Raw genomic sequence first — 142349 nt, 5'->3', positions numbered from 1 at the left:
CCTATTCTTTGATTGCCTTTGATTAACTCTAGAAATGTTAATCAGATTAGGGAAGGGTAGACAAGGTGAGGAGGGTGGGGGTCTCAGAGCAGATGTGTAGAAGAGCTGGGGGCTGGAATGGCCTGGTGTCCAGTGCTCCTCCATCTTGTGACTGTGCCCTGCTATCCAGCAACTCACACACCACGACCTCAGAGCCACACACTACCTAGTTAGCATTTTCCTTTGTTTTCTCCCTGCATCGGGGATTAAATTACTATTTTTTTCTTAAATTTATTCTTAAAATTAAGATATGTACCTAGGATAATTTAAAAGTATCATTAAGACCCAAGGAATGGTTCGGGCCCTTACTGCCACATGTGATTATGGAAATTTGAACTCTTGAACCCACACAATGGAGAAAACAGACTTCTATAAATTGTTCTCTGATCTCTGAATGTATTTTGTAGCATGCCTCTGCCTCATGACACAATTACATGCTACACACACACACACACACACACACACACACACACACTATTAAGATAAATGATAGGCAGACTGGAGAAATAGCTCAGCAGTTCGGTCACTAGCTGCTTTGCCCGAAGACCCAGGTTCAATTCCCAGTGCCCACATGGCAGCTCACAACTGTCTGTAACTCCAAGGTCTGATGCCCTCACATATACATCCATATAGGTAAAACACCAATGCATATAACAAAATGTCAGTTAAAAAACAAAGACAGGTACATATACACTGTTAAAATAAATGCTGGAAACAATGTTACTGGCTAACTAAATACTAGGAGTTCCCAGGCACAGAGATCCCTCAGAGCTGTTCTCTGGCCTTGACAGGATTTGACTATGGAGGTAAGTTGCTTAGTAAGCATTAGCATTACCCAAAGCTGTGTGCTACTGAAGCCTGGCTTAAACCACCAAGCACTGTCCTACATATGGGGCCGTAGTCTGGAAAGTTCCAGGTAACACCTTGATGTGTTTTCATTTTTTGGTCATTGGTAGTCTCTGTGCTCGAGGTTTTGTCTTTTCTGTCTTTAGTGTACCCCCAGGCCCAAGGAAGTCTTTTAAAAAGTCCTAGCAGGATAGGGGAGCCACCTCCCAAAGGAAATCTAGCCATCCTCTGTAGGTAAACGATATTGCGGAGATGGGAAATACCGTCTGTTCTTTGTCTAAATCAGTGGTTCTCAACCTTCCTAATGCTTTGACCCTTTAACACAGTTCCTCATGTGATGACCCCAAACATAAAATAATTTTGTTGATACTTCATAACTGTAATCCTGCTACTGTGAGGAGTTATAAAATAAGCATCAGATATGCAAGGTATCTGTTACGTGACCCCTGTGAAAGGGTCATTTGACCATAAAAGGGTTGCGACCCCAGGTTGAGAACCACTAGGGAATATGGCAGTCAGGAAGCATAGTTTATTCAGTTAGGGCCTGGCTTTGTTTGACCTTGTCTTCGGGAGGGTGTACGGATTCTCTGGGGAAGCCCAAACCTTGTTAAGTTGATCCTGGCCACACAAGAGTTCCTTCTCCGAAGGTTGGTCCTGGTAGAATTTCTCTCAACAGCGTGATATCTCCAGCAGACACCGGCAGAGGAAAAGTTTTTTTCTTTCTGTTTGCCTACCATCTCCAGTGTCAGAACTTGTGATGAACATGACCTTGGGCATTAAATGTTCTTATTTCTAGACTGAAGGGACTTTGTGTAATTAACCTCCCAGCTCGGGAGTCTGAATCACAGTGGTTCTTGGCACGTTCTAAGGACATCCTGTGATCTGGAAGACTTATCTAAAGCTAAGCTCTAGTTTCCATCAGTTCCCGTGAGACCCACAACCTGCAGCCCGCAGATTTATACACATCTGCTCTGAGCTACACCTCTCTCCCCAGCCCCTGGACCTCCAAGGGGGTTTGTAATTACTTATTTCCTGGGGAAGTTTCAGTCTTTTGTAGCATCCTAGGGAATGATTTTCCTTCCCTAAAACATGTTACACAGGATTAATCCCATCTGGTAACCTTGCTTTTCTTCAGTCTGTTCGTACTTTGTGTTTGCCTTGTGCTATTCCAGACACTAAGAAGGTATATACATTCCTGTTCAGCAGGCCAGTGACTAAAGCATGCTGGGAAAACTGCTTCTGGTGACTAAGCAGCTCAGAAGACAGTCCCATGAGCAGACCAGGGTTATGTCCGCTCTGCTACAGTGCTTCACCTGTGTGATGCCTATAACTCCTCTTTCATTTGGTTATGTTTTTAAATTTTAAGTACATGGGTGTTTTGCCCGCATGTATGTATGTGCACAAGTCCCCACCTGATGCCTGAGGAAGGTAGAAGGAGGCGTCAGGTCCTCAGGAACCAGAGTTATAGGCGGTTGTAAGCTCCATTGTGGGTACCGAGAGCCCAAGTCAGCAACTGCCCCTAACCACTGAGACATCTCTCCAACCCTGCCAGGCCTGCCAGGGTTACATAATGAGTTTCAAGCCAGTCTAGGTTACATAGTGAGACCTGTCCCAATCAATTAATCAGTAAGAATAGATTTCAGATCTATAGAAAACTTGAAGGGATAATACATCATAGTTATCATTTTATATACGTTACTTTCTCCTGAACTTTTTTTTTTTTTTTTTGGTTCTTTTTTTTGGAGCTGGGGACCGAACCCAGGGCCTTGCGCTTCCTAGGTAAGCGCTCTACCACTGAGCTAAATCCCCAGCCCCTCTCCTGAACTTTTAGAAGTGAGTAGTGGATACCAGTCTGTACAGCGCCCCGCTGCCACCATCCCTCCCCATCCCCCAACATCCCCCCACACACCTCAAAGCCTGATCCCTCTCCCCTACACACACACACACACACACACACACACACACCTCCAAGCCTGAGCAGGCTTCTCCGGGGCACGACAGCTTGCATTGTCCACAGCTATTTTGTTGAATGTCAAGAACAGTAGCACTGTATGTGTGCCACTATTTTCTGGTACCCACTGGGTGCTTGGATTGCTCCAGTCATCCTGCGGTGTGCCCTGCAATGTTGATTTTCACTGTTTGAAAGGTCCTCCCAAGTCTGCCCGGTCGTAACTCCCCACTACGGTTTGTTTTCCAGGCACCTGTCTCCTGACTCAGGATCCTTTCCTTTCCGATTCTTCCTCTTTTCCCCTGGGGTGGTTTCAATACTCTCGCCCTCTCTTCATCCTCTGCAGGTGTCGACAGGCCTCAAGGAGCAGGATGGATCTCGATGTGGTTAACATGTTTGTGATTGCGGGTGGGACCCTGGCCATTCCGATCCTGGCCTTCGTAGCTTCTTTCCTCCTTTGGCCCTCGGCGCTGATAAGAATCTATTATTGGTAAGTCAGCTGGATGATGGAGGTTTGTAAAGTGTCACAATATTGTCATCCCCAGTCTGTCCTGACCATTGTTGTGTGTATGGGTGTTTGCTTTTGACTATGTCTGTGCCTGGCACCCACAGAAGCCAGAAAAGGGTTTTGGGTGCCCTGATATTAGAATTATAGCTACTTATGAGCTGCCATGTTCATAGTCCTTTGAGACAGCAATGAGTGCTGCTAACCACTAAGCCTTCTTCCAGCTTCTCTTCTGAGTTTTGAATACGTTCTTGAACTGGCAGCCGCTTCAAAGCAGATAGACTATTTCAAGTTTCCGATAGCATGTTTGCCTTGAGGGTCACACAGACTCCCAAAGCTCTGAGAAAGGCTGCTGTGATGTCACTGAGATATGAATCAGAAGCACTGGGAAGCCTCGGTGGCAGGAGCATGTATGACAGACTGTTCTCGAAATTTACTCTGGAACTGTTAGGTGTTTTACTCTCTTGTTTGCGTTTTGGCACAGGGTCTTAGTATGTAGGTGTGGTTAGCCTAGAAATCTGTGTAGAACAGGCTGGCCTGGATCTCACAGAGATCTGCATGCGTCTGCCTTGGAAGAGCTGGGATTGAAGGCGTACTCCACTACAGTTATTCGGAGATGAGATCTCATAGCTGGGGCTTGCCTCACTGTGAAGAGGAGTCCTGATCTCCCTCCTTGACCTCCCAAATCCTGGGGTCACGGGAATGTTCTAGCACACCCAGACTTGCTCTAGAATTGTTAATTATTGTGGTGCAAGGGCAAATACAACTTCTGAATGCCCGCCATTCTCACCACCCTCATTTCAGCCTGTTCTACATAGTCTCTGTACTTTTCTTCCATATCTTCTTTAGCATTAAGAGCTTAAATCTATGTTTGGGCTGTTTTAAAATTATTCATTTATTATTCTTGGGGAGATCTTTTGGAAACTTTTATTTTTTGTGGAGGTCAGAGGACAGTTTGGGGAATTGTGAGTTCTGTTGCTGCTGTTTCGAGATGGTGTCTCATTGTAGCCCCAGCTGGTCTAGAACTCCCTGTGTGGCTGACCGTGATTTTGAACTCAGGACCCTCTTCGTTTCTGCTGCCCCAGTGCTGGGGTTACAGGAATGAGTCACCACACCTGGCTTTTAAATCTATGTATTTGAAAAGTGATATAGATGCCTCTACTGAGACATGAAAAACTTGCCATGAAAACTAATGAAAAAAAGGAAAAATAAAGTTACCTGTAGCTAGCCTTACTACTTTGTGGATTCTTCTTTTCCCACCCCTTTTCCAGTTTCATCCCCTTTTCTTCTTTGAGCACAACTGCTAACAAACCACAACTACCACCCCCTAAATAACCACCAATCCTACCTATTAAGGTTCTAGCATTTATATATCCTCTGAAAAATTCCCAGAATTCTAAAGGTCACACGATTGCAGAAACTATCTGCAGCTGGCAACACCATGCTAGAGCATGAGGCAAATCATAGCTGCTGTGAACAATCTGAAACAGCCCCATTTCTCCACACCTGGGATTAAAGCTAGAGCATGTTCTTACAACATTTCTGTGCTTTTTAAAGAAACCAAAATTCCAGAATTCTCACTACAATTACCTTAAGTAGTCATACTAAATTCTAGCCTAGTTATTGTTGCCTATCGAAGGATTGAACCCAGGGCCTGTGCATGTGTTCAGGGCCTCTAGCACTGACCTGTATTCCTAGGTCTTAAAAAATTAGCCTTGAAAAGACAGTGCTAGGCTTCCTTGATTTTTCTGTGACACTGTCCATTTGTGAAATAAAGTCAACCTTTTCCTGCTTCATGATGAAATGAATATGAAATAGATCGGGTTCTTCTCCATACTGTAGATAAGCCCCAGGAGATGTATCTGGGCAGTTAGAGGGAACCTTTCATGTGGAGAAGGGGGCCAGGAGGCAGATGCCCTCTGTTTGCCCTCCTTTTTGGCTCCCTTTTGTTTCACTGGCTCATGGAATTTTCCACCGGCTGCCCAGGCTCCAAGCCTTGGTAAGTAGCAAATAGGACAAAATGGTTTGTGATCTTTCATTCTTTGTCTTTTCTGTGTGGGTGAAGCTGTCACCCCTTGGGTTGGTCACCTATGACCCACCTCTGCATTGACAAATTAGACCTCTAGCTGCCTGAATGCCACTGTCCTTGCTGCATCGCCAAGACTCCTGGGTGGTCCTGGACATAGAGAGGTCAGAGCCGTGTCTCCAGTTCACGACCCTGCCAAGGCCAGGTTCCTCCACACGCAGATTCCATCGTTGTTAAACAAATGAGCTTGAGGCAAAGAATGCAGTTTGTACATGTGGACTATAACATGGATATGGCTGCATGAAAGTGTATACAGTTGAGTGGTTATATTGTATTTGCAGTTTTGTACTATCATGACTACTATGTCGTTCTAGATCTTTTCCATCTCCTCAAAGTTCACACTAAGTAAATGTGTGATCCTCCTGCCTCAGCCTTCCCAATGCTGGGATTACAGGCTTGTCCCACCAAGTTCCATGTACACTGTCTTGGGTGTCAATACTTGTTTTGTTATTATGGTAGAGTGACTTTTCATTGTACCCGCCTCGTTTTAAGAGGGTTTGCCCTTCCCAAACCTTGTTGAAGGTTCAACCCCAATAGAACAGTATTAAAGGGACCTGTAAGAGGTCATTAAATCATTTAGAGAAATCAATGCTATTCTGCTATACCTGTGACCTGGGTATTGGTTGTTGTAAGTCAAGGCAGCATCTTATTCTTTGTTTTTTCGTGTGTGGCCACTTGCCCTTTGGCTTCCTGTCATGAGTTGAAGCAGCAGAAAAACTTGACCAAAAGCCAAACAGAAGTCACACCATGGCTGGGACTTCCCAGTTTCTAGAACATCGATTCTTAACCTTCCTAATGCTGCAACCCTTTAATATAGTTCCTCGTGGTATGGTGACCCCAACCATAAAATTATTTCTGTTGCTACTTCATAACAGTGTACTTTGGCCTACTATTATGAACCATAATGTATCTGATATGCAGGATATCTGATATGCAACCCTTGTGTCATCCACCCCCAGGTAGAGAAACACTGCTCTAGAACCATTAACCTGAATAAACCTTTTTCCTTTACAAAGTACCCAATCTTAAGGTTTTTCATTATTGAAGCAAGCAAAAAAAACAAAAAAACAAAAAAAACAAAACAAAACAAAAAAAAAAACAAGGATAGTGTGATTCTGCCACATTTTGGTTATTCCTCGGCTGTTGTTGAACACAGGTTGTTCCCATATTTGGCTCTTCTTTCCTAACAGTGCAGAGCAAACAGTTCACTTTAATCAGCAAATGATACCACCAAAAGCCAGAGACCCACTGAACAGAGCCTTTAGCCCTTTGTTGTTGGTCAATATCACTGAATGGTATCTTAAAGCCTGACTGTGCCTGACACCCAGCTCTAGCAGTGGCCAGCAACAGACACAGTGCTCGTTATTGTATGAACTCAGACCTCTAGGCCAAAAAGAAGACTCGGCTAGTTGAAGAGGATGAAAATCCTGGAATACTTTTCGGATCACACCAGATGGCATGGTGACATGAGGGATTGAGATTTTAGTAACAGCTTCTGATGCTGTCCCAGAGAGCAGTCAGAAGCCCTGCGAGTAGCTTCCTCTGCTGTGCTGAAAAGCACAGCCTGTTTTCTCCTAATCTCCTCACTGCAAGTAGCATTTGCACAGTGCTGTCATAGAACCAACAGCTTTCCCACACATCCCTGACACTCCCTAATCACGCTGTTTCAAAGACCTTTTGTCTGCTTGGCTGCCTGTCATGATCACCAGTGGAGTTGCCAACCTGGCTGGGCACTCAGGTGACTTTTCAATTATGTCATACAAATAGGAACAACAGATGCTAGAGGTCGCCTTGTGGCACACACATCCCGGCTGCCCTGCTGTTTGCGCAGAAGAGCTTGATCATTGGGCATCCTGACTCCCTCTAGGATCTGCCCTGCTCAAGGACCAGAGACCGCTGTAGGCCATAGCTAGTCTTCTTGGCAGTTCTCTCTGGATCTGAGTATTCCTGGAGCATGGCCAACCCCTCTTGACACTGTCATGGGCTTCTGCAGAAGTGCCAAATGTTCCCCCATGAATCAGCAGAGGCACAGCTATGGCACCATGGCCATGCTGTGTAGTGGACCCTGTTTCTGGTTTCCACTGCAGAGTGGAAATAACAAGACTAGAATCACCGTGGAAAAGACCGAGATTTTCTAAGTGTCCTGTAGAAGCTTGGTCATGAAATTGAGGTTAGCGACCATACCAAATCATCTAGTTATATAAATAAAATATAAAAAAGAATGAGAATTAAAAATAAAGATATAGGGGCTGGAGAGATGGCTCAGTGGTTAAGAGCACTGACTGCCCTTCCAGAGGTCATGAGTTCTATTCCCAGCAACCACATGGTGACTCACAATCATCTGTAATGGGATCAGATGCCCTCTTCTGGTGTATCTGAAGACAGCTACGTGTACTCATATAAAATAAATAAATCTTAATTAAAAAAAGTCACTGGAAAAAATAAAGATATAAATCCTGTTTGCAGATGACAGGATTTTGTAGACAGGAAGTCTGGGAGAATCTGTAGATAATTAGGGAAGTTTGGGGGTGGGAAAATGGTTCAGTTGGTATAGTACTTACCACATGAGAATAGGACCTGAGTTCCAATCTCCAGCACCCATGAGGAAATCTGGGTAAAGCAGCATACATCTGTATTCCTAGTGTTGGAGAAGCATAGATGAGAGAATCCCTGGGGCTGCTGGCCACTATTCTAGCAAAATCAGTGAGAGTTAATTCAGTGAGAGACTTCTTGAAAAATATAGAGGAAAAGCAATTAAGAAAGACACCTGGTGTCAACCCCTAGCCTTCACAAGCACATACACGTAAGTACCTGCATGCATACACATGTACACATGTGCACACACACCAAAAGCGAATTTGGATAAGTTGCTGAATACAAGATCAATAACTAGGGCTAGAGAGGTGGCTCATTGGTTAGGAGCACTTGTTGTTCTTGTAAAGGTCCTGGGTTCAATTCCCAGCACACACATAATGGCTCCCAACTGTCCTTAACACCAGTTCCAGGGGATCCAACAGGCACACATATGGTGCACATACATGCATGCAAAATATTTATATACACAAAGTAAATATGTGAATCTAAAAAAATCAATCATCAAAAATCAATGGCATGCCCATATACCAGAAACAAGCAAACTAAAGTATTAAATGTGATTACTTACGTTAGTGTCAGTAACTCTTAATAACTGACAATAAATCTGAAGAATGACATGGGAGCTAAGAAGATGGCTCAGTGGGTAAAGGTCCTTGCCACACAATGCTGACAAACCGAGTTAGCTCCCTGGAAACCAGAATAGAAGCAGAGAGCTGACTCCCGAAAGTTGTCCCCTGACCTTCATAGTCTCATGGTAGCATGTGCACGCACAAGTAATAACAATAATAAATTAAAAATTTAAATATTAAAGGTGTTACTCACTCCCCTCAACCCCTTTTTAAAAGAACATAAAAACCTTCTACATAAGTATAAAATGTAGGGCTAGAGAGATGGCTCAGTGGTTAAGAGCACTGCTCTTCCCGAGGTTCTGAGTTCAATTCCCAGCAACCACAGGGGGCCTTATAACCATCTGTAATGGGATCTGATGCCCTCTTCTGGTGTGTCTGAAGACAGCTATAGTGTACTTATATACATTAAATACATAATATTTTTAAAAAATATAAAATGTATTCATGGGAGGTAGTTGACAATGCCTAATTTGATAGGATATACCGTGTTTGTGTGTTGAACGATTTTCTTCTTGTAGAGATGTCTTACTTTTATAGGTGGCTCCTAAATTAAGTGGCTAATCATCTTAAATCCCGATAGGTTTTCCTAACAACATTCGATGAGCAGTGAGCTGATTAGGTTTTGGTCAACTTGACATGAACTAGGGTCATCCATGAAGAAGAAACTTCAATTGAGAAAATGCCTCCATTAAGTCGGCATTTTCTTGACTAATGATTGATGTGGGAAGGTTCAGCATTCTGTGGGTGGTGCCACCCCTGGGCAGGTGGTCCTGGCTTATATAAAAAGCAGGCTAACAGGCCAGTGAGCAGTGGTCCTTCATGGCTGCTGCTTCACTTCATGCCTCTGGATTCCAGCCTAGAATTGCTGCTTTGGCTTCCCTCAATGGACTGTGTGATCCAGGCTATGTATGGCAAATGGACGCCTTCCTTTCTAAGCTGCTTTTGGTCATGGGTCTTCACCACAGTAGTAGAAAGTGAATTAGGGCACATAGATTTCTTTTTTACGTTTAGAAATGTTTAATTTTTTATATGAACCTTCAAGTTGGCAAAAAATAGCATTAGCCTCGTTTTACAGATAAGACTAGTGAAGCACTCTAGATTAGAACTGACCTACTTTCTACGAGGGACAGGGAGAGCTGAAATTAAGGTATTTTGTCTACAGTTTTAATTCTTATTAGCATGTGCCATCTATGATAGTTAGGAGGAGTTTCATCATGACAAATTTGACGTATCTGTAGTGTATCTTGATTGCGTTCATCCCTTGTCACCCTCTCTTGTCCCTCCCAAGAGATATCTGTTTTTGTTTTATGTGTCTGCGCATTTATCTGCTTTTATATGTGTGCCCAATGCCCATGGGGAGCAGACGAGGGAGTCAGATGCCCTGGAACTGGAGTTAAGAGATGGTTATGAGCTGCCATGTGGGTCCTGGAACACGACCTAAGTCCTCTACAAGAGCAGCCGGTGTTTGTCACTGCTGAGGGTCCTGTCCAGTCCATCTAAGTTAATTCTTGAAGAGGAGAAAGAAAGGGCCAGCCAAGCAAGACAGTCTTGAAGAATGAATCTAGATGATTGATATTACTAGCTATCGAGACTAATTATAAAGTTACAAAAGGCAAGTCAGTGTGGAACTGGCCCAGGGGGACAAAGAGAGCATCGGACCAGAGGTGCCCAGAAATAGATTCACAGTGATATGGAAACTACACTGTATTAACAAGAGATCTTGATTCGGGATGGGGAGGGTAGTGTTGACCTTTTTGGTAGACGGGATTATTAAATTATTATTAAAGGAGTCCCCACTCCAGAGACCTGTGACTATGACAGCATATTCATCTCATGGCCATGCTAAATTACAGTCAGCATGTGCTCTATGTGGTTGGTTCTAAGGCAGGAACATCATCCACACAGCTCTGATCTAATCACCTCAGCCCTTTAAGCAGAGAGATGCAAATCTCCATCGTGACTTGGTGCTATTGCTATTGTTTATTTGAACCAGAGGGGGCCATCCAAGAAGAGCACAGGTGAGTTGGAGACAGGGAGCTCTCAAATGACAGCCAGCAAGGACACAAGGACGTCAGTCCTGCATCCGGGAAGAACAGAGTTCTGCCAACAAGCTGAGCACAGAGCCTAATGAGAGGTCACCTGACTGAGCTCTGCAAGTCAACAGTGTGAAACCTTGAGCAAGGTGCCCAGCCGAGCTCATGTCTTAACCCACACAGGTGACCTAGTGAAGGGTGGCTTTAAATTCCTCTGTCTGTGTCGTCTTGTAGTGATAGAAAGGCTAACATAACCCTTCTTCTGCAAGTTCACATTCTGCACAAAAATCAAAGCCTGGTAGATTGAAGGACTATGTAAATGTTCAACAAATCATTCTTTTGAAAACACAGGAATGTATTTTCTGGGCATCTGTGGTAGGTAGAAGCGTGGCATAAAAACTTCTAGCCATTAAACGTGTTCAGTTTCATTGTATCATGTTAAATGATGAAGTCTTGTTAACCAGAAAGACCAGGCTGGCGTGTAGCACAACAGTGAGTGTGCCCAGCATGCTAAATTCTTAGCATACCTTCTCCTGGAAGGAACACTATTAGGGAATAAAAATGCAAGCCAGGGGGTATGTATTCGCAGTAAGTCTGTTCATAAAGAACTTGTACCAGCATATATAAAGAATTCCTTCTGTGGGCTGGAGAGATAGCTCAGCAGTTAAGAGCTCTGACTGCTCTTCCAGAGGTCCTGAGTTCAATTCCCAGCAACTACATGGTGACTCACAGCCATCTGTAATGAGATCAGATGCCCTCTTCTGGTGTGTCTGAAGACAGCGACAGTGTACTCATATACATTAAATAAATAAATCTTAAAAAGAAAAAAAGAAAAGAATTCCTTCCGTAAGTCTAAAGAAAGAACATATAACCTAAAAAAAATGTTCAGAAAACTCACTTTATAGAGCTCTGGTATCCAGTAGCCCGTTAGCATGAAGTGAAACAGTATTCTGGTTCCTCGGGCCTAGGGACACTCAGAACCGCAATGAATCTGTGCTTGGGTGACTGAGCAAGAGCGTGGGGCTCAAGTGTTCCTCAAGTGTGCCGTCAGCCACGACTTACACACCAATATAAACCATGCTAAAAACTTAACACTGGGCAAAACAAATGAAAGGGTAACTCAGGACAGAAGAGAGAGTAATGTAAAATGCAGAAAACACAGTGATGTTCACTAATAATTAAGATATTAATGTGCAATAAAATACATCCTTTTATACCGCACTAGCTGTCCTAAAGGGAAAAAAAAAAACAAAACTCGGGAAGCAGGAACTGGTAAAAGAAATTTGATTGATTTAGTTTTGGCCAGAACCTGGGAGAGAAAAAGATCCCAGCCCCTCTCTACCTGCCCTTAGACGATCTGTAAGAATGTTGAAACAGCCTGGGAAGCGCAAGGCCCTGGGTTCGGTCCCCAGCTCCAAAAAAAAGAACCAAAAAAAAAAAGAATGTTGAAACAGAGCCAGGGAAATGTGTGCATAGATTTACCTATAGGTTAAGTTGCCCAAACTGTGAACTGTGTCTTTCTTAGGAGTGGGTTCCTCCTTTGGTACCAGGGTCTATCTGGTCTGCCCTCACTGCCAGCATGGAATTTCCTGGTGAAATACAAATTTTTTTTAATTTTCTACTTATTAATTTAGAGACAGGATCTCTCTAGGTAGCCCTGGCTGGCTTTGAATTCAAAAGAACTTCCTGCCTCTGCCTCCCAAGTGCTGGGATGAAAGGCATGCACCTCCACCACCTGGCTACTTATATTTGTTATAAATATTTGTTATTTGGTACAGGGCTTACTTAGCCTGCCTTGAGCTCTGGGTTTGTCCCTCGAGAAGTGGAGATGACAACAATCTCTGGTTATAATATTTGTTGCAAGTGTTGCCTCTAATTTTCCCCTTTAACCTTAGCAGATGACATATTTAGAGAGATACTTTTTAAATATAATGCTAATTAGTATTTATCAAATATCGTCGAGTGCTGGGTCTTGAACTAAAGTTGTGTGGATTGGGGCTGAAGAAATTTCTCAGTGCTTAGGGCTGCTTCCCGTTCTTCCAGAAGACCGGAGCTCAGTCCCCAGCGCCTGTCTCTGGCAGTCCACAGCGGCCTGTTCCTGCAGCTCCAGGGCAGCCAGGGCTGCAGCCAGTGTATTGAAAGTGCTGCACACACACACACACACACACACACACACACACACACACACACACACACACATTCAGACACTGACTCACACATACATACGCAAGGCACGCACATAATAACAATAATAAACACTTTTCATGGGGATTGTCACATTGAATCTTGGTCTTAGCCTTTGTACAGTGCAGTATTCCCACTCCCACCCCTGTATTGTCAATGAGGAAATATATGTTCAAGGTCACATAGTCAGGTTGGGCTCTTAACGAACATACAAACTCATGGTACACAGCCATTACTTAGAGAACTGAAATATGTCTGTTTCTCCTGATGAGAAGCCTTAGGCTAGCCATTTTATTACTGTTTTAATGCAGTCATTGCAAAAGGATCAAAAGAAATCCAGTTGGTACCCCCTGCCCTCTCTGCTCCGTGCTTCTCACTTCTCCAACCCGGAACTTGACAGTGCCTTGGAAGTGTCCCCATGATTTCTGTCAGTAGATACAGGTAAACGTGAATATATGCTTCGACTTCTCCTCCCCCTCAATATCACACAGAATAGCAATATACTTTTGATGACTTGCTTTTGCAAGACTTGGCATCTGCTATAGAATAGAGTCTATTACAGAGACGATATCTGGATGGTTTAATTATTTTTTATTTTTGAAAGTTCAGTTTGTTTTGATGGTAATTCCGTATGGAAATGGACTGGAGTCCAAGCTGCAGCCGCACCAGGGCTTATGTAACCAACAGAAGCTGAGCCCTCAACCAGCCGCTGCTGTGTGTGGAAGAAAGCCAGAGGGCTCAGTTTGTCCCGAGCAGTGAGTCAGTAAGAGCTGTGCGTGTGCTGCTTTGTTTGTCTGTTTGCTTTTGCTTTTCCTTCCAGTGCTAGGGGTTTTTATCACTTCTAATCTCCCCCTTTCTTTATTGCCATGTATTAGTTGAACACCATAATGAGTCTCATGACGACCTTTCCACAAATGTATGTAATGTGTAATGTATATAATGTATATCGATTTTGTATCTCTTTGCTGTCCATGCATTGTTGCGTACACACACACACACACACAGACACCCTGCTGGTCCCCTTCTTTCCAAACACTTGTGTGACATACTTCTCTTCGTGCTCCCCGAGGGTAAAGGACAAGAGCCTTGAGAAGCATCTGCCTCACCTCTAAGTAGACTCTCTAGCGGGGACCAGTGTCCCTCCCAAAGCCATGTCCCCTGAGCATGCCACTTTGCCTTGCCTTTCTCGACCCTAGGTACTGGCGGAGGACGCTGGGCATGCAAGTCCGCTACGTGCACCACGAGGACTATCAGTTCTGTTACTCCTTCCGGGGCAGGCCAGGACACAAGCCGTCCGTCCTTATGCTTCACGGGTTCTCCGCACACAAGGATATGTGGCTCAGTGTGGTCAAGGTACACTTCCGGATGCCTCTGCCTTGAGAGGAGAGGAGAGGGGTGGGAACACAATTCAAGTTCAGTCTTAAAATTAACAAAGTGTATTATTCAGACCCTTTTTTATATTACAGAATTGTTGAGTAGTGTTTTGTTTTTTAAAAAAAAAAAAAAGCAAAACCCATGTCTCTGGAATTTTCTCGCTGTGGGGATATTTTTCGGCAGGGGTAAGGGTGGGGGTGAGCTAACATAACTTCATCTCAGCACTGCTGTGATACTTGAGGCTGGGCTTCTTCCAAAAGTGTTAGTTCTTTTAAATACTACATTTCCTTCTCTCCTTTTTCTGTCTATCCCCGAACCCCTCCTCCTTCTGTTGTTTGGCCTTTCTTCCTTTTCCTTAGTCATTTAGAGAAACGGTCTAGATTTAGCAGCTCTTCAGAATCCCTTTCCACGTCCCTTTTGACTGTTGACTTGTGTGGCCTCTGGCTGCCCCCTTGGAGAGTGACCGCCTGATGGGGAGGCCAAGGCTGGCACTCTTGAGAGCACAGCATCCTGGGTTCCTACTTCAAGGGGGACAGTATCTGAGAGGCCCGAAGTGTCCCTAGAAAACTGCATATGTCATTGAGTCACCCGTGTTGTTCTCTCATGGCATGAGGACAGCCATCTTTAATTAAGCCTTAAATGAGTCCTCTTTGTCCCCTCTTCCGTAAACATCTCTGATAACTGATGTTTCTCAGATTCCTGGCTAAAGTTGATGTGTCTTCTAAACAGAGCAGAAAGGAAAATGATTATCTCGAGGATCAGGCTTGACGGAGAAAGAAAAAGTTAGTGGAGAACAGCCTCGTAGCTTTGGGGGACAGCACTGGGGCTGGCCAGGGTTCTGGGAGCCATTCCTTCCAGCTCCAAGACAACAGCCCCATGGCTGGAGGAAGTATGATGGGAGGGAGAGGAAGTAGTACTGAGCAACAGTGTTGAGAAGTTGTAAGATGTCGGCCCATTGAGATGGCTTGGAGGGAAAGGTACCTGCCATGCAAATTTGATGAGCTGAGTTTGACCCCTGGGAGCCACAGGAGGTGGAAAGAGAGAACCGATATCTAAAGCATAGGGGTAAATTTAAAACAAAATGTTAAGCCCCCGATGTAAGGCCGCCACCCTGCGTTCGGCATCCTGTCCAGTCACCAGAGCCTCCTTGCGTCTGTGCATGTCTGAGGCATCTTCCCCCCCCCCATGAGGCTGCTGTCTATACTCACTCTGAAAGTATCATGTCAAACGTGGAGACTCAGAATCAATCTCACTGGCTGTCGAGGTCACTGGTAGGTGGCAGCCACCTCCCCAGGGACATGGGCAAGCATGGTTTTTGGTAGTTTTTGTAGACGGTGTACTGACGGTCAGGTCTGGGTTTTCAGTTCCTTCCCAAGAATCTGCACTTGGTCTGTGTGGACATGCCTGGACATGAAGGGACCACCCGTTCCTCCCTGGATGACCTGTCCATAGTTGGGCAAGTGAAAAGGATACATCAGGTAAGCAGGACACTCCGTCCGAAGTCCCAGATGGGTTCCCAGCACATGGAAGGCAGGCAAGAGTTGCACACCAGCTCGTGGCCAGTCCCTAGCACATTCTGTGTCCAAGTGACTGTCAACAAAATGGCAGCCTGGGGACATCTCAGGAGGGCCCAAGCTTATTACAGATGCTTTTTCCGTTAAGCCTATTGAACCTTTTGGTTTTGTATTTTGAAATAGGATGTCACGTAGACAAAAGGTTATCGTGAACTTCTGGTCCTCCTGCCCCTACCTCCTAAGTGCAATGATTGTAAGACTGGGCTCCTGGGCATGTTACGTGTGGTGCTGGGAATTTGTACATTCTAATCGATCCCTCGACCCCACCCATCTGTACTGGCTGCCCATTTGTACATGAAGAAACGTAATCTGGACCGTGTCCCCAGCCCTCTGAAAAGTCATGGATTGTCTCCCTGGTGAGGCCAGTTTTCCTGCTTCTGTGTGGTTGGAGCTGGGAGGCTGTGCGTGTTTACTGTATTTTAGTTTCCATCTCTGGCTGTCCCCTACAGTCATCCTCACTCATGAGCCCTTTCTTGAAAGAATAGTTTGTAAGTTTCAGGTTCATATTGGCGTTTTTTTTCCAAATATGGTCTCATTACGGATGGTCGTGAGCCACCACGTGGTGGCTGGGACTTGAACTCAGGACCTCTGGAAGGGCAACCAGTACTCTTAACCGCAGAGCCATCTCTCCAGCCCTAAATACATATTTTAACGAGTTACTGTCTGGCTCTTTGCTATATTTTCAGCAGCTACTTCTACGTAACAAGTACCCAACAAATATTTTCCCAGTGAGGGATATGTGCGCAAATGGCCGATTGGACAGATGTCTAGCCAGATAGGGCTTCAAATTAAGCAAGAGCCATCAAACCGTGGCCCCGAAGCTGACACCTACTTTTATAAACTAAATTTTCTTTTCGCACAGCAGCTGTGCTCACTTGCTTGTTTACATATTACCTCTGGCAGCTTTTGTAACACGGTTACCAGTTTGGGTAATGACACAGGGACCAACTGACCCACAGAGAAGAAATGTTGATGCCCTGGCCTTTCACAGAACAGTTTATGACTTATTAAGGGAAGCCTCGTCGTTTGATTTATATTTATAAATGACCCAACAGTTACGTGCGCCATAAAAAGGAAAGTACATATATGTCACAGAGCTCAACTAGGTGATGGGACAGACCAGCCAGTGTCAGACCCAGTGGAGGGTCCAACCGTGTTGGGGGAGGGGGGGGGGTCTCTGCTCTACATTCTGCGCTGACAGCTCAGCTGTAATCACTCCTCCTTTTCGTTTCTCTTCCTAGTTTGTAGAATGCCTTAAGCTGAACAAAAAGCCCTTTCACCTTATAGGCACCTCCATGGGTGGCAACGTGGCTGGAGTATACGCTGCTTACTATCCATCTGACGTCTGCAGCCTGTCTCTCGTGTGCCCTGCTGGTGAGTCGCGTGTGACCAGGACAGCCTTACCAGTGACTCGAATTTAAAGAGACATCTGCACAGCTTCTTCTGTCACTACTTTTAAAAGGCTATCCATCTGATAGACTTCAGAGGTAGGCAGTGCCAGATGTTAACGCTGGCCAGGTAACAGTTGTATGGTGAGAACCGTAGCCAGATTCTTCCACAGAGCTGGAGGTAGGCGGTGGCCTGTGCTGAGCGCCACCTGATGCTCGACAACTGTGATGCTTAGCAACCAGTCCTGTACCACAGAGTGTTGTGGAAATTAATTAATCTCAGATCAGGGTTTCCTCCCACCTTTATCGTTCAGTTCCTAGATAAAAGATGCACAACTTTTATATTTATAATAAGCCTTCATCAACACTAGAGTTGGTCAGATATGTACCCTCTAAGCTATTAGTTTTTACCTCCCTCTCAATAACCCCAAATTATGACTTGCTGCGTTCCACGAGGGCTGCTTTACTCCAACTGGCCAGCTCACGTGGCCAGTTCTTATGATTTCTTGCTTTACGGCGTCTTCCTCTCCTCTTTTCCTTCTCTCTCCCCTCTTGGTCTCTCCCCAGACCCAAGCCTGGGAACCCTAACCCCACCTACCTCTCTTCTGCCCAGCTATAGGCTGTAGGCGTCTTTACTCACCAATCAGGGAGAACTTGGAGGGTAAGGTCACATAGCGTCACTAGTATCTACTTTACGAATTCTCTCATCCCTGGGGGCAGCCAGGCCTCTGGGGCCAGTATTTAGCATTTACGGTACATAGCAGAAGACCAATCCTCTACAGCAGAGAGCCGGAGGTAGGCAGTGGACATGCGCACAGTGCCAAGCAGCACCCGATACTCCTGATGGCGGTACTTGTGCCAGCTTCCAACAGCTATTGATCCTCAAGAGCTAGCATCTTCCTATAGATTTAATCCTCGCTTAACCCTGAGAAATGACCGCACTATTCTGCTCTCATTCTTTTGCCAAAGACTCTATTTATTTTAAGTTTTTTTTCCCCATAATTTTTATCAGTAAGTGTTTAATGTGCAGAGTGCTAAGTTTATACAAAGGTTTTTATCCAAGTCAAAGTTTAACTTTGATCATAGTCATCTCAGATCCCTTTATCACCCCTTACTATTCCCTCCTTTTTCCTAAATAGTCACACGACAAGAGCTTTATAAAAAGTCAGTGGACTTTAGCTTCTCTGCTTATATTTGTATGCGTATATTTTTACATATTCACACACACACACACACACACACACGCGCGCGCGCACGCGCGCGCGCACGTCTTACAACAGTTTGAGCTATAACTCCAGAAATTACTACCTCAAATTGGAGTTTTTAATTTATTTTTCACCTATATCTTTAAATTTAGATTGATAGCACATGGTAGATAAATAGAAATTTTTCTCTCTCCAACTTGCTCCCCGTCCTGTTCTGTCTTTGATAGTAGAGCGTTATTTACACACAGTAAAGTAGGTTTTGTTTGGTTTTGTTTGTTTTGACAGAGTATGTCTACTTAGTCCAAATTAGCCTTGAACTCGTTATCTTCCTGCCTCAGCTTCCTGAGTTCCGGAAAGTTCATGATGTTGAGAAGCATTGCCTTATATGATGTGCTGGAACCTGGCCATCAACTGGACACTTGCAACTCTTACTGAAGCTAAACTAAATTAACCTTTAAAACCTTTCAGCAGGGTGGTGAGATAGCTCAGTGGTTAGAACACTACCTGCTCTTCCAGAGGTCCTGAGTACAGTTCCCGGCAACCACATGGTGGCTCATGACCATCTATAAAGAGATCTGATGCCCTCTTCTGGCATGTAGGTGTACAGACAGACAGAGTGCTCCTACATTTAAAAAAAAAAACATAAATAAATTTAAAAAAAAAATTCAGCTAGGGGCTGGAGAAATGGCTCTGAGGTTAAGAGCACTGGCTGCTCTTTGAGAGGACCCGGGTTCAGTTCCCAGTGGCAGCTCACAACCGTCTCTAATTGCAGTTCCAGGAGCTCCAACACCCTTACACAGACATGCATGAAATAAAAATAAATAATTAAAAAACAATAAAATTTATTAAAAACAATAATGACAAAAAAAAAAAAACAAAGAAAAAAGCCAACCCTTCAGCTACCGTGAAAGTTGATCATTTGCAGGCCTGTTAAGGACATTAAACTCAAAGACAGTTCCCGGCGTGTCTTCTCTTCTCCCTTTCTTCAGCTCAGTTGCTCTTTCGATAGGAAAGTTTGAGGACGGAAGGAGCAGCCCCTAGCAAAGGTGATCAAGCTTCCTGGTAGGAGGTGAGCCCTGGGCTTGGTGTGTCATCGGGCTCTTCTGTTCTGCATCCCAGGCCTGCAGTATTCAACTGACAATCGGTTTGTACAACGGCTCAAAGAGCTGGAGGACTCAGCCGCCACGCAGAAGATCCCTTTGATCCCATCCACCCCGGAAGAGATGAGCGAGATGCTGCAGCTCTGCTCGTACGTCCGCTTCAAGGTGCCCCAGCAGGTACAGAGTCTCAGTGCCACTCCCTTGCCCTCCCTGCAGCCCCACCCACCCAAGACGCACATGTATCCTCCTGCATCTACTGTCTGACTCCACTCTGTCTGCTCCATTGTTACAACATGTGGCTTACCTGTGATATGTCAGACACTGTGCTGAGCACTGTGGTAAATACATGACGCAGGGCATTTCCCTCGGCAGATATAGTCCAGTGCAGAAATAGACATTAATAGATAAAACCTTACAAGTTGAAATGAGTTTCAGAAGTGAAATGAAGACTTGTAAGTTGAAAAAAAATTTTTTTGGTGAACCCAAAGGGCTTTTCATCTATGAGAGTTATATTTGTTATTTTTGAAACTCAAACTATTTTAACATAAACGTGCATTTGCCACCAGAGATGATATTATGTTATATAGTATGCTTAAGAGAATATAGGGGAAAGGCAATGGCATTGAGCGTCACTGACAGTGAGTACTGCGTGACCTCATGGTCTCCTGGGACCTGCTCCCAGATGTTGTTATGGGAATGAATCTATTTTTCTAAGCATTGTGGGGGAGCCACTGAAAGACTGTAGGGGAGCACAAATAGAAACGGGGCCACTTAGGATATTCTTTGACTTAGATGGGTACAAACTGGGGTAGAAGTACCAGCGATGAGGGCCGAGGTGTGGTGTGAGGAAGGATGGACAAGGTGGGACGTGTGGGAGAGTTCCATTTTGGATGCATAAAGTTCAGATTGCATTTGAGGCCTCCAAAAGGGCATGTCCAGCAGGTGATTGGACACTTAAATGATGCAAATGGAAGTCTGGCCTATGGGCAGAGGACACAGTTGAGGGTCATGGGTCCGAATGAGGTCATTGAGGAAGAGGTGTGGAGAGGAGAGTCTATAGGTTAGGGCCCATGGACTAGGTTCTCTCCTGTGTTGGAGGCAGAGAACCTGACTCTGGGTGCATGGAGTCCTCCTAGGCCATGAGAATGGTTGCTATTCGGACTTGGTGACCATGACTCAGTAAGTGCAGCACATATCTGGGGAAGCATCCAAATCTGTTTCTGTGTTGCACCCTGTCCTCGATACCTCTTTATTCAGAAAGTGGCACTGTCCTCTTCCCACTACGACGTATTTAGAATGTTGTGACCAAAGGCGACTTCATATTTTTCATTGTAGGGATAAGAAAACACTGAGAGGAAATGCTGTTGGCTTCAAAAGCCTTTCTTTCCCAGGAGGGTAGGACCACCTACCACTGAGCCCAGTAGGCCGTCATTGGTTGTGTTTGCTCACATGTGTCTCCTACTGTGTGCTCTGTAAGATCAGGGCCTGTCTATCTCCAGCCTTTAGTGGTGCACTTTCACAAAGAAGGTCCTACTTACAAGATTGGATGGGCGGTGGATACCATAGGAGGCCATAGTGTCAGAGATGGTGGGTCTGTAGGTACACAACAGGTAGATATATGAGTTGATGCATGTGTATGATTATATGACTACAGGATGGGTGGGTGGGTGGGATACTGGCTGGATAATACAGGGATGGAGAGTGGAAGATTTAGCAAATGTAAACACATAAATATATGATTCAGGGAAAGAAGAAGAATTGATCAATCGACTAAGCAAAGTTGGAGACAGATGGGTAGATGCATGAATACTGGATAGACAGAGGAAAAAGGAAAATGTCTGTCTTAGAGCACAGTGCTGTTAAATATGCAGTCATCACCCTCGCCCCTGGTTTCCCCCCCTTCAGAACCACTCAAGATTCTAGTCAAAGCAGCTGTGGTCCACGTGGTAGCTTTCTGCCACTGTGGGAGGATACCTAAGCTCACCATGGGTTCAGGGGGTTCATCCCATTGTCACTTGGCCCCTTCACTTTAAGCCTAGGATGATTCAATGCATCATGGGTGGGGGGGGAGCACGTGATAGACCGGAGCTGCCCATCTCATGGTGGACAGGCAGCAAGCAGGGATGGAGCCTGCATTCCAATGTATTGCTCAAAAGTATATCACCAATGAGTTCCTCCATGTAGGCACCACCTCCTAAAGTCCTCCTTCCAGTGGCACCACAGGCTGAAGACCAGACATTTAGTACATGGTCTTTTGAGGACCATAACACTACTGTTCCCAACTTTAGTCTGCATAAGTTTGCTGAAAGGGTCTAGACCTGTCCCCGATGGAGGAGAGGAGTGATGGCTACCTTTGGGACAGCTACCTGCGCTCTGCCTAGGAGTCCTGAGGCAAGGAACAAACGGCCACAAGCTTCCCTCCTGGGTTAGTAGCCCGGGGCTTAGAGATCTGGCCTGTCTATATTTGATACAGCCCTCAGCAGTGAAAGCAGAGGCGATGTCAAACGCCAGCCTGTGCCCTGTGGAACTATCAGAGCCTTCCCAGAGTTCTCTGAATAGTTTATGTCTTCTCCTCTTCCTCTTTCAAGGAGGTCTTTTCATGTCTCACAGGCTAGCCTGGAACTCACTGGCTTGTTGAGAAGAGTTTAAACCCCTAATCCCCCTGCCACAACCTCCAGAGTGGTACATTCGGGCTCGCTGTACCTCAGCGGGTTTATGTCGTGCTGGAGATGACCATGGCTTGGCGCACGCTAGGCCAGCCCTCCCCCAACTGAGCCATGTCCCCAGCTCCTTCACTGTTTACGGGATCAGCAATCCTGACGGTTCAGTCTTGTTCTGCTTTTGCATGTCATTGAATAATCACCTGAAATTTTGTTAATTCAGGTTTTTTGTCTTGAACTAAACCAATAATTTCTCAAGCTGCCTGGCAATCAGGTGTCTTTAACATAATGTGAAGGCCTCTGGCTTTGCAGCATGAAGTACCTACAGAGGCTAGAAAAGGACATTAGGACTCTTGGAACTGGAGTTACAGATGGTTGTGAGCCTTCTTGTTGGTGCTGGGAATTGAACCCTGGTCCTCTGCAAGAGCTGTGAATGCTGTTGACTATGGAACTATCTCTCCAGAAGGCCCTGGTTTGCTTCTGTAAAGCCTCCCAATTATAGCCTACATTCTGAGGACTCACAAGGCCAGCCATAGACAGTGCAGGAACATCCTGAGCGTTCTCCCCTGTGCTGCCCCAGAGCTGTAAAAGGCTAGAGGAAGTGAGACTTCTCTTGTGTTCTAACTCGGGATTATTCATCCTCAGATCCTTCAAGGTCTTGTCGACGTTCGCATCCCTCACAACAGCTTCTACCGGAAATGTAAGTAGCCCTGCTCCAGCTTGTAGCTTAGTGGCTGGCCACCTTGTGATTTGTAAACCTCTGTACTCAGAATGTTTTCTGGGGCCCTCAAGAGAGGAGGTGGTGGCCTGGGCTTGAACAAGCTCTGACTGTTGGGACACCTCTGTGCAGATCCGGCATCCGTAGGCTTACTGTGTGTTTCTTTTTCTGACAAGTGTTTTTGGAAATCGTCAGTGAGAAATCCAGATACTCTCTGCATGAGAACATGGACAAGATCAAGGTCCCAACACAGATCATTTGGGGAAAACAAGACCAGGTATGTCACAGGGCCCTGTGGAAGAAAAGCGGATAGTATCTTGACAGCAGGCCTCCCTGCTGGGCCTCTTGTGTTGGGTGTCAATGCTTGCCAAAGTTCTGTGAGCAGAGAGCAGTGACATTTGACTTTTAACATGAAAGCAAATTTGTTTATTGAAATAAGATTTCTTTTACCATGTAGCCCAAGCTGGCTTTGTCCATGAGATCCTCTTGGCTGCACATCCCAAATCCTGTAATCACAGGCTACCGGAGTGCAGTACTGGGCCTCATACATGCTAAGCAATCACTTTACTGTAAGCCATACTCCCAACCCTACTTTTCCTGTTAGGTGCAGGGACAGGGACCTATATTCTGCTACATAAGAAGGTGAAGCAGGAGGGGTTGGGGATTTAGCTCAGTGGTAGAGCGCTTGCCTAGGAAGCGCAAGGCCCTGGGTTCGGTCCCCAGCTCTGAAAAAAAGAACCAAAAAAAAAAAAAAAAAAAAAAGAAGGTGAAGCAGGAAATGCCAGCCAGCATAGCAATACAGGTCCCGTATAAGTCAATATTACCAGAAGCCATTTTGTCACATGGTACCAAAAAAATACCCCAAAAGTTAAGCACGTAAATTTGTGTCCTTTACTTCCACATCTTAGTTCCTTCCTTGCAAGATTTCTGGATTTTCTTAAGCCAGAAGTTGGGAAACTTCCTGTAAAGGGCCAACTAGTAGATAACTGTAGCTCCACTCCCCATGGTCTCTGTCACATGCACTCAGTTCTGCTCTGTGTGTAAAGTATCATAGGTGATGATATATGAAGACGGGACATGGCCGTGTCACAGAGAACCACTGTTCACAAGAACAGTGAACGGCAGCAGGGACCATCGCTCAGGGCCAGAGCACTCAATAACGTGTGTGCGTGCTTCGTTCAATTCTTAGCGCCGTGAGACAAAGCAGAACAAAGGGCAGCTGCCGTTTACTCCAGTGTGCAAGCATGTATATGTACAGCACAGATACGAAAGTTTGTGGAGGTTTTGCATTTTGAGGCAGGCTCTTAGGTAGCCCAGACTGGCCCGGCCTTAAACTCCCTATGTAACCAAAGATAACCTTGAACTTCTTCCTGTATCTCCAGAGGTCTAGGATTGATATATATACTTCCTAAACATACTGTTTTGCACCAAGATTTATGCCTTATATACGACACCTGTGTCTTAGAAATCATTTCACATCTGCTTATATGGATCTGTGTAAAACGTATTTTTACTTTTGAAATAATTTCAAACTAATAGAAAATTTTACATGTGGAAAGACTTGAGGCAGGATGGTCATAAGTTCAAAGCCAGCCTGGAGTACAGAGCCAGACTGTGCCTCAAGAACAAATCAAAGGGCTAGTGAGATGCCTCAGCAGGCAACGGTACTAGCTGCCAAGCCCAACAATGTGAGTCTTACTATAAGGACCCACGTGGTAGGAGGATAGAACCAAGTCCTGCATGTTATCCATACAGGGGCAGCAGCACTCATGCATTTGTGCACATACACATTAATTAGTGTAATTGGAAAAATAAAAATTATAAAGGGTCTGGAGAAGGTGGATCAGCGGTTAAGAGCACTGACTGCTCTTCCAGAGGAACCAGGTTCAATTCCTAGCAACTTACATGGTTGCTCACATCCATCTGAAAATTCAGTTCTAGGGCATCCAACACCGTTAGCCTCCTCAAATGCCAGCCAGGCACGTGGTTTACAGACACATACAGGCAAACCACCTCTATGCATAAATTTTAAAAAATAGACAAAGGCAAAAAATAAGAGTACAAAATACTCTTATACACCTTTACCTATCTCATCAGTTTTAGCTGCTTTATTGATCGGGAATACTTAGTTACATTTCATTTATATATGTGTGGCAGGGTAGGGTGTAAGTGTGGGTAGATGTGGTAAGTTTTGTCATATAGGTTTGTATTTGTTTCAGAGGACTGCAGCAACCAACCGAGAGAAATGTATTGTCTCTCAGCTCTTGGGGCCACAAGTCCAAGGTCAGGGTATCAACAGGGCTGGTTCCTTCCCGGAGCTGTGAAGTAAACTCCACGTCCCCCTAGGCTTGCCACCATCTTAATCCCTGGATTCTACCTTCATTTTCACACGGCATTCTGTGCATGTGTGTATATCTCGATCCACATTCTCCTCCCCACCCCACCCACTTGTAAGGACACCAGCCATATTGGATTAGGGCTTCCCTGCTCCATTATGACATCATCGTAACCCGTACACCTACAGTGCACTATTCCAAATCAGGCCAATGCAGAGTAGTGACCTCAGGACTTCAGCATAAGAATTTAAGGGGACACCATTCAGCTCATGGCCAGCTCTCCAGAGACGCACCAGGTTCATTCCCAGAAGCGCTTCTGTAGCTGCCTTTGAGCAACCGTGCTTACCAAAGATTTTTCTATAAAGTTTAGAGCAAGAAGAGAGAGAGAAGTAAGTGTAAAAGCAGATGAACAGCAGTGTATTCTAAAGGGTGCACAGTCTTCCATTAAAGAAAAAGATATTAAGGGGTTGGGGATTTAGCTCAGTGGTAGAGCGCCTGCCTAGGAAGCGCAAGGCCCTGGGTTCAGTCCCCAGCTCCGAAAAAAAGAACCAAAAAAAAAAAAAAGAAAAAGATACTAAAAACAGGCTCCATTTTTCTGATTGTTTTTTCTGTTACTGTAACAAAATGCCTAAGGCCGAGTGGTTTATAAGGACTTAGACGTTTATAAGCTAATGGTTCAGAGGCTGGGAAGTTCACGTGCAGAGTGCCACCCTCTGCTCGGCACAGAGGGTATTCCTGCTGTATAACATGGTTGAAGACAGCACGATGGTGACATTAATCTATTTCTGAGGGCAAAGATCTCAGTGGTTCATTAATCCATTTGAGAGGACAGAAGGATAAAGTTTCTAATGCATGAACTTTTTTATTTTTAAGATTTATTTATTTATTTTATGTATGTGAGTACACTGTAGCTGTCTTCAGACAAACCAGAAGGGGCATCAGATCCGATTACAGATGGTTGTGAGCCACCATGTGGTTGCTGGGAATTGAACTCAGGACCTCTGGAAGGGCAGTCAGTGCTCTTAACCACTGAGCCATCCCTCCAGCCCCCAGTGCATGAACTTATAAGGGACACATTCAAGCTCTGGCAGACCCAAGGGAGAAAATTCACCATTGTGTGTTGCAGTAATCTCTTACCCCAGGAAGCCCATATAAAAACATACAACTCAGTTATTAGATTTATAAACTATAAGACCAGATTGTGCAGATATAACACTATCCTAATTTATTCCCCAGCTACGAGAGCCCTTACTTGTGGCTTCTCTAGGCCATGCAGTTCTGCTCCATCTTCCTTCTACCTCCTCTTCTCCATCTCTCTCTCTCCTCCCCCTGTTTGTTGTTGTAAAGATCTCCCTTTTTAATGCTGGTCCCTAATGCTAGCCCATTCTGCTGTAGTGCAGGAAGAATAAGAGTCAGAGTGCCAGCCTCGGGCTTCAGAAGTGTGTTCTACCTCAACCTCTGTCCTCCCTCAGCCTGTAACCCCAAGCAAGCACCCCAGTACTCTCCAAGTTAGGGTGTCTCTGTTGCTGCTGGGATAAGTACGATTCAAGTGCAGCAGCTTGTATGAGAGTGATCTTTTCTCTTCAGTTATCAAAATGTACGTGATTAATCCCACATATTCTGAAGCCTATCTTGTCTCATGATGTAAAATTGTATGGTGTGCTACAGACCTGACAAAGCCGTTCATATTTTGTGCATCCTGAGGCCAGAGGCCAAATAACAGAGGCTTCAAGGGGAGGGAAGGTGGTCTATTTTGTGGCCTTTTGACTATGCTCCCTGGTTCCCAAGCTCCCTTGCTTTTTGCCTGCCTTGTTTCAGCATTTAGCATCATGGTACCCCTACCTGTGTCAGACTGAATTCAGCCTTCCTCTTTGAACCCCAGTAGGTCAGCTGTCATCATGCCCAGGGACAGGGGTCACTGTGTATTGTCCGTTGTATGGATGATGAGCCTGGATTTGGATAGTATAAACCAGCATGGCTGAACCTGGCAGTCCTCCTTGAGAGGGCTCCTGGACATCAACCAGGCCAAGAATCTCTCTTCCATTTTCAGTCCACCAGAAGAGAAAGGCCTGCAAGAGAACAACTGTCAGCATCATTTGTTCATCATCTCTCTTCTTGCCAGCACTGTGTGTGATAGGACAGTAATACAGGCAGGTGGTGAAAGAATTTACCAGGACATGGACAGACAGAGAATTTATTAAGACCTAATACAAGTGTGAGCAAGCCCCAGAGGGGTGTGGGAGGGAATGAAAGTTTCATAGCACTTGGAGGGGAAGGTGCTTGAGTTTATCTCATGGGCCACTTGTATGGGATAGATAGGTGAGCACCTTACTATCTTGTTGAATAACCAGTTCTACAGAACAACTAGCCCTCCCTGTAGGGCATCATAGGTTCTTATGAATGTTTATGTGCCGGGCGGTGGTGCACGCCTTTAATCTCAGTACTTGGGAGGCAGGGGCAGACAGATCTCTTCGAGTTCAAGGCCATCTTGGTCTGCACACTGAGTTCCAGGATAGCCAGAGCTACACAGACAAACCTTGTCTCGAGAAAAGCATCAAGCCCCAGGCCCCAAATGGCTACTGCCTGGCTGTTAGTGAGTAGGGATTCTGCTTGGCTTAGGCCTTCTGTCTCTTTGTGACAGGACACTGCATACAAGAGCTTGCTTTCCCTCTACCACTTCTGGTTAATGTTCGTGAATACTGCGTTTAGGAATTTCTCATTTCCAATGCTGCATATTTTTGGTCCATTTAAGTTTTGTATCCTAGGTGAGGTCTAGGCTCACCTCACATTCACCTGGCCTTGGTCTCAAATGGAATTGAGAAAATTCTTAGAATGCATGTAAGTAATCTACCCACCAAATAGGTGCTATGGTTCCTACTGGCAAGCAGATCTCATGAGGGACCATACATCAGCTTCACACGGGTGGCCTGAGGAAATGCTGGGTCTGCAGAGCTAAGCAGTGTGACCCAGCCAAACTAGAGCTTGTAATGACATCTTGCCTGTGAGTTGTCCTGTCTCCCTCAGGGTGGATCCATATTGGGAGTTTCTTCTTTTTCTCATCTGCCTCTGCCGTTTTTTGTAACCTGCATCCTCTGGACCCTTACTTTCCCAGTACGTGGGCTTCTTTCTCCTTGAACAGTAACTCAGTGGTGGTTTCCACCCACATCTGGTGATCCCGTCTCATCGAGCCGCATGTCCACATTTCTTCCCCTGATCCATGGTGCTCCGCCACACTCTCTTCTGCCTACCCCACTTCAGGGTGCTGGAAACCTCAGGTTGGTGAGACTAAAGCTCAGAAACAGATTCACGACATGTCTTTGCTTTTTGCCCTGAAGGTAGAGAAGAGGGCCTCGGCTGGGAAGACTTGCAGGTGACGTTAACACTAGGGCTGTGACTGCGAACCCACCTCCTGAGGAGACCCACTAGGCACACTAGCAGGAAAACCGAGATGAAATGAGAGCGAGTTGTGTGTAAAGTATCAGTCTTACAGAAGCTCCGGGAGTCCCCAGATGTCAATCATGGAGGTACCCCCTGTAACGTTCACCTCTTGAATTTTCTAGTGAAACCTTCCTACAACTGGGCTCCCTACTACTCGAATCACTCCCCTTAGCAAGTCTCAGGACACCCCACGTCCCAAGGCTGACTTAGGCCTGGGAATGTGGCACAGTTGGTGGTATGTGCTGTGCAGCATGCACAAGGCCCTGGATTCGATTCCCAACATGATAGAACACTGGATGTGGTGGTAAGGCCAGAGTAAAGACCTTCCTTCTGCTCTAGCATGCCCTGCCTGACTCCTGCTCTTGCCATAACCTCTCGTCCTCATGCTCCTCCCCTTTCTATAGTTTCCTCTGCTCCCTTTGCTGTCTCAGAACTCAAGAACGATGTCTTCCCCTTGCTCCACTCCCTTTTGCCCTCTCAGCCTGTTCATATCATTGCTACAGTTATCTCTTGATAGGGCTCGCTCCCCCTCCAGCTTAACCTCCGTGCAGACAGGAACTTCGTCTTTTCCACCTCATGATCATTGGCAGTGTTGAACTTCCAGTGCCATGTTTCAGAGTCAAACAGGAGGCATGCTGGTGACTTCCGTTTACCTCCCTGACTCCTGCCAGGGCTAAACGGTAGAAACTGTCCACAGCTATGCAGCGGAGCGTCTAAATCTTCGCATATGTCTTCTTTCTTTCTCTTCCTCTGCAGGTGCTTGATGTGTCGGGGGCAGACATATTAGCCAAGTCCATCACTAACTCCCAGGTAGAGGTTCTGGAAAACTGTGGCCATTCAGTGGTGATGGAGAGACCGAGGAAGACAGCCAAGCTCGTCGTCGACTTTTTAGCTTCTGTGCACAACCCAGACAACAACAAGAAGCTGAACTGAGGCCGCTGCCACGGCCTGCATTGTTGCACACAGCGTCTGCTCCCATCCCCAAAACCTGACACAGTAACCACTCTCAGGGATCCTGCCCCAAATGCTGTCGGAGCACCAACGTCCCTGAGGAAACCAGTTGCCTATCCCAGTATCCTTGGTTCCATAGAGCATCAGGGGCCGCAAGGAACTCTCCAAGATCCTTTTTTTCAAAATAGAAACCTAAATAGAAAAAAAGACAACAACAAACCACACCTAGCCATGAAGCCTACCAGAGTCTTCACGCCACTGGCAAGCCAGTGCTAAGCAGTCACCCCGGACCGTTATCTTCAAGGACACTTTCTTTAAGACATTCCTCACACATTAAACTTGATCTCTTTTTGTTGTTGTTACTTCAGATGTATCCCCTGCATGGCCAGTGGCCTTCTCTACAGGAGCTTTAGTCATTCACTGAAAACTCTTATTTAGATGTAATTCAAGTTTTACATAGAGGCCCAAGTGTGAATGCATTAACCACAAGGCCATGAAAGAGACAGCGAACTGTGGAAGAGGCTTCTGCCTCGAGGTCTAATACACAGGAGGCTGAGGCAGAAGGATCCAAGATCAAGGCCTGCTAGAGGTACAGAGCGAGTTCAAGGCCAGCCTGAGCTACTGACTGGAAGAAGTAAAGAGAAAATGTTTCTACCTTTTTTTTAAATGTAGAAATCAATGTGAGGGGGCAGTGCTCCACCTCAGTCAGCCCTAGAAACCAGCCAAGCCGCAGAACATGCAGACTGATATCGAGTTTGGACACCCACAGATCAGATACATCTGACCGCCCACAGGGAAGAGCGCCTGACCGGGTGGGTTCCCTAGGAGTGATTTACAATTTATTAATAGGACTAATAAAGCAATAATGTTCTAGACTTCCATCTGATCGGACGGGAGGCCCATCACCAAGCAGCTCATTGGCATCCTTTCAATGATGCTGTTCTACTGAAAACCCTCGGAAGTAAAATACCAGCTCGTTAATGAATTCTGTGAATTCCGTGAAACAATATTGTGTGATTGAAAGAAAAAAAATGAGTCCAAACAGCTGTAAAAGAGACCACAATAATGTGAAATAAATTTACTAAGTCTAGGCTGGCAACACCTAGGTGCTTTCTGATTCTGAGCTCCTAATGGGGTGTACTATTAATAGATTTCTGGTCACTTAAAAATGTGTTTATCAGCAGGGACGTGAGGAGACTAGAGGTTGATGGTTGGTGTCAGGTGTCTTTCTCAATCACCCCCACACACACACCCTATTTTTAAGATAGGATCTCTCAGTGAACCTGGAGCTAGCAACGCCCCGGCATCCTCTTATCGCCTGGCCAGCACTGGGACTGCAAGTGCAGGCTTCTGTGTCCAGTTTTTTACATGGGTGCCGGAGATCCAGGCTTAGGTTCTCCTATTAGCACAGCAAGTCCTTTACTGACTGAGTCCTTCCCCCGGGCCCAAAAACATACTTTTATTATTTCACGTTTACCGTGATTATGTGTCAGTGTCTGCTTATGGGTGGGGTAGATGCAAGGGGCTGCAGGGGCAGGTGGAGCTGCACTTACAGGAGGTAGTGTGCTACCTGACGTGGGTACTGGGATCTGAACTTGAATCCCCTGTGAGAGTGCTGTGTGCTGGTAACTGCTGTGCCACTCACTCCGTCATCCTAAGTGTGTGGTTGGTTAAAACTTATTTATTACACGTGCATGATGGGCATGGATGTCTGTGTGAGCGCGTCCAATCTGTTAGAACTGGAGTTAGAGGCAGCCGTGATCTACCATGTGGGTGCTGAGAATTGAGCTGGGTTCTCTGGGAGAGCAGCCAGGGCTGTAAACTGCTGAGCTATCTCTCCAGCCCCCTACGTATGTTTTTTTTTTAAAGTATTGAGATTATCTCTTAGAAGGAGACGTCATCAGTTTGCTCCTTTTCATGTGCTTCTGGTCTCTATAGTTTAAAGGGAAGTCCATGGTGAGATGTGAATGTTGTAACTGACCAGAGAAGCATGCAATAGAGTTCTTAGAGAAGTACAAGAAAATTGCGTCACGCTTGTGAGATACGGCCAATGCAGTGGCCAGGAAAACATGTAGGTATTATAAATGCATACATTAGAAAAGAAAGGCTGGGGCTGGAGAGATGGCCCAGTGGTTAAGAGCACCCGACTGCTCTTCCAGAGGTCCTGAGTTCAATTCCCAGCAACCACATGGTGGCTCACAACCATCTGTAAAGAGATCTGATGCCCTCTTCTGGTGTATCTGAAGACAGCTATGGTGTACTTATATATATAATAAATAAAATAAATCTTTAAAAAAAAAGAAAAGAAAGGCTGAAAATCGGGAAAATTAAGTTTCCACCTCCAGGAGCTAAAAAATAAACTAGTAACCCAGTGAAACAAGGTAGTAAGTAATTCAACAGAAAAGAGAATCTACAGTATTCTTTTTCTCAAAGAAAGGAGATCGTGGATGTTTACTTCCTGATCTGTATTTACCAAGAGTTCTGGGTGAGTCTCTGTCTGGGTGGTGAGAGATGCGTTCCTGTCAAGCACTATAAAGAGGCCATGTGATCTGTTTCGGAACAGCTGACTCTGGACCCAGGATTTCTTCCTGGTGAGGGTTAAAGCCTCTAGGGGCATACTCATAACCATAGGACCTGGAAGGAGGAGGCAAGAAGATCATGTGACTGCATTAAGACTGCCCCAAAGCACAGGGCATGGGGAGAGGCATCTGCACTGTCATCCAGGCAGGGTATGTGCTGTCCACCTGACTGGAAGAAATGAAGGGACTCTGGCTGGCTCGAGCACTGTGAGCATGGCTCTGGCCGCCCTCACCCTTCTCCCCATTCCCTCTGCCTGGATACAAACCATTAGATTATATTCTTAAAGTTTGTCCCCAAGGTCTAGTCCCTTATTTGGCCACTTCCTCCTCCTAGAGCTATCAAGGTCCAGTTATCAGAGTATTAAGTCCAACAATCAAAAGTCCTCATTGGCTCCCTCATCGACATACCCAGTTAAAATTAAACACCTAATTCCAACTTGTGTGTCCCATCTTTTCTATATAAAGCACCATTTGCCTATGTGTCAGTCTGTTTCCCCATCTATCCAGAAGCAATCCTTTGTCCCACTCCAAGTCAAACATCCTCTTAGGCCTCTCCTTGTCTCCTCTCTCCCCTCTCGTTCCCTTCCCCTTCTCCCTAGTCCTTCCTCTGCCTTCTATTTTTTGCCCTCTGGGCAAATAGATCTCCTTTGTGCAGAGAGAACTTGGTCTTGGGGGTTCCTTTCAAGAACAGTAGACAGGTTCTGCAGGAGGACATGGTCCCTACTCCCTCCACTGTCAACAGAAAACCTGGACTAGAAGTCATGAATCAAGAATATGAGTTGTGTTTTTATAAACACATAGCATAGGTTTGAGTTCTCTGGTTCTGCTGTGCTGGGAGGCTCCTTGCACTGTTTCCTGCTTCAGGAATTATAAGAAGCCTGCTAGTTCCTGCCAGCTAGCCGCCTCCACACCAGATCCTGTGGGTTCTGTGGCTTTGCTGAGTCTTGAAAAGAAGAAAGGAATCATTCACCATGGCCCTTCCTGAGAGACTGCCAGAGAGCCCTGGGATCAAAATGGAAAGCCCCAGGAGGCTCAGCCCCACTGCTCGGAGTTAGGACCAGAGCCGTTGCACACAGCACGTCGCCCTCCTGGGCAGATACCGAAGACACCAAGGGACAAGCAGTGGTCAGAATGTTTGCCCTCAGTCTGGGCTTCTTGTCCAGGGCGGTGTGCATGCGTGTGTGTGTGTGTGTGTGTGTGTGTGCGCGCGCGCCTGTGTGTGTGTGTGTGTGTGTGTGTGTGTGTGCGCGCGCGCCTGTGTGTGTGTGTGTGTGTGTGTGTGTGTGTGTGTGTGCGCGCGCGTGCACAACAGCACTGACTTGATACTGGGCGGCATATGCCAGATTGACGGTGCTGCCTGTTCAAGTCTGTGCTCTGCTTGTGCCTCTGTGATGGCCCCGTGTCCCAGGGAAGTCATACGTGCTGCCCTGCTCTGCTCTGCTCTGCTCTGCGCTGCTCTGTGGAAGTTCTCAGAAAATACTGGGACTGGAATACCTGCCAGGTGGGGCAACATGTCTGAGGCTATTGTGTTCGTTGGGTCCTGTTTTATTTATTTTAATTGTATTTTTCTTGGATATTTTATGTATATACATTTCAGATGTTATCCCCCTTTCTCCCATCTCCCATACCCTCTTCTCCTTACCCCTGCTTCTCTGAGGTGCTCCCACTCCCACTCACCCACTCCAACCTCAATGCCCTGGCATTCCCCTACACTAAGAAAATGAGCCTTCACAGGACCGAGGGCTTCTCCTCCTATTGATGCTGGACAAGGCCATCCTCTGTTATATATGCAGCTGGAGCCATGGGTCCCTCCGTGTGTACTCACTGGTTGGTGGTTTAGTCCCTGGGAGCTCTGGTGAGGTGTGGTTGGTTGGTATTGTTGTTCTTCCTATGGGGTTGCAAGCCCCTTCAGCTCCTTCAGTCCTTTCTCTAACTCCTCCATTGGGGACTCCTTGTTCAGTCCAATGGTTAGCTGCAACCACCCTCATCTGTATCAGTCGGGCTCTGGCACAGCCTCTCAGGAGACACCTGTATCTCGCTCCTGTCAGCAAACATTTCTTGGCATCAGCAATAGTACCTGGGTTTGGTGGCTGCATTTGGCATGGATCCCGAGGTGGGGCAGTCTCTGGATGGCCTTTCCTTCAGTCCCTGTTCCACTCTTTGTCCCTGTATTTCCTCCCGTGAGTATTTTGTTTTCCCTTCTAAGAAGGAATGAAGCATCCACACTTTGGTCTTCCTTCTTCCTGAGCTTCATATGATCTGTCAATTTTTTCTTAGGTATTCCAAGCTTTTGAGCTAATATCCACTTATCAGTGAGTTTCTGTGCCTCACCTGGTATCAGTCACCCACGGGTGCAGGCAGTTACCCCTAGCCACTGGAAACATGGCTCCACTGTCTTCTATCTCTCCCAGTGTCACTACTACTGAACCCAGAGTAGACTTCTTGGTCAGTTGTCGGGGCTTAAAAAGTAGGTGTTTTGATGGGGAAGGAATGAACAGAGATGGGACTATATCGAAAGCCTCAAATCACCTGTCAAGGTCTGAACAGAGCAGGCTGGAACCTGCAGGGCTACCCCGGAGCTTTGTGATTTCATGTCATTAACGTTCTCTAGGCTGATAATAACCACAGTGTGGGCCTGTCAGTTCCTCTGCCTGTGATGGGAATAGGGGTCTTAAGTCGCCATCACTAATCTGAGAAAGGAAGAGGCATCCGACTGCTGCTGATACTGCTCTGAGCTCCAGTGGGAACCATTCCTTTTCGAGTTCTGGGATCTTTGGTTCCTAAACCTCCAAGGCAGTGAATGGGAACCTTGGGCCATACAGCTCTATCAGGTGATGGGAATGAAGGATTCTGACAACCCCAGTGGCCCAAGGCCAAAGCTAGCTGAGACATATGACTCTCGTCTGAAACACAACCCCTGGAAGGTGACTCTGCCAGGACTAATGTGAGCCTAATTCCATAATTCCTCACCAAGGCCGCAGGTCTAAATGTGACTCGGTTCAAAACTGTCCCTTCGTAAAAGCACCATGGGGCCGTATCATGTAATATCCCAACTTCATGCAGAATCAAATTAACACACCCATGCTTCTGCTCAGTGTAAACAGGATGAGATCGGAATCAAGCCTTCCTTTCAACATGGTTTGGGTGAGGAGACTGCACTTCTGTTTTGTATGCTTGTTTAGTTTCAGAGTCACAAAGAGTGGGAGCCTGTTCTCCAGGTTCCAGCTCTTCTGTTGGGAAGTGGGTAGCACACTGTGGAAGAGAATTTTCCAGCATGTAGAAGGAGCAGCCTATACGTGCCACAGCACCCTGTTCTGACCATCAGGAGCTTGTCCTGATAATTTAATTGTTGATGTCAATATCACTTTTATTTTCTAAATACTAAGAAGAAAGATAAGTATGCCTCCTGCCCTCGCCTTCCCCATTATTTTTGGGAGATGTCTGTGCACTTGCAGACACATGTGCACATCTATGGACATACACACCTATTAACAGGTTCTTCTGTGGGTACTTTAAAAACATAAATGGAGTTTTGCTGGGAATTACTGTTGCCCTACCACCTGCTTCTCTTACCTCTGTGCCTTGGGAATTCTTCTATATCTAACCCACAGAGCCTCAGGTTTCTGTAAGGGGAATGCAGAGCTCTCCAGAGAAACTGCATCTAACCAGTTCTGGTGACAAGAGCCCGTGATTCCAGATACTTTGGAGGCTAATGCTCAAGGATGACAAATTGGAGGTCAGCCTCGACAACTTAATTACATCCTATCTCGGAAGAGAATTAAATGAGCTAAGGACAGAGCTCCATGGCAGTCCCCGTCCTGTGAGGCTCTGGAAGACAGGAGGGTTGGGGGTGGGGTGGGGTAGGGGACTGTGTTGGATAGGTATGGCCCCCACAAACTCATATTTGAATGCTTGGCCATAGGGGGTGGCACTATTGGGAGGTGTGTCCTTGTTGGAGGAGATGTGTCATTGTGTTATGTATGCTCAAGTGATGCCCGGTGAGAGACACTCTCCTGCTGTCTGCAGATCGAGATGCAGAATTCTGGGTTCCTCCAGCATGCTACCATGCTTCCCACCATGATAATGATGATTGATGATGATGATTGATAATGATGATAATGATGATTGATAATGATGATGATTGATAATGATGATAATGATGATTGATAATGATAATGATGATTGATAATGATGATAATGATGAATGATAATGATGATTGATAATGATGATAATGATGATTGAGTAAACCTCTGCAACTTTAATCCAGGCCCAGTAAATGTTGGGCATCTAATCTAGTGTGACCCACTGGCTGCTGGCTCAGCTGACTGACAGGCTGTAGCCACCCTTCTCCCACCTTTTGTGGCTGCTGAGTAAAACAAAAGGTATCCAGTAAAATTTTAATGTCAAATGAGTAATAAATACATTCTTCTAAACATTTATTTATTTATTATATATAAATACACTGTAGCTGTCTTCAGACACACCAGAAGAGGTCATCAGATCTCATTATAGATGGTTGTGAGCCACCATGTGGTTGCTGGGATTTGAACTCAGGACCTCTGGAAGAGCAGTCAGTGCTCTTAACTGCTGAGCCATCTCTCCAGCCCAATGAATACACTTTTAATAAAAGCATTGAATTTGTGTCCTACAGACTGTTTATTTGGAACTTGGATTTAACTGGGTATCAAGTTATTTAAGTGGTAATCCTGATTTTTGTTTCAGCCCAATGAATACACTTTTAATAAAAGCATTGAATTTGTGTCCTACAGACTGTTTATTTGGAACTTGGATTTAACTGGGTATCAAGTTATTTAAGTGGTAATCCTGATTTTTGTTTTGTGCATGTGTGCATATGTCGATGTGTGTGTGTGTGTGTGTGTGTGTGTGTGTGTGTGTAAGCACACGCGCATGTTTAGATGTTAGAGGAAGCCATTCAGAGTCCTGCTCTATCATTGTACACATTATTCCCTTGGGACAAGCCTTACTCAATCCAAACTTTACATTTAGGCCGGACTAGCTGGCTGGTGAGCTCTTGGCATCTGCTTCTTTTTATCCCACAGGTTTGCATGTAGCTGAACTCAAGTTGTTCAGACTCTGATGAAATCTGTTGAAGGTTGGTCTGGTGCTATGTATACAGATGCTAAATTCCGAACCCCAAGATCTGGTTGCCAGACAAATGAAGAGAATTCTCGCGTACATCACCTTTGTTGTAAACCTTGCTCCCCAATGTAAAGTTAACTGGTTAATAAAAGGCTAGAGCCTATGATTAGGCGGTAGAGAGAAAGGCAGGACTAGAGGATAGAGTGAGGGGGTCTCAGAAGAGATCAAGGCGAGGAGGAAGAAGAGGGAGGGAGCAGGAGGTTGTGGATAAAGGAGCGTGTGGCTGAGAAAAGTGCACCATGAAGACAGACAGGTGAAACAAAGCAACCAGAGCATGACTCAAACAGCAAGCAACAAACAGTGTACAGTTTGTATGAAAGTTAGAACAGCTCAGAACCTGCCCAATCTAGGCTCACACTTTGTAAGTAAAATACCATGGTTTTGTATCTTTTATATAGGCCAGTTAGAATAAATAACTCTTTTTACAGAACTCGAATCCTTGCCTTCTACCTGGCAAGCCCTGCTTCCCTCCTCTCCAGAGGCTCCACATGAGCCATAGTCAAGTGCCTTTCTGTTCTTGGGTGATGATCCCCAGGATTTCCTTGAAGGAGCGCGCACATGCACACACCCACACCCACACAGACACACAGACACACAGACACACAGACACACACACACACACACACACACACACTCAAACAAAACCAAAAAGCAATGCATTAATGTATGCAGAACTCAGTGTTCCACTAGAACAATGTCAGGGTGCTTACAGTGAACACACTTGGGTCAGTAACTGTGCTGGCTAGATTGATGTCAGCTTGACACAAGCCTTAGTCATCTGAGAGGAGGAAACCTCAATTTAGAAAATGCCTCTGTAGGCCTGGGCTATAGGCAAGCGTGTAGGGCATTTTTTAAATTTTGTGTTTAATGAAGGAAGGTCCAGCCCATTGCCACTGTGGATAGAGTGACCCTGGGATGGTGGTCCTGGGCGATATGTTTTGCAATGCGGAGGCTTCATGTGTGATGGGGTAGAGGTGGGGTGGGGGGGTTGTTGGGTGCCTTAGCAGATCCATGCTGAAGCATCTCCCCCCTCCCCGTGTACCAGCCACACAGCCATATGACAGGTTTAGTATAAAATGAAGTTTAGTTGGGGCATGAGAAGGGGATGTAGGAGAGGAAAGGAACAGAAAGAGGGGACAGAAAGAAGGAAAGAGACTGGAGTGGTCGGGGGTTGTGGGGGGTGTACAGGCCAGAGACAGAGGCCAGAGAAATACAAAGAGAGGCCAAACAGTCCTTTTATAGCAGCCAGGCTCCTACCTGGCTGTTGCTACGTTACTGTTGGGTGGAGCCTAGAAGAAATGCTAACACTGGGTTCTGTAAGAAAGCAGGCTGCACAAGACTTGGAGGGCAAGCCAGTAAGCAGCACCCTTCCATGGCTTCTGCACCAGCTTCTTCCTTCAGGTACCAGCTCTATTTGAGTTCCTATCCTGGCTTCCTTCAATGACAGGCTTACAGATCTCTCCCTCCCTTTTGGTCATAGCCTTTGATGACAGGAGAAGTAACCCTAAGACAGTGACTGTGTACTCATTTGTGTTGTTTGGAAGAGGCTGAAGATGGCTTACTCAAAAGGGCTCTGTGAAGTCCTGCATGCCTCCAAGTGCTAGGTGACCAGATGGTAATTGGCTTGGTACATGCAGCAAAACATAGGTCACATGTGGACACCATGCTGCAGAAGGCATTGTCAGATGTCTACTCCATAGTGTCTGTTAAGTACGTGCCGGCTTCTTACGAGATACCTAACTTCTGCCAACACGAGGGACACTTTGAGAGCAGCTGTCGCTGGCAGCACGATGGTTGCACAGATCAAAAATTGGTTTTCACTACTGTCCCCATGCCAAACATCAATTTGGTATTTAACTTGACACAGCCTTTCTTTAGCAAGGACGCTTTTATAAAAGACTGAGGTGGCCTTACGAGTGTGCTTTTTTATTTGAAAGACTTTTTTACATTTAATTTATTTAATAAATAAACAAACGTGTGTATATGTGTGTTCACAAAGTTACAAGTGCAGCCTTCTTTCCTTCTACCACCTGGGTACCAGGGATATAACTCAGCTTCCAAGACTTGTCAGTCAGGACCTTTATCTGATGAGCCATCTAGCCAGTCCCCTTGTGTGGTTTGATTTAAAGTGATGTTACACTTAAATGTTCAAGAGAGAAAAACCCCACACTGAACTTGTGGGAGGAGATTAAAGAAACTCAAACAAAGGGGTTACAGGTGATATTTTTGCTACTGTCCAGCTTGCTGACCCTTGAAAGACCAAGGTGTGGGGGGCGGGGGATGGGAGGAAGGGAGGAATAGGGGAGAGGAAGTCAGAGAAGGAGGGAGAGAAGAGCAGGGGGAAAACCCTCAAACATGAGCCAGGCATGGCAGCACACACCTATAATCTTAGTATTCTGGGGGCTGAATTAACAAGTTTGAGGCTGGTTTCAGCTATATGATAAACTCAAAACCAGCAGGGATTACCTAGCGAGACCCTGTCTCAAAAGGGGAGGGGGGAGAAGGTAGGGGAAGATGGAGAGGGTAAGGAAGAAAGAGAGAGAGACTGGAGACTGACGTACTAGCTAGGGAGGGAGACTTCTCTTGCTTTCGCCTTTATATCAGTTGAAACGATACATCACAGTACCTAGTAAAAAAATAGAATTTCATTGAAAAACCAAGGATTAACCAGCAATGTAGTTCCTTTTCCAAAGTATCTCTTCCGTCTTCGACTCTGGATTAACAAGAGAGCCTGGGACAGAATTCAGGCATCAGGAGACACCGCTTTTTAAGATTTTGGTGCAGGAGTGAAATTTTACTAAGGTTCTTTGAAACCAAAAATGCACGTGCATCTCGGTTTTTCTAGGTCACGTGGTCTGGCAAGGTAATTTCCTGGCCCAGAGAGACTTTTCCCCATTACAGTTTCCTGGATACCAGACAATTCATCATCTCTTTTTTTCCCCCTCACAACTCTGCAAGGAAATTGCTGGTGATCTGTCTATACGAGAAGGGAAGACGCTAGACTGACTGGTGGCAGAGAACGGATTTCAACACAGTTCTGGCAACTACCTATTTTGGGGACTTTTAGGGGTCCCGTTGGGGTTTAATAATAAAGACAGACACATCTGTACAGTCTAAGCCTGCTAGTAGTTCTGCTGGGGGCAGGTCCTCAGATAGTCATTCAGACTTAATCAGACTCCCTGCCACTCGTCTAGACCTCCCGCTCTCTGTCCCAGCCTCTCTCCTCTGCTCTCCCCCAGCCCTGGCTTCAAGTTCTTTTTATTGTTACAGAATTGCAAGCCAAATTCTGCATACCAAAATTCTTATCTCATCTAGGGGTTGTCTAGAAAAATCTATTGCCTAAGCAAATCTCAGCCACAAGAAATTTCCTAGTTGGCTAGGCCTGTCTCAGGACTGAATTATGCAAAGGCTCCGAGAATCCTTAAAAATAAAAATAACTTTATAAAATCTCAGATAATAAGCACTGACAAAAGGCTTCTTAAAAACTTTGGTACCATCACTCCAGATTCTTGTCAGATACTATAGTTCTGCTAAAATTCTGCTATAACTACCAAAATACAAATATTTTGAGAAAGCAAATTCCACTCTCTGGAGTCTGTGTTAGCTTACTCCCCCTTAATCCCCAGCAAGTCCTGTTTCCTCTGGGAGGGAAGGAGAGGAAGCAGAAGCCACATGGCTCCAGCGTATGGCCAAGGCATGAATGGGGGCTCTAGAAGATAACAAATATTAGATTCTTTCCCCAATTACAGAAAAGGCCCCAACTGACCTAGGCACAGGCTTGATTGTACAACATGTACTGTTACCATCACTGCTGTGTACAGCTCAGGTCAAATCTTTTTAATAAGTGCAAGCTGTGTGGCCACTGGTGATGAGTCATCAGGAAAGTTCCCATACTCAGAGAACACCTCAGAAGGCAGTTGGGTTAAGATGGTGCATCTGGACCAGTCCGGACATCACTGTCTGTCTTAGTTAAGAGTTTTTATTGCTGTGAACAGACACCGTGACCAAGGCGACTCTATAAGGATAACATTGAATCGGGCTGGCTTACAAGTTCAGAGGTTCAGTCCATTGTCATCAAGGCAGGAACATGGCAGCATCCGGGCAGGCGTGGTACAGGAGGAGGTGAGAGTTCTACATCTTCATATAGAGGCTGCTAGCAGAATACGATTCCAGGCAACTAGGATGAGGGTCTTAAAGCCCACACCCACAGTGACACATCTACTCCAACAGGATCTCACCTTCTAATAGTGCCACTTCCTGGGCTGAGCATATACAAACCAGAACGCTGGCCAAAGCGGATAATCTATAATAACACTGGCAATCAGGATCAAAGGAAAACAATTTAGTCTCTCCCCCTGCCTCAGTTCCCCTTCTGTAAAATGGGGACTATTGCAATAATAGCTACCTCAGAGTTGCTTGAGGGTTCCCTTAGATAACTTACGTGAAATCTTCAGTACAGTGCCTGGCCCAAATGTAAATATTAGTTGTTATTATTACTGTTAAATATATGTGACATGTCACATGGATCCAAGGACTATATCTTAGTCTCCTAAGTTGCCAGCACTCAGAACAGTCTGTATCTAGTGCATAACGGATTCTGAAAAAGTACTTGGTGACTGAATGTGGAAGTGGAATGAACTTACATCTGGAAACAGGAGCAGCTGGATCTTTCCGAGTCAAAACAGAACCTCTAGTGTATGGTTAGGAGCCACAAACGGACATCGACAGAGGATCTTGTCTTTAGTGCCTGACACAGATGTTCCCGAGATGAAAGGCTCAGATTTAGCTTAGTGGTAGAGGACTTGCTTATCATAGATGAGGCTGTGGTCTTGATCCTTGGCACTATAAAAGAAAGAAAGAAAGAAAGAGAGAGAGAGAGAGAGAGAGAGAGAGAGAGAGAGAAAGAGAGAGAAAGAAAGAAAGAAAGAGAGGAAAAGAAAGAATCCAGGAGAGGAGATGTTTGATATAACCTGTTGAGCATGAATGTATAAATAAATGACCATGAAGAGCGTCTGGCGCCAATTCCGGAAGTGGGCGCTAGAGGGTGCATAACCCGATCGTCCTCAGCCCGCCCCCCCGTGGAGGATTACGCAATAGGTCAGTGACGGACGCCGCGCAGTGACGTCACGTCCGGCGATGCGTCTGTGGGGCGGTGCGGAACGGACTCTAATGTAAATACACCAGTTTTCCAGGACCAAACTTGGGCTGCTGCGTGGGAACTCCGACCCGTGCCGAGTTGTAGTAAGCCTGCAATTGACAGGAACGCGGCTATCCCAGTGAGCGGCTTCGTTCTGCGCCGGGACGGCTTAACCGCGCGCGGCAGGTGCGCATGCGCGACGTGGGCGCACAGGGTGGAAGGGTCTTCACTATGGTCGTGTCAGTCAGAGAGCCGCCACCGGGTTCCGTACAACGCGGTTGAGGTACCGGATACAGACGGTGACCGGAAAGGCTGATCCGGCCGTGTTGCTGGGCGCACTGCCTTCGAGGTGGGCGCTTAGTCAATAGCGGTTGTTAATCGAGCAAGGTTGGAAACAATTTACTCTTAAGGAGTCCCTAGGGGATCGGCTTTTTTTTTTTTTTTTTTTTTTTTGGTTCTTTTTTTCGGAGCTGGGGACCGAACCCAGGGCAGGGGATCGGCTTTTTAAAGATTGCTTTAGTTGTATTTTGTGTCCCCAAATGTTCAAGACACTCGTTTTAGTCCCTGAGAAGCACTAGGAAATGAAACAGATCTCTGTTTTGGAGTGCAGGACTGTAGGAAGCAGAAAGGGAGTAAGACTTTCAAGAACTGGGCAAGGAGGGGTTGGTACAACAAAGATAAAATAGGCAGTGGGACACATTGAGCAAGAGAAAAAAGCTAGAAAGTGCGAGACGCGTGCGAGACGTGCGATTCTGACTTGAATCAGGGGTAGCTGAGACCAAGAGGAGGAGGAAGCCCAGAGTATTAGGTTTCAAGAAATTGTTTTTCGAGCGCGTGGTGGCACACGCCTTTAATCTCAGCACTCAGGAGGCAGAGGTAGGCAGATCTCTGAGAGACAGCCAGGGCTCTGTTACACTGAGAAATCAAACAAAATCATCATCATCGTCGTCGTCGTCATCATCATCCTTTCCTTTAAGTCTGGCATTTAGACAAAGGTCATGATTCCTTCAGGGATTTAAGAAGATAGTTCCTACTCGCTAAAAGGAGTCTTATTTCTGGCAAAGGACATATTGTTTCTCCATTAACCTGTGTCTGTGGTGCTTACTAGTATATCGAGATCTATGCTAGCCTCTAGGTTCTCAGTTACCGCTCACAAGTTGCTGTTAAAGTCATCTTGAATGACTTTTTCCTTCCCCTGCCCTTAAACCTCTCCAGCTCCTGATCTTCGCTTCAGTTCCCTCAGCCTCTCTTTCCTATGCAACTCGGCCATTTTGGTTATGCATCATGCAGTCTCCTGGTGGGTCTCTTGATTCCTCCTTCCTCTCTTGCCGTTCTTATCAATCTTTCATGGCCCAGTCTGTTCTATTGGCCGGATTCAGTCTGGACCCTAGGAGCGACCATGTCCTTATTTTTGATTCACAGAGGACAGAACTGAGGTCGTGGAGGTATGGCCGAACACGAGTTCAGAGCCAAGTCTTGAAGGGTGGCTTACTCTGGAGAAATGTTTGAGCACGGGGACGATGTGCCTTAACAGGCTCAGTGGCGGCTGTGTAGATTAGAGAGATTAGAGGACGAAAGAGTGAAAACCCAAGTAAGAGACACTTGTAATGAGATGTTTGTGAACATTGCTGCAGTGAGTAAAAGGCAACAGTGTTGAACCTGTTAGTATGTTGCCTGTACAGAGGGCACCTCCATCTCTGTACAGCCTGCAGGGGGGCAGTACTGTCTTACTCCAAGAACTCAAGCTTATGCAAAAGTCATTTTTTTCGTCATTTTAAAGTTACTTTATTTTTACTTAATGTGTATGAATTTTTAAAAAGATTTATTTTATATATATATGTATGTGTATATATATATGTATATATGTATATGTGTGTGTATATATATATATATATATATATATATATATATATATATATATACTGTAGCTGTCTTCAGACACACCAGAAGAGGGTATCAGATCTCATTACAAATGGTTGGGAGCCATCATGTGGTTGCTGGGATTTTAACTCAGGACCTCTGGAAGAGTAGTTGATGTTCTTAACCGCTGAGCCATCTCTCCAGCCCATGTACGAGTATTTTGCCTGTATTGTATCTCTGTACCATTTTTCTACAGTGCCCAGGAAGAACAAGAGAGAGTGTTGAATCCTCTGGAACTGGAGTATAAACTTATGTCAGCCACCCTGTGGGTACTGGAAAATCAACCCAGCCAGCTTCTCTACAAGAACAGCAAGTGCTCTGAACAGCTGAGACATCTCTCCAGCCCTAAGTAATCATATACATATACATACACATACATACATTCATATATATGTGTGTATCTTATATTTATATGTGTATATTATATATGTATTTGTTTTATAGATATAGATATATATATAGGCCAGACAGTGGTGGTGCATACCTTTAACCCCAGCACTTGAGAGTCAGAGGCAGTGGTTCTCTGAATTCAAGGTCAGAGTTTCAGGACAGCCAGAACTATACCAAGAAACAAAACTAAAAGAAAAATATACAGCGTGTCATTTAATTTTTTCTTTTTTTGTCATATGCATTGTTGTGTGACCATTACCACCATCTACCTTCGCATTGCTCCTTAGTTGTTTTGGTATCCTAAGTCTCAGGCCTAAATCACTTCACTGCCTTTGGCAATATGCATCAACTGGGAAGTTGGCAAGGCCTAAAAACAACTGGTATGTGTCAGTCAGGTGGTGAGTGACTGAAGTAAGCAAGGTTCTAGTAGAGACTGGTCGGTGACAAAGGAGCATCAAGTAACTGTGACTGCTGTCCTGAAACCACCTCGATACACTGGGCATCGAGGCCATCACCATCACCGTCACCTCAGTCACGTATGTGGCAAGTGTTCTGTTGAGCACGTGCCCTGCTGGGCCCAGAAGAGAGGGATGAAGCTTCTTGCTTCCAATTTCCTTTTTCTGGCTATCATCATCTAAGAGTGCTTGGAATTGGGTCTGACCCAGAGAGGTTCTTGAAATGTTCCCTAACAGTGTGACTTGGGGTAAGAGGTAGAGGGCCCCTGGTCTCTTGGGCCCAACGACAAGATACTACATAACAAACATCTGTAGAACAAGTGTGAGAAAGTCTCCATGAAGGAGGAGACATTGAAATGGGAATGAGAGCTGTCCAGGGGGAGAGCAAGGTCTGAGTGGACTCAAGGAAAGAGACTTTCTAGGGGGGGGGGGGTGTCAGCACATCGGAAGTTCTTGAGAGTTCAGGTCTGTTTGAAATAGCATTGAGTATGGAGTGCCCCGTACACACCCATAATCCCAGCACTGGGGATGAAGCAGGAGAATCAAGTAAAAGGCCAACCTGGACTACACAGTTAGGCTCCCCTCCCCCGTCATTACATGAAAAGAGCAATATAGTATTAGTGCCCGTGTTTGTATATCTTCTGTTGCCAGTAATAACCACAGACTAAGTAAATTATAAACAGCTATGTTTTGGCTTATAGTTCAGGTCCAAGGCCAAGGGGCTACATCTAGTTGGCTTCTTGCTTATAAAGTCCCAACAGAAAATAGGGCAAGTTCCCATTAAAAATGCAATACTACCACTAATAACACTATACCTGATGGTTATGAGCTCTCTTGACTCCTCTAGGTACCCCATGTTGGAAGATGCCAGCTACTGCTTATGAAAGGGTAGTTTATAAGAGCCCTTCGGAGTACCACTACATGAAAGTCTGCTTGTAAGTTCCGTCTTGTGAGTTCTGTTTTATATAACCTGTTTTTGTTTGATTGTTTCTTTTTTATGAATCTGAAAAGCATGGCATTTAATGTGATATTTTCTCTTAATATTTTTTACAGAGAGTTTCAGGAACATGGGGTTGGACTGAATGGAGCCCAGTTCAAACAGCTACTTGTTTCAGCGCTGAAAGACCTGTTTGGGGAGGTATGGAATTAACATTCTTAAGGTTTTTGTAAGAAATTTTAGAAAAAGGACTAAGGGTATAATTCACTGGTGGAATCATGGCCTACCTTGGGCCTGATTGTACCTGTTACAAACAAACAAAAAAAGAACTTTTTTGTTCCTTTGTTAGAGACAGGCCTTCTGTATGAGCCAGGTTGTCTAGAGAACTTGCTCTGTAAACCAGATTAACATCAGATTCACAGAGCCACCTGCATCTGCCTCCAAAGCCCTGGGATTACTTGCAACATTACTCCTAGTCTACAAAGAGCAGGTTGTAAGAAGTACAGAAATACATATTTTTAAAACGGAACTAGAAATTGCAGAAGCCAGCTTTCAGAAATAATGAATTCTGTAGGTTTTTCTAGTGTATCCTGTATTTGGCAAGAAACCTACTAGACACCTGTTCTTGAACAGTGCTATCAAGTTATAGTCTAGACTGGTAACCTGGAGACATCACTGTCCGTCTTTGAAAGAGGAAGGGCTCGCATGAGCATAGCATGCTTCAGTAAGAACACCTCAGTACGAGGGACAGCAGGATGTCCTGAGCTCAGTCCCTGGAAGCCGTATGGTAGGAGAGAACCAGCTCTTGAGAGTTTCTTCTCATCTCCACACACTTGCAGTAGCACAGGCACACATACATACACACGTGGGCAAACAGACCTCCATACATGTACAGAGACATGCATACATACATGTGGGGGAAACACACACACAAATAAATAAACCTTAAAGTGATAGAAAATCTAAGAGAGTGTGAGCAGAAGCAAACTGCTTAGTGATGCTGGCCGACATCCCGATGTGCTTCTCAGCCTGTCACAGACCAGACACTTGGAGCAGCTCTGTCTGAGCAGTCACCTAATAGAAGCTGAACTTTGGAAATGGGGGGCGGGGAGGGGGGAGTACAAAGATAGGGTTGACTGTCAGGAACTCCCATGACTGATTTATTTTGTTCAGATAGACTCTGCAAAGACTGTAAGAAGATGGAAAGATGAGATATAGGTTGGGGAAAATAATTTGAAAACTATGTCTGACAAAGAAGTATTGTCTAGGATATTAGAACTCTCAGAACCCGATGGTGTTGGATACAATGATTTACACCTGTAATCACAGCACTAGACAGGCTGAAGTTGGATGATCAAGGTTATGTGTAGCAAGACCCTATCACCAAGGAGCCCCAGTCATAAGAAAACAAACAGTCCAAATCAAATAGGCTAGACTTTCACAGACATTTCACTAGAGAGAGTGCACCATTGACAAAGAAGCACGTGATAATATTAGATACCAGTGGAATGTGTGCCAGCTGCCACCTGACTGATCACGTGTTTACCGTACGCCTCAGCAGTAGCACTCACGGTATTCACTCCAGAAAACCGAAAGAAGAGAAGAGCCTGTGTACACAGACAGCTGAGACGGCTTAGCAGGTAAAGGTGCTACCACCAAGCCTGAAGACCTAAATTTGATCCCTGGAGCTCATATGGTGGAAGAAAAGAACTGACTTCTTCAGATTGTCCTCTGACTTCCATACGTACATCAGGGCACATATTCGCGTACACAATAAGTAAATATAATAAAAAAAATGACTTGAAGCAAAAATCTACATTCGGCCTGGAGAGGTCCCAGCAGTTGCAGACCCCTGGGTTCAGTTCCCAGGACCCACATAGTGGTTCATAACTGCCTCGTAGCTCTACTCTAGATCTGTTCTCCTTTTCTGGCCTCCTCAGGCACCAGGCATGCACACAGTGCACAAATATACATGTGCACAAAAAAATAAATGTTGAAAGGAAAAAAATACTGCACACCAGTGTTTATGGTAGTCTTATAACAACCAGGAGCTGGAAACATTACATTAGTTCTTAAGTGGATGGATTATTCAGTGATTGTATATTCATATCATGTATGATATAATTGTCAGAGAAAAAGATAGTGCTACACAAAGCTCTAGAAAGTTAAGTGGAGAAAGCCAACCCTGGGTAAGTTCCTCACTGGGTGATTCTAGGTCTATACTGCTCTTCCTACAACATAGCCTGTAGACAGAAGTGACTGCCAGGGGTTAGTGGGTGTAAGTAATAAAGGACCAATAGAAAAAGTCTTGTGATGGTCCAGGTTTTTATCTTGGTGGCAGAGGTAGTAGTTATAAGAAGTTGCCTATGTGGAAGCACACACATATAAATATATGTGCATACAAATAGTGTCAGGTCTAAGTAGATTCAGTCGTGTGGACACCAGTTACCTGCTTTGATCCTGCATTGTAGTGACATAAGATGCTGCCTTTGGGGGGACTGAGGGAAGAGGCCTTTGGAGGGGGGCTGAGGGAAGAGTGTTTGTACTTCCCTATAGATTGCCACAAATTGAAATATAGAGCCAGCAATTTGTATGTCATAAAAAATGTGATTTCAGGAGATAGAGCTAAATAAGACATGGTTTCTGTCCCTTGTTAAATAGTGTGAGTGACAAGGAGGGGAGAATTGTGAATGAGCAAAGTATAGAGTCTGGTATAAAAAAGAATGCAGTAAGTAGATTGATCTTGTAAGGAAAGGAGCTTTTTGTAAAAAAACCTCTCTCTGTCTGACTGTCTCTCTCTCTCTGTATGTGTATGTTAGTACACATAAATATGCTGTGTGTGTGTGTGTGTGTGTGTGTGTGTGTGTGTGTGTTAGTACACATAAATGCTTGTGCGCGCATGTGTTGTGATCAGAGGACGACTCTGGGGTATTTCTGTCCTTGCACCATATGGGTTCTGGGGATCAAACGGGGTGGAGCTTGGGTCATCAGGCTTTGTACCATGCACCTTTACCCACTGAGCCATCTCACCAACTGGAGAAGGAGCATTTTAACACAAGGTTCAAAGGTGAAAAGGGATGGGAACATTCCAGGCAGGGAGAGCTCTTAGCAGGCACGTGAGAGCACCAGCACTGTTGAAAGACTGGGTTTCTTAGAGTTCGAGAGTGAGCACGGAAGTCTGCTAATGGGATTGCTCCATTCCTAGGTTGGCGCTGCTTTACCTGTGGATGTTCTCACTTATGATGAGACCACACTGTCAGCCATCTTGAGAGTATGCAGCAGGTATGACCCTGGGACAGTTCTACAGTAGCAGGCAGAGAGAGTGATGGGACAGCACAGTGAAGATGCTTCCCGGATGGGAGTGCAAGGCCAGGCACCCTGAGCACCTTTGGGGATTTACACTGGAGTTAATGTGAACGTTTCTCTCAGAGACCAAACCTTTGGGGTTCAGACTCCAGACTCCATCTTAGGGATCCTGACCTAAGATTAAACTCAAGTAAAGCACAGGCTGGTACCTAGCTTCAGTTTCCAGGCTACCCCCCAACAAGACCTGCATCTCCAGGTTATTCCAACAGATCCAGCCTCTAGCCCAGTTTCCAAGTTATTTCTCCAGCTTACAAGCTTGCCCCTGCTTAACAACCACCGAGAAAACACAAGTTAAGTTTGTGGTTTGGCTCCCAACACTAGCCAGTTATGCTAAAGGCCACAGTAGCACCCCGATTAGATGCTTGCCAGGCCAGAAAGATTCTTGGGGCTCATTTTGTTCTCTGTGATATTTTTTTTTTTTTGTTTTGTTTTCTTTTGTTTTTTTTTGTTTGTTTGTTTGTTTTTTTCTGGAGCTGAGGACCAAACCCAGGGCCTTGCGCTTGCTAGGCAAGCGCTCTACCACTGAGCTAAATCCCCAACCCTCTGTGATATGTTTTTACTTTTAAGGTTCTATTTCATAAGCCTTCTGGTTTGCTAAAAAAACAACTTCCTAGACCATCCCAAGCAAAAGTACTAAGCGCTATTACAACAAAAATCTTTATTTATGCTTTCTTGATCTTTATGCAGTGGTCTGGCCAAATTGTGGAGCTCTTTGACCCTGTTTGGAGCCTATAAAGGCAAGAAATGTGCCTTCAGAGTGAGTCAGGTAACGGCTTTTCCTTTACAATTCAGAGCTACTGAGTACCGCAGTGATGTGTTCTGGGTGCGTCTCATTTGTCGCGAGTAAAGCAGTTACCATCTAACAAGGGCAAACCCAAAATCTCTGCTTCCGGAACTGAGGCATAGTGGTCAGATTTTAAGTCACCCTTGTTGCAAGGTAGGTGATCACACTGTGAATCCAGACGTTGTGTTATTTACTGAACAAGGCTGTTTCTAGTTGTGGTGCGCCTCAGCCCTTAGCACGCACATCTAATCTCTGTGGCTGGAACACAGACATGCTCTTAGTACACACCTTTAATCCCAAGCAGTGACGGTAAAGTTAGTTTGAAGAAGGAAGCATCCATGTTTAAAAGGGATGTCTAATTGAGTGGCAGACAAAGTGGTGAGTAAGAAAGATTTGACAAAATAATCTATGGCCAACTCTCTCGAGAGGAAAAAGAGGTTACTTAGGAGAAAGCAGCACAGAAGAAAGGGAAGAAGGGAACAGTTTTACTGGGGGAGTTTTATAGTGACCTCCTGAATAGAGAACAGGCTGGACACAGGAGAAGACAGAGGAGCCGGAAAGGTAGAACAGATTGTTAGAGTGGTTTGAGGCCAAGCCAAGCAATTTAGGAGAAGCTGAGAGAAGTCCTCTTGAGTCAGTCAGCTTGGAGAGGAGTCTGAGCCAGAGCAGCAGAGTTGAATCAGGCAGACAGAGTTCAGAGAGAACTAGGAGGAGTGAGTTTATTCCTTAGTAAGTTTCAGAGGGTGAAAACATTCTTGGCCTTGATAAGATTACACAGGTCTGGGCTTAGGAGCTTCCAGGACTAGGCCTTGAACTTAGCAGATGGCAGTAAGCCTCAGAGACAGCAATTATATCAGGGGAATAAAAGTTACAGTTATATATACTAGAGATATTTGGAGGTCGAACTTGAGTTCTTGTGATGAAGTCTTTTTTTACTGACTGCCACACCTTATAAACTGCTGTTTCCGAGCTTGTGATTACTTGTCCAGCCAGTGCTTCCACACACAAGGCCCTTTACAGTGTGGCTGCTACAGTTCTGTGCGTCCTGTGAAATCTATGTGTTTTCTGCGTTCCCTGTTGTTTTCATGCAGCTTGAGTTAACCCTTTCTTCTCTCACAGGTGTCTCCCTTTCTCCTCGCGTTATCTGGCAATAGCAGGGAACAAGTATTGGACTGAGCTCTTACAGTTCCAGATACAAACACTCTCGACAGTGTCCTTAGGTGTCTACGCAGTTTGGAAACAAGCAGGCTAAAGCCCCTATTGTTGACATCCGGAGATGCTGAAGATGTGGAGTGGGCTTCAGAGGAGACTGTGGCAGCATCGTGTGGTACCAACAGGGCAGTGTTTTCGGTGTGTGCACATGAAAGTTGGAGACCGCGCTGAACTTAGCAGAGCCTTCACACAGCAGGACGTGGCTACCTTCTCAGAGTTAACGGGAGACGCCAATCCTTTGCATTTAAGTGAAGATTTTGCAAAGCACACCAGGTTTGGAAAGACAGTTGTGCATGGAGTTTTGATAAATGGACTTATTTCAGCTCTCCTGGGCACTAAAATGCCAGGGCCAGGCTGTGTGTTTCTTTCCCAGGAGATTAAATTCCCAGCTCCTTTGTATATTGGAGAAGTGGTTTTAGCATCGGCAGAAGTGAAAAGGTTGAAGCAGTCTGTTGCTGTTGTTGAAGTGTCCTGCTGTGTAATAGAAAGTAAGAAGACAGTTATGGAAGGCTTGGTTAAAATTATGGTCCCAGGAGCTCCTAGATCCTGAAATAGAAATGTAAAGTTGTACGTTCAGACCCTGTGCTCTTGCTATCAGTGACTTCTGGGCAGCTGGGCTGTTGCTCTTCAAGAAGTACACGCAGAAGCCATGTGTGGGAGAGGAGATTTCCAGATTAGCGCGTGGTTTGTCCAGACTTACATGCAAGAGCTCGTCATCTACGAGGTTTGGATTTCTTTTTTCCAATTAAAAAACAGTTGAGAGGGGTCGGGGATTTAGCTCAGTGGTAGAGCGCTTGCCTAGGAAGCGCAAGGCCCTGGGTTCGGTCCCCAGCTCCAAAAAAAAGAACCAAAAAAAAAAAAAACAAAACAGTTGAGAGAGGCTGGAGAGGTGGCTTCTCAGCTAAGAACACTGGCTGCTCTTCCAGAGGATCTGGGTTCAACTCCTAGTACCCACATGGCGGCTCACAACTGTCTGTAACTCCAGTCTCAGGTGATCCCACACCGTCTTCTGACCTATGCCGAAACTACATGCACATGGTACACTGACGTACATGCAGGCAAAATACAAATACAATAATAATAAAGTCTTTTTAAATTGAGAAAACTGTGTGTTTTACTCAGAATTTCAAACAATTATATATGTATTTGATAACACCTACGTCTGTGTTGAATTTTCTTACTGAATTTATACTACCATGTATTTAGTCACCAACTGCAACAATGCACATAGAGCCATCTTTGAGCACCTAATTCTCAGACTGTTTCTCAGTGGCTTCTCGGTTAGGTTTATAATTCCTTATTCACATCAAGATGTAATCTAGATGCTGTGGCACTTGCCCTTTAGTCCTCACTTAGAGGCAGAGGCAGGCAGAGCCCGGGGTGCATAGCAAGTTCCAGGACAGCCAGGGCTACATAGAGAGACCCTGTCTCAAAACAGTAAAAACAAAAGCTGCCGCTTAGTTCAAGCTTCTGTGTGACTTGCCTCTCGGTGGTTTTATTGTTACTGGTGAGGGGTTTACATGCAGCCGTGACTCAGTTATATAAGGTCCCCTAACACCGCAGCATTGTTGGGAATAATAGAAACAGAATTAATCAGAAGGCCAGGCCTAGAAATGTAGGCCAGTATTCTCCCGCGTGACTCTCCATGAGTGAATTGAGTGGCTTTTCTGAATCTGAATTTGGCTGTCCTCCAGCTGAACAGGTTAACATGTGGGTCTTGCAGAGAGTTGGCCAATCTGTTAGATTTTAGAAGGAAAGAATCTGGGATGCAAAGGTGCTGTTTGAAGGGTTCTAATCCCCTCCCTCTCTTGAAAATGTGGCTCTACTTTAAAAACAAAAGAAGTGGGCCTGGAGAGATGGCTCAGCGGTTAAGAGCATTGACTGCTCTTCCAGAGGTCCTGAGTTCAATTCCCAGCAACCACATGGTGGCTCACAAACATCTGTAATGGGATCTGATGCCCTCTTCTGGTGTGTCTGAAGACAGCTACAATGTACTTGTATATAAATAAATCTTTTTTTTAAAAAAAGCAACAATAAAGCTATTATGTATATATAAAGATATAAGCAGGGCTGAATGTGGTGATGCATACTAAGAGGCAGGAGGATCTCTTAAGTTTGAGACCAGTCTGGTCTACACAACAGGTTTCAGGACTACCTAGACCCTATCTCAAAAAGAGAAAAAAAAGGGGTAAGTACATGGTGGCTGAGGGAGGCCAAGTTTTTTGAGTCCCCCGCTTTTTAAGAACTTGGGTTTATAGGGAGAAGATGGTGAATGCGTTAGTATTAAGCGGTACTCCCTAACAGCCAGTACCTGTTAAATATGTATCTGTACGCCCGTGGTCTGCCTTAGCTCAGTAGGTTAAATGGTAAGTGGTCGTAGCTAGATGCTTTGATTAGAAATACAAGATCAGCAGCAGGGCATGGCATCTCTTACTCTCACAGAACTTAGGAGGATGTGTCACCCGTTCTATATTTCCTGGAAAAGGCATTCCTTCTGGTGTCATCTTAAGTAACCAGAGAGAGTGTGTGCGCGCACGCGCGTGTGTGGAGGCAAAATGTCAGGCTTCGATGTCACTACCCTTCACAGGATTCAGATTCACTTTTTGTCTTTGTCTCTCTCTGGCGTTAAGTTCAGTAATTAGATGAAGCTGGCTGTCCAGTGAGATTAAGGACTCCACCCGTCTCCACATCCCCAAGCACTGGGATTCATATAGAATCCCACAAGCCACTATACCTGGGCTTTTGTTTGTCAACGTGGATTCTGTGGGCCCTCATGGTTGCTAAGCAAGGCACTTCGTCCTGGAGAATTGAACAACTTACTAGAAAGAACCCTTGTAGTCACTAGAGGGCAGTCCTGTGTCTAAAGTGAGTTGTAAACCTATCACACCTTCCTCCAATATGGAAAGGGGTGAAGAAAACCCCCAAATCTGTGTCAAGCGCAAAGGTTGTAAGTCTCAGAATGGGCAGCATTGCAGGCTGAGTTCATATAACAGTGACTTGGTTGTAGGCAAATCACTAGACTTGGCTTCAGTGCATACTCCTGCAGAGCTCATCTCCTGGGACTTAGCAGCAGTCGATCCATAAATGGAGCGTGATGTGATGTGATTAATGCTGGTAGCTACCAGTTTTTTACATGTCTGATGAGCTGATTTTAATTCTTGAAACAGCTTTATAAAGTTAACAGCCGCGTTTTATTGACATAGAAGCAGACTCATGCTGTATGGCTTGTCTGAGGTCGTGCAGGGTCATACAAGATTCACGCTCAAGCCTCCTTTTTCCTATCACTGTGAATCTTAGTGTTCTCACTTCCAGAGCACTGTCCATTTCAATAGTACTTTGTTGAAATAGAATTCTTAAATCCATTCAGATTGATATTTCTGGCTGTCCTGTCCCTGTGCCCAAAACCTGTCCCTCACCCATCACCCATCACCCCTCACCCTCAATGATGATCAGGCCACATAGTGTGGCCTTGCTTTGAACTCAGGCCCCTCTGGTTCAGACTTCTCAAGTGATGGGAAGAGAAATGTGTACCACTGTGCCAGGCCACCTACCCTTTTCCTAAATATCATTCGGAGATTGTCTTCAGAATATGAAAGCCCTAAGGATCAGTTAGACGAATAGAAGACCAGAGCCAGGCACAGTGGCTGATTTCTAATTCTAGAAACTCACTAACAGGGGGGTAGGAAGATCTGCTGTCTGTCCCAACTTATCAAAAAAAAGAAAACGTTATTCAGGCCAAGTGGGGAGTGGAGAGAGGTGTCACACTTTGACTTGAAAAGTAGCTTCTCATGGGTTGGGGATTTAGCTCAGTGGTAGAGCACTTGCCTAGCAAGCGCAAGGCCCTGGGTTTGGTCCCCAGCTCCGGAAAAAAAAAAAAAGAAAAGAAAAGAAAAGTAGCTTCTCACGTAGAGCATTTTCACATTATAAATAGTCTGACCTTTGATCCCTATAAACAGTAGAGTCGGTAGGTAGTCTGTGTACACGTGGAGACAGCGCCAAGGCTGTCCCACTGCTCATGCTCTGCTAGAGCAGCCCTGAGGAGAAAGGATCATTGGCTTTCTCAAGCCCACAGAGGTGCTGTAAGGAGTGTCTACCTTACAATGAAGGGGGCTGACCGCTGGGAGGTGGCCTTGATTATACCGGGTCACATATGGAAGTGAGTGCAGAAGTAATGACTAACGTAGTCCAGTTTGTCTAGCGCTTTCCCTATTAGGGGCACTATCAGCCCGAGACTTATGTGATACTTGATTGCCCCAGAAAGAATACCCATCTTAAGCAATTTTCACCTAATGTACTGGAAAATTGCTTAACAGACTGTTATATTCTGTTAGAAACATTTCCATATTGCTGAAATGCCACTCATTTTTAACCCCCAGCAGCAAATCTTAGATTAATGGGTAGTGCCTCCCCATGGCCACCATTTATCTTGTGAACCTGGCTTGTGTGCTCATCCAGAAAAAGCAACCTCTAAGTGCACACCAGTACCTCGAGATAACCATGGGTTTTCATTTTGTGCCAACCTATAAGTCATTTTTCTTTTCTGTTCCTAGAGTATAATTCACAGGCCAATTTACTCCCTGAGAAAATTGCTGTGAAAATCGCTTCTATTAAGGATTTATATTAAAACAGTCTACCAGGGGTTGACTGCCACTGTGCAGCTGGGCTGCTGTGACTGCCTGGCATGCTGGCATAGTTGATTACCTATTTCCAGATCAGCAGACTCAGTTGCTGTACCCTTACTCCTGGGCCACGTGGCTGGCTGCATGTGGGATCACCTCAGAGCTGGCTGCATGTGGGGCCATCTCAGGGCTGGTTGCATGTGGGGCCATCTCAGGGCTCCAGGTGCTTTGCTCTTTCTTTTTTTTTTTTTTAAGATTTTATTTTTATTTATTTTATGTATATGAGTATACTGTTACTGTCTTCAGACACACCAGAAGAGGGCACCAGATCCCATTACAGATGGTTGTGAGCCACCATGTGGTAGCTGGGGATTGAACTCAGGACCTCTGGAGGAGCAGTCAGTGCTCTTAACCACTGAGCCATCTCTCCAGCCCATGATTTGCTCTTTATTTGCTGCACTCCTCCGGATTGCAAAGAGCAGAATTCTCAGCATCTTCAGAAAAATTTGGAGTTGGTGCTGAATGACCAGCTAGGAGAAAATCCAAATTATTTGTACATCAAACAAGATTAATAGGTCCCACAAACTTTATTTCTTTTTTTTTTTAAGATTTATTTTATTTATTATATATATAAGTACACTGTAGCTGTCTTCAGATACACCAGAAGGGGGCATCAGATCTCTTTACAGATGGTTGTGAGCCACCATGTGGTTGCTGGGAATTGAACTCAGGACCTCTGGAAGAGCAGTCGGGTGCTCTTAACCGCTGAGCCATCTCTCCAGCCCCACAAACTTTATTTCTAACGTGTCTCTTAACTGTAAACTGTTTTGACCTTATGCCCCCCAAACAGATTTTCCCCAGGGTTGACATAGAAAATGTCAGCTTATAAATGACTATTATGAGTTACATTTTGTTGTTCAGTATCCAGACCATGAATATTTAAAAACATAAAGTCATTTGGAGTTGTAAGGCCACCCTGCTTAGGGAATAGTGAGTTTTCACAAGCTTCCGTGATCTGACTTTGTACAGCTGTTGTCAGGGCTAGAAATTTCCTCACTAAAATCCATTATGTTCAATCAATCTGGCCAAATCTCAGGTTGTTAGATAAACAACCCATGAGCTGTCTAAACATTTGGCAACACAGCAGAATATAAAAATCTTTTTTTTCTTCTGCTAGCCTTCAAATAGTTGTATGCAAAAAGGCAAAGTATGGTGTTTTCTTGTTCCTTAACAGTTTATGAAGCCCAAGACTAGAAGCACGAGTCTAGCTGGTTTAGAGCAGCTATAGCCTGAGAAGAGTTTTCCATGTTCAGCCTGTGTGACTTCAAATGCCAGACAGAGCCAGGCACAGAACATCTGTAGCCAGCCACTCAAGAGGCTCAGGCAGGAGGATCGCTGGGTCCCCAAGAGTTCAAGGCCAAAACCCTAATTTAAAAAAAAGCCAGATGGGGATTTAGCTCAGTGGTAGAGCGCTTGCTTAGGAAGCGCAAGGCCCTGGGTTCGGTCCCCAGCTCCGAAAAAAAGAACCAAAAAAAAAAAAGAAGCCAGATGAATATCAAGGTTGTATGAGGCTTGGAGCAGGTCTGTGTGTCTCAGGATACTCGGAAGGTTGGATGAGGTAAGTAGGAAGAAATGAGCCCAGCAAAAGTGTTTGTGCCCAAGGGTTTCTGGAAAGAACCGGAGGAGGAAGGAGAAGGATACCCTCGGGGTGTCCCTGGCTTCTGGCAGGTGTTGCTTACTTTCAGTTTCCCTTTCCTGATGAAGACCGGCAAGTCACATCTCAGGCCACATGCTGCTCTAATCTTCAGTTCTAATCCCTCTTCAGTCCCTTCCCTTCCAGAGAGGAAAGCGTTCCAATCCCCCTTTCTCCACGAAAGGCTACTCGGACATCCTTGTAACAGCCTGCACTTTGTTCTGAGTCTCTGGTTCAAGCGTCAGTGCAATTTAGGGCCCTCAATAATCTTCCTGCTGAAGCTGTCCCAGTCGCCATGCCACAAGTGAGGAAGCTGAAGCAAAGTGATACCAGGCTGCTGAGAACCCGGGGAGCGCTCAGAATGTACACCTTTCTCTTCCAAACCAACCCTTTCCACCTTCACCCACTCCGTACCCATCTCCCGCTCCCCTCCGCCGTACTTTTATCCACGTACTGTTTACCTTTCCCTCCTGGAAGTAGTACCACACAGTAAGAAATGTCTGTTAGTGGCCACTGAAGTCTGAGTGGCTCCCCGAGGTGTCTAACGGAGTTGTAAGGAAGGGGGCTGTCATAGCAGGCTGTGAAGAACTTTCCCTTCTGCTCAGTGTTATCGTACCTCTTTGCCTCTGGGGCTTTAAGCTGTGTGGGTCCTCTGGACTGGCCCATGACTTCATGCCATTGCCCTAGCCCGGTCCCCAGCTTATGTGGCTGAGTTTGACAGTAGGTGAATTCTGTCTTGTGTTTTCACTCTCCCACACTAACACAGCACTTGGTATCTAGTGTATGTTCAGTAGTTCAGTGGGCTTTTCACAAAAGCACAAACGGGGCGGAAGTATACCTAGCATTCGAAAGGCTCTGGGTTCCTAAAGACCCGGTTCAAAACCCATACGTTTCATGACTCCCCCAAAGTACACGGGTTGTTATAACTCTTTTATCTCTATGTTTCTATGGGCGCTAGTGCCTCAATTTCAGTACTCTCTACAGATCACCTTTGCAGTCGATGTCTCTGTGACAATCATTCCTTCTTCCTATGTAGTATTAGGAGATTGGACTGGGGATCTAGGTCAGTGGCAGAACACCTCCCTAACATGCATGTGGCCCTTGGTTCGAACCCCAGCATCATAACCAGAAAAAAACAAAAAACCACTCATTTCTGTTTATTCATCCGTGGACTCTTGGTATCTAAGTCTTAAGGTAGCATAACTGTCATCATTTTGTTTGTGCAAATACACTGGAAATGGAACTAAGTGCCAGTTTGCTGGGTTTCAGAGAGGCATCTTCGGAACCTGTGGTTTTGGTAGAGCACTGGACACTGGTTTTATATATAATACATAAACCTGGTCATAAAAAGAAAACATTGTAATTATGGAGCTGGCAAGATGTCTCAGTGGTTGGAAGCACTGGCTGTTCTTCTAGAGGACCCAAGTTCAAGTCCCAGAACCCACATGGCAACTCATACCTGCCTGTAACTCTGGTCCCAGGGGATCCGACACCTTCACACAGACATATGTACAGGCAAAACATCAATGCACATAAAAAAATTTTTTTTTAAAAAAAAGAAGAAAAAAACATTGAAATTAAAGGCATTTTGGAAAATATGAAAAAACAAAGTCATGATTCTCCTACAGGAAACATTCTCATTATATCCTTCTGGTGTTTCTCCTGTAAATATATTTGGCTCTGCAGATAGTTGTATGGCTTTTTTCACTTATTAGGTGAGCGTCATCAGATGTCCTTTAAGTTGTTCTGGTGCTGAAGATTGAGCCCAGGGTCTTGCACAGGTCACCTGCATTCTCCAACACTGAGCTACACCCCCAGTGAATAATCTGGGTTTTAGCCTTGCCAAAAAACGGTGATTATACCACGACTTGTGTAATCTTATATCAGGGATTAAGTGCTTGTCTTCACATGCTATACCTTTGCACAAATCTCTCGTCACTTTCTTAGTGTAACCCTCTTAGAGGCAGAATTAGTCTCAAGGTGAGAGAGACAGCTTTAAGGCCTTCATGTATATTATTAAAGCCCAGCACCAGGGTTGGGGATTTAGCTCAGTGGTAGAGCGCTTGCCTAGCAAGTGCAAGGCCCTGGGTTCGGTCCCCAGCTCCGAAAAAAAAAATTCTTAAATCCCAGCACCACTGCTCAGTTTATTACATCGTAGGTACTCAGTACATCAGGAAACACTCACTGAGTGACTTAATGCCTTCCTTAAGGATTAGGCCACTTTATGTTCCTACCAACGCAATATGAACATGGCCTTGTCTTGGTCAATCCCCACCATGACAGGAGTAATAATACAGGGTCTGGGTTTCTACTCCTCTGATGGTGAAATTCTCCATTGCCTTTAAACAAAGAAACAGAGGAAAAGAGTGAAAGCCTCTTAAAGTGATGCGTGGTTTGACTTTCACAGATGACTGCTCTAAAGCAAATTGGAATAAAAATGAGATGTGGAAAGAGGTCTCCTACTGAGCGTTGGCTCCTGAAGGCACTCTGGTGTCACTGGGCTACTTGGGGTTGCCGGCCAATCTCTCAGCTTGAACTCTGAAGAGGATAACCACCAAGTGCAATCTAGACCTTTGCTATGATGGCAAAATGCAGTGGTGGTAGAGTCACAAAGAAGCTTTGTTTCTATGAATGAAATAATAGAAATTTCGTGGGGCTGGAGAGATGGCTCAGTGGTTAAGAGCACTGACTGTTCTTCCAGAGGTTCTGAGTTCAAATCCCAGCAATCACATTGTGGCTCACAACCATCTGTAATGAGATCTGATGCCCTCTTCTGGTGTGTCTAAGAACAGCCACGGTGTACTTATATATAATAAATCTTAATAAAAAATAAAAATTTAGTGGAAACAAACTTAAGAGTTAGAAATCTCTGTTCTGTGAATTGTCAGGATGGAATTCATATTGTTTGAGATTTTTAACATGTGCAAAGTTCTTTCCCGTCCGGTTGCATTCCTATTACACATTCTACATAGGCTTGAACTTAGTTTTGCCAGTGGAAGGTCACAGGGTGTGTGTGTGTGTGTGTGTGTGTGTGTGTGTGTGTGTGTGTATTTGACTTATTCAAGATAACACAGCTGAAGTAAATGCCAGATTCTCAACACGGTCCTAGGTATCTGATCTAAGTTTAATTTCATTTTTATCCTGGAAGATTGTGATCTTGGGTTAAGGGGAGCAAGGTAGGGGCTGGAGAGATGGCTCAGCGGTTAAGAGCACCCGACTGCTCTTCCAGAGGTCCTGAGTTCAATTCCCAGCAACCACATGGTGGCTCACAACCATCTGTAAAGAGATCCAATGCCCTCTTCTGGTGTATCTGAAGACAGCTACAGTGTACTTATATATAATAAAATGAATAAATCTTTAAAAAAAAAAGGGGGGGGGAAGCAAGGTAGATTTGGTGTTGAGAAGTTGATCGTCAGGTTTGATGGTTCTGAGTTTGAGGTTCTTGGAGCCAGAATGCTAGCACCAAAGATTCTCAGAGTCTAAGAGATCTGAGTGCTCTTTGGTTTCTTAGACCTTGGGCTCAACCGAGAGCTAGGGACTACACATGCAAGCAAGGAAATCTTTGCATCAGTTCCCCCCTGCCCCCACTGTTCTTAGAGTTTGTTGCTTAAAGGTTCAGACACTGTGGGATCCAGCTATGAGAGTATAGCGCCTAGGCTCTCCTGAAGATCCAGGTTCAAAACCTGAATCCAGATTTGGTTTAGAAAATTTGTTCTACAGACTCAGATTGAGGGTCCACCCTGAAGGTGTTTTTTTGTTGTTTCCTGAGATCTAAGGACCTTGGGCAGGGAAGATGTGATTGGGAGCAGTAGGGTCTCAAGTCTGCTAATCTGAGTTTCTAAACGGTTCATCAGAAAAACTCAGTTCGGTTAGAGTCCAGAAAATCAGTGTCTAAATGTGACACGTGGTGGTGATGGTTTAGTTTGGTGCTCCTCCGCCCGAGGCCGGGAGCTCATGGTACTGAGTGTACGATGCAGAGGCGAGGAGGCACCAAGAGAGCAAGGGGTTTCAGTCACCTACCCTGCGGTGAAGTACGGCGCTAGGACCCAGCGGGATCGGAAGGACGGGTGTTGACAGCCCGCAGGCTGGGACGACCGGCGCTAGGACCCCGCGGGCGGCGGCAGCGCGCGGGGCGGTGCGCGTTGACAGCAGCGGCGGGACGCGGCGGGTGGCGGGGTTCGGCGCCTCCGGTTCCTGCCCCGGCTTCAGAGGCGGCGGCGGCGGCGGCGGCGACGGCCCGGGATGGCCTTCATGGAGAAACCGCCAGCCCGCAAGGTGCTGCTGGACGACACGGTGCCGCTGACAGCGGCCGTCGAGGCGAGCCAGAGTCTGCAGTCGCACACGGTGCGCGGCCGGGGCGGGAGGCCGGGGCCGAGGGCGGGGGCCGGGCGAAGGCCGGACGGCGCAGCGGGCCGGGCGCGGGCACCAGAGCCGGGCAGGTGTATGAGCCCGCCGCCTCCCTCCTGCTCAGCCGCGGCCGGGGCAGTGTGCCCGCGCATCCCTGTCCCCCTGGAGTGGCTTAGGGGAGCCCTCGGTGCTCCTAATACACACAGGCGAGTTCATTTCTGCCACATGCAGTCTTTTATGGGGCTTTAAAGCCACGCTTGCTTTCTTTTGCCCGTACTTTTTTTTTTTTTTTTGAAAGGCGCTCTTATGCATTGTAATTTACAAGCAATAAACCCGGGAACCAGTAAAACCCGGGGAGCTACTAGGCTCTGGGACTCGATTGAGTAAATGATGAATGGGGTGGGGTGGGATTGGGATTCCTTAGATTGTAATGTTTTGTCGGGCCAGCAAATCAGATTCCAGCCCAGAGGCTTGTTTATCACATCAGTGTTTGGGGGTTCATCATCTGGAGACTAGAGCCCCACAATAGCCTTCTGTATTTCTCTGACTCTTTGTCTCGCTGTCTCTTGTTTCTGACTTTCTCTGGGTGTCTCTCTGTTTGTGTGTGTGTCAGTGTCTGTGTGTGTGTGTGTATGTTTGTTCTTCTGCTGTTCAAAGAGATCTTTCATATTAAAGCAAGACTTTTTGGAACCCCCTGTTTCCTCATCGACAGCTTTGCTTTGTTGAAAGTATTCATTCTCACTTAGAGAAATGACTGTCTTTTTTTTTTTTTCTTTTAAATGCATTTTGTCTCCCTGTGGTAGCATCCTAAACCCTATGTAGAAACTCGTGAAAGGCACCAAATATCCATGAGTTTGTTGAACTTGTAATTTGTTGCAAAGTGAATATTTAAGAACCCATATTTAGGGAAGGGAACAATCATTCTTTCAAATTATATTTTTGACTGGATTGACGGCAAGTAAACCTTATAACCTCATAGGGTCTATTTAATACTAAAGAGTTGGATGCTCAGGACCACTATCTCTAGAAAACCTTTCTTCCTGAGTAGCTATTACCCTAGGCCTCATGGATGGACACCAGGGTAATCATGTGATTTCCTCTCTTCCAGGAGAGGACAGGAGGGTCCCATTCTGATAGCATTTCATATGTGTCTGTTAAACGGGTAAATGAATTGTAGCCTCACTATGTCCTGTTTCCTGTTTGTGGAAAGCCATGGTTGTGAAAGTCAGAATAACCTGACTTCTGGGCTGCTAACAGGTCAGTGCTCAAGTGTGGTGGTGAGAGATGCGATGGGTTCCATAGTTACTCCAGAACTTGTCATTAAGACAAACATAAGTAATTTTAGGGCCAAAAAAAAAAAAATAATGGCAGTTCTTAAAATGATGAGTGAACAGGAAAGATAGTGACTCACTGGAGAGCCAGGGAGCCAGAGAGACAGAGAGGCAGATGTGGAATGAAAACAGAGCAGTCTTGCGTAACTTTTGACTGTTCTGTGCGCTTGTCGTTTTAGCCGCGAAGTGAGACAGAAATGTTGCCTCAGCCCTAAGCTTTATTGAGAAAAAGCATGTACTGACGCAGACCCCTTGGACTGTGGATGGGTTACGAGTAGGTCCCTTGAAAACAGGAACAGTTGGAAATCATGTTGGAAAGAAGTAGTTATTGAAAGTGGTGTGCCGGAGAAGAGAAAGGCATTGTTTTCTGTTGGGTGGATCGAAGGGAGCTATACGGTGTGCTGGCTGTAGGTCTCAAAGGTCAAAGGTGCACCCTTCAAATACGGCTTTCTAGGAAGTTGCTCCTTGGCTGTGGACAGAGACGCATGGAAGGTGTCTTGTGTTTTATAAAAAAAAAAAAAAAGAGAGAGAGAGAGAGAGCTGGGATGTGTTTGGTAGAAGCGGAGTTGTGGTGAGGTGGAAGCGGGTGCCTCTGCAGGCCGCGCTGAGGCATCCCTTCCCCATGAGGGACCAGCCATACAACGAATGTGGTATGGAACAGAGTTTATTTAGGACTTGGGAACAGGAGTTGAGGAGGAAGTAGAGACAGGCATAGGGAAAGAGAGGGAGAAAGAGAAAGGAAGGAGGAGAAAGAGAAAGGAAGGAAGAGAAAGAGAGGAAGAAGAGGAGAAAGAAGAGGTTGACTAGGAACACGTGGAGAGGAGGGAGGAGGTAGATGGAGAGAGGGAGGAGAGAGGAGGAGAGACGAAGGAAGAGAAAGAGGAAGAAGAGGAGAAGGAGAAAGAGGCTGACTAGGAACCCGTGGAGAGGAGGAAGAGGGAGGGAAGGAGGGAGGGAGGGAGGGAGGGAGAGAGAGAGAGAGAGAGACAGAGACAGAGACAGAGACAGAGACAGAGACAGAGAGAGAGAGCGCTAGCAGGGAGAGAAGGGGCAGAGAATAAGCGAGGAGGGGCCAAACAGCCCCTTTTGTAGTAAGCCGGGCGTTACCCGGCAACTGTGGGGCGGAGCCTAGAAGGAATGCTAACCTATCCAGTAGCCGCTCTCCTTTGGTTGGAAGAGTTAAGCTGACTATAGGTCTAGAATCCTACTGTCAGTCACATGACTTTGGGCAGGCCACTGACACCTTTTTTCTCTGTTTTGTTTTGAGATGTATGTATTTCTGGCCGGCGTGGAGCTAATAGAGAGTCTATCCAGAGTGTCCGCCCGGCGCACTCAAATTTTTATAAATTATATTTTTAAATATTATTTGAGAAGTCAGCTCTCCTTCCATTAGGCCCGTTCAGGTCCAATTCAGGTCATGCTTGTAGGCGAGTGCCTTAACCTGTTGAGCCATCTTGCTGGCTCTGAAACTTTTTTTATTTTTATTTTTGATGTAGCTGAATCTGGCCTCAAACCCTGGTCTTTCTGTGCCCACCTTCCGAATGCTGGGGTCACAGACATGCACCCGCACAGCACGAACCACTAGGCCCCTCTTTTTTATTTTAGCATCGTCATATGTAAATAGATGTAATCATCGCATGCCCTTAGCTGCATCCCTCTTGTTCCAAGGGTGAAAATCATCATCTCTAAGAAGTACTTGTCAGGTCGTTCCTTTCTTCCGTGTCTGTATTTCCTTAGCAACCTGTGTGTAGAGGGTTAGTCACTTTTAAGCACGCCGTGGCAAGGAAGCTCAGCTGCTTTAATTTTCAAATTGTTTTGCCTTAGAAAACAGAATTTACAGCTCAGAATTAGAGGGTAAATCTGAGTTAGGATTTACGAAGGGAAAAAACTGTGTGGGGAAGACACAGACATCAGGAGGATGAAGAAACACAAAGTCATTTCCCAAAAAGACATGCTTGGGTGAGAAGCCAGCTGGCTGGCTGTGTGTTACTGGTGGGTGATTCATTGCCTGGCTTTGGCCTCAATGGTTTTCTTTTGTACGGTTTTTTCCCCAATGGAGCACAACGATTTTAGTTTCAAGGAACTGATCAGGAGGGGCAGAATAGGTGCCTCAGCAGTTAGGAGCAGAAGACCCAAGTCGGATTCCTAGCACCCCCATGTGGTTCCCAACTGCCTGTAACTCCAGCTCCAGTCCAGTCCAGTGCCCTCTTCCGGCTCCCATTGGCACCAGGCAGGCAAGCGGTGCCCAAACATACATGCAGGTGAAACATCTATGTACATAATGAATAATCCAAGAGAAAATAATGTTTTCTTAAAAAAGAAATTGACTAGGAGGCTAGAGGGGTAGCTAAGTGGTTAGGAGTGTTCATTTCTTTCTTTTTCTTTTATTTTTTTAAGATTTATTTATTTCATATATGTGGGTACACTGTCACTGTCTTCAGACACACCAGAAGAGGGCATCGGATCCCATTACAGATGGTCGTGAGCCACCATGTGGTTGCTGGGAATTGAACTCAGGACCTCTGGGAGAGCAATCAGTGCTCTTAACCGCTGAGCCATCTCTCCAGCCCAAAGATTTATATTTATGTGTTTTATGTATTTGAGCATTCTGCCTTCAGACACACCAGGAGAGGGAACTGGCTTCCCTTATTACAGAGAGCTGTGAGACACTATTGTGGCTGCTGGGAATTGAACTCAGGACCTCTGGAAGAGCAGTAAAGTGCTCTTAACCACTGAGCCATCTCTCCAGCCCAAAGATTTATATTTATGTGTTTTATGTATTTGAGCATTCTGTCTTCAGACACACCAGGAGAGGGAACTGGCTTCCCTTATTACAGAGAGCTGTGAGACACTATTGTGGCTGCTGGGAATTGAACTCAGGACCTCTGGAAGAGCAGTAAAGTGCTCTTAACCTCTGAGCCATCTCTCCAGCCCAGGAGTGTTCATTTCAAAGGCAGGCATAGTTGTGCATTTCTGTAATCCCAGATTGGGGTACATGTGAGACACACACACACACACACACACACACGCACACACATTACACCTTCACAAAGTCGGAAGGGTAGGTGCTCAGGGCGGGATGCTGTGAGAAGAAAGGCTCTCTAAACAAGGGGTTATGGTAAATGGCCAACAGGTGAGTCTAAGCAGGATTAGGAGAAATAAGAGAAGGAAGAGGAAATGTAAATCCCCGGCTGCGGCTGCGTAAAGGGGAAAACTCAAAGCCAACAGAAGAAAGTGCTGGCCTCACAGAAATAGAACCCAGAGGAAGTGGCCTCTGGAGCTGGCCGTTATCACGGATGCACCTCACGGATGCACCGTCCCTTGCTCCTGTGTGGTGGGTCGGCAATGTGACCAGCCTCTTCACCTCCACCTTCTCCTGGTTAATATTCTGCGGGTTCACCTGGCTTAGTGCCCATTTACACTGCATCTGGTGCATTTTATTCTTGAAGTAAAAGATCACTGTGTGATATTCGTAGCGTGAATAGTTTCTCGAATGGGGTAGTGAAGTAGACAGTCCCGGCTTTCAGAGAATTTCTGTGGTATTGCATCTGAGATCTTTGGTTTTGTGATTGCACAAGTTACCCGCCATTACATAGATGGGATTGAAGGCCTCCCTCCCCACTGCCACTGCCCTGAGTTGAGCTTGGCTTCTTTTTTTTTTTTTTTATATTTTATTTATTTATTATATATATGAGTACACTGTAGCTGTCTTCAGACACACCAGAAGAGGGCATCAGATCTCATTACAGATGGTTGTGAGCCACCATGTGGTTGCTGGGATTTGAACTCAGGACCTCGGGAAGAGCAGTCGGTGCCCTTAACCACTGAGCCATCTCTCCAGCCCGAGCTTGGCTTCTTAATTAGTGAAAAATAATTAAAAAAACAAAACAACAACAAAAAAAAAAAAAACAAAAAACTCCAGGCCTTTAATTGTACTTGTCTTAAAAAAACAAAACCCAGAGCCTTTGTTCCTGCGTTACTGGGGTACCTGTTGAAGAGTGATTCCAAGTAAGACATCAGTGTGTTCAGAGCCCAAAATGTTAGCATGAGCAGGACTCTGTGTCAGGATTATCCTGACTTCGTTTTCAGGAAGTTATGATAGTTGGAGGTTTCTCTACAAGTCCTCTTTCCACTGAACCCTTGTAAAACAATGCCTCTGGGGGTATCTGCATTATACCGGAAGCACTGGTGGCATTCTCCATTCCTCTGCTTAGTCACGCCTTTCCCAGTCGTCCGATACAAAGCTTGGTAAATGCACTCAGAAAACCCTCCATCCGCTGAGTCTCCATTGCAGACTCAGGGACTGGCAATTTAGTGCATTTACAGCTCTCAAGTCATCTCTTCTTACTGAACAATGCCCTTTCTCACCTGACCGAGGGATCAGTGATACTCAGTCCTCATCGCTCACCTCTTTCCAGCATCACCCCAGAAATGTCTCGTGGTGGGGATAAATGACGGTGTGGCGGTGTTCCTGGGAGGAAGCGTGGAGTTCTATGGCAGTGGTTTGCGTGTGTGGAAAGTGTTTTGTTCTTGTCTACAACAGCAGAAACAGCATCCCTTCCGTTACAGTCTCAAGAGTGTTTAAAATACAGGCAGTCGATGGAAAGTGTGAATGTGTTCATTTGTAATATATGGTATAAGCGCTTGGCTCTCACTGTGAGGCCACTGAGTGTCATTTCTGTCTAAGCTTCCAGAAGCCTTTAAGGAGCTCCGTATGTTGCATCTTTTGGCATTCTAAGAAAAGGGAACCTGGAGCTCTGCTGGAACTCTGTGTGTGTGTGTGTGTGTGTGTGTGTGTGTGTGTGTGTGTGTGTGTGTGTCTGAGAAAAGGGAACTTGGAGCTCTGCTGGAACTCTGTGTGTGTGTGTATGTGTGTGTGTGTGTGTGTGTGTGTGTGTGTGTCTGAGAAAAGGGAACCTGGAGCTCTTCAGGAACTCTCTCTGTGTATGTGTATGTGTGTGTGTGTGTGTGTGTGTGTGTTTGAGAATGTCTATATGTATGTGTATGTGTATGTCTGTGTGTGTGAGTATGCGTGTCTGTGTGTATGCGTCTGCATGTCTGTGTGTGTCCCTGTGTCTCTACATGTGAATGTGTGTCTGAGAATGTGTATATGTGTGTGTGTGTCTCTGTGTGTAAATGTCTGTATATGTATGTGTGTTTGCTTGTGCCTGTGTATCCATATATGTGTGTGTATGTCTGTGCCTGCGTATGTGTGTGTGTATCTGTGTGTATCTGTGTTTGTGTGTGTGTGTGCTAAAGTTGTATATGTTCTTAATTGTACTCTACCACTTTGTTTTTTTTGTTTTTTTTTTTTCCGGAGCTGAGGACCAAACCCAGGGCCTTGTGCTTGCTAGGCAAGCGCTTTACCACTGAGCTAAATCCCCAACCCCTACCACTTTGTTTTATTAGGTAATTATTTTTGAGACATAGTCTTACTGTGGAGCTCTGGCTGGCCTGAAACTCACAGAGATCTATCTGATTTTGCCTCTGGGTGCTGGATTAAAGTCATTTGCTACCATTTCTAAGCCCAACCACCTTTTTTTTTTTAAAAAGATTTATTTATTTTATATATGTGAGTACTCTGTCACTCTCTTCAGACACATCAGATCCTATTACAAATAGTTGAGAGCCACCATGTGGGTGCTGGGAATTGAACCCAGGGACTTCTGTGGAAACAGCCAGTGCTTTCAAGCACTAAGCCATCTTTGTGGCCCGCTCAACCACCTCTTAAAATTATCTCTTAATTAATTACTTTTAGATTTATTTATTTTACGTACTGTGCGTGCGTGTGTGCGTGCGTGCGTGTGTGTGTGTGTGTGTGTGTGTGTGTTATGTATGTGTCTAGTGCCCATGGAGGTCAAAAGAGATGTTGAACCTCCTGGAACTGAAGTTACAAATGGTTGAGAGCTATGATGTGGGCGCTAGGAATCAAACCTAGGTACCCTGTAAGAGCAAGTGCTCTTAATTGCTGACCCATTTCTTCAGCCCCCAACTTTTTGTTTGTTTAAAAACAGTTTCTCTTTGAATTCTCAGATTAGCTGACTGCTGGCTTGAAAGCCTTAATGACCCTCCTATGTCTGCATCCTGAGTGGTACCATTAAAAGTAGATGCTGTGCCTGACTTTTCTTGTGTGGTGCTAGGGATTGAATTCAAGTCCTTATGTTTGTGTGACAAATACTTTATAGACTTTTTAATCCCCAAGTCCCCTTGGAACTCTGTATTTTTTTAATTAATTTTTTTTATTGCATTTGCTCATTTATTTAGATGTGAGGAGAGTGGAGGCTGTATGGGTCCCACGTGTGTGGAGGTCAGAAGACAGCTTGCAGGAGTTGGTTCACTCCTTCCACGGTGTGGGTTCTGGAGGTCCCATTTGGGTCCTTAGGTATGATGACAAGCACCCTTACTTACCGTGCTGGGATTAAAGGCAAGTGTTACCATGCCTGATACCCACAAACACTCGTTCACATGCACTCTTGTTTTAAACAGAGTCTGGTTAATCTGGAATTTACAATATAGACCAAGCTGTCTTCCAACTTGAGTTACCCCTCCTCCTCTGTCTCCCAGGTGCTGTAGTCACCAGTGTGAGCCACCGCACTGGCTCCCCTTGGAACTTTTAAGCTCTTAGGGTTAGGAAGGGAGTGGTAGACTCCTCCCATGGGTTTGCTCTTGAACTGGCTGTCATTCTGGTTAGTTGTGAACACCAGGCACATAGTGGGGAGAGGAGGCCACTGTCCTTTGTTTTCAGGCTGACACTTTGACTAAGGACACAAAAGCTTTATCTTGGATAAACCCTGGGATTTGGAGGAGAAGGTTTCTGCAAATTGACTACTTAATCACCAGTTGATAATGCTGCTGACCAAATTCAGGGGAAGTCTGGCCAGCTCCAGTGAAGAGACCAGTATAGCCTCATACTTCCTTAAAGGAACACAGTTGAAAGCATAAGGAACTGTAGTGACACGATTGCTTTCCAATAATCGAGACGCTGTCCTTTGTTAATGTGATTATATGTCAGCTTGGGAATTCTATTGCATTGTGACAGGAGTCTGCCCAGAAAGCTTCTTTTACACTTACTTTTTGGCAATATCTTTATGTAATCCACAAATCATACTTTATCCAGTAGAAGTGGACAACTTACTATATTCACAAAGAGCTATGAATATATCAGTACAATTGCCTTCTAAAGCAACCAGCCACCCCCTGTATTATCCTGGGAAGTTTTGTGACCTTTCAGGATGTTAAACTCAGAACACACAGACTCACTCATCTGAGAGCTCTTTGTTCTTGTGATCCAGCTATGAATCTCGAGATTCATAGGCAGGACAGCTCCTTTCTTTTTTTTTTTTTGGTTCTTTTTTTCGGAGCTGGGGACCGAACCCAGGGCCTTGCGCTTCCTAGGTAAGCGCTCTACCACTGAGCTAAATCCCCAGCCCCGACAGCTCCTTTCTATAAACACTGATACACCTGTCTATAAACCTCTCAGGGCCTCACTGACATAAAGCCTTTCAAGCTATGGCTCTTAGGATCAGAGAAATGACTGTCAGGAAGTAATGCAAAAGCTGTGGCTGAGCAGTTGATGAGCAGACAAGATGCTTGCACAACAGGCAGGAGGTCTGTGTTTGGATCCTTACATAAAAGATGGATGTGACAAAGTGTACTTGTAACCCCAGAGCTGAGAAGTGTGGAGATGAGATCCCAGCAGGCTGGCTGCTCAGCCTAACTAAACAGTAAACTCTAGGTTCGTCTTTGAGAGTCCACTTCTGCCTTAGTTAGGGTTTTATTGCTGTGCAGAGACACTGTGACCAAGGAAACACTTATAAGGACAGCATTTAATTGGGTCTGTCTTACAGGTTTAGAGGTTCAGTCCATTATCATCAAGGCAGGAACATGGCAGCATCCAGGCAGGCATGGTGCAGGAGGAGCTGAGAGTTCTACATCTTCATCTGAAGGCTGCTAGCAGAAGACTGGCTTCCAGGCAGCTAGGACGAGGGCATTAAAGCTCACACCCACAGTGATACACATGATCCAAGGCTACACCTAAGTGCCACTCCCTGGACCAAGCATATACAAACCATCACACCATCTTAAAAAATATACAAAGGAGTGATTGAGAAAGGCACCTGATGTCAGCCTCTAGTTTCTATACATGCTTAGACCGGCAAGCATGTGTGCGTGCACACCTGCACGCACGCACACACATGCACACACACATGCACACACTCACAGACAGTCAAAAGAAAAATTAAAATTGAAAGCTTGAAGAGTTAACTTATTTTAGTCAGTGAGATGTGTCTATTAAAAATAATGTATTAGAGTGCCATGTATACATAATATTCTATAAAAACTGTACTTAAGACACTAGATGGATTATATACTGTAAAAACAGAAAACAGCTGCTTTAGTTTGCAGCTCGCACAGAGTGTTTTGGTATATGTGCACAGATGACTTAGTGGCCCAGGGGAAGGGTTCTGGACCAGAAAGCAGTGTGTATGAGCCTTTCCCATGGTTCCACGTGTTTGTCCCAGCATCTTTGCTTATAACATTTAAACAAGTTGTTCCACATTTTTTTTTCTTTTTTTTCTTTTTTTTTTTTCAGAGCTGGGGACCGAACCCAGGGCCTTGCGCTTGCTAGGTAAGCGCTCTACCACTGAGCTAAATCCCCAACCCCCCACATTTTTTGACATGGTTTAGAGCATTAATTTGGTTGAGCAACTCCTCCCCTTCCCCACCATGATGAGGGAGGAAATGAATAGAGTATTGATATGGGAGAATGCTGGGTCTAAAAGTGTCCAAGAGCCACTTTACAGGTGAAGAGGGAAGTTGACTCAGGGCCTTCCGGTTAGGCCTGCCGTTCTCCCCAGGGGCTCATTACACTTTAGCCCTTTCCTCTTTGCTGAAGCAGAGGGAAATGAAACTGGAAGTGGGTCTGTATACACTAAACTCTCCAGAAGAGAGCAGCCCCCTGGCCCACCAGAGCACAGAGAATGGACAGTCCCTGCCATCCTCTAAGCATGTCTGTGTGTGGTCCTGCAGATTACCACGTTACAGGTTGTCTCATACTCCCATACGGGGCAGTTAGGGGAGTGAGTTCTCCAGCCTCTGACTCCCACATTGCTGTGTAACTGAGGCTGACTGCCTTTGTTAGTTTTTAATTAAGCCCAGGGACATTCCACTTGACCACAGAGTACCTCTGAAGCTTCCTAGATAAGCCTTTCCTCTTCCTTGAGGTGTGGTAATCCTCCTAGCATCTTGCTGCTCAAGACATACTCTGTTTCTCAGAAATTACATCTATCTGCCCCCTATCTTGGTTGTTTTCCTGGGTGCTGAAACCACAGGCAGGAGCCACGATGCTCAACTCGTCTGCTGCTTTCTGTGTGTGTGTTAATGTGTATGGTGCATGCAGGTAAATGTGTGTATCCGTGTGGTGTGTGAAACTTTCCCAGGAGAGATGCAACACAAATGTCTCTTCACCTCAGATAAGGAACTAATTACAAACCTTAAGTACAATACCACCAAAGTCCAACTTGGTGAGCCACTGAGTTTATTGGGGTTACTAACAAGAGCAGGGATGACTCAGAGGCAACTGCATCATTGAAAGTCCCCCATCCCAGCACAGGTAATTACTTAGGAAAGCTGCAGTCCTGGAGCTTTCTTCATGACTTGTAGGCAGCTTGACAGGTCAATGAGTATCTCTTCCTGGTAGTTCTGCTGGTTAGAGTTTCTTACAGAGAGCTAGGCTGGTTGGAGACTAATATGAGTCTCTTCCAGTCCTTACAGCTTATACAAACTTGAGGGGTGAGGGACTTATGCATCTGATAAATTTCAGGGACTTCTTGAGACTTCTGAGTTGTTTCCTTTCTGAGTCATAAGGAACCTCCCTCTAGAATTTCCTGGGTCTTAATGAATATTAGAAAAGAATTGCTGAGTAATGCCATACCCAGGCCAGAACACAATAGTGTGTTCTCTTCTCTCACTATCAACCTTATTAAGACAGAGTCTCTCAGTGAACTGAAAGCTCAATGATTTAGCTAGGCTGACTGGCCAGTGTGGCTCCTGGGGTTTGATTGTCTCAGCCTCCTAGTGTTGGAGCCACAGGCATGCCCAGCCTTGTTGTGTTTCTTCACATGTGTGCTGTGGATTTGAACCAGATAGGTGATCAGTTATCATACATCTTAATACTATTTTGCCATAACTTGCTGTAGACATACTCCATGTTTTGGGCACTTGGTATGTAAGGTGCAGGAGTAAACAAGATAGAATTGGTTCCCGCCTTGCACATTCATTTCTATTTGTTCGTTGTGCTGCCAAGGTAAATATGAAAAAGCAGCAGATTCAAACCAATTGTGGGATCTCTTAGACGGAGGCTTGGGATCTGAGCAGTGCTGAGGAGACGTGAGCAAGTGTGCTGCACATGAGAGATGTTTTAGGAGGTTTTCTTTCTGTTTGCTACTGTTCGCTGCTGGGATATAGGGTCCTGTGAGGTGGATAGAGAAGTTATGAATCATTGAAATTAGAATCTCTGGTCCTTGACAAGGCGGGAGAAGGAAGGACAAGTAGGAGGAGCATATTGAAGGAAAAGTTGGTGCACCAGAGATATGACCAGAGAAATAGTACACGGTCAGAGGGGGAGGTCTTTAGTTCTAGACCCTTTGAATAACACCGAAGTGAGAGTGGTGATCTTGTCATTTGGCAAGCCTTGAAGTAGTTCCCATTAATCATTGATGTCTTCTCTTTCCTTCTCCCCTCTTCCTTTTCTCCTTAATTTTTGCTAGGTCGCATTTGTTGAAACATAATTTATATGCAATAAAATATGTACTACATATTTTATAATATTACTAGTATTTAGTGTCTGCCTCCCCTTTCCTCTCAGAGAGATGGTCCCATTGCATTGCTAACTTGACCTTGAATTTCTGGGCTCAAATGATCATTTGCCTCCTCTCAGGTTTTTGGAAAGACAGGCACATGCCACCAGGCTGGGCTCCAGGGTTCTTTTAATGGCTGAATAGTATTCTACTGTGTGCAGAAACCACAGTGTATGATCCTCACATCAGCACTTGGTTGGTTCCGGTTGGGTCTATTAAGAGTAGAGCTGTGGGGTTGGGGATTTAGCTCAGTGGTAGAGCGCTTGCCTAGAAAGCGCAAGGCCCTGGGTTTGGTCCCCAGCTCCGAAAAAAAGAAAAAAAAAAGAAAAAGAGTAGAGCTGCCGTGAGCATTTGCTAAAGTCATTGTGAAGATACATTTTCGTTTCTTCTGAATAAATACCCTAGGGATGCTAAGTACATATTTTACTTTATAAGAAGTCATGTTTTTCTAGGGTTTTTTTTTCTTTTTTCATTTGATCCCAATAACTGTCTGGGTTGTGTTTCACTGGTGCCCATTTTCACTTGGAGAAAAGGGGGTACATGCTGTAGACCTCAGGGCTCTGAGGGCAGAATGGCCACTCCTTGAACCTCGAGTGAAACCTGTGAACCCTGAGTGATTTGTTATCAGACTTGCAGAATGAGCTGTCTGATAGTTGCGCTGACCCAGACGCCAGCGATTTGCAAGTCCCCCTGTGACCCACAGAACGAGACTGCGATTGGGTGGCCAGTTTTTCAGTTTTCCCCATAGCCACATGGGCATGAAGTTAATTTATCATGCGTGGTAGCGGCTGAGAGCTGCGCCTGCCCGTAAAGACTAGCGTGAGTGGTATATGTAATTTTACATTTCCAGGTGGCTACATTAATAGCAGTGACTAGAGGGCTGCTGAGATGGCTGGCTGGGTAAAAAGCACTACCTGTGCAGACCTGATGGCCTGAGTCAGTGTGTGTTACTGTGTGTCATGAGGCTATATGCAGGTGGCGTCCTCCTGAGCTGGTAGCCGGTTCTGCCTACCCAGCAAACCTGATGCGCTGAAAGGAAGCTGCACGATGTAGAAGTTTGCCTGAGGTCATGGAATGTAGGAGTGGCCGTGGCCGTGCTCTTAGAGGCCAGCTGCCCAGTCACTCTCACTGAAAGCTCAGGGACTACGTTTAAGATGCTTATTCTCTCTGAACTTTGGCCTTTGGTTGGGATTTGGAATAAGCTGAAGGATCTAGGCAGAGCATAGGAGGCATTACCTTTGAGGAGGCGATGACAACACGGGGTGTGACATCATGGTGACACGTACAATTGGTTGTGAACTAGAGTTCATGTGTGAGGGCACTGACCCATTCTCACTGAGTTGAAGAGACTTGGGTGTACTCAGCTCTCCTTGGTAAGAACCATTATTCAGATCAGGAAGCGATACTGTAACAGCTTGACCTCACTCATGATTTCAAGCTCTTCCTACCATTTTTCCCCGTTGAGGCAGGGTCTCACGAAACCCAAGCTGGTCTTGAATTCTCCATAGTTGAGGATGACCTTGGCACTCTGATTCTCCTCCCTCTCCCTCCTGAGTGCGGGGATTGCAGGTCTGTGTCACCGTGCTCAGTTCACATGGTGCTGGAGAGTAAACCAGCACACACACACACACACACACACACACACACACACACACACACTCACACACTCACACACTCACTCACTCACACACACACATTCACACACACATTCACACACACATTCACACACACTCACACACACACTCACACACACACTCACACACACATTCACACACACTCACACACACATTCACACACACTCACACACACATACTCACACACACACACTCACACACTCACTCACTCACTCACACACATTCACACACACATTCACACACACACTCACACACACACTCACACACACACACACATTCACACACACTCACACACTCACACACACTCACACACACATTCACACACACTCACACACACATTCACACACACTCACACACACATTCACACACACTCACACACACATACTCACACACACTCACACACACATTCACACACACACTCACATACTCACACACACTCACACACACTCACATACACACTCACACACACACACTCACTCACTCACTAATCAGTTTTCATACAGATAGAAATTTTAATTTACTTTTTTTCAGGTTATGTTTTCTATTCTCCCCAGAACAATTACAATGCCAGTGTGTGGCTGGGTGGTGGCAGTGGCGGTGGCAGTGGTGGTGGTGGTGGTGGTAGTGGCGGTGGCAGTGGTGGTGGTGGTGGTGGTAGTGGCGGTGGCAGTGGTGGTGGTGGTGGTGGTGGTGGTGGCAGTGGTAGTGGCGGTGGCAGTGGCGGTGGTGGTGGTGGTAGTGGCGGTGGCAGTGGTGGTGGTGGTGGTGGCGGTGGCAGTGGCGGTGGTGGTGGTGGCGGTGGCAGTGGCGGTGGTGGTGGTGGCAGTGGCGGTGGCAGTGGTGGCGGTGGCAGTGGTGGCAGTGGCAGTGGTGGTGGTGGTGGTGGTGGCAGTGGCGGTGGTGGTGGTGGTAGTGGCGGTGGCAGTGGTGGTGGTGGTGGTGGCGGTGGCAGTGGTGGTGGTGGTAGTGGCAGTGGCAGTGGTGGTGGTGGTGGTGGTAGTGGCGGTGGCAGTGGTGGTGGTGGTGGTGGTGGTGGTGGTGGCAGTGGTAGTGGCGGTGGCAGTGGCGGTGGTGGTGGTGGTAGTGGCGGTGGCGCAGTGGTGGTGGTGGTGGTGGCGGTGGCAGTGGCGGTGGTGGTGGTGGCGGTGGCAGTGGCGGTGGTGGTGGTGGCAGTGGCGGTGGCAGTGGTGGCGGTGGCAGTGGTGGCAGTGGCGGTGGCAGTGGTGGTGGTGGTGGTGGTGGCAGTGGCGGTGGTGGTGGTGGTAGTGGCGGTGGCAGTGGTGGTGGTGGTGGTGGCGGTGGCAGTGGTGGTGGTGGTGGTGGCGGTGGCAGTGGCGGTGGTGGTGGTGGTGGTGTAAGACTTTGTTTCCAGCACTTGGGAAGCAGAGGCAGGCCTGGTTTTCAAAGTGAGTTCCAGGACAGCCTGGGCTGTTACCCAGAAAAACCCTTTCTTGAAAGATGAAACCAACCAAAAAAACCAAACCAAACCAAAACAAAACCTACCAATGGGTGATAAATGATGGGGAGGTCCCTTACCAAGTGAAAAAAGGGATCAACTCTATTATCATTGATAAACAGATCAGGAGTCTCAGTCCTTATCGCTCAGAAGTCTTACTTAGAGCAGCATATTTTAAATGGCAAGTGTAGCCTCTCCCATCTCCACTGTGTTTTGTTTCTCAGTGCTGGGATCGAACAGAGGGCCCCCAGCCGGATTAGCTGGACCAGTATTCTACTGCTGTGCAGTACCTCTGGCCTCCAAACCAACTTACTTTAAAAAACTGGGTTTGGGGCCCGTGAGATGGCTCAGAGGGTAAACGTGCTTACTGCCAAGACTAACGACCTGAACACAATCCCTGAGGTCCACACGGTCAGGGAGAGAGGCAACTTGCCAACTTCACAGGGTCACACATACACACACACACACACACACACACACACACACACACACGAGTAAATAAATGTTTTAAAGATTAGTATTCCTTATTGTTAAAGTTACATATGCTAATTGAACACGACATTGAAAGTATGGTAAAGTGGGAAAGAACAGGCGCTGTAGAAGCTAGAGTAATGGGTGCTGAGGAGACTGGCTGCTTTTGCTCTGTTTTTGTCCTCAGGCACTTCTGTGCCTTAAAGACGAACATTCACCTACGGACACCTTGAACTAAGGCCATCCCGGAGGCAGCTTTAGCAATGTTCTCGTCTAGTATTCGCCACAGCTGCATTGGAAAAATATGTTTGTACAGAGGGGCGGTAAACCGAGGCTCGGGAAAATTAGACCAGTAAACTAGAAAGTGCCAGTTGGGCCTTGGAGTCAGGGTGTCTGTGTGGTCACCCAGTGTCCTGACACCAGGACACCTAGGCGGTTTGTCATGAAGCAGAGGCATGAAGGAGAGGGACACTGCCGCCCTCAGCCGTCCCCTGATCAGAACCACAGAGGACCCGGCCCTCCAGCAGGTTAGTTTGTCTGCTTAAGGCTCCCTCCTAGTTATGTGACAGATGGTACTTCACGGTCAGCACATCCGTTTCCACAGTTTCGAGGCATTCCAGAATAATTGGACAAATAAGCGAAAGTTATATTTCATTTGACAGCTTCTTATGAGGAGCCACTGTGTGTTTATGCTTTGCTCTGATAGAAGGGTTAGTTACCGAGTTCTCACACTAGCAAATTATATAATTCTCTTGGTAGGATTTAAGGGCCACTATGCTATCAAATGCTCCGAGGGTTGACAGTTAACATGCATCCAAGGCTGGGCGGCACGTGTGTGTGATCCCAGTACTTGGAGGGCTTTGACAAGAGACTCATGAACTCGGGGTTGGCCCTGGTTACACGGTGAGAGACCCAGTCTCAGACACAAACAAGCACGCACATTCTGTAGCCCTCTGTGAGGTCTGCGGAGTTCAGAGTGCCTCCTCTTGGACTGGCTCTAACTGGAGCATCATCTGTCTTTGAAGTTTGTGCAGACCAGCTCTTCTGCTGGGAGAGACCATTCCACAGAGGAGAGCATGAGCTTCAAAAGGCCCTGAGATCATGAATGTTTTCACTGCAGGGATCAAAGCGGGCTGTGATGCTTTTCCTCAACTATTCTGGGAGCAGAACACTTTTTGGTTTTGCATAAACCAAATTGGGGACTTTTGGTAAGAATAAAGCTTAAGGTTAAGGTTTGATGAGTGGGAAGTTTTGAACAGAGTTCAGTGGTTGGGAAGGAGATGTGCTTGGCGTCACTCACCTGCCAGAGTTTATATTAAGAATTTGTGCTCCTTCAGATGCCTTTCAAATCCTGAAGAGTTTCATTTGTTTGGGGGTGTTTTTTTTTGTTTAGTTTTGTTTTTGTTGTTTTTGTTCTTGTTGTTGTTTTGCACACTACTGGTTTGCACGGCAATCGACAGAGAAGGAAACTAGGTCCCAGCGCTGACAATCTGTGGGTGATACAGTGGTAAATGATGAGCACAGAGTAATCGTTCAGAGTGAAATATTATGGGCGGTGAGGAGCCAGGCGGGCAGCCAGTGAGCTGCAAAAACCACTCTATTCTGAGATTTCCTCAGAAGACATGGTGTCCTAGGATGTCGCTGCCTCAGTTACAGCCGCTGCACTGTTTGACTTTCTAAGTTTGAACCTTAAACAAACTACTTCTCTTTTTTTTTAAGTCAAGATCTCCACTGTGTCTCCAGGCTGGCTTGAAGCCTGGCAGCCTGTGAACTCTGTTATCTCTCTCGTGCCAGCCTGAGTGTGGGTCACCATCCCTAACCTGAGCGTTAATTCTTTAGAGAGGTAATCAATCGGAGGCCTAGAGATCTTGTGAATCTTTTTTTAGAGTACATTGATCTTGCCAGTTTACGCAGGTACAGGCTTCCTCATTCCCTAGGGTGCAATCAGGTGACAAATGCCCTTCAACGGTCATTTGCTTTGTCTCGCCGATGACCTCACACTGTGCTGGGCGAGATCTGGAGCGGTGAGAAACGCAAAGATCTTTTCAAGACCTTAATCCAGTCGGAGAGAGCTGTTTCCCCAAACACCTAAGGGACGGAAATAGCAGTTAACATTTAAGTAGCCAAGCACTCCAGGATTTAAGTATTTGGAACAGCAAACCGAAAGGCATAAAACTGGAATCCTTAGGATATCAGCAGTCAGACAGAGAGGGATTCAATAGAAAGAAAAGGTTAGGTCAGTCTGGTCAGGATGTACCAGATGTAGGAGGTTGGTTGGGCATTTAAGCCGTGGCCAGTGGGAGACACGGGAAGCTCCAGAGCAGAGAGTGTTGTCTATTCAGCAGGGTCCCTTGTTTGCCGCATTCTTCTGGGTCCTTCAGTGGGGGAGCAGTGCCAGTAAAGAAGTGAGCTTAGGGGTGAACTGAGAGCACCGGCTCAGCCCAGGAGACGAACGGGGCTCCCTCCCATCCCAGATAAGGTAGCCGGCCCTCACAAACCACAGCTCCCTTATTCCTACATGAGGGTAGTGCTTCTCCACGCTTAGAACCCCAAGACTCAGGTCAAGTATGGACTACACTCAAACGAATGAGCTGAGCCTTGTGGCGAGAGGAAGAGAAGGGGAAAGAAAGGAAGACCATTTAAGTCTGTGGGCCCTTCTGCCCATGCAGTGGTTTTTACTCCTGTAGGGTGGAGGCTCCCCTTACTTCTCGGTTCTCTGTTCATTTAAGCCACATATCCTGTGGCTTAGCACACGTCCAGTTTGAAAAATGTCAGCCCCAGACCACAGTGACTTGCCCCACAGTGCCCATGCATTCCCTACTCCCTTGCATGCCAAGAGTAAGTGTGTGGTGGCAGTAAGGCAGGCAGGCAGGCTGCGGCAGGCTGGGTGGGAGGTGGGAAGGACAGGAAGGAGGGAGGGAGGGAGGGAAGGACCTCTCTGGGGAAGTAACTACAGATGGCTAGGTTAGTGCGCCCTGGACTTAGTGCTCCCATCCGTCTTTTTTGGGCCTTGGTGATGGACACTCTCTTGTCCACACAGAGGGGTGCGTTCCACATCAGAGAGGGTGAGAGGGTGGGCATGAGTCACTGGATAATCTGGGGTGCCATCGCAGCCTACAGCTCAGGAGGAAGCTGACTTCAGGTCTCCAGGACTTTGGGGCAGTGGACAGCCCCAAACAATGGAAATTTGAGTGAGTATTTATTTCATTTTTGGTCACTTTGTTTGGCAGTTCTGAGGAATCTGGGGGGAAATGTCATTTTATTATGGAGTAGTTTTGATCCATTGATGTGGAGTAGAAATGTCCTGGGCAAAATTACCTTTTCTAGTTTTTCATCTCTGCTGTGTCTGTAACTGTGCAAATATGGGGTTTACAGCCTACAACACAGCCTACTGCTCTTTACATCTCTGTGGGTTTCGTCCTTTACCAAACACAGGGTTGATTTTATCAGTCTCTTTACAATTTAAGGTTGTTTTTAAACAGTTTATTTTGTGTGTAGGTGCATGTGCATGTGCCCGTGCCTGTGCGCGTGCATGTGTGTATGTGTGTGTGAGAGAGAGTGCGTAAGCAGGTATTCACAGCTCACGTGGAGGTCAGAGGACAGCTCTCAGGAATCAGTTTTTGCTCATATTCTTGTGAGATCTGGTTTTGGTTTGTTTGCTTGCTTTTTTTTTTTTTTTTGGTTCTTTTTTTTGGAGCTGGGGACCGAACCCAGGGCCTTACGCTTCCTAGGTAAGCGCTCTACCACTAAGCTAAATCCCCAGCCCCGCTTTTTTTTTTTTTTAAAGATTTATTTATTATTTATATGAGTACACTGTTGCTATCTTCAGACACACCAGAAGAGGGTATCAGATCCCATTACAGATGGTTGTGAGCCACCATGTGGTTGCTGGGAATTGAACTCAGGACCTCGGGAAGAGCAGTCAGTGCTCTTAACCACTGAGCCATCTCTCCAGCCCTGTTTGCTTGCTTTAAAGATGGTCTCACATACTTCTGACTGTCCCGAAGCTCTCTATATACACAAGGCTAGCCCTGAACTCATGAGGTCTGTCTGCCTCTGCCTCCTGAATGCTGGGATTAAAGAATATACCAAAATGTCAGTTTTATTTAAGTTTTAATTAGAAAACTGAGCAATTGTAGGACAGTGGTGGCCCATACCTTTAACTGCAGTACTCAGAAATCAGAGGCAGGCACATATGTGAGTTTGAGGCCAGCCTGGGCCACACAGTGAAACCCTGACCCCTGTGGGAGGGTGGAGAAAGAAAGAAAAAAGGAGGGAAGGAGGAGGAGGAAATTACTATGATTGAGCTGTTATTTTTCCCACTGCTGTGCTAAAACACCAAACAAAAGCAACTTAAAGTCTGGTTTATTTTGGTTATAGTCTGAACATTCAGTGCATTTAAGGGGAAGGTCTGGTGGCAGAAGAATAAGCAGCTATCACATGGCATCCATTGAGGAAGCAAGAGGAGACAATTGGTGTTGCTCAGTTGTCCTTTTAAGATTCACTCGCCTCAGGACAGCCTGTCCATTCAGGATGAGCCTTCTTCCCTCTGCAGTAAAACGCTTCGGGAAACTCCCTCATACATACCCGCTGCTAGGTCATGATCCCTACCTATGTGGTCTGACAGTAGGGCTTAAGTCTCCTTTCAGAAAGGGTCATTGCCTGTGCCCAAGGTGAGGAAAGATGCATGCACAGGCGGTGAGAGGAACCTGAACATGGCTACCCCGGGAGCATAGTAGTCCATGCCCATGCTCCCGAGATCCAGGAGGCTGAAGCAGGGGGATTGATCGCAGAGTCTAAGGCTAGCCAGGTCTACAGAGGTCTACAAGAGCCCTGTGTCGAAAACAAGTAAGCCATATTCTCTAGTCAAACCCATTCCTAAAAGGCTGTTCACCACTCATTAAACCTAAGCTCAAAGGTAGACAATGTCCTCGAGTGTTTGGGTCTTTTTATTTCTTACCCTCTGACTCCCACCACTTGAGACAGGGTTTCTTTGTGTAGCTCTGGGTATCCTGGAACTCACTCTGTAGACCAGGCTGGCTTTAATCTCAGAGATCTACCTGCCTTGGCCTCCTGAGTGATGGGATTAAAGGAGGTGCACCACCGTTGCCTAGAGGGTCTTCATTTTCTTTTCTCTGAAGTTAGGGTCTCCTTATGGGTAGATGATGTAGCCTAGGCTGGCATCCAACCAGTGACCTTCCTGCCTCAGGCTCCCCAGTGCTAGCATCGAAGATGCTGGTGTTTCAGGCCGTGCAACCCTGCTAAATCTGGAACTTTCTGGACATGGTGTGAGGACTCAGGGTTTGAGATTTGGATCTCCCAATTGGAGATGTCCAAGCTGTAATGGTCTGTTTTTAAATGCCTTTTTATAAGCTTTGCTTTGAAAGCAGCCATAGTACCCGACACCTTTAATCCTAGCTCTTGGGAGGCACAGGCAGGTAGATCACCATGAGTTCCAGGCCAGAATGGTTTACAGAGAGAATTCCAGGACAGCCAGAGCTACATAGTGAGATCCTTCTCTGGGAAAACAAAAACTACAACAACAAAAACCATCATAAACACACACACACACACACACACACACACACACACACACACACACACACTCTTTCCCCCCTTTAGATTCATTTATGTGTGCATATTTTGTCTGCATGTATGCATGTATACTGTGCTTATGCCTGGTGTACTTGTAGTCAGAAGAGGGCGACATATACCCTGGAACTGGGGTCATGGATAGTTGTGAACCGCCACGTGGGTGCTGGGAACAAGAACCCATGTCTTTGGAAAGAGCAATAAGCACTCTTATCTGAGCCATGACTCTGTCCTTATTTGAAGTCATATGTTTGTCTGGTATCCACATCAATTCTTTTTATTTCTATTTTCTTTTCTTTTTTCTTTTCTTTTTTTTTTTTTTTGGAGCTGGGGACCGAACCCAGGGCCTTGCGCTCGCTAGGCAAGCGTTCTACCGCTGAGCTAAATCCCCAACCCACATCAATTCTTTTATTAAAACTGAATCTCACTGTATAACACAAGCTGGCCTCCAACTTGTCATTTCTGCTTTAGTCTCCTGTCCCTGGGAGTACAGATGTGGGCCACCGTGGCCAGCAGCTCAGGACAGTGCTGTCCCTGTATGGCCACCCAGCTATCTCTTTTATTTTATAGCTAAAAGCTCTTTCTTTCATCCCTTTCAGGAATATATCATTCGGGTACAGAGAGGAATTTCTGCAGAAAATAGCTGGCAGGTAAGCATTTTTGTCTATTTAAAAAGAAGTTTAAAATGTGGCCAAAGCTGTCTCTGGATGTCAAACAATCCGGTAAGGTCGGAATTCTCACATACTGCAAATCATATTTCCTTTAGGTGTAAGCCTTTAGATTTCTCACTTTAATTTTTTAGTTATGTATATGCATGTGTCAGTGTGGGCTTGTGGCTGTGAATGCCATGTCCACAGAAGCCAGAAGAGGAAGTTGGATTCCCCAGCAGGAGTAATAGGCAGTTTTGAGCCATATAATATGGGTGTTGGGAAGCAAACTGTGCCCCTGTAAGAACAGTATGGATTCTTAACCCACAATCCATTTCTTCAGCCCCGTGAGTCTTGAGCTTTAAGACCGATAAACAAGGCTTTTTTGTCTCCGGTGGTTAGGTTAGTGTGTATGTGGTTACCAGGAAGAGTATTCTAGAAAAATGTTCTCCAACTCAACCCTGAAACTTGCAGCGGAGTGCACCAGGTAAAAATGATGAATGGTGAGGTCACAGCATTTTATGGACAAGTTTACTTGACAACTAGTGTTAGCCGCTGTCCCTAAAGGAGGCTCTTTCTGAGATCCCCAGCTCTGCTTTTCTTGATGCTGGCCTTAGACAGTGTTGAGAACTAAAGGTCTTTCCCATCCTGGCTGGCGTGAGGAGGATAGCTGAATTCTGTGTGGGGCCATCCTACTCACTTCTGATAATCTTGTCTGTGCTCTGTGACCCAGCTCAAACCTTGCCTCCACCTTAGGCAGTCTCTGACTAAGTACACCAACATGGTCTTTTCTTTGCCTAAAATTTCCCACTGCTTTTATTTGACTATTTATCGCATCTGTTATCTGTTGAGCATTTATGAAATGTCCAACACTGATTTAAACACATTAACTTATTCCACCCTGTCTTAGGGTTTTACTGCTGTGAACAGACACCCAAACCAAGGCAAGTCTTATAAAAGACAACATTTAATTGTGGCTGGCTTACAGGTTCAGAGGTTCAGTCCATTATCATCAAGGCAGGAGCATGGTAGCATCCAGGCAGGCATGGTGCAGGAGGAGCTGAGAGTTCTACATCTTCATCTGAAGGCTGCTGGCAGAAGACTGGCTTCCAGGCAGCTGGGATGAGGGTCTTAAAGCCCATACCCGCAGTGACACACCTACTCCAACAAGGCCTTACCTCCTAATAGTGCCACTTCTTGGGCCAAGCATATGCAAACCATTCCACACCCTTAAACCATTCCTCTGTATCAGCATTGTTCCCACTTCCACTTGGGAGGTGAGTAACGGGTCTGAGGCCAGCCACATGTTTTAGATGCTGGCAGAGCAGCATTGCAGGTCACAGTTTCTTACCGTTCAGCACTGCCCTACCTTTGGCTTCCTTGTTACCAGGGATGGATTTACATGTAACTTTATGTACAGTCCTACCAGAATGGTCAAACCCTGGTGCAAGTTTTCTAGACCTACTGCATTATAAATCTGAGGTACTTAACACATAGGGGCTCTTGGACCTCCACCCCCACTGGATGATACTCTTTAGGTAAGGTTCTAGGTGATATCCGGGTAATTCATCTACATACATTTGAGAACCAGTGATAAAGACTGAATTCAAACACTTCAAAAAGTACAATGATTTCCTTACCTAGATGTCTTATTTATGGTTTTAGCTCTGATAAAACATCCAAAACAAAGGCAACGTGGAGAAGAAAGGGCTTGATTCACCTTACAGCTTATATAAATTCATCACTGAGGAAAGTCAGGGCAGGAACATGAAGGCAGGAACTGAAGCAGAAGCCATGGAGGAGTGCTGCTTACTGGCTCGTCTGTTAAGCCTTGCACAGCCTGCTTTCTTATAACACTGGAGCCAGCGTGGCTCCTCCCACAAAGAACTAGGTTCTCCCACACCAATCATCAATCAAGAAACTGCACCACAGGCCAACATACTGGGAACATTTTCCCAGTTGAGATTCCTTCCTCCCACATGACTTTTGCTGGTGTCACACTGACGTAAAAGTGACTAGCACACCAGGGCTCGTTCTGGCTATGTTCTAAGCAGTCACATCGGTACAACCAAAAAAGGACACAGGGCAGGCATAAAAGCTGGACTGTCTGCCAAGAGATGAGGCAGCCTTACCTACGGGAACAGACTCAGTCTCCAGGACACTGCCATTTTGACTAGATGATTTTTTATTCCTGACAAGAACAAGTGGCATCAAAGCTGTCTGCTTCCTTTTGTTTTCATTTATGCTCGGTAAAAATTTCTTTTTCTTTTGCAAATCATTAATCCACCCTTCCGTGGACTCATTTAAATTGAATATGAAAGATATTAGAAAGATGATTTGTCCTGAACACAGGATAAAAAAATTCTTTGTTGCTGTTTAAATCTCTTGTTGATGCCTTGTGAGTTTGACTGGCACTACCCATTTTACTATGGCTTATCAGTCAAACAGAGTGAACACCGTTCTGCGGCACAAATGCTCCAGCTCTGGAGAACCAGAAAACTGCAGGTCGGGAGGTGGGGAAGGATGCCTTTGCCGAATCAAAACACACTGTTCTGTCCCTTACAGATTGTCAGAAGATACAGTGACTTCGATTTACTTAACAACAGCTTGCAGGTAAATCTTCAAAACACTGCGACTCGCACTGACTGCCTATGATGCCTTTCTGGTTAGAGCGTAAGGAGAATCTCCCTTTGTGGATTACGACTGGCTACATAGGTTGTTAGAATTCTGTAGGTCTGTTGAGATTTGATCTTTTGATAGGTATTGTAATGATAAATACTGCTTCCCCCCTACCCCCAAAGACATGGTTGCTCCCAGGGATGAGAGAGTCTGCACATACCCGGTGATGATATTCCAATTGGTAAATAAAGATGCCTGCAGCCGATAGCTGGGCAGAAGGGAGATAGGCAGGGGTCTTGGGTTCCTGGACTTGAGGGTCAGAGGAGACCACAACTGGGAGAAGAAGGTGGAGAGAGGAGAAAGGCGCCATGGGTTAGGAGTCAAGAAAGCATGGCCTTGGGAGCTGGCCAGTTGGAGTTAAGAGCAGCCCAGATGAAACAAAGATGAAACGAACTCGGGGTTATCAATAGAAAATAGATTTTAATAGCAGAGAGAGTAGATATCTGCCCAGCCTTAGTGCTAATAAAGGCTTGTTATGAATATAAAGGTTGTGTGTGTGTTTTATCTGGGAACTAAATGGTCAAAGGTTGGGGGTGGAAGCCCCGGATTGAGGATGCATATTTTTTACCACATAGGTGGATCTGGGGCTCTCTCTTGTAGGCTTCTCTGCAGTTAGACTGCAGCTCACCATAGCAGGAGACAGTCAGTGTTTTTCTGTTTGATGATTTCTCTGAAGTACACATTTCTAAATCTCTTGGATTTTAATATTCTAACCTGATGTCCTTAATCAAAAGAGGGAAACTGCCAAGGTAATGTGTGTCGGTGCCAGTCATGGCCGAAGGCTCTGGATGGGCTTCAGCGCCATCAGAGTCCTTGGCCACGTCAGTTAATCAGTTCTCTCCCCGGCAGCCTGGTCTTCAGGGGCCATCGATTACTAAATACTGTTGGACTTGTTCTGTTCCTCAGATGTGAGTGGTAACAGAAACCTTTCCACCTGTGCCAGATCAGCTAGGAGGCCGAGGGCTGCGCCGTCATCCCGTCTGCTGAGTGCCCGGTGCTGTGCACCGAGGCCAGCACTTATGGGCAGGAAGGAGCATAGTGCTTCCCTTTCCTTCAGACAGCCATGCTTTACGTCAGACTTCAGGAACCGTGTCAGGAGAGCCAAACATTTTCCGTAAATGAGCGCGTGGGGTAAATGAGCGCGTGGGGTAAATGAGCGCGTGGGGTAAATGAGCGCGTGGGGTAAATGAGCGCGTGGGGTAAATGAGCGCGTGGGGTAAATGAGCGCGTGGGGTAAATGAGCGCGTGGGGTAAATGAGCGCGTGGGGTAAATGAGCGCGTGGGGTAAATGAGCGCGTGGGGTAAATGAGCGCGTGGGGTAAATGAGCGCGTGGGGTAAATGAGCGCGTGGGGTAAATGAGCGCGTGGGGTAAATGAGCGCGTGTTTTGTGCTTTTTCTTCTGCATTGGCCCAAGAACCTGCAGGACACCGTGTTGTCACTGTTGTACTTTTGATCCTTAGTTCCGGGGATTGAGTGCGGGGCCGGCCTTCCGCATGCCATTGGCTCTGCCATCGGCTCTGCCGCTGAGCTGCATCTGCATCCTGTCACTTGGTTTTAGTTTTATCATAACCAGTTGAAATCCCTAGGTAACAAGCACGTTGACAGAGTTCAAATGCTTGTTACTGTTTCTTGCCTTATAGCCCTGGCTGGCTTGGAATTTAGTTTTGCTTCAGTGTAGTTTTGTATTTTTTTTTCAAATTGGTGTTTCCTATCTGCATCTCACTTCAGATGGCATGTGGGGGGGGGGTTGTTTTGTTTTGAGTTAGGGCTCCACAGAGCCTAGGCTGGCCTCCAGCTTACTACGTAGCCCGGTGTGACCCAGAACTCCTGACCCTCCTGTCTCGAATGCCGGGATTACAGGAATGGGCCACCACATCTGGCACTGGGAGGTTTTTATTCATCCAAGTAAACAAACAGAGGAAAGTACATCCAGCTTTTTGGCAGTGAAATAATTTAAAAGCAACCTCCGTAACCAAAGGGTCCAGGAACCTCAGAGTGAAACTCTGACCATGGTTTTCAGTATCTGATCATTCTCTACGGATAAATGAATTCCTGCTGAAGGGGAGAAATATAATCCCAAGCATGGCGTCTGAGTCCAACAGGAGCACACTTTACTGGAAGTGACAATTCAGAGTGTAAACTTACTTACATGCCACATGGCAGAATCGCACTGAGCGTTTAGGAAGGAAGATTGGAAGGAAATACGCCAAACGGTAACAGCGATGATCCCCAGATGGCAGGCTTGTGGGTTATGGATTTTTTCCCCCCTAGCACTTTATGGTATGTGGTATCTTCCAAGTTCTGTTAAAACACATATAAATAAACCGTGTAAGCAGAAAAATAGGAGAAAAGCCTGCGTTTTCCAAAAGTTTTATGGTTATCGTATTTCACAGTAACAACAAAGAAAAAAAAGCGCCATGTTTCAAATAAATGCAGTGTCAAGTTAATAACCATCCAGGGATTTGAAGCCATGAGAAGGAAAGGAGAGAGGTTGGAACTGGGTGGAGTGGGAAGGAACCTCAGCTGTCCTTTAGCTGGGGGAAACCCAGGTGCTGACTGCTGGTACACCTTAGGTCAGCCATGTTTTCTCTTAGGCCTCGTTTTCTCCTTCTCAGATGAATAGGCTGACTTCTGAAGTCTCTTACACTTCAAACGTTTTATGATTTGAATTTTACTGCTCGTTGTTGACCTCTGAGAACTTACCTTACGCTGCAATAAATTAGGGGCTGTTGAGACTTTAGAACACTCACTGGCAAGGATTCAAGGTAATTACAGCTCATTGAGCCCCAGAATGACCCATTTGGGGGTCTGGGTTCCAGGGAGCACTGATACAACCTGTGCAGGCCAGGGGACCAGCTTCAGGGTCCCCTTCGGAGCCTTCCAGCTCTGCACTGCCACCCTGAAGTGATGAATCGAGCTTAGGGGTTTCCTCGCTGCTTTTCGTTCCCCACAATGCTTCTCCTTTTAAAGGAAGCTGGGCTTTGTTGTTGCTTTTTAAAGGCGCTCAAGGGGGAAATGGCAAACTCAAGGTAAAGCTAGTAGAAGTGAGCTGGCTTGACAAGGCCTGTGTGAAGGTGTCCGGGGGGATTGTTGTCTCAGTGACTGTCGTCTTAGGTCTCTTTTCTCCCGTCTAAAGTTCACCTTCCGTGGTGAAGGGGTTGTTGGCATCACAGGAGAAAGCTGAAGGGGATGTAAAACATTTCTTAGATGCTAAACTTCTTAAACAGCAAGATTTAAAAATTGACTCCAGTTGCAGTTTCACTACCTTGGGGAATGATTATTCCTTCCTGACCCAGCAGAGACTGCAGATCACCGGGGGATGCCAGGCAGAACAGTACTTTCCTAGTCTGAAAAGTTAGCCTTGAGGGTCAGGATGATAGCTCAGTGCTTGTCCCCTCAGATAACAAAGCGCTTCCCACAGAGCTGTGAGGAAACAAGTTTGAATGTCCAGAATCCAAGTAAAGCCAGATGTGGTAGCCCGGGTTGGTAACCCCAGAGACATGGCAGAGACAGAATTCCCAGCTTGAGGAGCAGTTAGCTTACCATGAGAAGCAGGAACAACAAAATGAGGTGGAAGGTAAGAAGTGACACCCAAAGTGTCTTTCTTCCTCTATACATGTACCAGGACACCTATACAAATGCACACACACACACACATTCTTGGTTGAGTCTTGGAGCCCTCACCATTCAACACACTCTCACTCTCTCTTTCTCTCTCTCTCTCTCTCTCTCTCTCTCTCTCTCTCTCTCTGTTAAGTCTTGGAGCCCTCACCATTCATCTCTCTCTCTCTCTCTCTCTCTCTCTCTCTCTCTCTCTCTCTCTCTCGGTTGAGTCTTGGAGCCCTCACCATTCAACACACACCTACACACACACACACACAGTTGAGTCTTGGAGCCCTCACTGTTCAGGACAGACATGTTAGGCAGGAGTGTAGCCCTGTTGGTAGAGTGCTTGCCTGGCAAGCATGAAGCCCTGGGTTCAGTTCCCTGGCATTACACTGAGTAAGGTATTGTAGCACACACCTATAGTCCAGCATTTAGGATATGAAGGCATGAGAATCAGGCTCAAAGTCATCCTCAGCTACCCAGAGAGTTTGAAACAAACAGAAAAGACAGACATTTTACCAGATGCTCATGTTCACCACCATGAAGGGAAAGTAGCCAGAATACTAGAGTCTGAGCCCAGTGCTGCCCTGTAGGGTGTGTAGGATGCTGCGGGTGCTGCTGTATCATCACTTAAATCTGTTCACAGTAAATACTAAAAACTTTAAAACATCCTTGCTTGAACAGTCATCTTGATTAAAAAAGGAATTTTTTTTTTTTAGTTGAAAAGGGTAAATGAATTTGATAAATATTTCATTGCAGAGAACAAGGATTAATTCCCTGTTCCCAAAGATAACTGTTTTTGCCAGAGGGTGTGAGTCCTTTTAAGACACTTTTCATGGGAGCTGGAGAGATGGCCCAAGAGGTTAGGAACACTGACTGCTTTTCAGAGGACCTGGGCTTGATTCCCAGCACCCACAAGGCAGTTCATAACCCTCTGTAACTCCAGTTCTAGGGAATCCGATGTCCTCTTTTGGCTTCCATGGACAGTAGGCACTGGACCACAAAAAGACACTTGCAAGGGAAACAGTTATACACATAAAGATTTTTTAAAATAAAAGGTTTTGAGAGGAAAAAAGATAGTTTACTCCCATATATGAGCACATCCGTGACTTTTTTTTTTAAGATTTATTTATTATATATGAGTACACTGTAGCTGTCTTCAGACACACCAGAAGAGGGCATCAGATCCCATTATAGATGGTTGTGAGCTGCCATGTGGTTGCTGGGATTTGAACTCAGGGCCTCTAGAAGAGCAGTCAGCTCTCTTAACCACTGAGCCCTCTCTCCAACTCCACATCCGTGAATTAATAAAATATATCAGGTGTGTATTAAAAATAGGATTATATTCTGTAATTTTATACGATATTTTTAAAGGCTATACTGGTTATGTTTTAGGTTATGTTAATCTATAGCCCTATTGATGCTTCCTGTCTATGAGCAGTGTCAAGTAAAATGAGTGGCATGCTGAACGATGTGCTTTCTTTGTACCTGTGCATTTTATTTAAATAAGAAGCTGCAGCCACTTCTTGGCCTTTTTTGCTAAGATCTCATGAAGAAACCACAATTAGATAATGCTTAATTTTATGAGTGAGGAAAGCCACTTGAAATGTGAGCGTCGTATCTAGTGACGAGCTGCGCTGTGATCGATTGATCCCACGTGTGGCTGACACACGTCCGTAGTTGTAGAAGGAAGATTATTTCGGGTTCCTTTCCCAGGGGTGAGAGCGCCATGATGGGCACAACGGCTGGCAGCAGGCAGGCACGACAACTTGAGTAGCCAGCTGAGAGCTCACGCCTTGAAGTATAAGCGTGAAGCAGAGAGAATGAACTGCTGGGAGGCAGGGCCGCAGGCTGTCAAGCCTCATCTCAGCCTCCCCAAACAGACCCACCCGGGGACCAAAGTGTTCAGCACAAACACGGGCCTGTGGGGCCCTGCTGATTGCAGCCACCACAGCTATCTTCCATCTTCCCTTTGACTCTGAGCATTGTGGGAAAGCCCAGCACATACACGGGCCTGTGGGGCCCTGCTCACTGCAGCCACCACAGCCATCTTCCGTCTTCCCTTTGACTCTGAGCATTGTGGGAAAGCCCAGCACATACACGGGCCTGTGGGGCCCTGCTCACTGCAGCCACCACAGCCATCTTCCGTCTTCCCTTTGACTCTGAGCATTGTGGGAAAACCCAGCACATACACAGGCCTGGGGGGCCCTGCTCACTGCAGCCACCACAGCCATCTTCCGTCTTCCCTTTGACTCTGAGCATTGTGGGAAAACCCAGCACATACACGGGCCTGTGGGGCCCTGCTCACTGCAGCCACCACAGCCATCTTCCGTCTTCCCTTTGACTCTGAGCATTGTGGGAAAACCCAGAGTGGAGTCTGACTTAGCTTTGCCCCAGAGTAGCTGACCTTGCATCCTTTTCCAACTTCAAGATGTCCTTCTTATTAGACTGTCCCCTCAGCCAATCAATATGTTTGTCACTCGGATGGCTTTTTTATTTTTATTTTTCGGTACAAGTGTCAAATAGCACTGTAGCTCTTGAAAGTAACTTTGCTTTGTTTTTCAAGTTTAAAAATAGTCTCAAAAGTTCTAAGTGACCTGGAAAATGGCAGTAGTTTGAGTACCTGCTTTTACCTTTTCTTTCTCCCTAGCCATTGTAAACAGTAATGAATTGGTTTTACACACATATTCACCACACCACACACCACACACACACACACACACACACACACACACACACACTCCTTCAAGGACAAATAGAAATACAGAAGTAAAAACCATAACCAAACATTTTAGGTTGAAAACCCAAATGACAACTGGGAGGTGGTGGCTCACACATTTAATCCCAGCACTTGGGAGGCAGAGGCAGAGGCAGAGGCAGAGGCAGAGGCAGAGGCAGAGGCAGAGGCAGAGGCAGAGGCAGAGGCAGAGGCAGAGGCAGAGGCAGAGGCAGAGGCAGAGGCAGAGGCAGGTGAATCTCTTGAGTTCAAGCAAGGCTGGTGCACAGCAGCCAGGACCACACAGAGAAACCCTGACTTGAAAAGAAAGGGAGGGAGGGAGGGAGGGAGGGAGGGAAAAAAGGAAGGAAGGAAGGAAGGAAGGAAGGAAGGAAGGAAATAAATCCAAATGAAGGCTGGGCATGATGGTACATGTCTACAATCCCAGCACTCAAGTTCCAGGTGAGGACTGTTACACAGAGAACTCTCTCAGAAAAAACAAAGAAAACCCAAAGAGACTTAAGAAATTAATCACATATATATATGTGTGTGTGTGTGTGTATGTATATATATATATATATATATATATATATATATATATATAAAGGCAGACTTTTGAGACATGAAGCAGATATCCTCATAGGATCATATATATATATATATATATATATATATATATATATATATATATATATATATATATATATATATAACAGACCCTGAGAAAGGCTTACAGTTGCTATGAATATCATTGACCCAGTGGACACACGATAATGTGCTCACTAAAATGAGATAGTGCCACTGGAAGCAGGAGTCAGGATGTGCAAGGTGAGGTCGGAACTGTGGAAGAGAACTTTTTTTTCTTGTCGGTTTCTCTGTATAGCCCTGGCTGTCCTGGAAAGCACTCTGTAGACCAGGCTGGCCTTGAACTCAGAACTCAAAGACACACCTGCCTTTGATTTTCCAAGTGCTGGGATTAAATGCATGCACCACCACTGCCTGGATGCCAGTGCTGATTTTGAAAAAACAATTTTTCTTGGTATTATGTCCATATATAACTTCAGTAAAAGTGAAAAGAAAACCCAGTTACTATGATTAGCATATGATTTTATCAATTATGAGGTATATTGTTTTATATATGAAATCATAATAAAATATTAGGGTTCATCTTCAAAGTCTATATTGTTTTATACTTAATGAACTATCATGCTTCAGGATTCAGATATCAAACTGAAGTTGTGGATAACATGAATATAACTCCCTCTTTTCTTCCCTTTTTTTTTTCTTCCATTCTTTCAGATTACAGGCCTAAGTCTGCCTCTTCCTCCCAAGAAACTGATTGGAAACATGGACCGTGAATTCATAGCCGAGAGGCAGAAAGGCCTGCAGAACTACCTTAATGTTATCATGGCTAATCATGTCTTGTCCAATTGTGAGCTGCTTAAGAAGTTTCTAGACCCAAACAACTATTCTGCAAACTATACTGGTAAGAAATGGAGTGTGTGAGCTGTACTATCATGGGATGTGAGCTCAGCGAGAGATCGCATCTGTGAGAAAACTCCACTTCCTTGTGGGGAAACTTCCTTGTGCACATTTGTAACAGGGCAGGGTTTCTTTGCAAAGATTTGCATGGTTGTAATTGTCTGAACATCTGTTGGAGGGACGTAACTTACTTCCGAAATGTGTGTGATGCACATCCACAGAAGCGGTCACACCCATGCACTTGTGGTCTGCCTGCTATCTTCTGTGGAACAGGGCGGACAGCCCTCAGCAGTGCATAAAGCAACCTCAATCCGGTCTGTGTTTGCACTGGGTAATGTGTCCAGTTTATCTAGAATGTCTTTAATGTAATGTTGATTCAGAAAGGCCATTCCTGTGTCCTCCCGCCTGCTCCGAGACCCTCCATGCCACAGAGGAGGGCTTTTGCTCCCTACTGCTTACACACAAAGGCAGTGTCAAAGCCCGATGCCAGTAAAAGGAAGAACTAAGTACCCCCTTCACTCTGGTGTGGCCTTGCAGGGGCCACTAGGACTACGTTAGGCCTGACCTGATAAACAGAACATGCTTTAGGGTTTCCTCAGTGGAACTCTGGTTTTAATTCTTGTTAAGGGAATAGATTCCGTTACAGTTTTAGAGCCAGACTTGTTCCTGTAGCCCTATCCCTTGGGAAGAAGACTACCGTAAGTTAAGGGCAACCTAGACTATACAGTAAGTTCCAGGTCAGCTTGGGTAACAGCGTGAGACCCTATATCAAACCCCTAAACAAACAAAAAAACACTTGATTTGAATTAACTGGAGAGACCCTTCTCATTCCTGTCTGAGAAGGGGAACTGGAAGCCGACTTGTTAGGCACCAAACCCTCCTCATAGGAGAGGCACTTGGAGGTGGGTTAAGAAATCCCATGTTCCAGCTCTGAGCCTGTCAGTCTGTCTGTGGAATCTGAAGATCCTACACTGGCTCTCAGCGGCTCTCTAAGCAGGTATAGCTGGCATCATGGGAACTTTCCTAAAGTATGGAACTAAGGCCCTCCCCAGACCTGCTGGTACAAGGACTGACTTAACACATACATTACAGTGTGAGAAGCCCTATTTTGAGTGTGCTTGCCGTCTTTGGTAGATATCATGCAGGGCTAAAGAAAGTGCTTTTCCAGAATCTAGACAAGAAAAGTAATGTCTATCTCAAATTCATTTACTCTAGGTCATAGAATCAAGCATTATATGGTTACAGGGATTCCGTTCTTTCCTTGGTCAAAAGACCTCATATGCTAGGCTGGAACTCAGGAGAACCTCAGCTCTGTCGGTATTTGGGAACCTTTCATTTCTTTCTCCAAGCTTCACCTTGATTGTTTCACAACTGTCGGCAGGTCATCTGAGTGGTTTGGATGGGTCAGCCCCGCCCTCTGTACGTTCTGTCAGCATTGTCTGTCCATGCTCTCTTGAGGGCAGGTGTCAGGCTGGAGTGAGCAGGTACCGGTGACATCTGTCTAGCCAGTATCAGTGACCTTCCATACCATGTGCCTGGGGAAGGTATGGAATTCGTGCATTTCCATAGTCAAGGAGCTGTAACCAGAAGAGTGATATTCTCATGGGGTACAGTCCAGAGGGCATCCTAGAGCTGTTGTATCATTAACCAGCGTAGTGCGCGTGTGTGTGCCAGAGCCACGCAAACGTGCAGGGCCTAGGTAATCCCTGTCTCTCGGAGGACTTCAGTCTCCCCATCTATAAGCAGCTGGGACAAGGAGATAATCAGTAACGTCTTCGCCTCGCAAGCATGAGAACCTGAGTGTTGAGTCGTTGAAGACCCTGTGTGAAAACCCAGAGGCACTGGTTAGCGCCTGAAATCTCAGTGCTGGTGGGAGGCAGACACACACACACACACACACACACACACACACACACACACACACACACCACGCGCGCGCGCACGCACGCACGCACGCACACACATGTATACACACGCACACACACACGCTCGCACTTGCACAACAGGCAATGGGGAGAAAGACCCACTACAAAGCAGTGCCTTTAAGGGATCCCCTTCCCCTAATTTAGGGTTGGTCAGTTTGAGCAAAGACGGGGAGTCTGACAGGTCTTCAGCATTGAGGTAAACATGTCCTGATCCCACCTAGAACTCCTGGACCTGTCCACAGACTAAAGAACCTTTTAAGCTTTTCTCTCTGGTCAGGAGTATGAAGAAGAAGCTGGAACCTTGCCATCTCTGTCACCTACTTAAGACCCCTCCTTCTGTCTGTGTGCCTGTCAGGGGTCTGTCTTATTCCTACTCCCCCACTTCCATCATTCTTCCTCAGGTTGTCCTGTCTTTGCTCTTTGCCATCCCCATGGCCGAGGTGATGGTTGTGACCAGAGAATAAGATCGCTAGAAAGTCCCAGCGGAAGCTAAGTGCTCCAGAGTGCAGCCGCCGTTAGAGGACTGAGGTGGAGCAGTAGGTGAGGAAGCTGATTCATTTCTCCTTTCAAATGAAATACCAGAATTTGCGTGGCTTCTCGGCTGGTTTACCAGCCTCCTCAGAATAAGGAAGCACAGCTCACTTCCTCTTGCCAGTTTAACCTGACTTCTTGGGGCTCTGGCTCTCTCCCCACCATACACATGGTTCACCGCTAAGCAAGACCAAGTCTTCCTTCCAACATGGCTGATGCCCTTGTCTCTCCTCAGCTTCTAACTTACCCGATTACTGCCCTGCTTCAGCAAGATGTGAATTCTGTCTTGCAGTGGTAACCCACATCAGCACAGCTACTTTTCCTTGTCTTGAGCACACTGAGTGGGACCCTTGTCCGTGAGGGACTATCTGGCCAACTGAGTGTCAGGGTGAACGGCAGGGTCTCCTAAGCAGCTGCTTCCTGTCCTTCCAGGGAACCAAGCTTTAGTTACTGGGTCTTTTCCTGGTTTTATCCAAAAGACCATGTCCATAAGGTAACACGTACACTCACTCGTCACAGAGGCCGGGGAAGGAGGGCAGACCAAGCAATGTGGAAGCTCCCTTCCGGACCTTGGCTAGCAGGCTAGGAAGGAGAGTCCTGGATTATATTCAGAACAAAGGCAGGGTATTCCGGAGGGAATGCAGGGTATAGTACCTAGCAGGAGATTAGGAATCCAGGTTGGGGCTGGAGGAGTCAGGAGATTGGGGCTCAAAGGCGGCCCACAGAGGGAGACATGACGCCTCTGAGTACGAAGCTGGAAGCACGAGAAGCGATGATGAGAGGCTGGGGCTTGGTTTCCCAGTCCCTGCCTGATTAAGTCCCTAGCACTTAACTGAGCGGCCATTTTCTACCAAATGTCTGTCAGCCTAAAGAAACAGAAACTTCCTAAGATAGCAAAATTAAAAATAAGTATTAGCCAAGTGGTGATGGCGCATGCCTTCATCCCAGAACTCAAAAGGCAGAGGCAGGTGGATCTCTGGGTAATGAGGCTAGCTTGGTCTACACAGAAAGTTCCTAGACAGCCAGAGCTACACAGAAGAACCAAACAAACCTGTCTGAAAAAACCAAACAAACAAAAATAAGAATAAATATTATAAGAGAAATAGGTATAAGAGAATCAAGTAGATGCATTCCTTTTGGGGTCTGCATTCTGTGGGAGGCTTCACAATTGCTTGGCTGCCTGTCAGCTCTTCAGTTCTTTCTTCTCGGATTTAATTGAGCACTGTTCTATCTGCCCTGTGCTAAGGGCACTCAGAAGGGCCAATAGCACTTGTGCAGGGCGATTGTGTACAGGGTTACAAGGTGCATCAGGTCTGGAGACAGAGGAGGACTTCCCAGAAGAGGCAGAGATGGTTTTGGGATCCGAAAGGCCAGTGGAGATTAGCAGGCTTGGATCCAGGGGCCAAGTACATCAGGAAGAACAGCCCAGGTGGGGGGAATTAATATTTCAAAGGACTCTGGACTTGGCCTAAGTTAAAAGATGGCCTCCCAGCTAGAGTCCTCATTCAGGACATGCAAGGTCTGCAAGAGGAACAGACACCCTGGATGTGTGTGTGTGTGAGGAGGAAGGGTTTGCAGACAGAGGAACAGTAGATTTAGACTTAGCCTGAAGGGTTAGCTGGTCCTTGTGCAAAAGCTGAGTGCTGGGGGCGGGCTAGAGGGTTGTGGGAGGCAGAGCCCAGAGTGTGGGGGGTAAACCAAACATTGTGGGCCACCGAGCCAGAGCCAGTTAGACAGTTGCTGTAGCAGCTTGGTTTTAGTTTGGTTAAGGAAGTGGCGGGCGGTATGGGCTTGTATGCAGAGGAGACGCTCTGGATTTGATGTTGAATCTGTGATGAGACGGTGTCAGTATCAGTCACCATGCAATGTCTTATGATAAATAACAAACAGTTCAATATGAAGAAAATGTTCTGCCTTGAGCTCTCTGACCCTCAAGATTTCACACAAAAATCAAATTCCCAGTCCTCTGTCTATCAGGAACACATCTGTCCTGTTTTCTTTGTTCCCTGTTACCTCTCCATTTCTAAGACAGTGTATGACACATAGTGACATACAGCGAGTTGTTGATGCGTTGCGTGTGGGTCATCTTTAGTTTTGAACTGTTGTCCTACATAGGTTCTGCAAATGACATTGTAGTATGGTAGGAAATTATTTTCATGATTTTTCTCGGAGTTGATATGGATACTTTCATTTGAAATAGCTTTCTTTTAACTTGTTTTCAACTTCCTTTAGAAGTGGTAAAAATATTCTATCAACATCCACAACAGGCACAGCATCCTCAGAGCCAATATGAATTGGCTTTCTTATTAGCTGCCCCCAGCCCTTCCCAGCGTCCTGTGGCCTGTCAGAGCAGCTCTTGCAGAACATAAACAGAGCCAGTCTTGCATCTCATAGTCATGCGCTTCCCCTGGAACATTTAGGGAAGTTTGCATAGTGAGTCAGTAAACAAACACCCAACTCTTGCCTCCTGCAAGCCGTCCCTCACAATGTGCTGTAAAATATGCACAGACGCAGTGTTTGCCAAGCTCTCAGGGATTCCAGGGGCGGTTGTTTTGACATATGGAGAGAATTGCCTGGGAGTCCAAGCCTCGCCAGTCTCTTTGGAACCCATTAGTGCCAGGCAGAGGTGAAATTCCACAGTGGTTTTGTCTTTGAGAGATCTGCACTGGCTTCACTTACTCACTGCGTTGGGAGAAAATGGTATCAAGTCGTGGTTTTGTTTTGGTTTTTTTTTGGGGGGGGGCAGGGTATAAAAGGCAGTTATTCTGATAGTTTCTCGATGCAATGAACTTGAAGGGAATTTCTCTTCTCACTGTCTGTGTTAAATGGAAATGTTCAAATGATAAATGAACAACAAAAAGAGGGTGTGTTTGTAAGTAGACAGGCACTCTCTAACCTACCTGATTGAGCCACGCTGTAGATGAAGAGATTTTTCTGAAACTCTGGCTTTTGTTCTAGCACATACTTAAGGCTAATCGCCTTTTTATTTGTGAAGGCTTTAATTCCACAAGGAATGAAGATGGGATAAATATCACTTGGAACATGTTGTTCCATGTGACCTTATAATACTTTCTGAATCTTGAGCTTCAGGTGTGGCCTGATTAAATTCCTGCTTGAGGTCAGCTAGTTTATATACTTTAGATTTCCTGGCTTAAAAAAATGTGTTTCCACATAAATAGTAATTTTATTTTTGCTCTTTAATAGTCCTTGACTTTGAGTAACTTTAGGTTTACAGAGAAGTTGCAATAACAGTTTCCATAGACACCCCTCACCTACCTTCTCCAGTGTTTATTTGATATAAATAACCATGGTACGTTGTTAGGTTTTAAATCTCGGCCCGTGCCAGGACAGAAAGCACCAAGCCACCATGGCTCCACATGGAGAGGTTTAATGAGAGTAGAGTAGAAGAGCGGAAAGGCGGCCAGCCATGGGCACGTGGGAAGGGGGAAGGGGGCAAGAACAGAGAAGAACAAAGAGTAAGAAGGGGTAAGATGGGTAAGAGAAGGAAGAGGGGGTAAGCAGCCCCTTATATAGTCCAGGTGGCTATTGCTAGGCGACTGTGGGGCAGAGCATACCTGGCTGCTGCCAGGTAGCTGTAGGGGTGGAGCTTAGAATACTAACACACGTAACTGAAACTGAAAAAGCTCTGTTGGCGCATTACCACTAAACTCAGGCTTTATTCAGCTTTCATCAGTTTTCTAGTGTTGTGTTTTATAAAAAGCCCTACAACGGGTATAGTATAGAATAGAGTTTATTTAGGGCTATGGGAAGGGGAGTCGAGAAGGAAGTAGAGACAGAGAAAGACAGAGAGACAGAAAGAGACAGAGAAGAGGAGAGGCAGGCCAGGAACACTTGGAGAGAAGTGGGGGACATGGACGAGGAGAGAGGGAGATAGGGGTCAGGGAGAGAAGAAAGTCAGAGAGAGAGAGAAGGGGCAGAGAGGGTGAGGAGGAGCCAAATAGCCCCACTTATAGCAAGCTAGGCTGTTGGGCAGAGCCTAGAAGGAATGCTAACGCCTAGGGTCCAATCTAAGAGTCTACATTATTTTTAATCTTCCCTTGTTTGGTCACGTCTTTTAAAGAAGTCTGTAGATTTTATTTTGCCATGAACAGCATGTAAAGCTTATGGCTTTTCCTGACGTATCTGACTAATGGATTTCTATAATATCATTTCAGAGATCGCCTTACAGCAGGTTTCCATGTTCTTCCGATCAGAACCAAAGTGGGAGGTTGTAGAACCACTGAAAGACATAGGTGAGAGGCTGGCATGGCCATCCTGCTGAGATGTTATCCCAGGGAAGCTCTTTACCTCTGTTGACCATAGCCCTTGTGCCTCCCCACTGCTTCAAGCATTGTCCTTTACTCTGATACCTTGGTTAAAGCCCTGGTGGAGAAGGGGGTGCTGGTAGCCCTGTCAGTCAGTCAGAGGAGGGGGTGCTGGTAGCCCTGTCAGTCAGTCAGAGGAGGGGGTGCTGGTAGCACTGTCAGTCAGAGGAGGGGGTGCTGGTAGCCCTGTCAGTCAGAGGAGGGGTGTTGGTCACTTTTAAGACCTCCATTCTAGTCTCCATCAAGCTTTTTTAGTAAGTCTAGATTGAAGTTCTGTCTTACGAGCTGTCCTATAGATATAGTAATTTCTTCGTTTATTGTTTTTATAAAGTAGTCTTTCTGTATGAACACTGTTAAGTGATTGGGCCCTATATAGATAAGGCTAAGATTGCTAAATGTAATTTTCATTAAGGAAATTAAGATTTATATCAATTGTCTCAAAAATCCCGAAGCTATAAGCAACCTTTCTGCTTTGTGGCAGGTTGGAGAATAAGGAAGAAATATTTCTTGATGAAAATTAAAAACCAACCAAAGGAGCGACTGGTGCTGAGCTGGGTAAACTAGTTTTCTTCTTTTGCTTTCTTTCATTTATTGCAGGATGTTTGGGTAGTATATGGAGGAGTTTTGATGGAGACCCTTAGCACTTTTACTGTGCTCTCACATGGGGATATCAGTCCTACACCAAAGAATTGGCTATACAATTGGTCAAGTAATAAATGTTTGGGAGGGTGTACAAACAGTCTAGATTTAGGACAGACAGTTCTGAGGTGACTCCCCCCCAAAAAAAGCTATTGGATATTGTGTCATCCATTTCCTGCTGGGAGTTGTGGGGATGCATTTGGTTATGGAATTGAATGAAACCCCAGCCATAGCCTGATGTTCGTATGTGCACATAGTACCTCTCCAGAAAAGGCCTTGAAGCAGCAGACTTACTATGAGTTCTGTTCTTGATTTATAATTAAGTTGAACAAATAAAGTTAGGGGGAAAGACATAGGGAATTTTTCTTGCAGCAATCAAAGTGATAACTCTGATATTTCTTCCTACATTTCCAGGCTGATCTTGGCCCAGACAAGTACTTGTCAGATAAAGATTTTCAATGTCTAATCAAGCTTCTGCCTTCCTGTGTGGTAAGTACAGGTTCCCCCTGCTGCCTAATTGCCACCCGGGGTCAGTGTTCTCTTGAGGGTGAACCTGGATCGAAGACCTGGAAATTCTCTGGGGTCTCAAGAATGGAAAGGGACGGTGGCTTTTAGTTCAGACCAGAAGTGTGCAGCCTGTCACAGACGTGACGTCCCTTAAGCCAGTGTTGGTGACACTTCTTAGCCCATTAATGAGAGCTGTTTAAATGGAGTCTGCATTTTAACCAAGTATCAGAGTTGGACTGAGCCCCATTTCTGAACCCTCTTGCTCTTGTCGAGCATTTTATCAGTGAGACTCTTCCCAGCAGGAGACTAACTTCTCAGGCGCAGGTAACCTGGGTAAAAGAATGGGAGAAAGAGGCCCTTTGCTGTCTCAGTACTTTTCATGGGTTAGTGAGCCGGCTTGGGGAACCGTGCATTACTTATTCTAATGGACAGTTCTGAGGCCTTGGTTGGAGGAAAGCACACGGATAGACTCACTGAACACAGAATGTCTTTAGTCAAAAGACTGAAGTCTGGCCTGCCGATGGGTTAATGTTAACACCCATTACCTGTTTTCCACACACTAGAATTAATTGCTTATGGAGTAAGCACGGTCACACTGACTTGTCCAGCGAGTTTGCCTCTGAACATATCTTGTTAAGGCAACGAGGCCATGATTTAATGAGGTATGATTTACGTCCAAGGAAAATGCTGTGGCCTTGAGTTTGATTGGTTGTATGATAGGCTTTCAGCACCCAGGTTTCTGTTGCTGTTGTTTGCAGTAATTCAGTTTGACTTCGAGAGCCTCGTACATGTTAAGCACATGCTCCACCACTGAACTGTGCCCTCAGTTGTAATTTAACTTTTATTTTAAGGTAGGGTTGCACTATGTTTCCCAGGTTGGCATTGAACTCACTCTGTAACCCAGGCCGGCCTTGAACTTTTAATCTTCCTACCCTTGCCTCATAAGTCTGGTATTATAGGCTTGAACCACCAGGCCCAGTTAGCACCCAGATTTAAAATTACTTTTAATGAATGTTTAAAAAAACAAAACAAGAGCAAAAAAGAAGGGGCCAGGAGACGGCTCAGAGGTTAAGACACTTTGTTCTTGCAGAGTACCTGGGTTTGATTTTGAGTACCCACACGGTAGTTCACAACAGTTCATAATTCCAGTTGTCACCCTTTTCTGACACCCCCTGCGCCGGGCACATATATAATGTACATACATACCTGCAGGAAAAATACTCACATTCATAAGATAAAATAAATAGATCTTAAAAAAAAAAAAAAAAGGAAAACAGCAACACCAAAAACAAGGCCAGCCTGGACAACATAGGGAGACTTTGCCTCAAATAACAAAAGCAGTCTCACCCCAACACCCCCAACATAGTGCATAAGAAATGCACATTGAGCCAGACGGTAGTGGTGCGCTCTTTTAATTCCAGCGCCGGGGAAGCGGAGGTAGGATCTCTGAGTTTCAGGCCAGCCTGATCTACAGAGCAAGTCCCAGGACAGCGAGGCTACACAGAGAAACCCTGTCTCAAATCAATCAATCAATCAATCAATCAATCAATCAACCAATCAATAAATCAATCAATAAAACAAAAACAAAGATATACACAATATCTGGGCTGGGTGGCTCAGTCCTCCGGCAACTCCTTCTAGAGTATGGACACCAGCTAATGGATTCACATTAACCCATTTGCAGGTCAGACCTGCACAAGCCTCGGATCCAGACCGTCCATTAGTATAAGTAATGCACGTTTCCCTAGGCCACCTGGTTAGCCTGGCAAAGGTGACTCAGACAGCAAAGCCCTCCTTCATCGTTCGCTCCCTGAGGTCACCTCGAGCCCGAGCAGTCTCCTTGTTGTGTAACTAAAGTCCCAGGTTATAGGAACACATTAAGTCTTTAACGGCTTTATCTCTCCCTCACCTTGCTGGCTGATGTTGGGGTCGCCATCCGGGGAAGACACTGGGTACACACTGCAGACTTCTGTAGGAAGTCAGGGAAGTTCATGCTGCTGGCTTCTCCAAAGGGCCCGCATGCCAAGGCGTGCTGCTCATGCCCGTTTCCAAGGGCCACGCGCCCCGCCTCGGCATCTAGACGGCAGTGTGGAGTAAGCGGTAAAGCCGTGAGCAGAGACACACTTGTCCCGTGACTGCTGAGCGACTCTTGAGTTCGTTATTAGGTCTTTCCCAAAACTCAGCCCCTTTCTTCTCTGCTACCTCATTCTGCCCGAAATCTGGATGCACACAGGCAAGTGAGGGAGCTTTCAGCGAGGAACCTCACACAGCGGAGACAGGAGGGGCTTAGCCAAGCAGGCCTTCTGTGTGGAGCTTGCCACCTCCTCCGTGTCACCTCTCCCTCCTCCCATCTTAGGTAGGGAGGAGCTAGTTGATCATCTAATAACTTAGAAGTAGCATGTGTCCAGGGAACAGCATATTTGTATAAAACTAAACCAACAACATGGCGCTTGCCTCTCCATGAGGTCATGAATCTGAAAGGCCGGAGCTTCTGGCGTAAACTAACCTGAATTTCTCTTTGTCTTGGCAGCACCCTTACATCTATCGGGTTACCTTTGCCACGGCTAGCGAATCTTCAGCGTTGCTGATTAGAACCTTTAATGATAAGGGAACTCTGAAGGATCTGATCTACAAGGTACTACTTATAAATCAAGCTCGTGATCATGGATTCAGACCCTTTAGAATCTGTCTTGATACGTAAAATTCCAGGAGCTAGGCCCCATGAATTTTATTCCAATTTTTAAGTTTTAAGCACAGCATGGTGAAATCCCATGTTCTCGGGAGTATTGCAAGTTTCAGTCCAGGCTCGATTACATAGTCCCTATCACAGAAAACAAATGGAGAAAAGTTGAGTCTGATTTGGACAAACTTCTGTTTGCTTAAAGAGCGTTTCTTTCCCTGTGAGCAAAGACAGATTTACACAGTAGGTTGCTCGGATGGTGAGTTTGAAACTTTGTGCTTTGCATTGAACAAAGCCCCGTGGTAAAAATTGGCTCCTCCAGCTCTTTATGTATTCTTCATTCTTTTCTAAAGGCAAAACCAAAAGACCCCTTCCTAAAGAAATACTGCAACCCTAAGAAAACCCAGGGCCTTGAACTCCAGCAAATAAAAACATATGGACGGCAGATATTAGAGGTAAAGATACTTGTTTTGCTTAAGTCGTTGTCTTCGTTCGGGTTTTATTGCTGTGAAGAGACACCATGACCATAGCAATTCTTATAAAGAAAAACATTTAACTTGGGGCTGGCTTACAGTCTCAGTGGTTTAGTCCATTATCAGCATGGCGGGAAACATGGTGGCATGCAGGCAGCCGTGGTGCTAGAGAAGGAGCTGAGAGTTCTACATCACGATCTGCAGAGCCATGTCTGCAGGGGACTGTCCTTACCGGGCATAGCTTGAGCATATGAGACCTCAGAGCCCGTCCCCACAGTGACACACATCCTCCAACAAAGCCACACCGACTGCAGCAAGGCCATACCTTCTATTCGGACAACCACAGTTGCACTCCTATTTCATCCAGAATTACAATTTTAAAACAGAGTATATGTCTGCCACATGTGTTGGGGCTGCTGCAGAAGGCAGAAGCAGGTGACAGAATCCCTGGCACTAGAATTTCAGGTGGTTGTGAGTCATCCAATATTAGGAGCCAAACTTAGGCCTTTTGGAAGAACAAGTGATCTTATTCTGTAGCCCCCTAGAATGACATTTTTATTATGAGAAAGTTCTTGTGCATCTTCCAATAATAAGACGATGTCTTATTATCTGTACCTTGATGTATACCAATATATAGCAAGTTGATATATCCTGATATAACTTGATATATAATTCTGGATTACATTGTTATATTTTCCCCCAACAAACAAATAATGAGATAAAGGTGACATCTATAAAATTCCAAAAGTTTGGCCATTGGAATTTGGTATCATCTTTTGTGTTATTTGGCTGATCTTTATCTCTGTGCCAAGATTTTTTTCTTTTTAAGCTTCATTTTTATTGTCTGAATGTGGATATGCAAGCCATGCCATGTGAGATGCCTTTACTTGGGTTCCAGGGATTGAACTCAGGTCATCAGACTTTGATGACAAACATTGTCATCTGCCGATCTGCATGAACATATATAAGTTTGGGTTTTTTTGTTTTTGAGACAAGGTCTTACTGTATAGCTCTGCCTGGCCTGGAATGCATTCCATAAACCCAGGTTTATGTGGAACTCAGAGATCTACCTGCCTCTGCATGCTAGGGACCAAGGCATGTGCCAAGAGCCTGACCCCATGTTTCTTCTCTACACAACTGTAAAGGCTGCTCTCATTTAGGTTGGAGATATAGCTCAGCAGGGCAGTGTTCTTAGTATTTCAAGGTACAGAGTGACCCTCAACACTAAGAGAGAAATGGAGGCGAACAAGAAGCAGAAAAGAGTGCCTGCCAGCTTTGTCCATGTCATCCTCTCTACGTAATCTCTCTAGGCTCTTGTATTTCACAACCTCATCTGTAGAGAGTTAACCATACCCTAATCCCATGTCCTTTATATCCTTCCACCCACCCACCTACCCATCTACCCACCCATCCGTCCATCTGTCCATCCATCCAATCATCCATCCACCTGTCCATCCATCCATCCATCCGTCCGTCCATCCATCCATCCACCCACCCGTCCATCCATCCATCCATCCGTCTGTCCGTCCGGCCGTCCGGCCGTCTGTCCGTCCGTCCGTCCGTCCATCTATCCATCCATCCATCCATCCACCCGTCCGTCCATCCATCCATCCACCCACCTATCTACCCATCTATCTATCCATCTCTCTATCTCTCTAGATACATTCATATGTATACATACATACATACATACATACATACATACATACATAACATGTTTTTGTGTAGGGGTACACTTGTCTATACATATACATGTGAGGGCCAGAAGTCAACAGCAGGTGTCTTCCTATTGTCCTGGAACTCACTCTGTAGACCAGGTTGGCCTCCAACTCGGAGTCCTCCTGTCTCTGCCTCCTGAGTGCTGGGGTCAGAGGTATGCACCACAACGCCTGGCAGGATTTCTTAAAGGATGACATTTTTAAAGCTAGTGGCTGGAAAGAGAAGTTAGCATGTTTCCTTCTATGTTTGCTAGATTGCAAAGGCACCCCTCGCTGCCTTTGCTCTAGCCATGCATCTTTTGCTGTCTTAATGGAAGCTGAGAAGTTTGCAGAGAGGCTAGAATCCTGCTTTGTGTTATTACTAACCACCAAAGACACTCAAAGTAGATACCGAACAGGAGAAGTTCTCACCTTAACTCCCGCTCCTAAGTGATTGGCACAGACACTGATGCCATCGCTTTATGAATCCACACAGGTGGAACACAACAGCCTCAGAAAAGAGCCAGCCTGCTGGGACCAGAAAGTGCCCAAAGCCGATCCTTCGGGCATCGGAGCTGTTTCCTCCAACCTAATTCTCTTCCCTTGGGAAGAGAGGAAACTTGGTTGTGTACCCGACAGTCCACAGCTGTGAGACAGTCTGCATCATTCTTTTTCCAAAGAGCTCATCAGAGCTGGCATTTCTGGGTGCTGGGTGCTCTCGAGTGGCCTCTGGGTTTTATTTATTTATAAATATTTATTTATATTGATTTTTGCTGGGGAGTTAGCTCCTGCATGTTAAGAAAATCACCGCCGAGCTACACGCCCAGCTTACATGCCTTTTCCTTTTTACATTTACTTGTTCGCTTACATGTGGGTATGTGCATGCCATAGCACATGTGTACAGGTCAGAGGACAACTTTCGGGAATTGGTTCTCTCTCTTCTCCATGTCTGCCCCAGGGATTGCTCTCAGTTTGTCACGTTCTATCGCCAGCACATTTTAACCTGAGCCGTCTTATTTTCTCCAAAAATATTTAAAACGTGAATTTAACCTATGTTCTACGTGAGTGAGCTGGGAACAGTTAACCTACACATATCTTTAACAGGTACTAAAGTTCCTTCATGACAAGGGATTCCCTTATGGCCATCTCCATGCAGCTAACGTGATGCTGGATGGTAACACTTGCCGTCTGCTAGATCTCGAAAACTCTTTATTGGGTCTTCCTTCCTTCTACCGATCCTACTTCACACAGTTCAGGAAGATCAATGTAAGTTGTGGCAGTCATGACAGGACTGTGCTTGGTTACAAATTGCCCTGTGCATTAAGCATTGGAGAATATGGTTGGTGTGCACCTTGCTCCCACTTCTTCCATGGAGCACTGCTGGATCTCTAAGAGGCAAGGACGACATGGTGGGTGGGACAAGGAAGGGAATAGGATCATTGATTGAAAATGACATAGCGTAAGTCAGAAGGATGTCCTGTGAGCCTTTGCACAAGGCTTTGGAGTTATATTGGGAATGAGGCTGCCCTGAGCCTTGTTTCTCCGTGGAAGCCTGGGCAGACGCAGTGAGCTCCAGTGACTGAAGGGTGAACATGGCACTGCTCTTTCTTCCCCAGACATTGGAAAGTGTAGATGTCCACTGTTTCGGCCACTTACTCTATGAAATGACTTATGGACGACCTCCAGACTCCGTGCCTGTGGACTCCTTCCCTCCGGCGTCATCCATGGCTGTGGGTCAGTTCAGGGCTCGGGAGTGGGGTCTGCTGGGATCTGTAGGCTGCAGAGCTACTTCACCTCTTGCCAAACTCCAAGAAAGATGGGCAGCAAGTTGTCATCCTCCCTAGCCAGAACACACTTCAGTGAACGTTTGGATGGCTTGTCTGTCTGTTCATCTGTCTGACTTCTGTAAACCGCACTGTCCTTCTGAAAGCAGGAGAACGTAAAGAGAACTGTGGCCAGCTTGGCCTTTAATCAGAAGCAGAGCAGCCAGGCAAGTGTCAGAGTCCCATCCAAGCAGGAGTGGGAGTTGAAAGGAACTTGAGAGCCATGACTGGATGCCTGGAAGTTAAGGGCCTAGCCTGCCCAGCCAGGCCTCCAGATTTTCAGGTAGGTGGGATCAAGGAGCTGTTACAGCCTTACCCAAGGAGACTAAGGAGGACAGAAAGACAAGTGAGGCATAGGATTGGTGCAAACTCATCTCAGACCATCTCGTACTTGAATGGCCAGCTCAGAGCTCAAGGCTGGAAGAAAGAAAGCCAGGGTAGCTTTTGGGATACTGTGCTTGGAATGTGGAAATCACTGTCAACCTTCACCATGCCGGATGAGGCAATTCAAGAGAACAGGTGTGGGCCTGGTGTGGCGCTGCACACCTTTATTCCCAGCACACAGGAGGCAGAGGCAGGCAGATCTCTGTGAGTTTGAGGCCAACCTGGTCTATAGAGTGAGTCCCAGGACAACCAGGGCTGTTACACAGAGAAACCCTGTCTCAAAAAAACCAAAGCAAGAAAGAGAAAAAACACCCTGGGACTATTTCCTGCCAAGTTTGAGCAGCTGAAACTGAACAGTAACCTGTGGGTAGGAGAATCCGGTGCTCATTTATAGCATCAAGGTGATGGATGACGAGGTGTCAGCAATTGGCACTCTGAGTCTTGGTTTCCATTAAAAGCAAGCAAGTGGCAACATCAGGTTCTGAATTTTGCTTTTGTGTAATGTTTACTTCTCCCTAAAGAGACCAGTTGTATGAGCACTATCTTGATGCCTTCCTCCATTTATCCTCGGACTAGACTTAGCTGTCTGTCAGCATGTGGTTTCTGAGACATTTCTTTTGAGTCACTGATAATGGCAGTGTTTCCCATCCCCCACACATGCCATCTGTCTGTATGTGAAGAGTTTTGACACTGTCCTGATCAGCCTGAAGACAGTTGTTGCTAAGAGATGTCAAACTTTTCCTCACCGAGTGGCTCTGTGAGAGTTGTGTGGGACTAAAATGTCTATCTGTTCATTTCAAGTGGCCGTACTGGAGTCTACGCTGTCTTGTGAAGCCTGTAAAAACGGCATGCCGACCGTCTCCCGGCTCTTACAGATGCCGTAAGTCAATCATAAGCATTGGTTGTAATCTTGATCACTGTGCTGAACCTTGGACCACTGTGCCCGGAGCCCGGTGCCATGGTAAAGACTCAATTTGGTCCCTGCAGAGTTGAAGTGACCGGCTTGCTGTCAGTCACTTACAGCATGACGCCATGACCCTTTCCTTGTGACTGCTCTGCTTGGTCTAGTTGCTGTCCTAGGAACCCAGTGTCCTTTCACGTGTCCCATCACCATTGACACTTGTGTGCGTTTGTTGAACTCCTAATTTAGGAAATACGGTAGGAGGGCCCTCCCTAGCACCTCCCTCTGCTGGTCCTTCTCCAGCTACCAGCTGGCCCCAGCTATGTGTAGTTGGTACCTGTCAGGCTTTGGTGGGCCTACCCTCCACGAGGAAGTGGTGTGTTCTTGGACTCCTGTGCTTTTATTTGTTTATTTCATCTCTGAGCACTAGCTGGTAAATACCTAGTGTGTACCAGACCTTGTGCCAAGGGTTTTGTACTCTAAAGACTTCTTCCTGTCAGCACAGTTGTGAGGTCTCTCCTTAGGTTCCTTCGTGCAGAGGTTAAGGCGGTGAAACAAGTTAGACACGCTTGTGAATGGATTTCAGCTTCATTCTTCTCCCAGGAAGACGCAGGCAAGCTTCCTCAGCGTGTTGAGAGGTTCCCCAGCCCTGCTTTATCCGTACCACCTTGTCGTATAGCCAAGGTATTCAGGAAGTAGTAACAGCAGCAAACAAGGTAGGAGACAAAGTGCAGCCAGAGGCTAGGACTAACTGCGGGGCCTATTCCTTTCTCCTACTGGTTAGAGGCGGCCTGCTAAAGGCCAGGCACTTTTTCCCCCTGGGGAAGCTGATGATCAGAAGAAACAAGCCCTTTCCATGGACGTGACACTGCAGCATATGTTTCCAAACCAACAGGCACTAATGACAACATACATATGAGAAAATAAATCTACCTCGAAAACTACAACATCTGCCCCAGACTCCTGGGCCGGAGTGCGCTGGGTTAGGGAGCAGTGGGCAAGACTGCTGTGCTTCTGTTTGCACTCGCGTCGTCTCCCCAGGGCTCCGTGCTTGTCCCCAGTCTCAGCATCAAGACAGATATTCTGTCTTCGCCAGAACGTTCCATCCCGTGGGCTTCCGCTTTGAAGAAGTGTGCCCTGTGTTTAGTGAAAATCTGGAAGTTGAGGATGAATGACAGGGCAGGGCCAGGATTCGAGAAGGATGTCATTTCTGTGTGGAGTGAACTTCTGTCTGTATCCACAAATTCTCACATTAAGAGCACTAAAACACCTGGGCACTCTCCAGGCAGCCCTTCTCACCACAGCATCCAGAGTTCCTCCTGCTGTTGTTTCTATTAACACACCGTGGAGAAAGAATTGACGCACCCCAGAATCTGCTGTTTTAGAATGAAGTATGTCTTAGATTCCAGTTAGGACAATCCAGAAACATACTAAGTCCCAGAATAAACTGCCTTTTCTGAGGCAAGAAAACAAATAGTTCTGTTTAGAAACAGCTGTTAATAAATCTGCAACATTTTGCATACTGGTATTTACCAGCTTTTTTTTTTTAACTATTTTATGGCCTATAGTGTCAAATGCAGCTCTGAGGGCACCCAGTGACCTTTGCCTTTGCTGACAGACTTGGAGTGGTGACTCGGGTGGGCTCAGGGGCTGAGAGGTCTGAAGTTGCTCTGACCTGTTCTGAGGGTACACCAACTACTGAGATCAAACCCGGGGACTTATGCATTTGTTTCTTTTCTTATAGATTATTCAGTGATGTTTTACTAACAACTTCAGAAAAGCCACAGTTTAAGGTAAAGCAAATTATATGATTTTTATGTTTGTGACATAAGTACGTTGACTTTGAAATTTATTTTTTAAAAAACAAGGTTCATAATATGAAGAATTAGGAAGCGTGTGAGCATCCTGTAACTAGTTGCTCTTTTGACTGTTTCTAATGCATGGGGTTGTTTTACTGTTTTGGTTTGTTTCTTTGTTTTTCTTTTTCTGTTTGTTTGTTTGTTTTTCAGGCAGGCTTTCTCTGTGTATACTTGCCTGCCCTAAAAGTTGTTCTGTAGACCAGGGTGACCTCAAACTCAGAGATCCACTTGCCTCTGCGTCCGAGAACTGAGGTTAAAGGCGTGTACCACCATTTCCAGGCTTTTTTTTTTTTTTTTTTTTTTTTTTTTTTTTTTTACAAACCAACTTGGATGGCGTGGAACTTGCAGCAGTCCTCTTGAGTCTGCCTTCCCAATGCTGGGTTGTAGGCATACGCCCGTATGACTAGCCATAGCGCATGCATTTAAAACATTTTATCAAATAAAAGTGAAATGTATAAAGGCATTGTAATAATATGGAAAATGATTATTATTTAGGCCAGTATCAACAAAACAGTGGGATCTGGAAGACAGAATAGAACCCCAAATATCAGTATCTAAAGAAAAATCTGAAAGGAAGTGTTAGGAGAAGAAGCTGTGTGGAACGATGATCTTGGGCTTTGGAAGGTAAAGGCCAGGGTCAGGCCTCGCACTACTCTGTGGCTGCTAGTAGCCATTTGCCATTTGGGGCCACATTGCTGTCTATAGTGCTTGGGCTGTGCACTGAAGCCCAGGAAGCACAGCACGGCTTCTCCCAGCTGCAGCAGACCTCCCACCTCAGCTGTTTTTCAGTGGCTGGTTTTATTTTAGGAATCTCCATATTGGTTTCCACAGTGACTCTATCATCTTGCATTCCTACTCAGTACACAAGGGTTCCAGTTTCTCTACTTCCCTGCCGAGACTTGAGTGTTTTACCTGTGTATATGTCATGAACTACACAAATGCCTGCCCGGTGCCTGCAGAGGCCAGAAGAGGGCATTAGATTCCCTGGAACTGTAGGTACAGATCATGACCAGACACAGATCATGAGCTGCCCTGAGGCTGCTGGGAACCAAAATCACATTCTGTAAGGACAGTAGGTGCTCTTATCCACTGAATCTTCTCTCAAGCCCAGATATTTGTAATTCTTTATGTTATTCTTACCTGTCTGTCTGTCTGTCTGTCTGTCTGCAACAGGGTCTCACTAGAACTCAAGTTAGCCCAAAACTTGCTTTATAGCCCAGGCCAGCATGGAGCTCAACTTCTCTGCCCTGACTTCCTGAGTGCTGGGGTAAAGGCTTGTGCGTCCATGCCAAACTTATGTGTGTTCTTTCTGATAGTGGCCATCATAATGGCTATGAAGAGATCTGATAGCTAATTAGCGGTTTTGATTTGTATTTGTTCAGTGTTGAACTTCTTTTTAACTGAAGAAAGCACCATTTGATAAGGCAGGGCATTTCTTTTTATCATTTGTTTATTTTCTTTGAACAAATTTCTATTCAAGTTCTTTTCCCATTCCTAAGTTGGGTTATACATTTTTGTTCATTTGCATAAGTTCCTCTATATCTTATGATATCAAGTCCTCACAAGTATTGACATATTTTAAATTTCACTGTGAGCAGTGTCCTTTGTTGAACAAAGTTTTGATTTTAACTAGTCCAGGTTATTCCTTGTTTTCTTTCATTGCCTATGTTTTTGGCGTTGTATCCAAGAAATCATTTCCAGCTGGGTAGGATGGTATATATCTGTAATTCCTGAGGCAAGAGGATCATTAGTTCAAGGCCAAGCTGGGCTACATTAGATTGGCAGGTCAGAGCCTTACCCCACCCTGGCAGAGAGCCAGAACTGGTGAGTGGCGGCTGACGTAGCTGCCGAAGCTGCAGGGGAGGGTCCCAGGCCCATCTGCACAGCTCAGAGATGCTGTCCCCCAAACAAAAATAAGTAGACGATTCGTAAGAAAGAAATACAAGTCCAGGGCCATGAAGTGCCTTCCTGAGCTTTAGGAGTTCTACAGTTTTAGATCTTGCACCCATGCTGAATTAATTTTCAAAGATGACTTAAGGTAATGATTTAACTTGACTACTTTTTATGTGGGTATTTAACATTTACGAACACTCTTTTGAAGCTACTGTTCTTCCCTGGTTGTGTGTGGAAGAACCATTTGTCTATGTACACGAGGGCATGTTCCTGGGATCTCTCATTTTTGTCTATTAACTGTGTAATAGCTGGTTTTGAAATGATGTCTCGGGAGAGTGTGTAATAATAGGTTTCGATGCTGTGCTTGCTCTTTGAGACTGCCTTGGCAGTTCTGGAACCCTTGAACTACTTGGAACACAGTGTGGTTATGCTTTAAGTCTATGCACCCGTGGCCTGAAAGTGCTGGCAAGTGAGCGCAGCTGGTGTACATGGAGCGTGTGGCTTTAACTGGCCTTGTTCTAGAGGACCCCCTGTGTCATGACGGCTGCTGCTGCATGTGTTGGGAACTTGAGAGACTCCAACCACTTCCCTCAGAAGCTCATGTACTACTTGTCCTTTAGATTCCCACGAAACTAAGAGAGGCACTGAGAATCGCCAAGGAATGTATAGAGAAGAGACTCACCGAGGAACAGAAGCAGGTAAGCCGGCAGCTGCCCCTCATCCCTGTGATCATTCAGTGACCCATTCACAGTGACTGGCTTTGGATGTGCACCCCATATACATTTCCTGCATACTTGCTCTTAGCCAGATCTTGGGCTAAGTGCTGTGACAGAGAACATGTCACAGTCCTGCCCTCAGTCTGCTCCGTCTGCATAGAGCAAGCACACAGCCTGGTGTGGTCATCCTTCACGATCAGGTCTTGCTGGTGGGGTGGTTGGTAGCACTCATGGGTCACTTTCTTCTGTAAAGATCAGTGGTAGGAAGGGATTGGGAAAGTGAGATGGATCATCGTCGTTCAGCATGTCCTTCTCCCAGAGAGCCAGACCTGAGCCACAGGCTGGCCAAGAATGACCTCGCTTAGCCTAGCAGCTTAATGCGGTCAAACATATAGAAGTCATTAAGAACCTGCTTTAGGTAGAACTTATTTACATTTGTTGGGGATTGTGGTCTCTTAAAGATTCACCAGCATCGAAGACTAACGAGAGCTCAGTCACACCATGGATCTGAGGAGGAAAGGAAAAGGAGAAAGATCTTAGCTCGAAAGGTAAGCCTGCTGTCCCTGTGTTCTCTTTTAGATCCTTGACTACACTTGAAGAAAATTCTAAGGCTAGTGGTGCACACTTAATGACACAATTTTATCTTGGGAGCTAAAAGCGTTTCCAGATGACTGGTTTGGAACTTACACACATACACTAGCTCCTACCAGTTCAGTCTGTCCTGCTCCTGTTTAGTAGATTATGTTTTTGGGGGAGTGTTGCATGCACATATGTGCACACACAGGCATAGGCACACACACACACACACACACACACACACACACACACACACGAACTCACTCACGCATGCACACATCATTAGCATATAGTTTGCTGGCTTGTTAGGCCCATTGTGGCAGGAAATGCTTGGAGGAGATGGTCAGCCTGGGTGGTGAAGTCAGCATTCTTGGTTATATTTTCTCTTTTGGCTTGTGGCTTCTCAGTAATAGGTTATGAATATACCATTCTTCATAGCTGGCTAACTGTATGTCTGAAGTTTTTTTTTTAAACTCTCAGCTCAGCATGCTTTTTCTTTGCTTACCACCCACCCTTCTTTTATTTTTAAAGAAGTCAAAACGATCTGCTGTTGAAAACAGTGAAGAGCAGCCAGTGAAGCACAGCAACGCCAATAACTCAGGTAACTGGGTAGACGTTGTCGTGGGGCTCAGCATCCAGAGGTGCAGCTCAGGACTCTAGGTGTATGGAGATTTGATTGAGCAGCACGGTAATGAGAGCAGAGATTAGAAAACCTCTGTCCCCTGTGAAGAATCGTGACAACACTCATATTCCCACTTCTCCATTGATGGCTGGACTCCATCTGTTAAAGACAAGAGCACTTGATGTGGAAGAAAATCAGGCCCTTTTGTGTACATGGAAAAAATCTTGCCCACTGCTCTAGAACCCATGTGGTTGAAGGATGTGTTCCCCCAGTGGATTAAAGCATAGACTCTGTGGTAGGGTAGGACAGAGGGGTGTGTGTGTGTGTGTGTGTGTGTGTGTGTGTGTGTGTGTGAGAGAGAGAGAGAGAGAGACAGAGAGAGAGACAGAGAGAAAGAAAGAGAGACAGAGACAGAGACAGAGAGAGAGAGAGAGAGAGAGAGAGAGAGAGAGAGAGAGAGAACCACTCTCGAGTCATTCTCTCAGGCACGATCAGGACTCTGATAGTCTTTACAGTCATTCTCAGCTGCCCCTCTGCTGGCCGCGCTGACTTTGGACCTAATATATGTTCAACTTTGGGCCAGGTTGAGGATCAAACTGAGTGTTCTGTTTATGAATCTGTGAAATACAGTTCAGTGTAGAGGAGGGAGGTGTCAGTAACCCAGGCAGTTTCAGCATGACGGGGATGAATGGGAAGGGGAGATTGAAGTTAAGCTGATTATACTTTAAAGAGATGAAGGACCCATCAGCAAGGGAGGAGCTAGATAGATGCAAAGAAGAGGTTGATGGAGAAGGTAGAGGGCCAAAGGTGAGCACTGAAAGCCCCACTGTCCGTGTCAGGAGTGGAGGAAGTCCATTCATCCCTTCCTCAACACCAGAATGAGGAGGGACAAGTGAAGAAGCAAAAGACTTTAAACATGGAAGGGCGGACATGGTGGTATATGCATGTAGTTCCAGCTTCTCAATGTTGAGGCAGATTCTTCAAGTACAGGAACTGAAGACAAGCCTGGACACTGCAGTGAGATGGATGGGCGGGTGGGTGGATGGAGGGGTGGGTGGGTGGATGGAGGGGTGGGTGGATGGATGGGCGGGTGGGTGAGTGGATGGGCGGGTGGGTGGATGGATGGATGGGTGGGTGGATGGATGGGCGGGTGGATGGAGGGGTGGGTGGAAGGATGGATGAGTAGGTGGATGGAAGATGGATGGATGAGTGAGTAGATGGGCGGGTGGGTGGAGGGGTGGGTGGATGGATGGGCGGGTGGGTGAGTGGATGGGTGGGTGGAAGGATGGATGGATGAGTGAGTGGATGGGTGGGTGGATGGATGGATGGGTGGGTGGGTGGATGGATGGATGAGTAGGTGGATGGAAGATGGATGGATGAGTGAGTAGATGGGCGGGTGGGTGAGTGGATGGGTGGGTGGATGGATGGGCGGGTGGATGGAGGGGTGGGTGGAAGGATGGATGAGTAGGTGGATGGAAGATGGATGGATGAGTGAGTAGATGGGCGGGTGGGTGGAGGGGTGGGTGGATGGATGGGCGGGTGGGTGAGTGGATGGGTGGGTGGAAGGATGGATGGATGAGTGAGTGGATGGGTGGGTGGATGGATGGATGGGTGGGTGGGTGGATGGATGGATGAGTAGGTGGATGGAAGATGGATGGATGAGTGAGTAGATGGGCGGGTGGGTGAGTGGATGGGTAGGTGGGTGGATGATTGGATGAATCAATCATAGGTCATGCCTCATTTTCCTTGGTTACTTCAGATGTTTGCCCACACTAGAGGAGACACTGAGAGGTACACAGGTGACTTGATCTGTAGCTTAAATGCTAGACGCTCTGAAGCTGGAGAATGCAGGAGGTGTAGGTAGTACTGGAGATTGGAAGATTGGAATAGGAGTCCTAAAACTCTAGGAGTAGGATGAGGATCATGACACTATCACAGAATCCTAGGTTTGAGTTAGGCACAGTATTGGGGAGGAGAGGAGGTCCCAGTGAGGCCCAGCATATGCTTGGGGAACGGAAGCTGCTATGACTGGCGTATAATTCCATATTTGGAAACCCACTTGCTTCATAGTTATAGGATGAGCAGGGGCTCATCATTGTCATTGGTAGGAGGAGATGCATTCTCCAATCAACACATCTATACACGAGTGGCTAGTTCTTTGTGATGCAGAGAAGGCCTACTATACTCTTTCCCTTCCCAAGATTATGCCTGTTCTCTTCCACCTGCAACTGGAGGGGTCACCAAAGAAGTCCAGGAGCAGGATAAGGATGCAGCTTAGTTGATAGAACGCTCACCTAGCATGCGCAAGTCCGTGCTGTCATTCCTCTAATACAGTGAAGTGGGTATGGTGACACATGCTTGTGGAGAGCACTTACGAAAACAGGAGTATATTAGGGTTATCTTTAACTACATTGCAAGTTTAAGCCAATCTAAGACACATGAAACCTGTCTTAAAAAACAGAAATCCTACCCAAGATACCTCAGGAGTTTAGGAAAGCCAAATACCAGTTATTGATGGAAAGATCAGTTACCAACCAGTCTAGAGTCATAAGCGCAGTCTTCTGTCTTTAAGATCTGTTAGTGATCAGCGCTCCTGTCGTGCAGAACTGAGGAAGCACTGTGACGGCTGTGGTTTAGTTAGGACCCATCCCCAGTGCGTCCACAGGCAGCAGACGACACCCTCTGAGTCATAGTAGAGCCCAGAACCGCAGAGCTGCTGGTGGTTTCTCAGTGCTGCGTGACAACAGCCCTCCCTTGGGCGCAGTTTGTCCTCTCCATAGGGCCGTGCCTTCCTGGTTCCACACAAGAGGCCTTTACTGCAGAGCTAATTCCTTGTTAGGCTGGGGCATATTTTCTAGGGATTTTCAAGCTGTGGGGATTTTGGGGTTTGCTTACGGTTTTCACCCTTAATGAGGGTGTTTACTGAATTCGTGTAAGAAAAGGTCTAGAAAATCCACAGACTTGGGCCTGAGCCTCTCTAGCTGAAGCACCTGCTGGTAAAGTTGATCTTCAACAAGCCATTCCTCTTCTCACTTCGGTCAGTTTAGATAGGTGTTTGCTTGTCCTAAGGAGATACTGAGGGATACACAGGAGAACGGAGCTGGGCGTGCTCACGCACTCCCTATACTTCCAGGGAAGATCAAGAGGCTGAAGCCAGTCTGGGCTACTTAACGAGACTCACAAAAGGTTGAATAAATAGCACCCAAGTGTACAGGTGTAGTGGCACACACCTTCGACCCCAGCACTTAGGAGCCAGAGGCAGGTGAACCTCTGTGAGTTTGAGGACTACATAGTGAGTTCCAGGATAGTCAGAGCTACAGAGAAAGACCCTGTCTCAAAAAAGAGTCAGATGTGGTAATGTATGCCTGCAGTCCCAGTTCTTGGGAGGTCAAGACAGAGTAATCAGTAAGAAGGCCGGAGGCTACAAGGAAGAATGGATAGAGGGAGGAAGGGAAGGAGAAAGGGTGTGCACGTAAGTGCGCCAAGGTACTCTTGGGTGAGACTTTCACAGCCTGCTGTGACCATAGTCATTGGTCATTACCCAAGGATTCCGTTGGTTCAGGAGAGATACTGCGACCAGTGTATATGCTATCCTTGTCCCCATTGATCAATGAGCCTGAATGGCCCTGATGAAGGAAATACACCCTGCACTGGAGTGAAAACCTGTCACCACTAGTCTAATTCCTAATTTCTGTCCTTCATCACATATTACACAAGCTCCACATGGTGGGCTAGTTACACACTCTTCAACAATGCTGAATTTCTGCTCATGTCAAGTTTCAAATGTCTGCCTTGGGTCTCCATGAGGATTGATTTCTCTGTTTTTCTTAGCAGGATCTGGGGCCAGCTCACCTCTCACATCCCCATCATCTCCAACTCCACCCTCCACGGCAGGTTAGTAACATATAAGGCGACATGCTCCTTTCTCTCCGTCAACAAGGGAGGTGGGCTTGCTTTGACCCAAACATTTGAGGGGTTAAACCCCACCTGTCTTTTCCAGAGGGACATATGCAAATCAAAACATGCGTCATCTAGAGGCTGGGTCCCCAAGCTCAGCACTAGGGAGGGGCTGCTTTCAGGACCTCTAGTCCTCCAGTTCAAGCCTTCCGTTTGCTGAAAAGCCTCTTTCGAGGCTCGTTGGGTCAAAGCTCGTCTTAAGGAAAACAAGCACACTGCTGTCCTGGCCTTTGTCCTAGCACAGGTTCCTCCTCCAGACCTTCCTGCTCTGGGTTTGTCTTGTCAGAGATGGTGAGATATCTAGCACAGTAAAATATCCCTACCAACGAATTTCTTGTTAACTATTTCTTCTCTGTCCTATACTCTAAAGCACATAATTATCTGGAGAATTATCATTAACTTTTGCTCCACCTGTGAACTAAATCAGATACTGTGAAGATTAAAAAAAAAAAAACTGACAAAGAACTTGTCTTTGGAAGTGTCTATAAAAACACCAGTTCTGGAATACTGTCTTACATTTTTCATTTTTGAACTAAGATTTTTTTTTGACCATTTTTCAAGCTAGTAAAAACAAAGGGGTAGCATTTTTGCTTCTCCTTGGTGTCTAAGAAGCTGGTTCTTCCATTCGGTCCGTTGCTGTCCTCGGAAGAGTTCTTCCAGCTGTTGAAAGGGAGGTCTTTTGCAGGTTTGGCTTGAGCTGACAGTACCACGAACTTTAATGCTTCTGGGACCACCAAGAGTTAAAGTGGCCGCCTTTAAATGACTCGAGCTAAGCCTCCTGGGAAAAGTGAGCTCAAAAAGGCTAGGTTTGATTGACTCTCCTCTTGCTGGCTAAGAGGACTTACTGTAGAATATTCTAGGACCGGGGCCAGTTTTATGTAGCAAAATGCCAGGTCATGGGGATGATTCTCTTGTCTCTGACTTTCTTAGCAGATTTTATAAGGAACTTCCCAATAGGCAGAACTCTCATGTGGAATTTAACTGGGCTAACCAGACATTTCTGGAATGTCTTCCTATTTTGAGCCGTTTTCTAGATTTCCTATCATTTGTATGTGTTAAGGAAGTGGAGAAGATTCTGAGACTTCTTATCCCTGGTTACCAGGGAAACATCCGCTTAGTGTGCTCTTCAGTGTGTGAGTGGTAGTTCTGGGCAGCTTCTTCCCGTTCTCGTGTTTCATTCATAGTCTAGGGACCCTTCTAGGGGGATCTTCTAGGTTCCTCTCTCTAAATGGGAGCGATATCACATAATAGCAACTTTACAGAGACTGAGGCAACTTTGAGAATGAGAGAAGAAAACTGGGCTGCAGAGATGGCCCAGAGGTTAAGAGCACTGACTGCTCTCCCAGAGGTCCTGAGTTCAATTCCCAGCAACCACATGGTGGCTCACAACCATCTGTAATGGGATCTGATGCTCTCTTCTGGTGTGTCTGAAGATAGCGACAGTGTACTTATATAAATATAATAAATCTTTTAAGAGAGAGGCAGAGAGAGAGAGAGAGAGAGAGGAAGGAGGAAGAGGAGGAGGGAAGGAAGGGAGGAAGAGAGAAAGAAAGAGAGAAAGAAAGAGAGAGAGAGAGAGAGAGAGAGAGAGAGAGAGAAAGAAAGAAAGAAAGAAAGAAAGAAAGAAAGAAAGAAAGAAAGAAAACTGGAATTTTTTTTGTAGCGCCTAGTCAGTATGGGAAAAGCCCCATCTAAGGACAGTGGGATGGCAGGGAGCTGTACTGTGAACTGAGGGGAACATATTTTGAAGTTCAAGTGCAGTGGCTGTCAGGAGAGCTTCTGAGCCAAAGTAACAACTCCTTTGTTCCTTTAATGACTTTGTTGACAAAATTACTGACAGAATTATTCACCCCAAAGACCATACTCTGCCCTCTACTGGCTGTTACTTGTAATGGATCTCAGAGTGTTTGCCTAGTGACCTAGCATTGCCAGTGCTAAACCAGGTGAGCACACAGAAGTCTGCTCACCTCACATGTATTCAAGATACACTTACAGGTGGTCTGGAGTTCACCAGGAACTGTATAGCCTGGGTTACAGACAGACAGACAGGCCCCAGATGATGTCCCATGCCTCAGAAGTTCCAAAATGTCAGACACAGTTCAAGCAGACAAAAATTTCTCTAAGGCCTGCTAATATTCTCCTCCAGTAGCTCCCTTGAAATAAACATTTTTATTGACAGGCAATGATGGTGTATGCCTTTAGTCCCAGCACTCAGGAAGCAGTCACTGGCAGATGTAGCTGTGGGTAGCAGCGTTGTGGGAGGTAGAGGCTTGCTCCTCTTTCAGGGATTCTCCTGGGCGAGGTGAGGGGCATGGTTCTCAGCTTTGTAGGGCAGCTAGGTCAGGCCCTGCAGGAGGGACAGCAGCAGCTCAGTTTTGGCCAGTTGAGTTGTGCAGTGAGACTTCTAATAGCTTTAGTTTTAAGTGACCATGGTAACCTGATAGGGTCTTGTTTAGCTGCTTTTAGGATTTGTCGGAAGTGGCAGACATTTCTAACTGAAGAGATCTTCCCAGTGTGAATCTTGTCTAGCAACTGAGACCCTCTCTGTGGCTGCCTCCTTTGGAACTGTTTGAGATAACACTAAATTGTTGGGACTAATACTATTTCCCCATGTCTGGTTGTCTGGTTGCAAATGCATTGGTGGAGTGGCATTCTCTCATACTCTTTAGTAAGGCCTTGTTTTTTGTACTTGTTTTCTTTGGGTTTTTTTTTTTGTTGTTGTTGTTGTTGTTGTTGTTTTTTGTTTTTCAGTGAGACAATTTCTAATACTTTTCTACTGTTCCATGACTCATAGAGATGGCCAGCTTTAAAATTCCTTTATCTCCATTCACCTCATGAGTTACAAGGAGCATTCATTCATTCTCTATATTCATAGTGCTGGGTGTTTTAAAATGTCCCAGTTTGCCATATACAAATATTCGCTGCCACCATATTTGGAACAGGCAACAGGGCTACTGCCTTTATTCCCTCGTGTGTGTGTGTGTGTGTGTGTGTGTGTGTGTGTGTGTGTGTGTGTGTGTGTGTGTGTGTCTTGTGAGAATTATGGGGAAGTCAGTAGAAGTTGTTGAACCCATGGAGTTATAGGCAGGTAGGAGCCTCCTCATAGAAGTACCAGAGATGGAGCTTGGGTTTCTGGAAGAGCAGCAAGCATTCATGACCTCTGAGCCAACTCTCCAAGCCTCGTGGGTGGGACTAAGATAGGACCTCATGTAGCCCAGGCTGGCCTCAAACTCTATGCATTGACTCTCTAGAAAAAGTAGCTCTACAAAGGAGTTCCAGAAACTGAATAAACCTGACACTCACATTTGATAATCACATCCAAGGGATGCGCCTTCATGGTTTCATTTAAAAAAAAGAAATAGCCATCGTTTTAAAAAGATTTATTTATTTTATGTATATGAGTACACTGTAGCTGTCTTCAGACACACCAGAAGAGGGCATCAGATTCCATTACAGATGGTTGTGAGCCACCATGTGGTCGATGGGAATTGAACTCAGGACTCTTAACCACTGAGCCATCTCTCCAGCCCCTCATTGTCTCATTTAATCCTCAATTTTCTTCCCGTCCAGTGAGAGCAGATTCTGGTTTAGCAGACTCCATTTTAGAGAAAAACTGAGCCTCTAGTAGCATTGACAACTTGACCAAAGTCACAGGTATTGGAGCCGCAACAGCCAGGATTTGAACTTGATTCTGCCCCTGTTCGTTTATCCCACTCATTGAGCGCGTGCTTTTTCCGGGGAGTATGCTACTCTGCTGGAGTGGCGACTCTCTACCAGCTGCCCACCGTGACCCTGAACAATTCAACTCCATTCTCAGAAGCTGCCTTTTATTTCATTTTACTTCAATTAATGTTTTCTGATAAACAAAATTCTAATTAACAGAGGAAATACGTTCAGAATGGTAAAGGCATGCTAAAGCAGTGATGCTTTTAGCGTGGCAATCGTCATACGTAACAGCCTAGGAGTCCCTGTCAGAGAGAGGAACATTCCAGACAAATGGAAAGGCACGAGGACCATGAGTCCGAGCAGAGCTCAACCCTGCCGCAGGTTTCCTTTTTCTCTCCCAAGTAAAACCTCTCCAGACCACCGTTACTTTTAATCTTCTCCAGACCCTCTACCTCTAGACGTTTGGAGAGAGGCCTGTATGTCATCTTCTCTAGAGAGCTTTCTTAGAAGCAGGCTTTTGAAAGGACCCTTGGGCCAATTAGGTGGCTCACGTGGGTAAAAGTGCTTGCTGCCAAGCCTGACAACCAGAGTTCTCTCCTGGAACCCACATGGTAGGAAAGAACTGTCTTCTGCAAGTTATTCGCAGATTTCCATACTGTGCTGGGCACTTGTACAACACACACACATTCAGAGACATACATATACCACACAGAGACCTAGACACACACACACACACACACACACACACACATATACACACACACACACACACAGAGACATACATACACCACACAGAAACCTAGACACACACACACACATATAGAGACATACATATACCACACAGAGACCTAGACACACACACACACATATAGAGACATACATATACCACACAGAGACCTAGACACACACACACACACACACACACACACACACACACAGACATACATACACCACACAGAGACCTAGACACACACACACACACACACACACACATAGAGACATACATATACCACACAGAGACATAAATACAGACACACACACATACACACACACACACAGACATACATACACATACCACACAGAGATACAGACACAGACAGACAGACACACACACACTTAGTTCATATTCACGGCAAGGCTTTTAAGCAGTAAATTATATCAGACTGTTTGGTAAAGTGAGCTCCCTTTTTTTTTTTTTTTTGAAGATTTATTTTTATTTATATGAGTACACTGCAGCTGTCTTCAGACACACAGCAGAAGAGTGCATGGGATGCCTTTACAGATGGTTGTGAACCACCATGTGGTTGCTGGGGATTTGAACTCAGGACCTCTGGAAGAGCAGTCAGAGCTCTTAACCACTGAGCCTTCTCTGCAGCCCTTTTTAAGCCTCTTGATACAGCATCCTTGGTGATAAAATATGGAACAGATCACGGGCATCTGTTCTGAACTCAGAGAGGAAACCTCTTTGCTCTTCAGAAGAGCATGTTATGCTTGTGAATAAATAAAAACAGCGTCTAACTGGTTTAGAAAGGTGTGAAGAAAGGGGCTTGTTCATTTGTTGTATTCTGAAAGATTCATGTTTGTGCTTGTAAACCAAGGTATTTTGTGGTCACGTGTACCCCAGTTTTGCATGAGAATACACATGTATTTCAGACTAATATTTTACTGTTACTATTGATTAAATGACATTAAACTCTGAATAATAATCTCTCTCTCTCTCCCCCTCTCTCTCCTCTCTCTCTCTCTCTCTTTCTCGCTCTCTCTCACTCTCTCTCTGTCTCTGCTGTCTTCAGTAGAGCATGCACCACTCTGAACGTGAATTTTCGGTAAAGTACACTATGCTGACGTATCCAGCTTTAAAGATGCTGTGTTTCTGTGTCTAAGACTGGACCCAGTGCATTTTGTCCCTGGTGAACAGAGCTGGAAGCAGAGCGGAGAGCACTCCTTGTTGGGACATTTCAGTGAACACAGCATCTTTAAATGGCCCCCGAGTCACTTCATCCTTATCCATTTCATTTCCTTCATGGCCTTCTAAATCTTCATCTTTCACTCCAGTTTTAGTTTGGAAACATGGGCTCTAATTGCATCAATGGCATCTGAGTGCAACTCTAGAAACTCTTACACTCAGTCATGCTGCAGGAATATTGGTTCCTAGTTACTGTAAACAGCACATAGTGTGAGGCACCTGGCGTATGTTGGCATAACTTCCTAGCTTTTGTCATTGATGATAAAATATAGTTCTTTCTGACTTGGGAATTACCGAGTCAGATGTGAGTCTCCTCGTCTGCCTAAGGCCAAGGCAAAGGTGGCCCAACAAACTGAGGACTGCTGTGTCCCTGTGTGTTGTGGCTGCTGTTTCCTCTGGGTCTGCTATGGTCTAGTGGTCAGCTGACCTGCCCATCCTACAGAAACCTGGAGGAACTACTAGACTTGACTCAGGACTAGGTGACTCCAAATGTCCTTTCCACAAAGGTGTTACAGATGTGCCTGGTACAGCAACCCTCCAAAGATCTAAACTGCATAATTTTTCTTTGTGTACCAGAGTGCATCCTCTTTCTGGCCCTTGGCTGATTGCCACATTCTTAATGGATCTGGTGGAGGGGCTTCTGGGAAAGTTAGATCTGCTAGTATTGGGATTTTTGTCTAAGAGAACATGAGCCAGGGAACTCAGGACTAACCTGGTTGTCATTGTAGATATATTTCTGGGAGCATGCCTCATCCTAGTTGTGACCTATACCAATAGTCCAACATGGAGTTTGTTTGCTCTTTTCTCTTGTCTGTGCCCTGGGGTAAGTAGAGTATAGGAACAGAGAGTGCATGCATCAGGCACTGGTTTTAGGGTTTCACAGGGCAAGCTGTTAGCTTGTTCTGTCCCTTCCGCCTTTCCTTTCCTGACACTGTCTTATGCTCTCCGTCACCTTTAAAAGAAGCTAGCAGACCCTTAAGATGGCCAAAGACAATGAATAGACAGGGCTTAGGTTCCTGCCTCTTCCAGGTCTGCCCTTCTTCTCAGGGCCTCCCCTCAGCATCAGTATCCCCTGCCCATCCTTGTCCTAGTGTATACTCCAAGGCCTGCTGCAATTCTGACAGGCCTAACAAGGAAAAAGGGCTTCGTGGCCATCAGGCCCTTTGGGACTGCTTGGTCCAGCTCCCTGTGAGCAGGAATCAGGGTATTTACTCTCCTCCCACTGCAATGAACAGCGCCGCTTCTCACACAGCCCCCTCCTCTGTTTGTTACACAGGCACAGGCTTGCCCAGCTCCCTGTGAGCAGACCTATCCGGATGCTCAGCCTTCCATTCGCTATACGGGCATTGAACTTCAGATGGTATATTGAGATTGATACCTGAGGGATTTGTTAAGTGAAGATCCATTTACTGAAACCACCCCTAACTCCCAAAGTCAGGGCTGGAGAGTAACCAGTCTCGGGATGGCCAGTTTCTGGCATGTACTAGGCCCCAGTGCTGCTGCAGTCCACGCCTGTCTTCTTGAGCCTTAACCCTGTAGTGGTTCTTCAGCCAGGTGTCTGACCACAGAGCTAGGAGGGAAACCTGCAGCTCCTGGTCCACACTGACCCTGAGCACATTACTCTCTACCACCGTTCTCTGGCCATGAGGATAGTGCCCGGTGTGTGGGAAGCCATTCATCTCCACATGGGCAAGAGCCTTGGTACTGCATGCTGTCAGTCAAGAAACTCAGTTCTGAGAGCTTCAAGAGACCTCCCCCACCCCAGCATTCTACTGGCTTTACCGAAGTGCCTTAAGAATGTTTCTGCCCTCACCCCACCTGGGCTTCCTAGGTTAACCTCCTCTATAATGCGGCCAACAGAGCCAGGAGTGTCTTCCACAGTTCACCCTAGCGTCAAAGCTGGGTGTCATTCACTGTTGAGCAAACCAATGTGAACTACATTCTGTTCATGTGTCTGTACTTAACCTTTGTTTGTATTGCTTTATCATTATTTGGGAATTCATGATTCCAAAGCATGAGAATGTATGTTTGTGTGAGTCTTTTAATTTCAGCTGCCTTAGGTTGAGGTAAAGATAGAAGGAAGGTAAGTGGTTTTTGTGAATCAAAAGGTTTTAGCTATTGCTTGTCACACTCACTGAAAAGGAGGCACTTGAGTATTTTATTGGTGACCTTGAACCATTCATTCTCCATCCACATTTAGTGGACAAGGTGTCCTGCCTGTTACTCCAGCAGCTCACAGCAGTGTGGGAACCAGCCAGCAGACTTCTCTGGGAATGGCCAGGGAGGGATAGAGGACAGAGTCAGCAATGGATAAGTAAGTAGGGTCTTAGAGAACCACAGGGTTATAACTGCCACACACTGAAATCTAGAACAGCAGCGATGGTTCTGTGCACTGCTTTGGAGAGGACAGTTTACCAAGTTTAAAAAAAAAAAAAAGCAAATAAGGTGAAATTCAGGTTAGATGTCTCAGAATATAAAGGTGCAGGCTCCTAACCCTTGACAACATTTAAAAATGCCACTATCTTGCAAGTATCCATGTTGCTGGAAGCCAAGGGATGTTTTAGATACCCAGTTTCCCTTTGTCCAGGATCCCTGATGTTCCAGAAGATACACACACACACACACACACACACACACACACACACACACTTGATGTGACTCATCTTAAGTTAGGCTAAAGTGAAAAGGAATAGTGCCTGAGAGACTTCCCCCTGAAATGGGACTGCCAGGGAGAACCCTTTTCTCTCAATTCTTCCTGACAAGTATTAGCACTTTATATTTCTTTAATGACTCCCCACAGGGAGTCATTCAGAGCCGACTCTGAGGGACTTGAGTTAACACACTGGCTCCCCGTTGAGAATGTCAGTGGCTTACCATTCTGTAACAGGTCAACAGATGCTACTCCTGCTCTCCTCACCAGCTTGTCTCTGCTACTTCCCATATCATGGCTTACTCCATATAGCCAACCTTAAGGCCACTTCTTACTTATGCTCATCTTTTCAGTGAAGATGCAGTTGCATGGTGCTGAGAGACTGCTTGTCTATAAAATGCTGGCACGAGGACGAGTTTGGGTTCCTGACACCAAAATAAAAAAGAAGTATCCAGGAGCAGTAGCACATGCTTGTAAAGTGGAAAAGTGATATGAGGTCCCTGGAGCTTGCTAGCCTAGTCAAGCCAATAACTCCCTTCAGATATTATGTGAGGAAACAGTTAACGATTGTTCGTTCCTTTGGTACGTGCAGGTATGTTCCACCGTGAGCTCAGTAAGCAGAGCCAACCTCAACCCAAGCCACAGCTGAAAATGGAGTCAGAGCTACTCTAGGGAGAGATGTCCCTGTGTGCTTTCACACACTGAATTCAGTTTTCACATGACTCTCATTTAAAGGAAATAACAACCATTAAATCCCCCACCCCCACCCCACTGCCACCTTAGCTGCTTTTAGTTTTTTTTAAATCAGTGTTTGAAGACACCTGAGAACATTTAGTCCCCAGAGTCCATTCTGCCCGGCCTAAGTGGCAGCATTGAGAGCAGGCGGAAAGGTGGAGCCCTGACCTTCTCCTCTGTCTCTGCAGGACTGTCTTCAGCGTTACCTCCACCTCCTCCGCCTCCGCCACCTCCACCGCCACCAGCAGGGCCCTCCCCAGGCACCGAGATGCCTGCTCCGCCCCTGCCCCAGGCCGTGAATGGTGTGAACCGTGGGGCCTTGCTCAGCTCCATCCAGAATTTCCAAAAGGGAACTTTGAGGAAAGCCAAAACCTGTGATCACAGTGCTCCTAAGATTGGCTGATACTTCTTGGTTACACTGGAGGGCAAGCTCTTTGGTCCCGTCCCACCCTTTGAGTCCCTCCTTCCTGGGTGAGTTCTTCCACAACTTCCCTCAAGCCCCTTCCTGGGTGAACCCTTGCAGAGCCCGTACAGCCAGTCCTGCAGACACTCCAGTCAGGAGGCTTTTCAAGAGGGAAATGTTCTCCAGATAGAATAAAGAGGGGCCAGCATTGCTGCCTTAGTAGTTTGCTCCTTTGTGACTCTAATGGGCTTCCTTTAGGGGCAGCATCATATGGGTTATCGTTTTCACCAGCGAAAGGAAAATGACAGAGAATCAAAAGCAATGACAATATTCTGTCACAGCAGCGAATGGCCTTTGTCACTCTGTCAAGGTGTTCTCATAGCTCATTCCTCCGAAGCATCTTTTGGTGATTTCTTAGGTAGCACCCACGTGTACTCGCTACTCTGCCCCAGATGCTAACACTAACCAAGGCAGTTATGCTGCTGAAGCAAAGGAACGGGCTCTTCGTTCTTCTGTATACCGTAGGGATGGGGAGCTCCTCAGGGAATCCCACTGTGCTGAGAGCAGCAGCTCTGGGTGCATAGTCAGCCACAGTGTACCAGACACGGCACTGACCACAGCTAAAGCTCTTGCCAGTTGAAGGACTGTCTCAGTCCTCAGCAATTAAATCCAGTGGGGGTAGAGGGAGGGCCAACATTACAAGTGAATCTGGCATCTATAGTGATCACTTCTGATCTGATTTATCCAACTTCAGCATCTTTTTGATATTACTCAGTTATCAGAAATCTTTTATCCTATGATTTGCTTAAACCTTTTAAATAAATTGCACTTTAAAGGATTATAAAAAATCCATTTTAAAATTCAAATACACACATCAGTGTTGGTTACTATGCAGAAAGAATGTTATTGTGTATAGTCTCATGTAATCTGTGATACATGTTCAGCTGTATTTTTTATTAAAAGAAATCATGTCAAGAAAGTATGTTGTGGCTTTGCTAGGTGTTTCAGAAGAGAACAACGTGTAGTGTCAAAGTACACTCCGGTTTCTTCACCCTGTTCTCCTTCCATATCTGTTTAAACCAGTCTTTACCATCAAGTGTTAAAGAGGCTCATAGATGACAGAATATATGGGTTCTGGCAATGTGGAGGAGAACCTGACGTAAATCTTTAACTTTAAAAGGAGCCCTTTACTGGGTGTGAGGAGTCTCACCGGGATAGAGGAAGCCCTGATCTGTCACCGTCCAGTAGCACTTGAGATACAGGGAGGAGGGTCATCCTCTACCACATAATCAGTCTGAGGCCAATTTGGGCTCCATAGACCCTGCCTGCCTCAGCTATTAGGTGCAGTGTGGACCAGTGGCAGTCGCTTGTGGGAACCTGGGCTATTAGGTGCAGTGTGGACCAATGACAGTCGCTGGTGGGAACCTGGACTATTAGGTGCAGTGTGGACCAATGACAGTTGCTGGTGGGAACCTGGGCTATTAGGTGCAGTGTGGACCAGTGGCAGTCGCTGGTGGGAACCTGGGCTATTAGGTGCAGTGTGGACCAGTGACAGTCGCTGGTGGGAACCTGGGCCTGAGAGCTTTTGCTTTCAGCTCTGCTGTTTGAGCGATGTTAGAGACATAAATAAATGCAACAGTCAGAGTCTAGGGATGATGTTCAGTAGTAGGGCCCTGGCTGACATGCCCATGGCCCTGGAAGTAAAAGGCTTCAATTTGGACAAGGTGGGGCCTCACACACCTTTAATGCCAGCTCTCTAAAGGCAGAGGCAGGGGGATCTGTGAGATCCTGAGTTCTGGGCTAGCCAAAGACACAGTGAAATCCTCTAAAAAACTACAGAATCTACAGATATGATATGCAGCATATTAGTTATTTGACACGTATGTATGTATGTATGTATGTAGTTTTTCAAGGTAGGGTTTCTCAGGGTAGCCCTGGCTGTCCTGGAACTCACAATGTACTCCAGGTTGGCCTTGAACTCAGAAATCTATCTACCTGCCTCTGCCTCCTGTGGCTCACTCCCAAGTGCTGGCACTAAAGGCACATGCCACCACCACCCAGCCTGATACTAATTTCTTTTTTTTTTTAAAGATTTATTTATTATGTATTTATTTATTTATTTATTTATAGTACACTGTAGCTGTCTTCAGACACACCAGAAGACATCAGATCTCATTACAGATGGTTGTGAGCCACCATGTGTTGCTGGGATTTGAACTCAGGATCTCTGGAAGAGCAGTCAGTGCTCTTAACCTCCAAGCCATCTCTCCAGCCCCTGATACTAATTTCTTAATAGTTCACATACACTATATGAACATAAAAACGCAATTACTCATAGGTAGGAATCCCCTTTATTCCTTATCAAAACAGTTTAACAGCAAATGTAGATAATATATGTTTTATTTAGACATATAAGTTATCTTCCATGGGGGCATTCTATCTTGCCCCTTCTAATGAAAGAGGGCAAATTTTTATATTAATCTTATTCAAAGACTAGACCAACTTAACAGTAACAGACAAAGAGAGCAGAGCATCTAGGGTAGGGAGTAGAAAAATTCTACTCATAAGCACATTTAAACTTCTTACCAGTACAGAGACACCTGCTGCCACATCAGCATTAACTCCTGACTAGTAAGTCTCCCAGTACACGTCAGGGGAAGTCCCAACACGTATTTTAAATAAATTTCACTGACTTGACATTCAACGTCTAGATTAGATATTCAAAGTCTTCTTTATTGCAAATATGATGTCTTTGACCTGAGGTATGGAGTTGTCTTCTAGAATCTTTGCGTAAGGCATAGGGACATCAGCACCAGTGACTCGAACAGCAGGCGCATCAAGGAAGTTGAATGCAGGGCCTAGGGAAGAGAGAAGCAGACTGGGGACTCAGCAAGAGAAAACAAGGTAATGTATCCTAGTTATAGGGCTCACTTTTGGCCTGACTTTTTAAAACATTTACCCAAAGACGAAACCCTAGACTGACAAGTTGAAAAGTCACTTGGTCATCTCTAGCTTTTGATCTCTTTCTCATTGGTATTCAAGTGTTGAGTGCTCACTATAGCTTGATTATGTTCTAAAACCAGGTTCTTTGAAATACCTTCCATAATTCTCGCACAAATCTCAGCTCCTACTCCAAATTGTGGCCAGCCTCCTTCCACAGTTACGAGATGATTTGTCTTCATGACACTGGCTTCTATAGCTTCAATGTCCATTGGTCTGATGGTCCGCAGATTTATTACCTAAAGACAAGGCTGGAAATAGTCTTTATACAATCTAGGAGACAAATACAGCCTTGACCCAAAAACACCACGTTTTGTTTCTGTTAATCTTTGGATCTAAGAAAATTTGAATGTATCTGTCAAAGGCACACAAATGTACAGGTATGACGACCGCATACCTGTAAGCTCACTGCTTAGGAGGCTAAGGCAGGATGGCCCCAAGTGTGAGTATGGACAGTGTTGGCTACACAGTGAGATCTTGTCTCAAACAAAAGTAAAAGGGGAATTTACAATTAAAACAGAAGCTTGCAACCAATCACAGGAAGCTTTGCTCACCTAGAGGATTCACTTATCCTCCTTGGTTTCAATATCCCTCTTATCACAATATATAGTTGAGTGCTTAATATGCACCAGGTCTACACCCAGATACCCCAGGATGGAGGAGAATCCCTGTTACCACATTTCTACAGCCTATGAAGCAGTGATACTTTCCAAGGAAAGCTACTTAAGTTGTACAGATTAGATAATCAGAAGAGATGCCCTCCAGTTTGGTCTCACTGCCCAAGGGGTCCTCCTAGCTCGGTCTCCCCAGTGCTGGGTAGTAAGCCCATGCTGCCATACCTGACTTGTTTGTTCTGGTTTGGTTTTTATGTGGGTGCTAGGGCTCCAACTCAGGTCTTCATGCTTACAGAGCAAGCCTTTACTGGATGAGCCATTTCCCCAGCCTAACAAGATTAGATCATAACTTGAGAGAGTAGGGATTTAAAAGATCCAGAGTTTATGTGGTTAAACAACCACCACTTTTGGCTGAAAGCAGAGACAGACTGATGACAAAGCTCAAGGTGGCCTGGCAACCATGATTCTACTTATCTTCTGAGTCTTGGGATTACAGGCATGAATCACCATTCATAGCTTCTGGACATAGTGCAGTGAGTGTGTAGTAGCATACAGAAGCATGCACTGTAGCTGGGTGTGGCGACACATGCCTTTAATCCCAGTACTCAGGCAGGTGGACCTCGAGTTCAAAGTCAGCCCCAGTTCTAAGACAGCCAGGACTACACAGAGAAATCTTGTCTTGAAAAAACAAAGAATTCAAAGGCTGGAGAGGTGGCTCAGTGGTTAAAAGCACTGGCTGCTCTTCCAGAGGTCCTGAGTTCAAATCCCAGCAACCACATGGTGACTCATAACCACCTACAGTGAGATCTGTGTCTGTTCCGGCCTGCATGCTGTACACATAGTAAGAAAATAAATCTTAAAAGAAAGCATGCGGTGGCATAAGTGGGGGAGATGGCAGACGACAACTTTCAGGAGTTGGTTCTCTCTATGGCTCTTGGGAATCAAACCTAAGATTGTCAGCAATTTTACCTGCTAAGCCAACTCATCAGTCTTGGATCTTAAAGGAGACTTTCTGATTTGTGAGGGGTTGGGGCAGTGAAAGTCCACTTACCTCACATTCAATTCCCTCCTTAGACAATACAGCTGCAGCTTCTAGGCAGTGGCCCACTGGTCTTGAATGGGCAACTACAGTGATGTGGGTCCCTGAAATAAAGCAGTCACAGATTAGCGATGCTGTAAGGAGCCACAGCTAGTCTTATCAATCGTGCAGCTTACTTCAGTGAGCTGCACAGTGAGGCTGTGTTCATGGACATGAAATCAAACCTACCAGAGAGACTCAATGAGCTCATTCATTCTTTACTTTTCAAGTCAAACTCCATAGCAGTAACTTCTAACCTTTGCAAACAAAAGGGCTACAGTAAAAACAATTCATGAATACCAAGGTGTCCTTACCTTGCCTTTCAATTTTGGCTTTTCCAATAGGAATCAGGAAATCTTTTGATTGAGCTTCTGTGGGAAGTTCAAATGCAACTCCATACATCAGTTCATTCTCTAGCATCACCACTGCAAGACAGTATAAGCTCTCAAACAACAAAGTACAGGCAGAATGACTATGAATGCACATACCACAAAACCACTCATCTTATGAATAAGAAGCCTGGTTTCTGTCTCACCTAGAAGCATCAGGATGGTTTATACACAGTCTGGTCGGTAGAGGTTAAGCCAAATGTGCAGGTATGCAGTAAAGAACTGGCCCTACATTTTTGACTATCTTTGTGTCTATAAATCATTTATACGTTATACATATGCTATATCTAAGCCTCACTAGATGGCCTCGATGGTTCCTTGTATGGTTCATGTCAGCTCTTTCACTGTTCAAGAGAAGCAGGAGTTACCTGGATTATCATCACGAATGGCCGATTTAATAAGTCCTTTCGCATCCTCGGAATTCCAGGGGCTGACCACTTTCAAACCGGGGCAGTGCCCATACCACGCAGCGAAGCATTGCGAGTGCTGAGCAGCCACGCCCGCTGAGGCGCCGTTGGGCCCCCTGAACACTATGGGCACCGGCTGGAGGCCAGCAGACATATAGTACGTCTTGGCAGCTGAGTTTATGACCTGGTCAATAGCTTGCATAGAGAAATTGAAGGTCATAAATTCACAGATGGGCCGCAGCCCAGCCTGTCAAATGGAAAAGTCGATGTTAAAAAGACTAAACAGAACAAGGAAGAGTGGTAAACAACCAAGCAATCCACTCCTCTGACATCCGGACAGCACGGCTTGGGGTTTGTCTGTCTGTCTGTCTGTCTGTCTGTCTGTCTCTCTCTCTGTTTTTTTGTTTGTTTGTTTGTTTTTGTTTTTGTTTTTTTGAAAAAGTTTTCTCTGTGTAACTCTGGCCATCTGGAACTTACTTGTGGTCCAGGCTGGCTTGAACTTAGAGATCTGCCTGACTCTTGAGTGCTGGGATTAAAGGCAAACACCACAACACGCAGTGCAAACAATATTTTCAAAAGATATTAAGGAAATCTCCTTTGATAAGCATCATAAATATTACATACCATAGCTGCACCAACAGCAATTCCAGCAAAGCCCATCTGTAAAGCAAACAGCAAACTTTAGAAAAAGTCCATAGAAATTAAGACTGAATATTTGACCAGCCCCTCTCAGTTTGTCCAGAAGGCGTACCTCCGATATGGGAGTATCTATGATCCTCTTGTCACCATATTTCTTCCACAGGCCTCTGCTAACCTACAATTTAGATTTTGCCACATCACTTTCAAGTGGTTGTCAGGGTAAATGGCTACTTTTTAATTTTATATAAAGTTTATCTAGTTCAGTTACCTTGTATGCACCATCATACTGGGCAACTTCTTCCCCAAGCAGAAAAACCTTTTCATCTCTTTCTAGTTCTTCATCCATACCTTGATTAATGGCTTCACGAACTGTCAACTGTCACAGGTACATAAACAGAAAACACGCTACAGGATTATTAAGGAGACTACGGAAACTCCCTTCTTCATACTTATCTACGCTGCCCACAACATAAAACATAAATCTAACATTCATGCAGGCAGTCCAAGTTCCAAAAATGTGAGGAGGCAAGATGGCCAAGCCTGACGAGTCTCATCTCCATTTCTACGTGGTGGAAGGAGGAAACTGATTCCCTGGAAGTTGACCTCAAGTGCACACGGGCATGCTCACACACACAAAAAACTTATCATACAAATCAAAGCTCCAAGAACTTAACAAGTAACTTATGCCAATAATCTTTCACTAGATGTTAGTGATAAGCCTACAGAACACTTCTGCTGTACTGCTTGATGTGCACAGTCAAGAAAACCAAGCAATTGCTAAACTAGCTCGAAGGCAGTTTCCCATGTAGAAAACACGCCAGGCTGTTTTACCTATACCCTTGGAGCACTAAGACTCAGAGAACGAGCAAGGAAGGTCTAACCATGGCTACTAACTACGGCTAAGTTTAAGCATTCAGTAGTGTACAGCTTGACATCCACAATGCTGGTGCTGCTAGGCTACTAAAATATGTAGAATGGTAAAATCCTTCTAAGATATACATATGCCAAAAAGAAAAGAAGTGTGTATCTGCAAGCCAGTGTTCTCAGCACCAGAACAAATCCAAACGGTGGAAACAAAGTCACCCTTGGATGAATACATAAATAAAATGTACAAAGGATATGAGTCAATGTTTCAAAGGAACAAATTCTGATGTATGTATTCTACAATATGGTTGAACCTTGTTAAATAAGCCAGACCCCCCCCCCCAAAAAAAATCAAAAAATTCCACTTATATGACGTTCTAAAACAAGCAAACTCAAAATGTGCCAGAAAAGTACAACAGCGGCTGGCATAGTGTGAATTATCGTGTAAAGTTCTGGAGATTGACAGTGTATACAGTGAATGTATTCGATGCCACATTTGAACACACAAGGTTTTAAAGTTATATTTTACCACAATTCGAGGTGGGGGCGTAAACAGTCAGGAAAGCAGGTGGCTGTCGGTTAAGACTGCCACCGGCCTGGTGAGAATGGGTGCCAGTATGAGTGGCACCGGGCGGTGACAGAGCCAGCGCGAATCATCCGCAGGACGCGGCCACTGCCAGGGTCCGAGATGCCACTCGGCCTTGGGGCAGACGCGACCCCGATCTTTCAGGCCTGCTCCCGGAACCCAGGATTCCCTCCCGGCCTTGCCCAGAGTCCAGACCGGTTACCTGCACCGCCGCGGGCGCCGAGCGGTGGAAACGCCTCTTCAGCAGCCCGGAAGCCTGGCAGTGAAAGAGAAAGAGGTTCAGAAAGGGCACAGGGGATACGGCGGGTGCACCAGGGGCCGCTACTTACCTGCCGCAAAGGTCCCCGCACCAGACCAGCCACCGCCGCCATCTTGCCCGTGTCCTCTACTCGCAGCCGAATGACAACACAGAAGCGCCGCAGACCCCGTCCGGCGCAGCCAATGGTAGGGCGTGACACCTTTAGGTCCCGCCTCTGTTCGGCAAAGCCAATAGAGAATGTCAACTGGAGGCCCGCCTTCCTGAGTAAGCCAATAGCAGGGCAGTATTTCAAAAGCCCCGCCCCCAGGCTTTGGCAGGGTGAGACCTATGGCCCCGCCTCTGCATACGTAGCCAACGGCCAGTTTTGACGCCTGCGAGCCCCGCCCATCTAGCGAATCCTGGTCCTGCGGAGGTGACGCGAGGTTGCTGTTCCTCTCTGACCTGGTGCACTGGAGAGAACTTTGCAGACTGCTCGCGGTGGCTGTCATGCACCTAGCACGCCCTGCACTCGGCCCTTACTGCTGTCTGCTCACGTGCTAGGACTGAGTCAGTGTGGCCTGATCAACGGAGGCTGTAAAGACCTTAAGGCCCCTTTGCGGGCACTGCGGGCCTTGAGCAACACGTGAATCTTGCAACACATTGTATGAATGGGCGCTGTCAATTGAATGTAAACAATAGCTTTTTTGTGTGCACTAAGTGTCCACTTTGTGCCAGGTATTGTGATGTGTGTTTGATAAGTGATTGTAGGCGGTAGTATTCTCTCCATCCAGACGTGAAAAGGTGAGGAGTTTGTTCTGATCATGCTGAATTTAGATGGCTTACCTGGACCGTAGAAGAAGCCTGAAGCCTAGTTTTAACAGACCTAGAGACATTTGAGAATAGCTGTTTAGACGCTGCCCTTATTTTCTGCATTCAGTCTCATCGACTGTAAATGGAAAGATGGACAATGAGGTATGGGATTACCTCCTTCCAAAGCTCCCTGGTTAGGGCCATCAGGTGGTCATGTTGTAAGGTATGTCAAATATAAGTCTGCTATCAAAGAACATATAAACTTGTGTTTGGGACAAGGACTTCAAAGCCTCTTATCTCTCCTGCCATCAAAGACTTTGATGGAAATAGATGTTTTTGTTTTAACCCCACAAGACAGGGTTTTTTTTTTTTGTTTGTTTATTTTTTTTAGATTTATTCATGTATTATACATAAGTACACTGTAGCTGTCTTCAGACACACCAGAAGAGGGCATCCGATCTTTTTACAGATGGTTGTGAGCCACCATGTGGTTGCTGGGAATTGACCTCTGGAAGAGCAGTCGGGTGCTCTTAACCGCTGAGCCATCTCTCCAGCCCAAGACAGGGTTTTTATATGTAGTCCTGGCTGTCCTAAAACTCATTCTGTAGACAAGTCTGGCCTCGACTTACAGAGATCCATCTGCTTCTGCCTTCTGAGTGCTGGGATTAAAGATATGTGCCACCACCACCCGATCCATATTTTTTTCTTTTTACCACTGGGTATTTTTTATGGCATAAGTGTTTCAAATTTTATTTACTAGCAATTTTAATATTACATTCACTACATTGGCTGTATTGTTCTCATTTATTCAAACTATGTAGTTTGCTTACATCAAGGTGCCCTAACTTCAGAATATATATATATATATATATATATATATATATATATATATATATATATATATATATATATATTTCCAGTGAACAAGAACACTCTTTCATGTAACCAAGGACATTCTGGGAATTGATGTTGACAAGGCTGGCCTTGAACTCAGAGATCTGCCTGCCTCTGTCTCCCTGGAATGCTGGGATTAAAGGAATGTACCACCACGCCTAGCTTTGAGCAAGTGTTTGAATCTTCCCTAAACAGTAAAACCTTTGTTTATGCAGCGGCCCACTGCTCTGTTCTTGGAACTCGATACCTGGAGCAATAGCCCTTTTCTTTTTGGAGACTCCTTGGCTCTTCCTCCTTCATTTCCTGAGTGTCCTTCTTCTTGGGGCAGCCACTGCATCAGACTGTGAGGTCAAACTCCAGCCAACTGGTTAAAGACACAGCCGCCACCTGAGTTAGAATGAAGACCGAGTGTGCTTCCAGTCTCCCTGTGTATCCCCTCTCTTTGAGAACACCCTCTTGATCAGGAGTAAAGTCCACCCTGTCCAGACACTTCAGTTACAGTGCGGATCTCTTTCGCTGTGTCGCCAAACTTACTTCTAACAACTTTACGTTTCCAGCAATGTAGGTAGCAGGGACATTTCGTGTTCTCGTTTATAAAGACACACTTGTATGCTCCACTATAGTCTGCATGCCCATCTCGTTTATAAAGACACACTTGTATGCTCCACTATAGTCTGCATGCCCATATTACTAAGAGTTTAATACATCTACACCGTTTTAGGTCTCAAATCCGGGACTAGTCTCATTCTATACTTGTGGCTCCTCTGAGCACTTCTCACCCCTCCCCCTACCCTAAACCTCCCCCTCCTGTCTGCTGGGCTTCCCTTCTCCCAGCCTGATCCCTATATAAGGCAGCCATTTGGGCTGCACCAGTCTCTTACTCCCAGGGTCCTTTCTTGCTCTCCCTCCCCTATCTCCTCTCATGCCCAGTTTACTTGGCTGACCATGTTCAGCCTGGACTCCTCCTTCTGCCGATGTTCTCCCTTATGTCTACAATTAAAACTTCTCCATATTTGAGGTGTAGCCGTGTCCTCGTTTTATCTCATTTTTCATTCACAGAGTGATTTCCCTGGTTTGACTTAAAACTCCTCTCCCACACCAGAGGATTACAAGGTGGAAACTAACCTGAGCTTCATTATTTCGTGTGTCCAAGTCCAAACATTCCCGGAGTGAAGAACAGCACTGAAGAGAGGAGCACAGACATCACAAGACTCAGAAACATGGCTGACCTCTAAGCAGGGTAGGGAAGCCTGAGCTCCAGAGGGATTCACACACACACACACACACACACATACACACACACACACACACACACACACACACACACACACACACACACAGACCCTGTCCTACACACTGACTTATAAAATCTGCTGGTTAGAGGTGAAATATAATCCAGATTTCTAAAATGTTTAACTCAAGTTTCTCTTATTCCTAGCTCTGAATAAGGCGCAATTTCTGCCTATTCTGTAAGTGACAGGGAGCATGAATGGAATTCCAGTTACCGAGGGGACACCCAGTGCTTGCCAGCATCCCTGTGAAGCCCCTTGATTTCAGGTGTCAGTCCCCTCGCACTCTTCTGTGGTTAGTTTTTGTCAATTTGACACAAACTAAAGTCACCTACAGGAAAAGGGAATTACAGTTGAGGATTTGCCCATCAGATTGGCCTGTGGGTATGTCTGTGGTATGACTTTTCTGGGCTGATGTGGAAGGGCCCAGCCCATTGTAGGCTGGACAGGTGGTCCTCGGTTGTGTAGAGGAGCAAGTTGAGCAAACCATGAAGGCAAGCCCATAAGCAGTGTTCGAGTGTGGTCCCTGCCTCTGCTCCTGCTTGAGCTCTGCTCTGACTGCCCTCAGTGATGCACTGTGCTGTGGAAGTCAAATAAACCCTTTCCTCTCCCAAGTTGGTTTCGGTCAGCATTTTATCAGAGCAACAGAAAACAAAACAGGACAGTCCTGCTCAGAGTGAAATATGATTCAGTTGTCTTCGGTCCCTACCACTCAGCATTTGAGATCTGAATAAAAAACCAAGGGAGACATCAAGGTGAATAGAACCAGAGCCGGGATGTGTTCTTGGGCCATCTATTCACAAAAAACATTGTCTGTGACCCCCGAGTCAGTTGAGCTAGGTGCAGAAGTCACTGGGTTTCATGGGCCTCAAGAGTTTTCTTTTAAATAACAACCATGGTCATTTTAGATACAAAATAATTGGTACAGTTGCTTTCTTTTCAGACTGGCCAATCTAGAAAGGCTGAGCAAAATTTCCTGTTTAAGAAATACAAACAAGGGCAAGAGATGGCTCAGAGGTTAAGAGCACTGACTGCTAAAAAAAAAAAAAAAAAAAAAAAAAAAAAAAAAAAAAATTGGGGGGCTGGGGATTTAGCTCAGTGGTAGAGCGCTTACCTAGGAAGCGCAAGGCCCTGGGTTCGGTCCCTAGCTCCGAAAAAAAAAAAAAAAAGAACCCCCCCCCCCAAAAAAAAGAGCACTGACTTCTCTTCCAGAGGTCCTGAGTTCGAATCCCCAGCAACCACATGGTGGCTCACAACATCTGTAATGGGATCTTATGCCCTCTTCTGGTGTGTCTGAAGATAGCAACGGTGTATTCACATACATAAATAAATCTTTAAAAACAAACAAACAAAAATACTAGCTTTAAAGTCCTAAGTTCTTAAGCAAATATGCTCACTAGATTTTGTAGAAAGGCTTTGAGAAGCATACATTGGCCACACAGTCCTCTCTCTCAATCAAATCTTTGCAGAGTAAGAAGAAACATTTGTCCTCAAACGCTTGGGGTCTTTTCTCTTGTTTCTGAAAATTCCTTTATCCAAGGTTCTTTTTCTGTGTGTTTGACCAACCTTGTGAGCTGTCTGGATTGAAGAGGAGTCTCGTTTTGCATGCAGCCCAGACTTGCCTGGAGCTCACTGAATAGTTCACTCAACGTTTATCTGTCCTCTTGCCTCAGTCTCCTGAGTGATAGATTGCTGGGCTCACAGATTTGGACCATGTGATGGTTTGCATATGCTTGGCCCAGGCAGTGGTACTATTAGAAGGCGTGGCCTTGTGTCACTGTGGGGTGGGCTTGGAGACCCTCCTCCTAGCTGCCTGGGGATGCTCAGTCTGTTCCTGGCTTCCTTCGGGTGAAGATGTAGACCTCTCAACTCCTCCTGCATCATGCCTGCCTTGATGCTGCCATGCTCCCACCTTGATGATAATGGACTG

The 142349-nt window shown here is 45.8% G+C and overlaps 4 protein-coding genes across 23 annotated transcripts in view; 3 read left to right on the top strand and 1 right to left on the bottom strand.

Annotated features, from left to right (window-relative positions):
* Positions 1–30708, top strand: part of Abhd6 (abhydrolase domain containing 6, acylglycerol lipase) — a 47534-nt gene extending 16826 nt beyond the window's left edge. For 2 of the 5 annotated variants that reach the window (NM_001007680.1, XM_006251767.5), the window contains exons 2-9: positions 3180–3323; positions 14062–14218; positions 15604–15717; positions 17055–17187; positions 19526–19683; positions 22812–22866; positions 23061–23161; positions 29415–30708. In NM_001007680.1, the coding sequence (NP_001007681.1) occupies positions 3205–3323; positions 14062–14218; positions 15604–15717; positions 17055–17187; positions 19526–19683; positions 22812–22866; positions 23061–23161; positions 29415–29591 (1014 nt within the window). In that variant the 5' untranslated portion in view covers positions 3180–3204 and the 3' untranslated portion in view covers positions 29592–30708. Of the gene's footprint in view, positions 1–3179; positions 3324–13176; positions 13307–14061; positions 14219–15603; positions 15718–17054; positions 17188–19525; positions 19684–22811; positions 22867–23060; positions 23162–28555; positions 28745–29414 lie in introns of those variants that run through there. The other 3 variants (XM_063274199.1, XM_063274201.1, XM_039093252.2) reach the window with 3 other exon arrangements.
* Positions 30709–42458: 11750 nt separating this feature from the next.
* Rpp14 (ribonuclease P/MRP subunit p14) lies at positions 42459–52650 on the top strand. 3 transcript variants are annotated; one of them, XM_008770552.4, is made up of 7 exons: positions 42459–42873; positions 44603–44755; positions 46099–46186; positions 46305–46389; positions 49394–49470; positions 50242–50320; positions 51458–52418. In XM_008770552.4, the coding sequence occupies exons 3-7, from the start codon at positions 46116–46118 to the stop codon at positions 51512–51514; spliced, it is 369 nt and encodes a 122-aa protein (XP_008768774.1). In that variant the 5' UTR covers positions 42459–42873; positions 44603–44755; positions 46099–46115; the 3' UTR covers positions 51515–52418. The 3 variants fall into 3 exon arrangements, with proteins under 3 accessions (XP_008768774.1, NP_001101842.2, NP_001135401.1); NM_001108372.3 differs by having other exon boundaries at positions 42478–42672; positions 51458–52650; NM_001141929.2 differs by having other exon boundaries at positions 42688–42835; positions 51458–52650.
* A 9313-nt stretch (positions 52651–61963) lies between these two features.
* On the top strand, positions 61964–130590 carry Pxk (PX domain containing serine/threonine kinase). 14 transcript variants are annotated; one of them, XM_039093421.2, is made up of 22 exons: positions 61964–62206; positions 84152–84202; positions 86765–86812; positions 94501–94687; positions 101315–101392; positions 101946–102019; positions 102518–102592; positions 105141–105245; positions 105644–105745; positions 108565–108726; positions 109077–109194; positions 110469–110547; positions 112313–112361; positions 114941–115018; positions 115498–115584; positions 116144–116213; positions 120069–120128; positions 122440–122446; positions 124995–125005; positions 125385–125406; positions 127181–127183; positions 129409–129586. In XM_039093421.2, the coding sequence occupies exons 1-22, from the start codon at positions 62105–62107 to the stop codon at positions 129584–129586; spliced, it is 1746 nt and encodes a 581-aa protein (XP_038949349.1). In that variant the 5' UTR covers positions 61964–62104. The 14 variants fall into 14 exon arrangements, 13 of the variants coding, with proteins under 13 accessions (XP_038949349.1, XP_063130435.1, XP_017455216.1 ...); XM_063274365.1 differs by having other exon boundaries at positions 120066–120128; XM_017599727.2 differs by lacking the exons at positions 122440–122446; positions 124995–125005; positions 125385–125406; positions 127181–127183 and adding an exon at positions 125654–125683 and having other exon boundaries at positions 129397–129512.
* Positions 130591–131943: 1353 nt separating this feature from the next.
* On the bottom strand, positions 131944–137886 carry Pdhb (pyruvate dehydrogenase E1 subunit beta). Its single transcript, NM_001007620.1, has 10 exons — positions 137518–137886; positions 137391–137444; positions 136007–136114; positions 135851–135913; positions 135724–135759; positions 135061–135346; positions 134618–134728; positions 134277–134368; positions 132709–132850; positions 131944–132469 (listed from the first exon to the last, which is right to left on the bottom strand). The coding sequence occupies exons 1-10, from the start codon at positions 137557–137559 to the stop codon at positions 132324–132326; spliced, it is 1080 nt and encodes a 359-aa protein (NP_001007621.1). The 5' UTR covers positions 137560–137886; the 3' UTR covers positions 131944–132323.
* Positions 137887–142349: the final 4463 nt, after the last annotated feature.

This window comes from Rattus norvegicus, chromosome 15, assembly GCF_036323735.1.
Source record: "Rattus norvegicus strain BN/NHsdMcwi chromosome 15, GRCr8, whole genome shotgun sequence".
Taxonomy (NCBI): domain Eukaryota; kingdom Metazoa; phylum Chordata; class Mammalia; order Rodentia; family Muridae; genus Rattus; species Rattus norvegicus.
Note: the sequence above shows the minus strand (reverse complement) of the source record. Positions and strands in the feature narration are given on the sequence as shown.

Bases quoted from the DNA above. Each gene is read 5' to 3' on its own strand.
- Rpp14 (NM_001108372.3), top strand. From the start codon at position 46,116: ATGCCAGCTACTGCTTATGAAAGGGTAGTTTATAAGAGCCCTTCGGAG. The intron at 46,187-46,304 runs GTAAGTTCCGTC...TATTTTTTACAG, and splicing joins CACTACATGAAAGTCTGCTT to AGAGTTTCAGGAACATGGGG. The intron at 49,471-50,241 runs GTATGACCCTGG...ATCTTTATGCAG, and splicing joins ATCTTGAGAGTATGCAGCAG to TGGTCTGGCCAAATTGTGGA.
- Pxk (XM_063274365.1), top strand. From the start codon at position 62,105: ATGGCCTTCATGGAGAAACCGCCAGCCCGCAAGGTGCTGCTGGACGAC. The intron at 62,207-84,151 runs GTGCGCGGCCGG...CATCCCTTTCAG, and splicing joins AGAGTCTGCAGTCGCACACG to GAATATATCATTCGGGTACA. The intron at 86,813-94,500 runs GTAAATCTTCAA...CCATTCTTTCAG, and splicing joins TACTTAACAACAGCTTGCAG to ATTACAGGCCTAAGTCTGCC.
- Pdhb (NM_001007620.1), bottom strand. From the start codon at position 137,559: ATGGCGGCGGTGGCTGGTCTGGTGCGGGGACCTTTGCGGCAG. The intron at 137,445-137,517 runs GTAAGTAGCGGC...TTTCACTGCCAG, and splicing joins TGCGGGGACCTTTGCGGCAG to GCTTCCGGGCTGCTGAAGAG. The intron at 132,851-134,276 runs GTAAGTGGACTT...CCTTGTCTTTAG, and splicing joins AGGAGGGAATTGAATGTGAG to GTAATAAATCTGCGGACCAT.